This window comes from Pistacia vera, unplaced genomic scaffold (genome assembly GCF_008641045.1).
Source record: "Pistacia vera cultivar Batoury unplaced genomic scaffold, PisVer_v2 Contig43, whole genome shotgun sequence".
Classification (NCBI taxonomy): Eukaryota; Viridiplantae; Streptophyta; class Magnoliopsida; order Sapindales; family Anacardiaceae; genus Pistacia; species Pistacia vera.
The window spans coordinates 828,742-967,557 of NW_022196257.1; the positions used below are offsets into that span (position 1 = coordinate 828,742).

The 138,816-nt window shown below is 34.2% G+C and overlaps 11 protein-coding genes, 1 long non-coding RNA gene, 1 other non-coding gene and 2 pseudogenes across 20 annotated transcripts; 10 read left to right on the forward strand and 5 right to left on the reverse strand.

Annotated features, from left to right (window-relative positions):
• Positions 1 to 11,768: 11,768 nt before the first annotated feature.
• Positions 11,769 to 12,372, forward strand: LOC116143346 (15.7 kDa heat shock protein, peroxisomal-like; the record flags this gene model as incomplete). Its single annotated transcript, XM_031428797.1, has 2 exons — positions 11,769 to 11,847; positions 11,951 to 12,372. Coding segments are annotated over 2 exons (366 nt in total), but the record flags the coding sequence as incomplete, so codon positions are not given.
• Positions 12,373 to 18,479: 6,107 nt separating this feature from the next.
• Positions 18,480 to 19,094, forward strand: LOC116143347 (nucleophosmin-like). The gene is made up of 2 exons (XM_031428798.1): positions 18,480 to 18,570; positions 18,784 to 19,094. The coding sequence occupies exons 1-2, from the start codon at positions 18,480 to 18,482 to the stop codon at positions 19,092 to 19,094; spliced, it is 402 nt and encodes a 133-aa protein (XP_031284658.1).
• A 5,690-nt stretch (positions 19,095 to 24,784) lies between these two features.
• On the reverse strand, positions 24,785 to 26,145 carry LOC116143348 (extensin-like). The gene is made up of 3 exons (XM_031428799.1): positions 26,136 to 26,145; positions 25,232 to 25,331; positions 24,785 to 25,139 (listed from the first exon to the last, which is right to left on the reverse strand). The coding sequence occupies exons 1-3, from the start codon at positions 26,143 to 26,145 to the stop codon at positions 24,827 to 24,829; spliced, it is 423 nt and encodes a 140-aa protein (XP_031284659.1). The 3' UTR covers positions 24,785 to 24,826.
• Positions 26,146 to 31,040: 4,895 nt separating this feature from the next.
• LOC116143378 lies at positions 31,041 to 31,950 on the reverse strand. Its single transcript, XR_004130120.1, has 3 exons — positions 31,902 to 31,950; positions 31,729 to 31,818; positions 31,041 to 31,151 (listed from the first exon to the last, which is right to left on the reverse strand). It is a non-coding gene; the product is annotated as an uncharacterized LOC116143378 (long non-coding RNA).
• Positions 31,951 to 35,344: 3,394 nt separating this feature from the next.
• LOC116143350 lies at positions 35,345 to 35,978 on the reverse strand (annotated as a pseudogene).
• Positions 35,979 to 39,496: 3,518 nt separating this feature from the next.
• Positions 39,497 to 40,415, reverse strand: LOC116143351 (RNA-binding protein 1-like). Its single transcript, XM_031428800.1, has 4 exons — positions 40,315 to 40,415; positions 40,141 to 40,197; positions 39,880 to 39,916; positions 39,497 to 39,604 (listed from the first exon to the last, which is right to left on the reverse strand). The coding sequence occupies exons 1-4, from the start codon at positions 40,413 to 40,415 to the stop codon at positions 39,497 to 39,499; spliced, it is 303 nt and encodes a 100-aa protein (XP_031284660.1).
• An 81-nt stretch (positions 40,416 to 40,496) lies between these two features.
• On the reverse strand, positions 40,497 to 53,448 carry LOC116143352 (annotated as a pseudogene).
• Positions 53,449 to 59,329: 5,881 nt separating this feature from the next.
• On the forward strand, positions 59,330 to 67,416 carry LOC116143370 (PH, RCC1 and FYVE domains-containing protein 1-like). The gene is made up of 9 exons (XM_031428814.1): positions 59,330 to 59,579; positions 60,955 to 61,041; positions 62,496 to 62,585; positions 62,712 to 62,798; positions 62,914 to 63,033; positions 63,309 to 65,420; positions 65,552 to 65,698; positions 66,091 to 66,599; positions 66,778 to 67,416. The coding sequence occupies exons 1-9, from the start codon at positions 59,532 to 59,534 to the stop codon at positions 66,932 to 66,934; spliced, it is 3,357 nt and encodes a 1,118-aa protein (XP_031284674.1). The 5' UTR covers positions 59,330 to 59,531; the 3' UTR covers positions 66,935 to 67,416.
• A 12,030-nt stretch (positions 67,417 to 79,446) lies between these two features.
• On the forward strand, positions 79,447 to 80,928 carry LOC116143374 (U-box domain-containing protein 29-like). Its single transcript, XM_031428824.1, has one exon. It carries the CDS (start codon positions 79,488 to 79,490, stop codon positions 80,685 to 80,687), a length of 1,200 nt encoding a protein of 399 aa, XP_031284684.1. The 5' UTR covers positions 79,447 to 79,487; the 3' UTR covers positions 80,688 to 80,928.
• Positions 80,929 to 82,683: 1,755 nt separating this feature from the next.
• Positions 82,684 to 84,281, forward strand: LOC116143373 (protein MITOFERRINLIKE 1, chloroplastic). Its single transcript, XM_031428823.1, has one exon. The coding sequence runs from the start codon at positions 82,720 to 82,722 to the stop codon at positions 83,923 to 83,925; it is 1,206 nt and encodes a 401-aa protein (XP_031284683.1). The 5' UTR covers positions 82,684 to 82,719; the 3' UTR covers positions 83,926 to 84,281.
• Positions 84,282 to 87,063: 2,782 nt separating this feature from the next.
• On the forward strand, positions 87,064 to 89,091 carry LOC116143353 (L-type lectin-domain containing receptor kinase S.6). Its single transcript, XM_031428801.1, has one exon. It carries the CDS (start codon positions 87,064 to 87,066, stop codon positions 89,089 to 89,091), a length of 2,028 nt encoding a protein of 675 aa, XP_031284661.1.
• Positions 89,092 to 90,469: 1,378 nt separating this feature from the next.
• LOC116143372 lies at positions 90,470 to 113,817 on the forward strand. Of its 8 annotated transcripts, none has more exons than XR_004130119.1 (8): positions 90,470 to 90,783; positions 91,302 to 91,390; positions 91,781 to 92,929; positions 93,025 to 93,258; positions 93,340 to 93,464; positions 93,618 to 93,880; positions 96,718 to 97,345; positions 97,435 to 97,629. XR_004130119.1 is itself a non-coding variant. In XM_031428817.1 (8 exons), exons 1-7 carry the CDS (start codon positions 90,781 to 90,783, stop codon positions 112,489 to 112,491), a joined length of 1,926 nt encoding a protein of 641 aa, XP_031284677.1. In that variant the 5' UTR covers positions 90,470 to 90,780; the 3' UTR covers positions 112,492 to 112,497; positions 113,646 to 113,817. The 8 variants fall into 8 exon arrangements, 7 of the variants coding, with proteins under 7 accessions (XP_031284677.1, XP_031284679.1, XP_031284675.1 ...); XM_031428817.1 differs by lacking the exons at positions 96,718 to 97,345; positions 97,435 to 97,629 and adding exons at positions 112,429 to 112,497; positions 113,646 to 113,817; XM_031428819.1 differs by having other exon boundaries at positions 95,899 to 97,629.
• On the forward strand, positions 101,572 to 101,678 carry LOC116143395. The gene has a single exon (XR_004130123.1). It is a non-coding gene; the product is annotated as a small nucleolar RNA R71 (small nucleolar RNA).
• A 12,213-nt stretch (positions 113,818 to 126,030) lies between the features above and the next one.
• On the forward strand, positions 126,031 to 128,876 carry LOC116143376. Its single transcript, XM_031428826.1, has 4 exons — positions 126,031 to 126,151; positions 126,303 to 126,567; positions 128,103 to 128,520; positions 128,610 to 128,876. The coding sequence occupies exons 2-4, from the start codon at positions 126,439 to 126,441 to the stop codon at positions 128,648 to 128,650; spliced, it is 588 nt and encodes a 195-aa protein (XP_031284686.1). The 5' UTR covers positions 126,031 to 126,151; positions 126,303 to 126,438; the 3' UTR covers positions 128,651 to 128,876.
• A 6,959-nt stretch (positions 128,877 to 135,835) lies between these two features.
• LOC116143354 lies at positions 135,836 to 137,725 on the forward strand. The gene is made up of 5 exons (XM_031428802.1): positions 135,836 to 135,841; positions 135,934 to 136,022; positions 136,457 to 136,604; positions 136,713 to 137,416; positions 137,512 to 137,725. The coding sequence occupies exons 1-5, from the start codon at positions 135,836 to 135,838 to the stop codon at positions 137,723 to 137,725; spliced, it is 1,161 nt and encodes a 386-aa protein (XP_031284662.1).
• The last annotated feature ends 1,091 nt before the right edge of the window (positions 137,726 to 138,816 follow it).

Consider the following 138,816-nt stretch of genomic DNA (forward strand, 5'->3'; position numbering starts at 1 on the left):
TATGTACATATAAATCATCAAATGATTGTCAAGTAATTAAACCCCATACTTATGCTTAATATATATAAACTTAGATTGATTAGTCAATTAAAATAGAACACATAATGGTAAGATAAATCACTCAAATTTTAATTTTTCTTAACAATTAATTAATATTGTAATTAAAGCAGACACTTTCAAACTCTAGATTCTAGAATAGGTTCGGTTCGTTAGTCTCTGCAATCTGCATGCACTATAGTCTTGATCCCATATAGAAAATTAGATAATGATCAAATTATAACAAGTTAAAGCCAGCCGCTATTTAATTAATTCATTTCCTTAAAATTAAGCAATAATTAATTTACAGGTAACGGAAGTCATCTCATCTCATGTACTGCCTGTATTGTTGAGCAAAACTATTTCAAGTAGGGTGATGCTATGGGTACTAACGGATGGATACTAATCTGTGTACTAATTAAAGCATAGTATATATACTATGCATATAGTACCCATATTATATTTTAATTAATACACAGATTAGTACCCATCTGTTAGTACCAAATGTATTATTCTTTCAACTAATAATTAATTATAAAGTAGTGTCATCTTAAGTACAAAAGAGTACGTGAAGACAAATTAAACCAGACGCAATCTCTGTCTCTTTTAACACAGACCGGTGAATTAAAACACGTACGTTTTGACTGCTACTCCAGGTTAACTAATAATTGAAAAAGAAACAGGTGGGTGAACATATAAGCTTCAAACAGGATTTTATAAGAATGTGTAAAGAAGGTCACTTGATTTGACGACTGAAGCACAGTTGCATGGGGTGTTCTTCAACGTGGCAGTTTCAGGCCCATTGCCATTCTCGATAATGACAACCTCTCTAAATTTTAATCTCTTCTTTTACCGGAAAAACTCGCAGATTAATCGAAAGAATATTGGAATATTGGAAGTCCGGTGATTGTTAGAGATCAATAATATTACCGACAACTTGATATTTTCTAGAAGATATATAAAAGTTGCGTAATTACATAATTATTAAGTGGATATATATAACATTAGAAACATTATTGTCAGGTGATAATGGTAGTTTAATAATAATACATTTTAGTACATTATTGTCAGGCTAGCTCTATCTTATCCGCAGAAAAAGACAATTGTGATTTTTAATTAAATTAGTCAAACTTGCATGTTATAGATATTTAATTAGAGTCAGTTATCACAATCTAATTTATATATTTAATTGTAAAAGAAAGCTAATTTGGTCATCGCGATTACCCAAAAAAAAAATATATATATCTTTTAATTAAAACAATAACAAGCGGTATGCATAATTAATCTCTTGTTGACCTCAAAGGTGGACCCTAATTAACAGATCTTAGCTTTAGTTTCGTATGGTTCTAGTCTAAAACTATAAACAAATACAAATATAATTAGTTAATTATATAAGAGATGGACGTATCTTTACTTCTTTTCACAGCCAAAATACCTTTCAAAATAGGATTATTGCACATTAAACCAAATTAAAGAATGCTTAGGTCGAAAAAGGTAGCTCTCAGAAGTATTGTTGTTATTTTAGTTTAAGTAATTAATAATTATGACAGATTAATTAATTACTAGCTAGACTAATGATAAACCTATAAAGTAACATGTCTAGAAACTACATAACATATAAAATATATAAACTATATATTAAAAATACATTGGTGGATCCGTAAAATAACAAAATAATTGAATATATACTATATAGTCCTATTACTCATTAGTCAACTACGTTACATTAAATATATTATCAACTAATCACCGACGCAAAAGGATAAAAGAGCCTTGAGACTTTTAGTTTCTTCTCCTCTTTGTTTGTATACTGTTGGAATGCTCTGAGTGAAGAGATAATTTAAAAAAAAAAAAAAAATCTTACGTATTGAAGATGATAGATGTTTATGATTGGGTGGCAGGGCATGTCGCCTGTCGGCTGTCGGTTCATATTTTCTACCATCTAAGATAAGGTTTGTTATTTAATTAATATTGTTTGTGTTTAACTAATCTAACATGAAATGAAGTGAAATGATTAATTCATCTTGTTAGGTATATGCTTTTGAAGATGCAAAAATTGAAAGTTTGATGTGATGATATAAACTTTCATTGTCAATCAAGTTATCAAATCTCGTTCCACCATTTGTTTCTGCCAAACATTTATCTAAGTAAACAGTTATTTACCATCTCTGAATCCCCCAAACTTTTCCTGTAAGGATTTGTGTTACACCATCCAATCACCAATTGGGTCACAGCTTTGTACCCCTTCAAGAAGCAGAAGATTTTACTGAAGTTTTACTCAAATTTTTAGGTGCAGAACAAAGAAAATGCAATTCCCCAGTCTCCATGCTGCTTCAAGTCTTGAAGGAAGTGTTGAGGACTGCCAATACAGTCTCAAGTCTTGAAACACTTAAGTGTTATAAATGTTGGAATCCTACACCGACTAGGCACGCTCAAGTCTACTAGTTTATAAGAGTCAGGATTATAAACCAATGAGCCCACCACAGTTTTATTATTACACAACTCAAACACTTTGATTCCCCAAATGCATTAGCTTCCCAATCCATGAAGGGGTCACAAGATTTCAAAAGTGAAATTAAATTCATGCCAGCCCCAGTTGCCATTAGCTACTCAGCCTATTAAATATGCTCTTAATCTTATTCACAGCAGCGTATTTTGTGGCGTATGCCACAAGAACATGTTATAAAATAGTATGACAGGAACAAAATGAAAATCATTCAACGATCCCAAACATGAGAATAAATATGCTATATTAATTGTCAATCTCAAAAGGTCAAAGTTTTTTCATCCAACATGTTGAATATATTGAGAGAAATCGAAGAAGAAGCCATTTCGGGAAAAAAAATATACTGTTCTATTATTGAATAATGCTTTTTACAAAACTTTTATACAATAACAGATGCGAACTAACCCAACTAACTGCAATCAGCTACCTACGGTTAACAATTAACACAGCTATACATCTTAACTAATCTTCACATTAACTATATACAACTAACTTACTGCTTAACACCCCTCCTCAAATTGGTAGGTGATAAAGGTCTAAAACCCCCAACTTGTGTAACAACTTGTAATGAAGGATGCTACCAAGTGCTTTAATCAGTAAATCTGCTGGCTATTCTTCAAAAAGGGATGTAGGCAATTGTGATGAGTCCAAGCTTGAGTTGATCTCCAACAAGTGCTTTAGTCAGTAAATCTACTGGCTGTTCTGCAAAAAGGGATGTAGGCAGTTGTGATGAGTCCAAGCTTGAGTTGATCTCTAAAAATATAGAAGTCGATATCAATATGTTTTGTCCTCTCATGAACAATGGGATTAGAGGCAATATGATTTGTAGCTTGGTTGTCACAATGGAGAGGAATAGACAGTAGTTTTGATCTTGAAAAACCAAGTTCTGTGAATAGTTGTATCAGCCAAAGAATTTCACATAGAGTTTAGGCCATTCCCCTATGCTTTGCCTCTGAAGATGATTTGGAAATGGTGGGTTGTCTCTTTGATTTCCAAGAAATTAAAGACTTTCCAAGGAAAATACAATAGCCAGTCACTGATTTTCTTGTCATAAGACAAGATGCCCAGTCAGAATCGCAAAAGGCTAAAAAGTTCATGGTGTTTTCTGCTGGAAAAAACAGTCCTAAACCTGGAGCTGACTTTATATATCGAACAACTTTGAGAGCTACATTCATGTGGGACTGTTTGGGCTTATGCATGAATTGACTTAGCAAATTGACAGAAAAACTTAAATCTAGCTGTGTCATACATAAGTATAGCAGTTTCCCTATTAATCTTTGATAGATACTTGGACCAGAAATCAATAGATCAGGTGTAGTAGGGAAGAGGTCATCATAAGCTGTAGATATCAATTTTAAGGTTGAATCCATTGGAATGGCAGATGGTTTAGAACTTGACAAACCAGATTCTGAAATTAACTCCAACGCATATTTTCGTTGGCACAAGCTAATCCCTTTAGAAGATCTTGCAACCTCAAACCCCAAAAAATACGTAAGCGACCCAAGTCCTTAAGCTTGAATTTAGAATGCAGAAGTTCCTTAGTTTGCTTAATCTTCTCATCATTGTTTCTTGTGATCAGAATATCGTCCACATACACTAGCAATATCACAATATCAGAATCAACCTTCTTAATGAACAAGGAATAATCTGATTGGGATTGGCAAAAGCCACTAGCAATCAAAGCTTGTGTAAGCTTGTAATTCCAAGCTCTAGAAACCTGTTTTAATCCATGCAGGGATTTGTGAAGCTTACACACTATATTCTGCCCCCCTGCTTAACAAAGCCATGTGGCAAAGTCATATAAATCTCTTCTTGTAAATCCCCTTGGAGAAAGCATTATCAACATCCAATTGATAAAGATTCCAACCATACATTGAAGCTAAAGATAAAATGGTCCTAACAATGACCATTTTTACAACAGGGGAAAAGGTTTCTGCATAATCCACTCCAACCTGTTGAGTATACCCTTAGCCACCAATAGAGCCTTGTACCTCTCTAGAGAACCATCTGTCCTATATTTCAACTTATAAACCCATTTACGACCAATGGGAGTCTTACTAGGGGGTAAAGGGACAAGGGACTAGGTCTGATTGTTTTGTAATGCCTCAATCTCTTTTTGCATGGCAACAACCCAGTTTGGATCTTGAGAAGCTAAAGAAAAGAAGCTAGGTTCTACTAAATTGAGTTGAGACAAATAGGCTTTGTAGGAAGGAGAAGTGTGATCATAGGTGATAGAATTAGAAATAAGATAAATAGTAGTATTGGTTGAGGAGGAAGATGAAAGGGATGGACATATAAAATTTTAAGTCCAAATGGGAAGTCGTTTAGGTCTACTAGACTGTCTTATAGGAGGTGCAATAGGCTAGTTAATAGGATGTGAGGTAGGCTGATTATCGAAAGGGGAAATAGGCTAATGTAGTAAGGGACATGCATGGTCAATAATCAACTGAGTAAAAATGGGAAAAGGAGAAGATTGTGTTGATTTCCTGGACTGGACAACAAGGAATTCATCATTTAAGGAAATGATGATCAAGAGGAAAAATGTGCTGTGAAGGTTTGGACCAGGTGAAGGGAAATATATTTTAATAGAAAATAACATCTCTGGAAACTGAAACTTTGTGAGAGGAAAGGTTATGCAACAAATAACCTTTTTTGTGTCAAAGAATAACCCCAAAAGAGACATGGTGTGGACTGAGGGGACAACTTATCTTGTGAAGGAAGAACAGTAGCATAAACCAAAGATCCAAACACCCTAAGATGATCTAAGGAAGGAGGTTTACCAAAAAAAATTCAAAAGGAGACAAACCTTTCAAAACAGAAGAAGGGAACCTATTAATCAAATAGACAGCAGCCTACACACAATAACCCCAAAGATGGTTGGGTATATTAGCCTGAAATTGCAGGGCCCTAGCCACTTCAAGTATGTGCCTATGTTTCCTCGCAACAATACCATTATGTTAAGGAATATAGGCACAAAAACTTTGATGCACAATACCTTTGCTAACAAAAAAGTTAACAGTTTTTATTAAAAAAATTCAAGCCCATTATCAGTTCTAATACATTTAGGGACGAAATGATATTGGGTTTGTACTATTTGAAGAAAATGTTTGATGGTGATAAAAGAATCAGACTTATATTGCATAAGAAAGATCCAAGTGACTCTAGAAAAGTTATCTAATATAGTGAGAAAGTATTTGGCATTACCATGGGTTGGTGTCCTATATGGACCCCACACATCCATGTGTAAAAGATCAAAAATGCAACTAGAGTGAGTACTACTATTGTGAGGAAAAAGGACTCTAGTTTACTTTGCTAAAGGGCAAACAGGGCAGTGTGGAGGTACATACATGTTTATTTTCAAGTTGTGATGCATAAGTTGCAGAGTTGAGTAAGGAATATTACCTAGCCTTCGATGCCATAATTCAACACTAGTAGGTGCAGCAGTAGAAAAAAATGAACCAGGTAAACCAACATTTTATTTAATTGCAAATCAAAAGGTACAACAATTTTTGTTTTTGAAGACAGAACATTTGAAAGCTTACTAACAACTTTATTCGATTACAATTTGCTTACATATGTAAAAATTGAATTAAAACCTGAAGAAATTTTGGAAGTTGGATCAAGAAGGTATAGACCTTGGTTATACTTACCAATCCCCTTCAACTTGCCACTGTAACAATCCTGAATCAGACAAAAATCAAGATAAAAAGTGATAGCACAATTATTTGAAGTAGTGAATTTTGAAATAGAAATAAATGGTGTTTAAATTCTGGAATGTGTAATACTTTGGAGAGATGAAACCCATTGTCCAAATCCACAGAGTCTACATGTTTAATGTGTGTTTTGGTGCCATTAGGTAATCTTACAAGGGTTTGTGACGAGGGCTCTAAAGGAATTGGTGATTGTAAACTAGAATAATTGCAAGTCATATGATTTGTGGCTCTTGTATCTATGATCCAGACATCATTATTCATGCAAGAGAAGTAAGCATTAATAGGGTCAGGAATTATACCTGCAAGATCAGCAGTTGGAGTAACATTCTGTTTCCCCAATAGTTGAAATATCTGATTATACTAGTTGGACGTCAACACAGGACCAACAGAGGCATTACAATTACCATTTCCAGCATCTGATGAGTCCAAAATTGGACTCTGCATAGTCACTTGATTCACAACAACTTTTGTTTTAGAATTTGTTCTACTCTTTATGAATTGGTAATCTACTGGATACCCATTCAACTTGTAGCAATTCTCCCGTTTGTGACCATGCAAGTATGAATATTCACATTCAATATAGGGCTTTTTACCCTTATACCTCTGACTTGAATTCTATCCTTTGTTATTATTCTAAGCATAGAGGGCAGTGGAGACTTCAGAATTAACATTCATACCAGTGAGAATTTTCTGACTTTCATCTTGATTCATAACTGAGTATGCTTGTTTAACACTTGGCAATGGATTCATAAGTAGAATTTGACTCCTCACTATAGAATATGAGTCATTTAAGCCCATTAAAAATTGTAATAATTTCTGCTAATTAATGTGCTCAAGAAATGCTTTTGCAGAAACACTGTCTGGTATAGGTAGGCTTACTAGTGAATCCAATTCATCCCAAAAAGACTTAAGTTTGTTGTAGTATATTGCCACAGTGTTTGTTCCTTGCGTGACATTGGCAATTTCTCAGTAAAGACCAAAGATTCGAGTTTCGTTAACCTTATGATATTGCTCTTTCAAGTCTTGCCAAACTTGAGTAGCATCGGTTGAGTAAACAATCCCATTGAAAATGTCCTTTGATACCAAGTTGAATATCTACGCAAGCACCAATGAATTACATCATTCCCATTGCAAAACTAATTGAAAGTGAATAGAGGTCCTTGTGCAGGTTCCATTGACAAAACCTAGCTTATTTTTCGCACACAAGAAGACAATCATTGCCCTACTCCATATCCCATAATTCTCAATCCCTTGTAGCTGCTCAGAGACTAAAACAGAACCAGTTGTATCTGAGGGGTGAACATAAAGGGGAGAATTGGAGTCAATCGAAGGAATTACAGATTCTTCAGTCGAAGATGCCATAATCAGATCAACAAGATTGAAGCTTCGGAGAGCCGAATTGAAACTGAAGAAGACAAACTGAATCAGATCAGCAAAATCAAAACTTCAAAGAGACAAACTGGAACAGAAGAAGACGAGCTGAAGCTGAAGAACGGTAAGAATTTCAAGCCCCTTTGAATTTAATCAAAGTGAAATTCGAGTTTGATTGACCCTAGTTTTGCGGAAAAAATTGTTGCTCTGATACCATGTTGAATATATTGAGAGAAATCGAGGAAGAAGCCATTTGGGGAAAAAAAAATATACTCTTTTGTTATTGAATAATGCTTTTTACAAAAAATTTATACAATAACTGATGCAAATTAACCCAACTAGCTGCACTCATCTAACTACAGTTAACAATTAACATAGCCATACATCTTAACTAATCTTCACATTAACTATATACAACTAACTTACTACTTAACACAACAACTAATTCACAACAATCATGTTCAGTTTCTGATCCATCCGAGGATTTTCGAAGCTTAAATAACATAATTAAACTGTAAATTCTTCTCAGCCTCATCTCTAAATATTTTTGTGCACCTCAAACAGGCCCAACTTAACCCCTAGGGCCCCCAAAAAATGGGTAAAAAAGGGGGCCTAAAATTATTTTTTAATATATTTATAATTTTTCAATTCTCATCAATCCCACCATGTACTTGCCTATGCCTATTTTTACCCAAAATTATTATTTTAAGAGTTTTTTAATATATTTGTAATTTCTCAATTCCCATCAATCCCACCATATGTCCAATCAGCCATGCCTATCGCTAAACTTAAAACATAATTAGCGGCTCATTTTTCCGTTGAAAATTGAAACACCTTCACGTAATTCTCCAACCCTCAAATGTCAAATCACATCTCCTCTCCCCCCCAAATGGGAATCACCTTCTCTTACATAAACCTCATTTCACTTAAAGTTTTCTCATCTTTTACTCTTATTATTCACAACTCAATTTACTCTCTTGTCTCTCCTTTCTCATCTTTATTACATAAATTTATCAAGTGAATGTGATTTACGTTATTATTTTTATGCAAGGTAATATTAAGAGCTTTAAATCATTTTACTCTTAGTATTCTCAACTGATTTTACTTTATATTTGATCAAGTGAATAAGTGATTTACATTATTATTTTTATACAGGGTAATAATATAAGATTTTTGAGTATCAGCACAGCAAAAAGCAAAATTAGGTGCTAAAGTTCCTTCTTAATTTTTATAATTTTTTTTTATTTTAACAAAATAATATTAAAAGCTCTAAATTATTTATTCTTTGAATATAGATGTCTACTAGGAAGTGTACATCTGGATTTGAAAAACATAAGGAAAAAAAAAAGAATAAAAGAACTAATTCAATCCCGAAAAGGTGCACTTGATAAATTTGTTATTAATACAAAACACCAAATGCTAAAAAAACCAAATGAAGATTTAAATGAAAAATCAATTGAGTTGATAAATATTCTAGCATTAGAAATAAGAAATACCATTATTAAAAAAAATCAAAGAATCAAAATATTTTTCAGTTATACTTGATTGTACCCCAGATACAAGTCATCAAGAACAAATGTCACTTATATTAAGATGTGTAGATATTTCAATAAGTCCAATAAAAATAAAATAGTACTTTATAGATTTTATAAAAGTGGATGATACTTCTGGTCAATTCCTTTTTAATGTTCTTACAAGTATATTAAAAAATCCTGAACTTGATGTAAATAATGTGAGAGGACAAATATATGATAATGGGTCTAATATGAAAGGTAAACATCAAGGTGTGCAAAAAAGATTATTAGGTATAAATTCTAGAGCATTTTATACACCATGTGGTTGTCACAGTCTTAATTTAGTTCTTTGTGATATGGCTAATTCATGTGCTAATGCTATTACATTTTTTTGGAGTGACACAATGTATATACTCATTATTTTCTTCTTCTACAAAACGATGAAAATTTTGCAAGATCATGTTTTTAATTTGGAAAAATTCTATCCTTACAAAGACCTATATAAAGAGGACTACAAAGTGACATGAGAGAGAAGAAAAAAAAACAACGGAAAAAGAGAGAGAGAGAGAGAGATAAATCATAAAAATCAAGGGTAGCAATTGTTTTTGTATGCCCCCTTTGTATTTGTCTTTGTAAGCCTAGCACTTCTCTTTTAATTTGACACTTAAGCCATTATCACAAACACGTTGGGAAAGTCGTGTTGAAAGTGTTAAAGCAATAAAATTTTAAGCTCCACAAATAAGAGATGCTTTATATCAATTAGCAGAAACTAGTGAAGATCCTAAAACAAAAAGTGAAGCTATTTCTTTAGTAAAATATGAGATTGAAAATTTTGAATTTCTATTAGGCATGAATATTTGGTATGAAATGTTATTTGCTATTAATGCGCTTAATAAATATTTATAATCTAAAAAAATGGACATTGTTGTTGCAACAGGTCAGTTGAAACGTTTTGTTTCGTTTTTTGTTTCATTTTTTGAAAAATATAGAGAAAATAGGTTTACATCTTCTATGATTTCTACTAAAGAAATTACAGAGCAAATGAATATATAACCAAAATTTCATAAAAAACGTATAATAAAGAGAAAAAAAAAACAATTTGATGAGAATGAAAACGAAGAGATAAAATTGTCTGCTGAAGAATCTTTTAGAATAAATTATTTCACATATTTAGTTGATCATGTCATTTCCTCACTTCAAAGTAGGTTTGAACAATTTGAAATATATAGTAATAACTTTGGTTTTATTTATAATATAGAAAAGTTAAAATTGCGTGATGATGATAGTTTGTAGAAACATTGTTTAAATCTTGAAAACTTTTTAAAACATGACATGCTCTCTGATATTGATGGTTTAGATTTATATTCAGAATTAAAAGTTTTAAAAGAAATTATAAACGTGGAAATTAAAACACCACTTGAGATACTAGATTTTATAAAAAAAAATGTGAATTCTTTTCCAAATGCATGGATAGCTTATAGAATACTGTTAACTATTCTTGTTACTGTAGCTTCAGCAGAAAGAAGTTTTTCAAAATTAAAGTTAATAAAATCTTATTTGTGTTCAACTATGTCACAAGAAAGATTAGGTAATTTAGCTATATTATCAATTGAAAAATATTTGGTTTCTAAATTTGAATATAAAAATTTAATTAGTGATTTTGCATCTCAAAATGCAAAAAAAATGAATTTGAAATATTTTTTTATTATATACTTATATTATTAGAAAGTCCTTAGAGTAACTCTTACTTAGGGTCATAAATGTTCTTAAGACGATCCGGCCTCAAATGCTCATAATTTGGGTGGGGCGGAAGGATTCAGCAATTTAAATTAAGTTCCAGAGAAGTTTAACCACAACGGGCATACTGCCACAAGACATCTAGATAGATAAATATATGTGTACCAAGGAATCTCCACCAAGGGAGTATTCACCTCCCGCCACGAGCTCCAGAACTAGACCTTGGGCCTGGGAACCGAGAAAATTGTAGTCGCAAGTATCTAGAATCAGAGTCGTCTTCGTCCATCTTATAACCTGCATAAATCCAACACTAAAGTCAGCAAACTCTAAAAATTTAAGATAACTCATGACGTGGGTACATATGTCAGACAATGAATATAATCCAGCAATTAGGGATATTACACCCTTTTAAGACTTATGATGCCTTGCAAAATAGTAAGTCATAACAGATATGCAAAGAAACGCAACAGATGGCATTTGATGCCCATTGAGTTATCTCCATTTCCAAATTTAAATGTCTGAATTTGAGTAGCACGGATAACTGTTAAGATTCATGAGAAGAATGAATAATCACCTTGCAAGGCACTCATAGCAGTGGCTACACAGGCTGGACTCATAGCAGATATGCTTATATGGTTATATGATTTTTTTTATTTTTTTTTGGTTTGGTACAGTTTTTAGGTTCGAATTTCGATTATATACATGAGAAAATCAAAAATATAAAATTCCATGTTATTTATAGGTCAAGTAATATCTTAATTCTGAAACATGTCTAACTAAGAAACCTAATTAATGTAGTACTGTTACAGTCGGTGTAATGTTGCTAAAATCTCAATATTGTAAGAGCAACATTTTCATATTTAAAATTGTAATATTCCATGTGTACAATGTTNTGAATGGTCAGGATCATCCGCCCTCCTGGATTGGCTTGAATCTCCAAATGCCCACATCTTCAAAATCAACGTCCCAGGTAATCTCTCCTATTTTCCATACGCATGATTTTATAAATGGGTTTTGTGTTGAATTTAGGTGGAATTTATTTGATTGAACATTTTTGTTTGATTGATCAATAGGATGGAGCAGAGAGAACATAAAGGTGCAAATAGAAGATGGGAACGTAATGCGGATAACAGGAGAGGGAAGTAAAGAGGAGCAAAATGGGAAAGACACGGTTTGGCATGTAGCTGAAAGAGGAACAGGAAAGGGAGAATTTTCTCGAGAAATTGAATTGCCGGAAAATGTGAAGTTGGATCAGATCAAGGCCCATGTGGAAAATGGTGTTCTCACTGTTGTCGTTCCAAAAGATGCAAGCCCAAAGCCCAATAAAGTTAGGAATATTAACATTACTAGCAAGCTCTAGGATTTAAGCTCTTGAAAATGGCCATGGGTTAAGAATAACAACAGTTCTTCGTGTGGTATGTGTTGTAATAAAAAATAAATCTCACTCAAACTAGTGCACGTATCTATCTGAGTATAATTATTAAATTTTAATATTATAAATATGTCGTGAATATGAGGTTTTGTAAAGCATTACGTATTCGAAGACTATAATTATTAAGTTGAATTTATTACTTGGAAAAAAGAGTTATGTTCACATTATTTAATCAACTTATGCTTTTATCATTTATCATCTCATTGAAAAACAATGTCAGTAAGAATTATTGGTAGAATAATCTATGTGATTAGGTTTTTATGTCTGGATATAAGTCGAAAACTCTGATATATATGAATAATTTATAACTGTTAGATGATGGAATTGTCATATATCTTTAAATCTTTTAAAGATCAAGTAAAATTAGAGTAATAGTAAAACCCAATCGGTTCAATCAAGACTTAGGGCCGTCATTGGGTTGGGTTATCAATTTCTCTATTCATTGAAAACCCTAAAAATTGGGATTATGATCAACGAACAATTGAAAGTTGAGATGTTGAGGGTTTGAAGAGGAAGGGTCTATGAGTACAATGGTGACAACAAAGGTGATTTCCAGTAAGTGAATTGATCGGAAATCGAAAAAAACCTGTGATGATAATAGTCGTTGCTGGTGATTGGTGAGGCGAACGAGGGTGGGGTGAGCTGGGTTTTGGTCAAGAGACTAAGGAGAGTATTTTTGTGGTGATGTGGAGGATTGTTGATACTGCCAGTGGTGAGATATGGCCTGAGTTGTTGACATTGACGATGGTGAGATCTGGCCAAAATCGAACTGATTTTGGTTAGATCTTAAGTACATTTTTTGGAGAATGGTTCAAATGATGATTGAGATTACATTTGGTGTGTCACCGCCGCGAATCAGTCGACCGTTGATTTGTATTTGGATGTGTTTGCTAAATTTCAAACTTGTAAGAACTTAACGAATTTTTAGAGGTGTATTTGCTAAATTTTAAATGTTTGGACACCCGGTTTGAGCCCCTGGGTTGGTTATTAAAACATTGGGTAATGAGAATTTAGGGCTCCGTTTGGTTCACAATTTTGTGTTTTTGAGAAAAGTTTTTTGAAAAAAGTTAAAAAAAAGTTGAATTGGGCGGGTATTACTATGTAGGATTTACAAATTATAAAATACCCCCTATGTTTGTTTTTTTACAAAATACCCCATATAATAAAACATTAAAAGTTAATAAAAACACCTCCAATCCACCCTCAAATACGAACAGCTAGCCACCACCGCCGGAGGGTGGTCGGAGTCGCCATATCGGCGCATGACCGACTGGATTTTGCCGGTTGTGCGCCGATATGGTCTTTTTCGGTCAGATCTACGGTTAGATCTGGCCTTTGCCGGCCAGATCCGGCCGTATTTGCTATTCAACGACGGCCAACAAACGGTCGTCGTTGATGGTCAACGACGACTGTTTGTTGGCCGTTGTTATCGACTGTTACGACCAAAGATCTGGTCGTCAACGGCCAGATCTTTGGCCTTAGATCTGGCCGGAAAAGGTTAGATCGGCACACTACCGGCCAGATTCAGCTGGTAGTGCGCCATCCTACCAGATTCCGGCCATTTTCCGGCAGTGGTGGCCGGAATCTAGTAAATGTGGATTGTTGAGGTGTTTTTGTAATTTTTAAAAAAATATTTAGGGGTATTTAATTAAATTAACAAATTTAAGAGGTTTAAAAAAAATTNTCCCAATCCATGAAGGGGTCACAAGATTTCAAAAGTGAAATTAAATTCATGCCAGCCCCAGTTGCCATTAGCTACTCAGCCTATTAAATATGCTCTTAATCTTATTCACAGCAGCGTATTTTGTCGCGTATGCCACAAGAACATGTTATAAAATAGTATGACAGGAACAAAATGAAAATCATTCAACGATCCCAAACATGAGAATAAATATGCTATATTAATTGTCAATCTCAAAAGGTCAAAGTTTTTTCATCCAACATGTTGAATATATTGAGAGCAATCGAAGAAGAAGCCATTTCGGGAAAAAAAATTTACTGTTCTATTATTGAATAATGCTTTTTACAAAACTTTTATACAATAACAGATGCGAACTAACCCAACTAACTGCACTCAGCTAACTACGGTTAACAATTAACACAACTATACATCTTAACTAATCTTCACATTAACTATATACAACTAACTTAGTGCTTAACACCCCTCCTCAAATTGGTAGGTGATAAAGGTCTAAAACCCCCAACTTGTGTAACAACTTGTAATGAAGGATGCTACCAAGTGCTTTAGTCAGTAAATATGCTGGCTATTCTTCAAAAAGGGATGTAGGCAATTGTGATGAGTCCAAGCTTGAGTTGATCTCCAACAAGTGCTTTAGTCAGTAAATCTATTGGCTGTTCTGCAAAAAGGGATGTAGGCAGTTGTGATGAGTCCAAGCTTGAGTTGATCTCTAAAAATATAGCAGTCGATATCAATATGTTTTGTCCTCTCATGAACAATGGGATTAGAGGCAATATGATTTGTAGCTTGGTTGTCACAATGGAGAGGAATAGATAGTAGTTTTGATCTTGAAAAACCAAGTTCTGTGAATAGTTGTATCAGCCAAAGAATTTCACATATAGTTTAGGCCATTCCCCTATGCTCTGCCTCTGAAGATGATTTGGAAATGGTGGGTTGCCTCTTAGATTTCCAAGAAATTAAAGACTTTCCAAGGAAAATACAATAGCCAGACACTGATTTTCTTGTCATAAGACAAGATGCCCAGTCAGAATCACAAAAAGCTAACAAATTCATGGTGTTTTATACTAGGAAAAACAGTCCTAAACCTGGGGCTGACTTTATATATCGAACAACTTTGAGAGCTACATTCATGTGGGACTGTTTGGGCTTATGCATGAATTGACTTAGCAAATTGACAGAAAAACTTAAATCTAGCCGTGTCATACATAAGTATAGCAGTTTCCCTATTAATCTTTGATAGATACTTGGACCAGAAATCAATGGATCAGGTGCAGTAAGGAAGAGGTCATCATAAGCTGCAGATATCAATTTTAAGGTTGAATCCATTGGAATGGCAGATGGTTTAGAACTTGACAAACCAGATTCTAAAATTAACTCCAACGCATATTTTCGTTGGCACAAGCTAATCTCTTTAGAAGATCTTGCAACCTCAAACCCCAAAAAATACCTAAGCGACCCAAGTCCTTCAGCTTGAATTTAGAATGCAGAAGTTCCTTAGTTTGCTGAATCTTCTCATCATTGTTTCTTGTGATCAGAATATCGTCCACATACACTAGCAATATCACAATATCAGAATCAACCTTCTTAATGAACAAGGAATAATCTGATTTGGATTGGCAAAAACCACTAGCAATCAAAGCTTGTGTAAGCTTGTAATTCCAAGCTCTAGAAACCTGTTTTAATCCATACAGGGATTTGTGAAGCTCTATATTCTGCCCCCCTGTTTAGCAAAGCCCTGTGCCAAAGTCATATAAATCTCTTCTTGTAAATCCCCTTGGAGAAAAGCATTATCAACATCCAATTGATAAAGATTCCAACCATACATTGAAGCTAAAGATAAAATGGTCCTAACAAAGACCATTTTTACAACAGGGGAAAAGGTTTATGCATAATCCACCCCAACCTATTGAGTATACCCCTTAGCCACCAATTGAGCCTTGTACCTCTCTAGAGAACCATCTGTCCTATATTTCAACTTATAAACCCATTTACGACCAATGGGAGTCTTACTAGGGGGTAAAGGGACAAGGGACTAGGTCTGATTATTTTGTAATGCCTCAATCTCTTTTTGCATGGCAGCAACCCAGTTTGGACCTTGAGAAGCTAAAGAAAAGAAGCTAGGTTCTACTAAATTGAGTTGAGACAAATAGACTTTGTAGGAAGGAGAAATGTGATCATAAGTGATAGAATTAGAAATAAGATAAATAGTAGTATTGGTTGACGAGGAAGATGAAAGGGATGGACAAATAAAATCTAAAGTCCAAATGGGAAGTCGTTTAGGTCTACTGGACTGTCTTATAGGAGGTGCAACAGGCTAGTTAATAGGATGTGAGGTAGGCTGATTATCGAAAGGGGAAATAGGCTAATGTAGTAAGGGACATGCATGGTCAATAATAAACTGAGTAAAAATGGGAGAAGGAGAAGATTGTATTGATTTAGTGGACTGGACAACAAGGAATTCATCATTTAAGGAAATGCTGATCAAGAGGAAAAATATGTTGTGAAGGTTTGGACCAGGTGAAGGGAAATATATTTTCATAGAAAATAACATCTCTGGAAACTGAAACTTTGTGAGAGGAAAGGTTATGCAACAAATAACCTTTTTTGTGTCAAAGAATAACCCAAAAAGACACATGGTGTGGACCAAGGGGACAACTTATCTTGTGAAGGAAGAACAGTAGCATAAACCAAAGATCCAAACACCCTAAGATGATCTAAGGAAGGAGGTTTACCAAAAAAAATTCAAAAGGAGACAAACCTTTCAAAATAGAAGAAGGGAACCTATTAATCAAATAGACAGCAGCCTGCACACAATAACCCCAAAGATGGCTGGGTAGATTAGCCTGAAATTGCAGGCCCTAGCCACTTCAAGTATATGCTTATGTTTCCTCGCAACAATACCATTTTGTTGAGGAATATAGGCACAAAAACTTTGATGCACAATACCTTTGCTAACAAAAAAGTTAACAGTTTTTATTAAAAAAATTCAAGCCCATTATCGGTTCTAATACATTTAGGGACAAAATGATATTGGGTTTGTACTATTTGAAGAAAATGTTTGATGGTGATAAAAGAATCAGACTTATATTGCACAAGAAAGATCCAAGTGACTCTAGAAAAGTCATCTACTATAGTGAGAAAGTATTTGGCATTACCATGGGTTGGTGTCCCCATACATCCATGTGTAAAAGATCAAAAATGCAACTAGAGTGAGTACTAGGAAAAAGGACTCTAGTTTGCTTTGCTAAAGGGCAAACAGGGCAGTGTGGAGGTACATACATGTTTATTTTCAGGTTGTGATGCATAAGTTGCAGAGTTGAGTAAGGAATATGACCTAGCCTTCAATGCCATAATTCAACACTAATAGGTGCAGCAGTAGAAAAAAATGAACCAGGTAAACCAACATTTTATTTAATTGCAAATCAAAAGGTACAACAATTTTTGTTTTTGAAGACAGAACATTTGAAAGCTTACTAACAACTTTATTCGATTGCAATTTGCTTACATATGTAAAAACTGAATTAAAACCTAAAGAAATTTTGGAAGTTGGATCAAGAAGGTATAGACCTTGGTTATGCTTACCAATCCCCCTCAACTTGCCACTGTAACGATCCTGAATGAGACAAAAATCAAGATAAAAAGTGATAGCACAATTATTTGAAGTAGTGAATTTTGAAACAGAAATAAATTGTGTTTAAATTCTGGAATGTGTAATACTTTGGAGAGATGAAACCCATTGTCCAAATCCACAGAGTCTATATGTTTAATGTGTGTTTTGGTGCCATTAGGTAATCCTACAAGGGTTTGTGAAAAGGGCTCTAAAGGAATTGGTGATTGTAAACTAGAATAATTGCAAGTCATATGATCTGTGGCTCTTGTATCTATGATCCAAACATCATTATTCATGCAAGAGAAGTAAGCATTAATAGGGTCAAGAATTATACCTGCAAGATTAGCAGTTGGAGTAACATTCTGTTTCCCCAATAGTTGAAGGATCTGATTATACTAGTCAGACATCAACACAGGACCAACAGGGGCATTACAATTACCATTTCCAGCATCTGATGAGTCCGAAATTGGACTTTGCATAGTCACTTGATTCACAACAACTTTTGTTTTAGAATTTGTTCTGCTCTTTGTGAATTGGTAATCTACCAGATACCTATTCAACTTGTAGCAATTCTCCCGTTTGTGACCATGCAAGTGGGAATATTCGCATTCAATATAGGGTTTTTTACCCTTATACCTCTGACTTGAATTCTGTCCTTTGTTATTATTCTGAGCATAGAGGGCAGTGGAGACTTCAGAATTAACATTCATACCAGTGAGAATTTTCTGACTTTCGTCTTGATTCACAACTGAGAATGCTTGTTTAACACTTGGCAATGGATTCATAAGTAGAATTTGACTCCTCACCATAGAATATGAGTCATTTAAGCCCATTAAAAATTGTAATAACTTCTGCTGATTAATGTGCTCAAGAAATGCTTTTGCAGAAACACTATTTGGTATAGGTAGACCTGGCAAAACGGGTTCAGACCTGCAGGTCGGTTCGTACCTGGGTAAAAAATATAGGGTATGGGTCCAATATATTGAACCCGTTTTTTTTGGACCCGTACCCGGGGTTCACCCGTTTTTGCAAATCCCTAACCCCCTACCCTAACTCAGCAACTCAACTCTATCCTGCCTCTCATCTCTCTTGCCTCTCAATCTTCAACATAACATTCTCTCCCACCTCTCAATCTCTTATCGATCAACTGGATGTGCGTCGAAAGAGAGTTTCGGTGGTTTTGTGGAAAATGAGGAAGAGGAAGAGGAAGTCGAAGAAGAAAAGGAGGTGAGGAAGGTTATTGGATCGAAAGCGGGAAAGAGTAATTTAGGAAATGGGGCTAAAACATCACAAAAGAGGAAAAGGGTTTTGTATGGAGATGAAGAAGATGAGGATTATGAAGGAGAGGAGGAGGAAGAGGAGGAAGAGGAGTTTACCCTTGATGAAGATGATTGTTTGGATGATGAAGAGGAATTGGTGGTCACAAAGAAGAAAAACAACAGTAGGAAGAATAAGAAGTTGGGTAGAAAAGTCTGAGAAAAAAGGGTTCTGTATTAGGAAATTAATTTTCTAAAGATGGGTACAAGTCAACACATGGGTTTAAGTTTCAATGTGTTAATTATGTTCAGTCACATAGTACAACTCCATCACTGCCTGTAGATGCAATTCTTCCATTATTCTAAATTGATTTTCAGGTTGTCATTGTAAATGGCAATTAAGTTGGCTTCTGTTAGAGGTCGAAAAAATAGAAAGCGTACAGACTCAGCAAAGTCATTAGGAAAGAAAGGAAGAAGAACTCGTGGGTTGAGGAGGAAAGAAATATGTGATGATGATGAAGATGAAGATTGTGATTTTCTTGATGATACTCTAGTTGTGAGAGAAAAGAGCAAGACAAAATCAAGTCGGCAAAGGCGAAAGTATGTTGTACCTTCAGATTCAGATTTTGTGTCTTCTGAGTCATCTGATTTTGATTATACAATCTCAGAGGAAGAGAGAGAATAAGTGAGAGAAGCCAATGAATTGTGTGGGTATCTGAAAACTAGTTCAAGGAGTTCAGTTTCCTCAAAAAGGTGAAACTGCAGAAACTAAACCTGGAGAGAGGAAAAACGGGTCCACCCGTACCCTTATAGGGTAGGGTACGGGTCTAATATTTTGGACCCATATATTTCGACCCGTATTAGACCCGTACCCGTTTGATCCGTACCCATAAAGACTCGACCCGTACCCAGCCCACCCACCCATTTTGCCAGGTCTAGGTATAGGTAGGCTTACTAGTGAATCCAATTCATCCCAAAAAGACTTAAGTTTGTTGTAGTATATTGCCACCGTGTTTGTTCCTTGAGTGACATTGGCAATTTCTCGGTGAAGACCAAAGATTCGAGTTTCGTTAACCTTATGATATTGCTCTTTCAAGTCTTGTCAAACTTGAGAAGCATCGGTTGAGTAAACAATCCTATTGAAAATGTCCTTTGATACCAAGTTGAATATCTACGCAAGCACCAATGAATTACATCGTTCCCATTGCAAAACTAATTGAAAGTGAATAGAGGTCCTTGTGCAGGTTCCATTGACAAAACCTAGCTTATTTTTCGCACACAAGAAGACAATCATTGCCCTATTCCATATCCCATAATTCTCAATCCCTTGTAGCTGCTCAGAGACTAAAACAGAACCAGTTGTATCTGAGGGGTGAACATAAAGGGGAGAATTGGAGTCAATCGAAGGAATTACAGATTCTTCAGTCGAAGATGCCATAATCAGATCAATAAGATTGAAGCTTCGGAGAGCCGAACTGAAACTGAAGAAGACAAACTTCATCAGATCAGCAAAATCAAAACTTCAAAGAGACAAACTGGAACAGAAGAAGACGAGCTGAAGCTGAAGAACGGTAAGAATTTCAAGCTCCTTTGAACTTAATCAAAGTGAAATTTGAGTTTGATTGACCCTAGTTTTGCGGAAAAAATTGTTGCTCTGATACCATGTTGAATATATTGAGAGAAATCGAGGAAGAAGCCATTTGGCGAAAAAAAATATATTGTTTTGTTATTGAATAATGCTTTTTACAAAAAATTTATACAATAACTGATGCAAATTAACCCAACTAACTGCACTCAGCTAACTACGGTTAATAATTAACACAACCATACATCTTAACTAATCTTCACATTAACTATATACAACTAACTTACTGCTTAACACAACAACTAATTCACAACAATCATGTTCAGTTTCTGCAATCCATCTGAGGATTTCCGAAGCTTAAATAACATAATTAAACTGTAAATTCTTCTCAACCTCATCTCTAAATATTTTGTGGACCTCAAACAGGCCTAGCTTAACCCTGAGGGCCCCCAAAAAATGGGTAAAAAAAGGGGCCTAAAATTATTTTTTTAACATATTTATAATTTTTCAATTCTCATCAATCCCACCATGTACTCGACTATGCCTATTTCTACCCAAAATTATTTTTTTTAAGAGTTTTTTTTATATATTTGTAATTTCTCAATTCCCATCAATCCCACCATATGTGCCATCAGCCATGCCTATTGCTAAACTTAAAACATAATTAGCGGCTCATTTTTCCGTTGAAAATTGAAACACCTTCACGCAACTCTCCAACTCTCAAATGTCAAATCACATCTCCTCTACCCCCCAAATCAGAATCACCTTCTCTTATATAAACCTCATTTCACTTAAAGTTTTCTCATCTTTTACTCTTATTATTCTCAACTCAATTTACTCTCTTGTCTCTCCTTTCTCATCTTTATTACATAAATTTATCAAGTGAATGTGATTTACGTTATTATTTTTATGCAAGGTAATATTAAGAGCTTTAAATCATTTTACTCTTAACATTCTCAACTGATTTTACTTTATATTTGATCAAGTGAATAAGTGATTTACATTATTATTTTTATTTAGGGTAATAATATAAGATTTTTGAGTGTCAGCACAGCAAAAAGCAAAATCAGGTGCTAAAGTTCCTTCTTAATTTTTATACTTTTTTTTATTTTAACAAAATAATATTAAGAGCTCTAAATTATTTATTCTTTGAATATGGATGTCTACTAGGAAGTGTGAATCTGGATTTGAAAAACATAAGAAAAAAAAAAAGAATAAAAGAACTAATTCAATCCCAAAAAGGTGCACTTGATAAATTTGTTATTAATACAAAACACCAAATGCTAGAAAAACCAAATGAAGATTTAAATGAAAAATCAATTGAGTTGATAAATATTTTAGCATTAGAAATAAGAAATACCATTATTAAAAAAAATCAAAGAATCAAAATATTTTTCAGTTATACTTGATTGTACCCCAGATACAAGTCATCAAGAACAAATGTCACTTATATTAAGATGTGTAGATATTTCAATAAGTCCAATAAAAATAAAAGAGTACTTTATAGATTTTATAAAAGTGGATGATACTTCTGGTCAAGGCCTTTTTAATGTTCTTACAAGTATATTAAAAAATCCTGAACTTGATGTAAATAATGTGAGAGGACAAGGATATGATAATGGGTCTAATATGAAAGGTAAACATCAAGGTGTGCAAAAAAGATTATTAGATATAAATTCTAGAGCATTTTATACACCATGTGGTTGTCACAGTCTTAATTTAGTTCTTTGTGATATGGCTAATTCATGTGCTAATGCTATTACATTTTTTGGAGTGACACAACGTATATACTCATTATTTTCTTCTTCTACAAAACGATGGAAAATTTTGCAAGATCATGTTTCTAATTTGACACTTAAGCCATTATCACAAACACGTTGGGAAAGTCGTGTTGAAAGTGTTAAAGCAATAAAATTTCAAGCTCCACAAATAAGAGATGCTTTATATCAATTAGCAGAAACTAGTGAAGATCCTAAAACAAAAAGTGAAGCTATTTCTTTAGTAACATATGAGATTGAAAATTTTGAATTTCTATTAGGCATGAATATTTGGTATGAAATGTTATTTGCTGTTAATACGGTTAGTAAATATTTACAATCTAAAAATATGGACATTGTTGTTGCAACAGATCAGTTGAAAGGTCTTGTTTCATTTTTTAAAAAATATAGAGAAAATGGGTTTACATCTTCTATGATTTCTACTAAAGAGATTGCAGAGCAAATGAATATAGAACCAAAATTTCATGAAAAGCGTATAATAAAGAGAAAAAAACAATTTGATGAGGATGAAAACGAAGAGAAGAAATTGTCTACTGAAGAATCTTTTAGAATAAATTATTTCACATATTTAGTTGATCATGCCATTTCCTCACTTCAAAGTAGGTTTGAACAATTTGAAATATATAGTAATAATTTTGGTTTCATTTATAATATAGAAAAGTTAAAATTGCTTGATGATGATAGTTTGCAGAAACATTGTTTAAATCTTGAAAACTTTTTAAAACATGACATACTCTCTGATATTGATGGTTTAGATTTATATTCAAAAATAAAAGTTTTAAAAGAAATTATAAACGTGGAAATTAAAACACCACTTGAGATACTAGATTTTATAAAAAAAGGTGAATTCTTTTCCAAATGCATAGATAGCTTATAGAATACTGTTAACTATTTATGTTACTGTAGCTTAAAGAAGTTTTTCAAAATTAAAGTTAATAAAATCTTATTTGTGTTCAACTATGTCACAAGAAAGATTAGGTAATTTGGCTATATTATCAATTGAAAAATATTTAGTTTTTAAACTTGAATATAAAAATTTAATTAGTGATTTTGAATCTCAAAATGCAAAAAAAAATAAATTTAAAATATTTTTTTAATATATGCTTATATTATTAGAAGATTCCTAGAGTAACTCTTATCTAGAATCACATATGTTCTTATCTAGAATCACATATGTTTTTATGACGGCCCTGGCCTCAAATGCTCATAATTTAGGTGGGGCGGAAGGATTCAGCTATTTAAATTAAGTTTCAGAGAAGTTTAACCACAACGGGCATAGTGCCACAAGACATCTAGATAGATAAATATATGTGTACCCCTAATGTTTAACCAAGGAATCTCCACCAAGGGACTATTCACCTCCTGCCACCAGTTCCAGAACTAGACCTTGGGCCTGGAAACCGAGAAAATTGTAGTCGCAAGTATCTAGAATCAGAGTCGTCTTCGTCCATCTTATAACCTGCATAAATCCAACACTAAAGTCAGCAAACTCTAAAAATTTAAGATAACTCATGACGTGGGTACATATGTGAGACAATGAATATAGTCCAGCAATTAGAGACATTACACCCTTTTAAGGCTTATGATGCCTTGCAAAATAGTAAGTCATAACAGATATGCAAAGAAAGGCAACAGATGGCATTTGATGCCCATTGAGTTATCTCCATTTCCAAATTTAAATGTCTGAATTTGAGTAGCACGGATAACTGTCAAGATTCATGAGAAGAATGAATAATCACCTTGCAAGGCACTCATAGCAGTGGCTACACAGGCTGGACTCATAGCAGATATGCTTATATGGTTATATGATTTTTTTTTATTTTTTTTTGGTTTGGTACAGTTTTTAGATTCGAATTTGGATTATATACATGAGAAAATCACATATATAAAATTCCATGTTATTTATAGGTCAAGTAATATCTTAATTCTGAAACATGTCTAACTAAGAAACCTAATTAATGTAGTACTGTTACAGTCGGTGTAATGTTGCTAAAATCTCAATATTGTAAGAGCAACATTTTCATATTTAAAATTGTAATATTCCATGTGTACAATGTTACGTCCCGTAAAAACATTAAAGAAAATCAACGTTGTGGAGCACGAATTCAATGAGAAATGTATTTATTTTACCATATTCATATATCCTCAACCTGTGAAATACATAGACGTAAAATTCATCTGCAGGCCAACAAGGCAGACAAGCAGACACAAATCAAAACTATGAATCCATGAATGATAAGCCGTTTTTCTTTTCTTTTCTACATATCCATTATTATATTATTGTATATTCTTCTAACAACGTAATTATAATAGATAACCAACGGAACCCGCTCTCTCTTTCACTCTGTAGAGCTCTTCAAGAGACAACACTTCAACTGCATGATATGGATACTGTTCTCCGCTGCCTCCTGCAAAACGTCATATTTAAATTACATTAATAAACAAACGCTTCAACATTTAATATTACCCAATGTGATGGAATGCATTCAGCTTCCAGGTAGCAGAAGGGTTTTTATGTGAAATTAATTTCAAACATTTATTAACATTTGACGATACTTTACCTGTAAAGCATGCTATCAAAGCTACTATCTAGTGTGGTGAGGAGGAGGGAGATGAATAGACGTAATGGGGAGGCGGTGGGGATTGTAAACTGTGGCGGCGGAGACTTGTAGCTGGTGTAGGAGGTGGAGGAGACTTGTATTTATAGGGCTTTTCGGTTGGTGGTGGTGGAGACTTGTGGACTGGTGGAGGAGGTGGTGGGGACTTGTACTTGTAGGGCTTTTGGGTGTTGGTGGTGGTGGGGACTTGTGCACCGGCGGGAGGAGACTTGTAAACTGGTGGTGGTGGGGGAGACTTGTGAACTGGTGGTGGAGACTTGTACTCAGGTGGTGGTGGGGAAGACTTGTGCACCGGGGCGGTGGTGACTTGTAAACCGGTGGTGGTGATTTTGGAACGGTGGTGGAGACTTGTACTCAGTGTGGTGGTGGGGAAGACTTGTGCACCGGGGGCGGTGGTGACTTGTAAACCGGTGGTGGTGATTTGTGAACTGGTGCGGGAGATTTAATTGGATGAGGAGGAGGAGGAGGTGAAGATTCTTGGGTGGTGGAGGAGAAGAGTAAACGTAGTCAGCGGAGGTTCAAAAGGTAAAGTAAGAGAGATTGTTAAAACTAAAAGAGTGGCCAAAAGGGAGGCCATTGAACTCCCCTTTTCACTACCAAATATTAAATGGTTTGTTGCTTTTGCTTGTGCTCTCAAACGAAGCCTCTCCCCCTCTTTTATATAGAATTTTTTTTTACCTTTTTCCTCATAACTTATAATGGTAAAATTTGACTTTAATTACAACAAATTTACCCCTAAATCATTGAAGATCATGTATGAACTTGACTTTTATTTGAAGAGGTATTTGGATTTATGTCGGCTAAGTAATTTCATAATTTCAAGGAGAAATGGAAAGTCTTGTAAAAGGATTTGTTCTATAACTATTAATGAGATCACTTTGAAACATGAATTTAATTGCCTAACTTTCTAGGAATTTTGGCCTTAATTGGGAAAATTATGGGACCAATCGCCAAACTTTCTTCTTTTTTGTCCCATCTCTCTTCACACTGACCATAATTAATTTCTCTCACTTTTAATGCTGCAAGTAAATTTCCTTCAAAAAAAGTAATAGATTTATCCATAATTTTATTGCAAACACATGATATATATTAATGATCTTATGATTATGTACATATAAATCATCAAATGATTGTCAGTATTAAACCCCATACTTATGCTTAATGTATATAAACTCGATTGATTAGTCAATTAAAATAGAGGCCGAACGACTAACGCATACCCAAGGTTTATCGAAACGCCAAGTTGGTACCCAAAAGGTTTTGAAACGACAAACAGGTACCTTCCGTCATGTTCTATTAGCGATTTCTGTTTTTTCATAGTAAAAGACTAAATGCCCTAAAGTTTGATATTTTAGTTTTTTATAAATTTGAAATTTCTAAAAAAACCCCTAGGTTTGCTAATTTAACTAAACACCCCCATATATAAAAGTTTGTTAAATGACAAAAACACCCCGACCACTGCAGTGCCAGATTCCAGCCACCACCATCGGAATCTGGCCGAAATTGCGTTACGACACAGACCCTGTCGGATCTATGTCGTAACGTGTCGATCTGGCCTTTTTTCGGCCAGATTCGTGGCTGATCTGGCCGGAAAAGGCCAATATACGGCTAATCTGGCCGTCGTGGCCGAAAACTCCATCTGCGTGTCGACGGCCAGATCTGGCCTTTCTTCCCGATCAGCCACGGATTTGGCCGGAAAAGGCCAGATCGACGCGTTACGACACAGATCCGACGGGGTCTGTGTCGTAACGCAATTTCTGGCCAGATTCCGCTGCAGTGGTGGGAATGTTTTTGTCATTTAACAAACTTTTATATATGGGGGGGTGTTTAGTTAAATAAGCAAACCTAGGGGGGTTTTCTAGAAATTTATAAAAAACTAAATTCAAACTTTAAGGGCATTTTAGTCTTTTCATTGTTAACAACACAAAATCACTAACACACATGACGGAAGGTACATGTTTGTCGTTTCAAAACCTTTTGGATACCAACTTGTCGTTTCGTTAAACCTTGGGTGTACGCAAGTCGTTTGGCCTTAAATAGACCACATATGGCATGATAAATCACTCTAATTTTAATTTTCTCTTAACATTATTAATATTGTAATTGAAGCAGGCACTTTCAAACTCTAGATTCTAGAATAGGTTCGGTTCATTAGCTCTGCAATCTGCATGCACTATAGTCTTGATCCCATATAGAAAATTAGATAATGATCAAATTATAACAAGTTAAAGTCGGCCGCTATGTAATTAATTCATTTCCTTAAAATTAAGCAATAATTAATTTACAGGTAACAGAAGTCATCTCGTCTCATGCACTGCCGGTAGTGTTGAGCAAAACTATTTCCACTAATAATTGATTATAAAATTATCATTTTAAGTACAAAAGTAGTGAAGACTGAAGACTAATTAAACCAAACTCAATCTCTGTCTCTTTTAACACAGACCGGTGAATTAAACACGTACGTTTTGACTGCTTCCCAGGTTAATTAATCATAAATTTAATTAAAAAATAACCAATGTACTTTCTGCGTTTTCCTTTTACAAAGAAGAAGAGAAATTAACTTTCCTCTAGAATGCTGAAAGATGTTTTATGATAAAAGATTATATCAAAAGCAAATGATTTCAATGCTGGTTGGTTGGTTTGGTATATGAACCAAATTTCAATGCATGGGAAAATACGTGAGAGTTTAAGTGGTGCCAAATCGCGATTTCTTTTTTTATTTGCTTGACAATTGCGATTTTTAATTAAATTAGTCAACTTGCATGTTATACATATTTTAAAGCAATGTCCTGATGATGATATAGCTTTGGGATTTTACGGATTAATTTCAATTAATTTATTTAATCTCCTTTTTCACTGAAAATTAATGGTCACTAACATTAGATTAGAGAAATAAACGAAAATTTAGATTTTATACTTTCAAACACATACTCATTAACATATATTTTGGAAGAAATAAAAATAGAATTTTCAGATGCCGCAAACTGGTCTAGCCAACTCAGTTACCCAATTATATATAACAATAACAGCAATCTGTATAATTAATCTCTTATTAACCTCAAAGGTAGACCCTATTAACAGATCTTAGCTTTAGTTTGGTGTTGTCGTAGTCTAAAACTATAAACAAATACAAATATAATTAGTAATTATATAGAAATGGACGTATCTTTACTTCTTTTCACAGCCAATACCTTTCAAATAGGATTATTGCACATTAAACCAAATTAAAGAATGCTTGGTCGAAAAGGTTGCTTTCACCATATTGTTGTTATTTTAGTTTAGTAATTAATATTATGACGATTAATTAATTACAGCTAGACTAATGATAAACCTATAAAGTAACACGTCTAGAAACTACATAACATATAAATATATAACTATATTAAAAATACATTGTGGATCCGTAAAATAACATAATTTTGAATAATACTATATGTCCTAAACTCATTAGTCAACAACGTTACATTAAATATATTTTCAACTAATCACCGACGCAAATGGATAAAGAGCCTTGAACCAGTCATCATCTTTGAAATTAATTAACTAAACACGATGACTAGTTCATGGCTGCGATTTAATTAACTAGTTATGCATGCATGTAATATACAAAGTCTCCAAAATGCACCCATCATTCATTAATTGTAAAGACTTATATATTAAATTTTTGGTAAAGCTCAAGAAATACGTAGCCTTTTAGTCTTTTCTTCTCCTCTTTGTTTGTATACTGTTGAAATGTTCTGAGTGAAGAGATAATTAAAAAAAAAAAAAAAAAAAAGAGAGAGAGAAAATTCTTACGTATTGAAGATGATGGATGTTGATGATGGGTGGTAGGGCATGTCGGTTCATATTTTCTACCATATAATAGAGAATTAGGGACAAATTAGGAACTGGGATCTTGAAATTTAGTAGATCTGACTAATTCAACAATTAATTAATTATATAGATAAGGTTTGTTATTTAATTATATTGTTTTGTTTAATTCTAGAACTAATCTAACATGAAATGAAATGATTATTCATCTTTTTAGGTATATGCTTTTGAAGATGCCATGCAAAAATTGATAGTTTGATGTGATGATATAAACTTTTCATTGCCATCAAGTTATCAAATCTCGTTCCACAATTTGTTTTCTGCCAAATATTTATCTAAGTAAACAGTTATTTACCATCTCTGAATCCCCCAAACTTTTCTCTAAGGATTTGTGTTACACCATCCAATCACCAATTGGGCCACAGCTTTGTACCCCTTCAAGAAGCAGAAGATTTTACTGAAGTTTTACTCAAATTTTTAGGTGCAGAACAAAAAAATGCAATTCCCCAGTCTCCATGCTGCTCCCAAGTCTTGAACCAACTGTTGAGGACCGCCAAAGAGTCTAAGTCTTGAAACACTGTAGTGTTATAACACTTCTAGAAACCAATGAGCCCACCACAGTTTTATTAATACACAACTCATACACTTTGATTCCCCAAATGCATTAGCTTCCCAATCCATGAAGGGCTCACAAAATTTTAAATTCCGCCAGCCCCAGTTGCCATTCGCTACTCAGCCTTTTAAGTATGCTCTAATCTTATTCACAGCAGCGTATTTTGTGACGAATGCCACAAGAACATGTTATAAAATATTGACGGGAACAAATGGAAATCATTCAATGATCCCAAACATGAGAATAAATATGCTATAATAATTGTCAATCTCCAAAGGTCAAAGTTTTTTTTTCATCCAGCACTTAATTTACACAATCATGTTCGTTTTCTGCAATCCATCTGAGGATTTCCAATGCTTAAATACATACTAAACTGAAATTCTGCTCAGCCTCATCTCTAAATATTTTATGCACCTCAAATGCTCATAATTTGGTAGGGCGGAAGGATTCAGCTATTTAAATTTTCAGCAAAGTTTAACCAACACGGGCATACTGCCACAAGACTCTAGATAGATAAATATGTGTACCCTAATGTTTAACCGGAGGACAATTCACCTCCTGCCACGAGTTCCAGAACTAGACCTTGGGCCTGGGAACCGAGAGACTGTGTTCCAATTATCTAGAACCAGAGTCATCTTTGTCCATCTTATAACCGGTACGCATAAATCCAACTGTAAATTCAGAAACTCTAAAATTTGAGATAACTCATGACGTGGGTATATATGCCAGACAATGATATAGTCCAAACAATTGAGATTTACACCCCCTTTTAAGACTTATGATCTCTTGCAAACTTAAGTCATAACGATATGCAAGAAAGGCAGCAGATGACATTTGATGCCCACTTAATTATCTCCATTTCCAAATTTAAATGTCGAATTTGGAGCCCGGATAACTGTCACAGATTCTGAGAAGAATGAATAATCATCTTGCAAGGCACTCATAGCAGTGGCTGCACAGGCTGGACTTGCAAAATCGACAAACAAGATAAGAGGGTCTCCCCACGCTGCATTGTTAATGAACCATGGCTTTAGTATGGAAAAAGCATCAGACTTCCAACAACTTATTTGCAAAACATGATAAGAAACCAAGTTGAACAAATGATTAATAGGTAGGAACATAAACTGAACATTCTGGAGCTACAAAGATCGTTATTGATAGAATTCGCAATAGGATACTGTCCACTTACCTGTTTGGATTTTGCTCACAAGTCTCACTCTTTATATCCCACAAGTCGAAAAATATCTAAACAGTGAGGTAAAGGAATAAACAACTAATCGTGAGCAATATTAGTAGATAGCATGAAATAAGAAAACAAGATCACTGTCATTTCTAAGTGCTAATGTATCAAAAAGGATACGAGCTACTTCTCTCCTTGTGTGTCTGGAGGAAGTCCCTCAACATACAGAGTGTTGGAAGCATCAGAGGCAGGTAATGTTTCACGTTCTGGCCTAGCCATGGTCTCCACTGGGAGACGATCATCTAAATCCCTACTGGGACCGTTTGACACCATATCTCACCAATGATTCCAGAACGACAGCTCACACCATCAGCAATTGGAATACCAGCCATTCCCACAACACCCATTCCTGACCTAGCTCCTGCTAATGCACTGGCTTCTCCAGAAGGAAAAGAAAGATATTGCTTCAAAATCAATTACATTGATCATTTTAGCAAACAAAAACATGTATATCCAAGGCAGTGAAACACATGCAATTTCAAGGTTGAAGAAGATACTGCACTCTGGAGATATCGATCATATGCTGATCCAATAATTCTTGTATCCTTTACAGACCGATTCTCACCACGATCATCATCTCGTGATAAATAACCATGCCTCTCATGACGTGAAGACTCCCAGACTGGGGAAGATCTGCAATGTTGTTAAGAATCAAAGACATTAGTGAACTATTAGCAATGGGCACAACTATCACACATTCATACTCCAAACATCACATAATAAAGAGTTCCCATTTCGCCACCTACATAACTCACTTTCATTTCAATAGAGTTTGAGCTGAAAAGGAAAAAGTTCCCCAGGATGGAGGATATTTAAATATTGACTATAAAAAGAATTAATAAATCGCAACATCTCTAACTGCCTAGCAATTTATGTAAAGAAAATTCTGATTGATGATAAAAAAAGGAAAATACTATTAATAATATCATTAACCTCCTCTGTACTTTGATTACCATCATTTACACAACAATGCAGGGTACAAAACTCTAAAGTAGAGCAAAATTTAAAAATAAAATCTTGAGAAATTTTATCGACTGCCTGAGAAAAGTTAATTTTTATTATTTGTCCCCAATCACTTTCATTTTTTTCAAAATTAAATAAATAAAAACGTAGTCTCCCATAGCAACAATTAGAGAATCATCGCACTGCCACAAAAATAAACTAAGGAATTGAATTTTTTTCTGAAAAGTGAAAAGAAATACGAAGTTACCGTAATCAGAACGGGGTCGTTTAAGCATGGGACCAGAAGGGAGTAGAGACGCCTGCTGCCGATTCCAGTATCCCTCCACCATAATTTTCTCTATATGTTAAAAAACTATTAAAACAATTTCAGAAAAAAAAATTAAAATCAAACCATAATTTAAAATCTGTAATTGAAGAGACCTAGGCGAGGATAATTGGAAATTGATAAAACCCTAGGGCTCGGACTCTCCTCTTGCTGTGGCTCTGCTCACTACTTGTCGTCTAGTTGTCTACTTCCACTGCGCAGCGTTTTTCCTTTTTTTTTTTTTTTTTTTCAACTATTTTCGCAAAACAGTAACTGCGTTTGGTTTATTATTCTTATTGTCAAAATATTTATTTGTTTAATTATTTAGGAAATATTATTATATTTTTTAATTACTTTTTATCCCCTTAAGTTTATTAATTTTATTAAATACCTCAAAAAATAAGTTTAAAAATTAACAAAAACACCATCATCCACCCATATTTGTCAGATTCTGGCAATCACCATCAGTGGTATCTAAAATCTGTCACAACGGCCTACAAACGACTCAAACTGGCCGATAATTCACCGATCTGATCGAAATAGACCAAATCGATGCACGTCCGACCAGATCCGACCAGATTCCGGTGGTGGTGGCCAGAATTTGGCACTGTAGGTGGGTGGGGGTGTTTTCGTCATTTTATAAAAATTTTATATATTGGGGTGTTTAGTTAAATTAGCAAACCTAAGGGGTTTTTTTGTTAAATTTTAAATTTTACCTGTTGATAATCACCCTATTCAACTATCCAATATTATTTCCAAAATAACAAACCAAACGCACCCGTAGAGATATTTACGACCCCAAGAGATTTACCATAATACCGTCCTTTCTTTTTTAAGCACATAAATTATCAAAATGTTAAATGTGACTTGATTAAATTTCACAAGTTTCTTAGTTTTCATTCTCTCTGTGTGTTTTTTTGCTCAATTAAGTATTATCACTATTAAGCGGAGTTATGTATCCACATTCTCTTTTTCCTGAACGAATTTTATCCCTAATATACGAACTTAAAAGACTTTTGATTCAATATCATGATGAATAAATATCTCATTTAAAAAACTTAGGTAAACGGTAAAGACTCAAACTTATTGTTCTTAACCAATAATTAAAAAAATAATAATAATTTGTATAATCAAAAGTGATAAGAATTTGCCATTTTAAGAAAACTAAGAGGTTTGATTTGAAGTGAAGTCATCCTTTTTCAGCAACTAGACTGGATGTCAATTTATAAGTATTGTGACGGAGATTGGAGAGCAGCATTTCATGTTTCTCTTACTCTTAAAAGTGCATCTAAATCATTCTCTATTCCAATTATTGAACTCAAAAGATTTCTGTGTCAGGAATGATTTCGACATGACAAATTTCTGGCCCGATCTGCTATATCACTTGGATAACAACCCTTTTTTCCATTCCCACTTGCTAAAATTCCTTTTTATCTTCTAATTAACATTAATACCAAGATGGTTAAGGTTATAGCCATTGCACTAGATACCTATATAGTCATAGTGGCCAACCCATAATGCCTCTACTTTGTTCTCAAGGATTGTGGTTCGTTTTGCTATTTGTTTTCATATAAAATTGTATGTTATACAAAAAACTGTTTAATAAAGAATAAAATTGTAAATGATAATAAAATTATAAAAGTTTTATTAAGAACTGAAATATGAATCTTATTAAAAATATAACGTCTCGTATACTATGTATAAATATAGAGGTGAAAACCAATTCATATGAGAATATAAAATATTTGATGTAAGAGTTATTAAACACAATTGATAGAATATCTTAGAAACTAAGATTATTTATGTTATGTTGATTATGTACCGGATTGTTTCCGCTCTATTAATTATGTATCCAGTTTACGATGTTATATATTTTTGTATATCATATTTATGAAATTATAGTAGATTTCTCTCACTTGTGATGTAGACAAGTTATGCTAAAATTAAGTAAATATTGTATCTCTTTGTGTGGTATGATTTTATTTCTATGTTATTAATTTCGAATGTATGTTTTTCATTGCACGATCTCCTAACACTATGAGCTCTCTCTTCTATGATTAAGATCCTTCCGTACAAAAGAATGGATCGATCCTCTCATTTTCCTTTTAATTTGTGAAATTATATCTATTTCTTTCTTAAGAAATTGTGGTCGACCTTGACTGAATAAGAGTTGGGTTATTTTAACTAAATATATGTGTTTTACATTATTCTTATGTTTCTTTTAACGAAGTAAACAGATTCTAGATGAAAGAAACTCAAAAATTCAAGTGGGGGGTCAAAACAAAGTATATCTACTTGGGTACGGCTGCTATATTAGAAGCCTTGTTTGAGGATGATTCCCAGACAGGTTCAAGAAAACACTCGTAGCTATTTTTAGGTATGTTTATTGGTTGGTCTATGATGCTTTATTCGATGAATAATAATGAAGGGAGTATGCATGTGACTTGGCTTTCTTTCATTCAACATAAAAGAGAAGTTGAAAGGAAAAGCAAAAAAAAAAAAAAAGGTAAAGTGAATAAAACGAGGAAGTGTTTGTGGGTGCTTGAGTTTTTGTCTGGGGCTTTGAACGAAAATGCCCCCACGTTTGAGCTTGCCTTTCCCTTATCTACAGTGTGTTCTTTTGTCCCCTACTGATGATATGAGTTAAGTGGTAAAACATAGCATATTTTATAATTATTATAATATTGACCTGCTTATATGGATAAACAATAGGCATCCTTCTTTCATGTAATGTTTTCTTTTTTTATTCTTAGGTCGGAATTTTATGTCCACACATGGAATTTTTTTTTTTTTTTTTTCTTGGTACAGTTTTTAGGTTCGAATTTGGATTATATACATGAGAAAATCACATATAAAATTCCATGTTATTTATAGGTCAAGTAATATCTGAAATACATGTCTAACTAAGAAACCTAATTAAGTAGTACTGTACTGTCGGTGTAATGCTGCTAAAATCTCAATATTGTAAGAGCAACATTTTCATATTTAAAATTGTAATATTCCACGTGTACAATGTTACGTCCCTTAAAAACATAATAAAATCAACGTTGTGGAGCACGAATTCAATGAGAAATGTATTTATTTTATCATTATTCATAATATATCATCAACCTTGTGAAATACATAGACGTAAAATTCGATCGCAGGCCAAAACAAGGCAGACACGCAGAGCAGCAAATACAAAATATGAATCCATGAAAATGATAAGCCTGTTTTCTTTCTTCTACATATCCATTATTATTATTATTGTATATTCTCTAACCACGTAATTATAATAAGATAAACCAAACGCGGAACCCCGCTCTTCTTTCACTCTGTAGAGCTCTTCAAGAGGAAACACTTCAACGCATGGATGTGGATTACTGTTATCCGCTGCTTCTGCAAAACGTCATATTTAAATTACATTAGTAAAACAAACGCTTCAACATATTAATATTACCCAATGGGATGGAATGCATGCAGCTTCAGGTAGCAGAAGCGTTTTTATGTGAAATTAATTTCAAACATTTATTAACGTTTGACGATACTTTACCTGAAAAGCAGTGTTTAAAGCTACTATCTATAGGTTGTGAGAAGGAGGGGGACATGAATAGACGTTAATGGGAGGCGGGGTGGGGACTTGTAAACTGGTGCGGTGGAGACTGTATTTATAGGGCTTTTTGGTGGTGGTGGTGGGAGACTGTGGATCTGGGGAGGAGGTGGTGGGGACTTGTACTTGTGGGCTTCTTGGGTGTTGGTGGTCGTGGGGACTTGTTCCACGGTGGAGGAGGGACCTTGTAAAAGGGTGGTGGGAAATTGTAACTCCGGTGGTGGGGAGAGGAGAATTGAAACTGGGGTGGGTGGGGGGAGAAGCGTAAACTGGTGGTGGTGGGGGAGACTTGGTAAACTGGGGTGGTGGGGGAGAAGCGGTAAAACTGGTGGTGTGGGGGGAAGCGTAAATGGCGCGTGGTGGGGGAGACTTGGAAATGGTGGGTGGTGGGGGAGAAGCGTAAACTGGCGGTGGTGGAGGGAGAAGCGTAAACTGGCCGGTGGTGGGCGGAGAAGCGTAAACTGGCGGCGGTGGGGAGACTTGTAAAATGGTGGTGGTGGAGGAGAAGAGTAAAAACTCGGCAGCATCGAGGAGTCAAAAGGTAGAGTAAGAGAGATTGTAAAACTAAAAGAGTGGCCAAAAGAGAGGCCATTGAACTCCCCATTTTCACTACACAAATATTAAAATGGGTTGTTGCTTTTGCTTGTGCTCTCAAACCGAAGCCTCTCCCCTCTTATATAGAATTTTTTTTTACCATTTTCCCCATAACTATTAATGGTAAATTTGACTTAATTACAACAAATTTAACCCTAAATCATTGAAGATCATGTCTGAATGACTTTAATTTGAAGAGGTATTTGGTTTATTTGGGCTAAGTAATGTTCATAATTTCAAAGAGAAATGGAAAGTCTTTGTAAAATGATATGTTCTATTAATATTAATGAGGATCAGCTTTGAAACATGAATTTAATTGCCTAAACTTTCTAGGAATTTTTTGCTTAATTGGGAAAATTATGGGACCAAGCGGCCACAAACTTTCTTCTCTAACATTTTCTGCTGAAGTAAATTCCTTCAAAAAAGTAATGATTTTCCATAATTTTATGCAAACACATGATATATATTTAAGATCTTACGAATTATGACATATAAATCATCAAATGATTGTCAAGTAATTAAACCCCATACTTATGTTATAATATAAACTTAGATTGATTATCAATTAAAACTAGAACACATTGGTAAGATAAATCACTCAAATTTTAATTTTTCTTAACAATTAATTAATATTGTAATAAAGCAGACACTTTCAAACTCTAGATTCTAGAATAGGTTCGGTTCGTTAGTCTCTGCAATCTGCATGCCTATAGTCTTGATCCCATATAGAAAATAGATAATGATCAAATTATAACAAAGTTAAAGCCAGCCGCTATTTAATTAATTCATTCCTAAAATTAAGCAATAATTAATTTACAGGTAACGGAAGTCATTCTCATCTCATGTACGGCCTGATTGTTGAGCAAAATATTTCAAGTAGGGTGATGCTATGGGTAATAACGGATGGATACTAATGTGTACTAATTAAAGCATAGTATATACTATGCTATAGTACCAGATTCTATTTTAATTAATACACAGCATTAGTACCCATCTGTTAGTACAAATGTATTATTCTTCAACTAATAATTAATTATAAAGTAGTGTCATTATTAAGTCAAAGAGTACGTGAAGACAAAAATAAACAGACGCAATCTCGGTCTCTTTTAACACAGGACCGGTGAATTAAAACACGTACGTTTGACTGCTACTCCAGGTTAATAATAATTGAAAAAGAAAACAGGTGGGTGAACATATAAGCTTCAAACAGGATTTATAAGAATGTGTAAAGAAGGTCACTGATTTGACGGACTGAAGCACAGTTGCCATGGGGTGTTCTTCAAGTGGCAGTTCAGGCCCATTGCCATTCTCGATAATGACAACCTCTCTAAATTTAATCTGCTTCTTTTACCGGAAAAACTCGCGATTAATCGAAAGAATATTGGAATATTGGAAGTCCGTGATTGTTAGAGATCAATAATATGTACCGACAAACTTGTATTCTAGAAGATAATATAAAGTTGCTAATTAAATATTATAAGTGGATTATAATAAACATTAGAAACATTATTGTCAGGGATAATGGTAGTTTAATAATATACATTTAGTACATTATTGTCAGGTTAGCTCTATCTTATCCGCAGAAAAAGACAATTGTGATTTTTAATAAATAGTCAAACTTGCATGTGATAGATATTAATTAGAGTCAGTTACACAATCTCAATTTAGATAGTTAATTGTAAAAGAAAGCTAATTGGTCATCGCGATAACCCAAAAAAAAAAATATAATATCTTTTAATTAAAACAATAACAAGCGGTATGCATAATTAATCTCTTGTTGACCTCAAAGGTGGACCCTAATTAACAGATCTTAGCTTTAGTGTCGTATGGTTCTAGTCTTAAAACTATAAACAAATTACAAATATAATTAGTAATTATATAAGAGAGGACGTATCTTTACTTCTTTCACAGCCAAAATACTTTCAAAAATAGGATTATGCACATTAAACAAATTAAAGAATGCTTAGGTCGAAAAAAGGTTAGCTCTCAGAAGTATTGTTGTATTTTAGTTTAAGTAATTAATAATTATGGACAGATTAATTAATTATAGCTAGACTAATGATAAACATATAAAGTAACATGTCTAAAACTACATAACATATAAAATATATAAACTATATATAAAAATACATTGGTGGATCCGTTAAATAACAAAATAATTGAATATATACAATCTAGTCTATTACTCATTAGTCAACTACGTTTAAAGTAAAGTATATTATCAAACTAATCCCGACGTCAAAAAGGTAAATAAAGAGCCTTGAGACTTTTAGATGTTTCTACTCTTGGTTTGTTCTACTGTTGGAGCGTCTGATTGTGAAGAGATAATTTTAAAAAAAAAAAAAAAAAAAAAAAAAAAAAATCTTACGTATTGAAGATGATAGATGTGATGATTGGGTGGTAGGGCATGTCGGCTGTCGGTTCATATTTCACCATCTAAGATAAGGCAGATCTAAGACTAATTCAAATTATTTAATTATATAATATAAGGTTTGATTTAATTAATATTGTTTGTGTTTAAGTCTAGAACTAATCTAACATGAAATGAAATGATTAATTCATCTTGTTAGGTAATGCTTTGAAGATTGCCATGCAAAAATGATAGTTTGATGTGATGATATAAACTTTCATTGTCAATCAAGTTATCAAATCTCGTTCCCCATTTGTTCTGCCAATATTTATCTAAGTAAACAGTTATTTACATCTTGAATCCCCCAAATTTTCCTGTAAGGATTTGGTTACACCATCCAATCACCAATGGGCCACAGCTTTGTACCCTTCAAGAAAGCAGAGCTTTACTGAAGTTTACTCAAAATTTTAGGTACAGAACAAAGAAAAATGCAATTCCCAGTCTCCATGTGCTCCAAGTCTTGAACCAACTGTTGAGGACCGCCACAGAGTCTAAAGTCTTGAAACACTGTAGTGTTATAAACATTCTAGAAACAATGAGCCACCACAGTGTTATTAATACACAACTCATACATTTGATTCCCCAAATGGATTAGCTTCCTCCATGAAGGGGTCAAAAAATTTCAAAAGTGAAATTAAATTCATGCCAGCCCAGTTGCCATTAGCTACTCAGCCTGTTAAATGTGCTCTTAATCTATTCACAGCAGCGTATTTTGTGGCGTATGCCACAAGAAACATGTTATAAAAATAGTATGACGCGGACAAAAATGAAAATCATTCAACGATCCCAAAACATGAGAATAAATATGCTATATAATTGTCAATCTCAATGGTCAAAGTTTTTACCCAACAACTAATTTAACAACAACATGGTCAGTTTCTGCAATCCATCTGAGGATTCAGATGCTTAAATAACATGTTAAAACTGTAAATTCTTCAGCCTCATCTCTAAATATTTTGGCACTCAAATGCTCATAATTTGGGTGGGGCGGAAGGATTCAGCTATTAAATTAAGTTTCAGAGAAGTTTAACCACAAACGGGGCATACTACCACAAGGCAATGGATAGATAATTCTATGTGTACCCCTAATGTTTACCAAGGCAATCTCCACCAAGGGACTATTCACCTCCGCCACGAGTTCCAGAACTAGACCTTGGGCCTGGGAACCGAGAAAACTGTAGTCGCAAGTATCTAGAATCAGAATCATCTTCGTCCATCTTTATAACCTGCATAAATCCACAGTAAAGTCAGCAAACTATAAAATGTAAGACTCTGATGTGGGTATATATGTCAGACAATGAATATAGTCCAGCAATTAGAGATTATTACACCCTTTTAGATTATGATGGCCTGCAAAATAGTAAGTCCATAAAGATATGGAAAGAAAGGCAGGCAGATGGCATTTGATGCACATTAATTATCTCCATTTCCAAATTTAAATATCTGGATTTGAGTAGCACAGATAACTGTCAAGATTCATGGAGAGGAATGGAATAATCACCTGCAAGGCACTCATAGCAGTGGCTGCACAGGCTGGACTGCAAAATCAACAAACAAAGAATAAGAGGGTCTCCAACCACGCTGCATTGTTACATGAACCATGGCTTTAGTATGAAGAAAAAGCATCAGACTTCAACAACTATTTGCAAAACATGAAAGGAAACCAAGTTGAGCAAATGATAATAGGTGGAACATAAACTGAAACATTCTGGAGCTACAAGATCGTTATGATAGGACTCGCAATGGGATACTGTCCACTTACCTGTTTGGATTCTTTGCTCCAAGTCTCACTCTTATATCCACAAAAGGTCGAAAATATCTGAACAGTGAGGTTAAAGAATAAAAACATAATCATGAGCAATATAGTAGAATAGCATGGAAATAAGAAAAAAACAAGATCACTGTCATTTATCAGTGCGATATTTCAAAAAGGTACGAGCTACTTCTCCTTTGTGGTGTTGGAGGAAGTACCTCAACATACAGAGTGTTGGAAGCATCAGGAGGTAGAGGTAACGTTTCACGGCTGGCTCTAGCCATGGTCTCCACTGGGAGACGTCATCTAAATCCCACGGGACCGTTTGCACCAGTATATCTCTGACCATGATTCCAGGACGACGCTCACACATCAGCAAATGGAATACCAGCCATTCCCCCACTAACACCCTTACCTGACCTAGCTCCTCCTAATGCATGGCTTCTCCAGAAGGAAAAAGAAGGATATTGCTTCAAAATCAATTACATGATCATTTTTGCAAACAAAAAACATGTTATGCCAAGGCAGTGAAAAAATGCAATTCAAGGTTGAAGAAGATACCGCACTCTGGAGATATCGATCTATGCTGATCCAATAGTTCTTGTATCCTTTACAGAACGTGCTCACCACGATCATCATCTCGTGATAAATACCATGCCTCTCATGACGTGAAGACATCCCAGACTGGGGAAGATCTGCAATGTTGTTAAGAATCAAAAGACATTAGTGAACTATCAGCATAGGCAACAACTATCACCACATCATACTCCAAACATCACATAATAAGAGTTCCCATTTCGCCACCTACATAACTCACTTTCATTTCAATGGAGTTTGAGCTGAAAAATGGAAAAAGTTCCCCAGGTGGAGGATGATATTTAAATATTGACTATAAAAAGAAGTTACTAATCGCAAACATCTCTAATGCCTAGCAATTTATGTAAAGAACAATTCTGATTGATGACTAAAAAGGAAAATACGAATAATATCATCATTAACCTACTCTGTAACTTTGATTACATCATTTACACAACAATGCAGTGGTACAAAACTTAAAGTAGAAGCAAAATTAAAAAATAAAATAAAATAAAATCTTGAGACATATTTACGACTGCCTGAGAAAAGTTAATTTTATTATTGTCCCCAATCACTTTCATTATTTTCAAAATAAAATAAAAAACGTTAGTCTCCATAGGAATCAAACAAATTAAAGAATCATCGCACTTCCACAAAAATAAAACTAAAGAATTGATTTTTTTCTGAAAATAATACGAAGTTACCGTAATCAGAAACGGGGCGTTTTAGCATGGGACAGAAGGGAGTAGAGGACCCTGCTGCCGATTCCAGTATCCTCCGCCATGATTTTCTTGTATGTAAAAAACTATTAAAAACATTCAAGAAAAAAAAAAAATTATAATCAAACCCTAATTTAAAATCTGTAATTGAAGGACCTGGCGAGGATAATTGGAAATTGCTAAAACCTAGGGCTCGGGACGCTCCTCTTGCTATGGTTCTGTCACTACTTCCACTGCGCAGCGTTTTTCCTTTTTTTTTTTTTTTTTTTTTTTTTAAACTTTTTTACTTTCGACTTAACAGAATTTTTAGTTTCAGAAACCGTATTTTTGCTAGATTCGGTGCGGTAGGCTGCATGTTGCTTCGTCATTAGGCTATGTTTATGCCATGTCATTAGAGTGTTAACCCCTGATCGCGTGTGGTAGCTGTTGGTTCTTATCAAAGAATTTTGTTAGAAATAAATAAAAAGGCAATTTTTTTTCCTCTGCTTTGATATTTAATGTAATTAGAAATCGTCTAAAAACTTAAATTTTAAATTTTAAAACCAGTTGCATCTAAAGCTAAATAATAAATACATGTCATATTATTTATTTTAACTCTTGTAAGTTTGTTGAATAATAAATATCTCATTAATATGGAATAATTAGCCATCAACCTTATTTTATAATTTTTTTATTTAAATTTGCTAATAGAAAGGAATAGTTGATATCTTCGTTTGTTTATCAACTTTTTCAATTTTTATGAACATTACTAATTAAACTTTTTTCCTTCTTTCTTTCTCCATCATTTTATAGAATTGACTTTCCGTTGTTTAAAACAAGTGTTGCGAGACCATTTTCTCGTTCTCTTTCGCACCTCATCTATAAAATTGGCTTTCTGTTACTAACATAGGTGTCACAAGGCCACTTTCAACCTGCATCAATAGTCACAAAGCCGAATGTTAGGGTATTAACATTTAGGGTTATTATGCTTTTTGAAATTGTTGGGTCGTAACAAATTTTGATAAGGTTTTGGGTGAGAAAGAAAATATAAAAAGTATGAAATAATATTGAAGTTGTTGAATTTATGAGGAATTTGAAAACCATTTCCAAATCTAACGAATTTTTTAAAAAAGAAATTAACGAATCGATAAATAATAAATAAATCAGGGCTTAACCCTTACACTTATCCAAACGGGTACCGGGTCAGGGCCCACCCAATGCTTTGAGCTTGGCCCAACTTTCCCTTCCGGATTTTTCAGGTAAGCATACCATTTTTCTTTCTTTCTTTTAAAAACTCTCAGCCCATGACCCACCAACACAAATTGATAAAAATAAGTTTTCATGCTGACAAAACCAAAACAAAAAATAAAAAAAAATCGCAAACATAAAAGAGATTATTTACACCCCCATACTCTTAAAAGTGCATCTAAATCATTCTCTATTCCAATTATTGAACTCAAAAGATTTCTGTGTCAGGAATGATTTCGACATGACAAATTTTTGGCCCAATCTGCTATATCACTCTGATAACAACCCTTTTTTCCATTCCCACTTGCTAAAATTCCTTTTTATCTTCTAATTAACATTAACACCAAGATGTTTGAGAAACCTTTGATCATCCAAGCCATTGCCTATGTAGTCATAGTAGCCAACCCATAATGTGTCTACTTTATTCCCAAGGCATACGTGTTGGGATATTATGGTTCGCTTTTCTATTTGCTTTCATATAAAATTGTATGTTATACAAAAAACTGTTTAATAAAGAATAAAATTGTAAATAGTAATAGAATTATAAAAGTTCTATTAAGAAGTGAAATATGAATTTTATTAAAAATATAATGTCTCATATATTACTTATAAATATAGAGGTGAAAACCAATTCATATGAGATAATATGAGAACATAAAGTATTTGATGTAAGAGTTATTAAACACAATTGGTAGAATATCTTAGAAACTAAGATTATTTATGTTATGTTGGTTATGTACCGGATTGTTTCCGCTCTATTAATTATGTATCGGATTTACAATATTGTATACTTTTGTATATCATATTTATGAAATTATAGTAGATTTTTCTCACCTGTGGATGCAAGTAAGTTATGTCAAAATAAGTAAATATCGTGTCTCTTTGTGTGGTATGATTTTATTACTATGTTATTAATTTCGAATGTATATTTTTCATTAGAAAAAGTTCCCCAGGATGGAGGATAATATTTAAATATTGACTATAAAAAGAAGTTAATAAATCGCAACATCTCTAACTGCCTAACAATTTATGTAAAGAAACAATTATGATTGATGATAAAATACTATTAATAATATCATTAACCTCCTCGGTAACTTTGATTACCATCATTTACACAACAATGCAGAGGTACAAAACTCTAAAGTAGAAGCAAAATAATTTTTGATCTGTGCCAATTTCTAAAATCATAGGGACGTCCACGTAATTATCCCGATTAGTTTATATATTAAATTTTTGTTCTTATAGTTTAGAGCTGACGGATGTTGAACAATGGGTGGTAGGGCATGTCGGTTAATATTTTTTCTATAGTAGACAAAATAATTAAACTGGAAGTGGGATTCCTGAAATTTAGGTAGATGTCAAATAATTTTTATGTTAAAAAATTAAGCACATCGTCCGTTTATTTTACAATTATTTTAAGTCTAAATCTCACCTAATTGAACATGGGGCATGCATCTTCGATCTTAGACATATTCTTTTGAAGATGCCATGCGATGTGACGATTAGAAGCTTGATGTGATACCACACTACGACACACAGAATTTTCATTTTCCATCAATTCAATCCCAGTATTAGTTTTGTCAAATGTTCATAATTAAACAATGATAATACAGTTATCTAATACTACTATTCTCAAGTTTAATTTTTCTTCAATTAAAATTTTAAAAAATAAGGATATTAAAAAAGAAGGGCGCGGGGGAGGGAGAGGAGGCGTCATTGCATATATACACTGGTTTGTTATTCCTGGTTAAAGGAATTTGTGTAATTAATACAATCCAATCAATTGGGTATCAGCTTTAATTTTAAACCCCTAAAAGAAGCAGCCACACTAAACGAGTCAATATATTTGTCTCAAATTGTTAGGTACATGACAAAATTTAAGGAAAACAAATTTTCCAACTCATACTCCAAGGCCCAAGCACTATCATCCTCTCTTATCTTTTGAAAGACTTTTAAGAAATGAGAAGCCACCAACACAACACATCATTACATCTTATAATTAGTTCGAAAATATTGTGTAAAAAATATGCATTGATGTCAGCACTACTAATTAGAGCTTAACAAACACTCAAAGACAAAGTGCTATTAGCTATCAAAACCCAAACCGTCTCAAAGAGATATTTTATATCAATATCATCTCATTTTAAGATAATGATTAATGAGTGATCTCTACGTATCAAGACAACTTGCAAAAACACTCATTATACATAAAAGATATAAATGAGCACCTATCTTCACAAAAGAATGGGAGGAATATATGAGAGCTCAACACAAACGAGAGTTTCAACCATTATTTTTTCTCTGTAAATAAAATATTTTTCTATTTTTGTACGCCTTACAGGCAATATCAGAAAAATAGTCAGAGAATATTAAAATAACAGTAGATGTAGGATTCGCTTTAAGTATTTGAACCACTATAAATTAACATGAAAATTTCTTCATTTAATTTACAATTATGCATACCCTGTCAACATGTTGATACTTTCATCATGTAATATCAGAATAATATAATTAGAATAATGTTATGCTTACAACTGAGTCATACAACTAAACATACAATCGGACAAAAAAATAGGATAGAATAGTCATTTTACATTAATTGTATAAAAAAATTTGTCTGATTATATGATTAAGTGGTAAACATAGCATTATTTTTATAATTATTATAATTATTGACCTTGCTTATATGGATAAACAATAGGCCTCCTTTCTTTCATGTAATGTTTTCTTTTTTTATTCTTAGGTCGGAATTTTATGTTCCACACATGAATTTTTTTTTTTTTTTTTTTCTTGGTACAGTTTTTAGGTTCGAATTTGGATTATATACATGAGAAAATCACATATAAAATTCCATGTTATTATAGGTCAAGATATCTGAAACATGTCTAACTAAGAAACCTAATTAATGTAGTACTGTACTGTCGGTGTAATGTGCTGAAAATCTCAATATTGTAAGAGCAACATTTTCATATTTAAAATTGTAATATTCCACGTGTACAATGTTACGTCCCTTAAAAACATAATAAATCAACGTTGTGGAGCACGAATTCAATGAGAATGTATTTATTTTATCATATTCATATATATCATCAACCTGTGAAATACATAGACGTAAAATTCGATCGCAGGCCAAACAAGGCAGACAGCAGAGCAGCAAATACAAAACTATGAATCCATGAAAAGATAAGCCTGTTTTCTTTCTTTCATCATATCCATTATTATATTATTGTATATTCTCTAACCACGTAATTATAATAAGATAAACCAAACGCGGAACCCGCTCTTCTTTCACTCTGTAGAGCTCTTCAAGAGAAACACTTCAACTGCATGGATTGGATACTGTTTCCGTGCTTCCTGCAAAACGTCATATTTAAATTACATTAGTAAAACAAACGCTTCAACATATTAATATTACCCAATGTGGATGGAATGCATGCAGCTTCCAGGTAGCAGAAGCGTTTTTTGTGAAATTAATTTCAAACATTTATTAACGTTTGACGATACTTTACCTGAAAAGCATGCTTTAAAGCTACTATCTAGTAGTTGTGAGAAGGAGGGGGACATGAATAGACGTAATGGGAGGCGGTGGGGACTTGTAAACTGGTGGCGGTGGAGACTGTATTTATAGGGCTTTTGGTTGGTGGTGGTGGAGACTTGTGGACTCGGGGAGGAGGTGGTGGGGACTTGTACTTGTAGGGCTTCTTGGGTGTTGGTGGTCGTGGGGACTTGTTCACGGTGGAGGAGGAGACTTGTAAAGGTGGTGGGGAAGGATGTAATCCGGTGGTGGGGGAGAATTGTAAACTGGGGGGGTGGGGGAGAAGCGTAAACGTGGTGGTGGGGGAGACTTGTAAACTGGGTGGTGGGGGAGAAGCGTAAACTGGTGGTGTGGGGGAGAAGCGTAAAATGGCGTGGTGGGGGAGACTTAAACTGGTGGTGGTGGGGGAGAAGCGTAAACTGGCGGTGGTGGGGGAGAAGCGTAAACTGGCGGTGGTGGGGGAGAAGCGTAAACTGGCGGCGGTGGGGAGACTTGTAAAATGGTGGTGGTGGAGGAGAAGAGTAAACGTCGGCAGCTGAGGATCAAAAGGTAGAGTAAGAGAGATTGTAAAACTAAAAGAGTGGCCAAAAGAGAGGCCATTGAACTCCCCATTTTCACTACCAAATATTAAATGGGTTGTTGCTTTTGCTTGTGCTCTCAACGAAGCCTCTCCCCTCTTATATAGAATTTTTTTTTTACCTTTTCCCCATAACTATAATGGTAAAATTTGACTTAATTACAACAAATTTAACCCTAAATCATTGAAGATCATGTCTGAACTTGACTTTATTTGAAGAGGTATTTGGATTTATTTGGGCTAAGTAATTTCATAATTTCAAAGAGAAATGGAAAGTCTTTGTAAAATGATATGTTCATAAATATTAATGAGGATCAGCTTTGAAACATGAATTTAATTGCCTAACTTTTAGGAATTTTTGCCTTAATTGGGAAAATTATGGGACCAAGCGGCCAAACTTTCTTCTCTACATTTTACTGCTGCAAGTAAATTCCTTCAAAAAAGTAATAGATTTTTCCATAATTTTATTGCAAACACATGATATATATTTAAGATCTTACGATTATGTACATATAAATCATCAAATGATTGTCAAGTAATTAAACCCCATACTTATGCTTAATAATATAAAATTAGATTGATTAGTCAATTAAATAGAACACATATGGTAAGATAAATCACTCAAATTTTAATTTTCTTAACAATTAATTAATATTGTAATAAAGCAGACACTTTCAAACTCTAGATTCTAGAATAGGTTCGGTTCGTTAGTCTCTGCAATCTGCATGCACTATAGTGCTTGATCCCATATAGAAAATTAGATAATGATCAAATTATAAAAAGTTAAAGCCAGCCGCTATTAATTAATTCATTCCTTAAAATTAAGCAATAATTAATTTACAGGTAACGGAAGTCATCTCATCTCATGTACGCCTGTATTGTTGAGCAAAACTATTTCAAGTAGGGTGATGCTATGGGTAATAACGATGGATACTAATGTGTACTAATTAAGCATAGTATATATCTATGCTATAGTACCATATTTATTAATTATACACGATTAGTACCCATCTGTTAGTACCAAATGTATTATTCTTCAACTAATAATTAATTATAAAGTAGTGTCATTTAAGTACAAAAGAGTACGTGAAGACAAAATAAACAGACGCAATCTCGTCTCTTTTAACACAGACCGGTGAATTAAAACACGTACGTTTTGACTGCTACTCCAGGTTAACTAATAATTGAAAAGAAAACAGGTGGGTGAACATATAAGCTTCAAAGGATTATAAGAATGTGTAAAGAAGGTCATGATTGACGGACTGAGCACAGTTGCATGGGGTGTTCTTCAACGTGGCAGTTTCAGGCCCATTGCCATTCTCGATAATGACAACTCTCTAAATTTAATCTTCTTTTACCGGAAAAACTCGCAGATTAATCGAAAGAATATTGGAATATTGGAAGTCCGGTGATTGTTAGAGATCAATAATATTACCGACAACTTGATATTTTCTAGAAGATATAAAAGTTGCGTAATACATAATTATTAAGTGGATTATATAAACATTAGAAACATTATTGTCAGGTGATAATGGTAGTTTAATAATAATACATTTAGTACATATTGTCAGGTAGCTCTATCTTATCCGCAGAAAAAGACAATTGTGATTTTTAATAAATTAGTCAAACTTGCATGTATATATTTAATTAGAGTCAGTTACACAATTAATTTAATAGTTAATTGTAAAAGAAAGCTAATTGGTCATCCGATACCAAAAAAAAAATATATATATCTTTTAATTAAAACAATAACAAGCGATGCATAATTAATCTCTTGTTGACTCAAAGGTGGACCTAATTAACAGATCTTAGCTTTAGTTCGTATGGTTCTAGTCTAAAACTATAAACAAATACAAATATAATTAGTTAATTATATAAGAGAGGACGTATCTTTACTTCTTTCACAGCCAAAATACCTTTCAAAATGGATTATGCACATTAAACCAAATTAAAGAATGCTTAGGTCGAAAAAGGTAGCTCTCAGAAGTATTGTTGTATTTTAGTTTAAGTAATTAATAATTATGACAGATTAATTAATTACTAGCTAGACTAATGATAAACTATAAAGTAACATGTCTAGAAACTACAAACATAAAAATATATAAACTATATATAAAAATACATTGGTGGATCCGTTAAATAACAAAATAATTGAATATATACTATATAGTCTATTACTCATTAGTCAACTACGTTAATAAATATATTATCAACTAATCACCGACGCAAAAGGTAAAAGAGCCTTGAGACTTTTATTTTCTCTCTTGTTTGTTACTGTTGGAATGCTCTGAGTGAAGAGATAATTTAAAAAAAAAAAAAAAAAAAAAAAATCTTACGTATTGAAGATGATAGATGTTGATGATTGGGTGGTAGGGCATGTCGGCTGTCGGTTCATATTTCTACCATTAGATAAGGCAGATCTAAGACTAATTCAATATTTAATTATATAATATAAGGTTTGGATTTAATTAATATTGTTTGTGTTTAAGTCTAGAACTAATCTAACATGAAATGAAATGATTAATTCATCTTGTTAGGTATATGCTTTTGAAGATGCCATGCAAAAATTGATAGTTTGATGTGATGATATAAACTTTCATTGTCAATCAAGTTATCAAATCTCGTTCCCCATTTGTTCTGCCAAAATTTATCTAAGTAAACAGTTATTTACCATCTCTGAATCCCCAAATTTTCCTGTAAGGATTTGTGTTACACCATCCAATCACCAATTGGGCCACAGCTTTGTACCCCTTCAAGAAGCAGAAGCTTTACTGAAGTTTACTCAAAATTTTAGGTACAGAAAAAAGAAAATGCAATTCCCCAGTCTCCATGCTGCTCCAAGTCTTGAACCAACTGTTGAGGACCGCCAACAGAGTCTCAAGTCTTGAAACACTGTAGTGTTATAAACATTCTAGAAACCAATGAGCCCACCACAGTGTTATTAATAAACAAAATCATACATTTTGATTCCCCAAATGATTAGCTTCCCATCCATGAAGGGGTCAAAAATTTCAAAAGTGAAATAAATTCATGCCAGCCCCAGTTGCCATTAGCTACTCAGCCTGTAAATTGCTCTTAATCTTATTCACAGCAGCGTATTTTGTGGCGTATGCCACAAGAAAAGTTATAAAATAGTATGACGGGAAACAAATGAAAATCATTCAACGATCCCAAACATGAGAATAAATATGCTATATTAATTGTCAATCTCAAATGGTCAAAGTTTTTTTACCAACAACTAATTTACAACAATCATGGTCAGTTTCTGCAATCCATCTGAGGATTCAGATGCTTAAATAACATGTTAAACTGTAAATTCTCTCAGCCTCATCTCTAAATATTTGTGCACTCAATGCTCATAATTTGGGTGGGGCGGAAGGATTCAGCTATTTAAATTAAGTTTCAGAGAAGTTTAACCACAACGGGCATACTACCACAAGGCAACTGATAGATAAATTATATGTGTACCCCTAATGTTTAACCAAGGAATCTCCACCAAGGGACTATTCACCTCCGCCACGAGTTCCAGAACTAGACCTTGGGCCTGGGAACCGAGAAACTGTAGTCGCAAGTATCTAGAATCAGAATCATCTTCGTCCATCTTATAACTGCATAAATCCAACAGTAAAGTCAGCAAACTCTAAAAATTAAGACTCATGATGTGGGTATATATGTCAGACAATGAATATAGTCCAGCAATTAGAGATATTACACCCTTTTAAGACTTATGATGCCTTGCAAAATAGTAAGTCATAACAGATATGGAAAGAAAGGCAGCAGATGGCATTTGATGCCCACTTAATTATCTCCATTTCCAAATTTAAATATCAGATTTGAGTAGCACAGATAACTGTCAAGATTCATGAGAGAATGAATAATCACCTTGCAAGGCACTCATAGCAGTGGCTGCACAGGCTGGACTTGCAAAATCAACAAACAAAGAATAAGAGGGTCTCCACCACGCTGCATTGTTATGAACCATGGCTTTAGTATGGAAAAAGCATCAGACTTCCAACAACTTATTTGCAAAACATGATAAGGAAACCAAATGAGCAAATGATTAATAGGTGGAACATAAACTGAAACATTCTGGAGCTACAAAGATCGTTATTGATAGGACTCGCAATAGGATACTGTCCACTTACCTGTTTGGATTCTTTGCTCACAAGTCTCACTTCTTTATATCCCACAAAAGGTCGAAAAATATCTGAACAGTGAGGTAAAGGAATAAAAACAACTAATCATAGCAATATTAGTAGAATAGCATGAAATAGAAAAAACAAGATCACTGTCATTCTCAGTGCGAATGTTCAAAAAGGATACGAGCTACTTCTCTCTTGTGGTGTGGAGGAAGTCCCTCAACATACAGAGTGTTGGAAGCATCAGGAGGTAGAGGTAAGTTTCACGGCTGGCCTAGCCATGGTCTCCTGGGAGACGATCATCTAAATCCCACGGACCGTTTGACACCATATCTCGACCAATGATTCCAGGACGACGCTCACACCACAGCAACTGGAATACCAGCCATTCCCCCACTAACACCCCTTCCTGACCTAGCTCTCCTAATGCACTGGCTTCTCCAGAAGGAAAAGAAGGATATTGCTTCAAAATCAATTACATTGATCATTTTGCAAACAAAAAACATGTTATGCCAAGGCAGTGAAAACAATGCAATTTCAAGGTTGAAGAAGATACCGCACTTGGAGATATCGATCATATGCTGATCCAATAGTTCTTGTATCCTTTACAGACGTGCTCACACGATCATCATCTCGTGATAAATAACCATGCCTCTCATGACGTGAAGACATCCCAGACTGGGGAAGATCTGCACATGTTGTTAAGAATCAAAGACATTAGTGAACTACAGCAATAGGCACAACTATCACACATTCATACTCCAAACATCACATAATAAAGAGTTCCCATTTCGCCACCTACATAACTCACTTTCATTTCAATGGAGTTTGAGCTGAAAATGGAAAAAGTTCCCCAGGATGGGGAGATATTTAAATATTGACTATAAAAAGAAGTTACTAAATCGCAACATCTCTAACTGCCTAGCAATTTATGTAAAGAAACAATTCTGATTGATGATAAAAAAGGAAAATACTAATAATATATCATTAACCTCTCTGTAACTTTGATTACCATCATTACACAAAATGCAGTGTACAAAACTCTAAAGTAGAAGCAAAATTTAAAATAAAATAAATAAAATCTTGAGACATATTTCGACTGCCTGAGAAAAGTTAATTTTTATTATTGTCCCCAATCACTTTCTTATTTTCAAAATAAAATAAAAAAGTAGTCTCCATAGAATCAAACAAATTAAGAATCATCGCACTTCCACAAAAATAAACTAAAGAATTGAATTTTTTTCTGAAAAAAATACGAAGTTACCGTAATCAGAACGGGGTCGTTTTTAGCATGGGACCAGAAGGGAGTAGAGACGCCTGCTGCCGATTCCAGTATCCTCCGCCATGATTTTCTCTGTATGTTAAAAAACTATTAAAAACATTCAAGAAAAAAAAAAAATTAAATCAAACCCTAATTTAAAATCTGTAATTGAAGAGACCTTGGCGAGGATAATTGGAAATTGCTAAAACCCTAGGGCTCGGACGCTCCTCTTGCTATGGCTCTGCTCACTACTTCCACTGCGCAGCGTTTTCCTTTTTTTTTTTTTTTTTTTTTTAAACTTTTTTACTTTCGCTTAACAGAATTTTTTAGTTTTCAGAAACGTATTTTTGCTAGATTCGGTGCGGTAGGCTGCACTGTTGCTTCGTCATTAGGCTATTGTTTTATGCCATGTCATTAGAGTGTAACCCCTGATCGCGTGTGGTAGCCTGGTTGGTTCTTATCAAGAATTTGTTAGAAATAAGATAATAAAAGGCATTTTTTTTCCTCTGCTTTTGATTTAATGTAATTAGAAATCGTCTAAAAACTTATAATTTTAAATTTTAAACCAGTTGCATCTAAACTAAATAATAAATACATGTCATATTATTTTATTTAACTCTTGTAAGTTTGTTGAATAATAAATATCTCATTAATAGAATAATTAGCCATCAACCTTATTTATTAAATTTTTTTTATTTAAATTTGCTAATAGAAAGGAATGTTGATATCTTCGTTTGTTTATCAACTTTTTCAATTTTTATGAACATACTAATTAAACTTTTTTTCTTTCTTTCTTTCTCCATCATTTTATAGAATTGACTTTCCGTTGTTAAAACAAGATGTTACGAGACCATTTTCTCGTTCTTCTTTCCGCCTCATCTATAAAAATTGGCTCTCTGTTATTAACATAGGATGTCACAATGCCACTTTCAACCTGCATCAATAGTCACAAGGCCGAATTTAGGGTATTAACATTTTAGGGTGTTATTATTGCTTTTTGAAATTTGTTTAGGTGGTGACATATTTTGATAATGTTTTGGGTGAGAAATGAAAATCTAAAAAGTATGAAATAATATTGAAGTTGTTGAATTTATGATGAAATTTGAAAACCTCATTTCCAAATCTAACGAATTTTTTAAAAAGAAATTAACGAATCGATAAATAATAAATAAATTCAGGGCTTAACCCTTACACTTATCCAAATGGTACCGGGTCAGGGCCCAATTTGCTTTTGAGCTTGGCCCAACTTTCCCTTCCGGATTTTTCAGGTAAAGCATACCCATTCTTTTCTTTCTTTCTCTTTTAAAATCTAAGCCCACTGCCCACCAACACAAATTGATAAAAATAAGTTTTCATGCTGACCAAAAACAAAACAAAACAAAAAAAAAACTCGCAAAACAGTAAAAGAGATATTTACAACCCCAAGAGATTTACCATAATACCTTCCTTTCTTTTTTAAGCACATAAATTATCAAAATTTTAAATTTGACAAGTTTCTTAGTTTTCATTGTATGTGTGTGTTTTTTTAGTTCAATTAAGTATTATCACTATTAAGCAGGGCTATGTATCGACATTCTCTTTTTCCTAAACGAATTTTATCCCTATTATACAATCTATCTTCAAACTTAAAAGACTTTTGATTCAATATCATGATGAATAAATATCTCATTGAAAAAACTTAGTTAAACAGTAAAGACTCAAACTTATCGTTCTTAACCAATAATTAAAAAGAAAAATTAATAATTTGTATAATCAAAAGTGATAAGAATTTGCCATTTTAAGAAAACTAAGAGGTTCGATTTGAAGTGAAGTAATCCTTTTTCAGCAACTGGACTGGATGTCAATTTATAAGCATTGTGATGGAGATTGGAGAGCAGCAAGGCAACATTAATGGATGATGACAAGTGAAGAACCCTCATTTCATGTTTCCCTTACTCTTAAAAGTGCATCTAAATCATTCTCTATTCCAATTATTGAACTCAAAAGATTTCTGTGTCAGGAATGATTTCGACATGACAAATTTCTGGCCCGATCTGCTATATCACTTGGATAACAACCCTTTTTTCCATTCCCACTTGCTAAAATTCCTTTTATCTTCTAATTAACATTAATGCCAAGATGGTTAAGGTTATAGCCCCTGAATATGTTTGAGAAGCCATTGCACTAGATACCTATATAGTCATAGTTGCCAACCCATAATGCCTCTATTTTATTCTCAAGGCCTACACGATGGGATATTGTGGTTCACTTTGCTATTTGTTTTCATATAAAAATGTATGTTATACAAAAAACAGTTTAATAAAGAATAAAATTGTAAATAGTAATAGAATTATAAAAGTTTTATTAAAAACTGAAATATGAATCTTATTAAAAATATAATGTCTCATATACTATCTATAAATATAAATGTGAAAACCAATTCATATGAGATAATATGAGAACATAAAATATTTGATGTAAGAGTTATTAAACACAATTGGTAGAATATCTTATAAACTAAGATTATTTATGTTATGTTGATTATGTACCGGATTGTTTCCGCTCTATTAATTATGTATCCAGTTTACGATGTTATATATTTTTGTATATCATATCTATGAAATTATAGTAGATTTCTCTCACTTGTGGATGTAAGCAAGTTATACCAAAATAAGTAAATATCGTATCTCTTTGTGTGGTATGATTTTATTTCTATGTTATTAATTTTGAATGTATGTTTTTTATTGCACGATCTCCTAACATTATGAGCTCTCTCTTCTATGATTAAGATCCTTCCGTACAAAAGAATGGATAGATCCTCTCATTTTCCTTTTAATTAGTGAAATTATATCTATTTCTTTCTTAAGAAATTGTGGTCGACCTTGACTGAATAAGAGTTGGGTTATTTTAAGTAAATATATGTGTTTTACATAATTCTTATGTTTCTTTTAACGAAGTAAACAGATTCTAGATGAAAGAAACTCAAAAATTCAAGTGGGGGGTCAAAACAAAATATATCTACTTGGGTACGGCTGCTATATTAGCAGCCTTGTTTGAGGATGATTCCCAGACAGGTTCAAGAAAACACTCGTAGCTATTTTTAGGTATGTTTATTGGTTGGTCTATGATGCTTTATTTGATGAATAATAATGAAGGGAGTATGCATGTGACTCGGCTTTCTTTCATTCAACATAAAAGAGAAGTTGAAAGGAAAAGCAAAAAAAAAAAAAAAGGTAAAGTGAATAAAACGAGGAAGTGTTTGTGGGTGCTTGAGTTTTTGTCTGGGGCTTTGAACAAAAATGCCCCCACGTTTGAGCTTGCCTTTCCCTTATCTACAGTGTGTTCTTTTGTCCCCTAACATTAAAATTGATTTCTTTTTTCTATTTATTTCAATGTAGACAAAAGAATAAATTGTTCTTTTGGTTCCCTGCCCCCACTTCCATTATTTCATTTGTGACGGCCTTTGATTTCCATTTCATGACAAAAATTAAAGGCAAACTTGTTTTGTTAACGATATTAATTATCTTTGGATAATCGAATGATTTGATATGAACTCTTAGATGTATTATTCAAAAGATTTTAAGTTCGAATATCTTTTTGGATGCTAATTGGGATAGTTACTAGAGTTTTTATCCGATCGGTAGTTCTAAGGTTCTGAGAGATTAGTTGAGGTGTGCGTAAGTTAACCCAGATACCTCCGGTCATAAAAAATAAAAATAATAATGGCATGGTATATATTTAATATAATAATGTTGTATTAAGAAAGATGAAGGTGTTGCATACTGAATGGAAGTTTTGAGTTTTGTTGTGTTAATTAATACTTTCCTCAAGATGTTTAAGCAATTAATCACAAAATTTAGGACTCCATTCGTGAGCAAAGAGTTACAATTAAATAAATGAGTTGGAACAACTTTTTTTAATATTAAAGACACTATTTTCTTTATACAATGGAAGTCAGGAAGTGTGCCCTTTGCAACATGAAAAGTCGTTTTAGTTGTGTTATATTAAACACCCATTTTCGTTTTTATAAAAATGTGTTATATTTTATTTTATGAGTTTGACATTTTATATTTAAAAAGAAAAAAAAACGGATCTTAATATGAAAACAATATACAACTATTAAATACAATATAAAATTTCAGTTATTTCTAAATATTTTAATATTCAAACATGCATTTCATATAATATTTGAGCATTGAATTGCTAAAATATGGCACTCTGTGAGAAGGTTTGATTTTTCTATGTGACTTACTGACTTTATTATATTTATTTATTTAATTTTCCAAAATAGATCATCCAGGATACATGTAAATCAATAATATTATTGATTCGGTCTTATAATTCTCCCATTTACAAAATTAAAAATCACGAAAAAAAACATAAAGAAAATAATTTCTTTTTCATGTTTTAGCTTCCAATCATACTTTAAATCTAAAATTGATTGGTAAAAACAGTTAATCAAATATTAGTAGCAAAGAGTTTTAATAAAACTTTAAATCAAACATTCTACTAAATTCCCATAAAACATTTTATTCTATTTTACGAAAGAAATAAAAGTACATTTTTAGATATTAGTTTAACGTTAAAAGGGAAAAATTTCAATATGTGATAATTAGATGCTTACCATCAGGTAAAAAGCTATAGCTAGGGGTGGACGGGTCCAAGTACTTGCCCAAATCCCATAGAATCAGAATTGAAATTGGAATTGGAACCGGTTCCTAAAAGCCTAGAATCGAAACCTAAAACACAGGTTTCGGTATAGATTCCAGTTCCAAGTACTAAGGAAAATTACATTACCCCCTACTAATGACAAATACACTCCAAAAATTATAATATACTGATTTCGAGTAGGAATCGAAACTTGAATCTTGGATACTCACCGATTTTGATTCTACCTTATTTTTTTGCCCACCTCTAGCTATAGTTGTGAGCAGAGATGTAACCTTACTTTCTTAAATGATCACTTTTATGTTCATAATTGGAGGTGACTCGACCCTCAAACCTTCTTTATCGACAAGATGTTGGCATGAATAAGTAAATAAAAAAAAAAAGCAAACATGAGAATTATAGAATAATATTGAAATGGAGATTGGAGAATTGGGGTTTGGGCCCATATGGGAAGCAAGGGGCCGACCAGGCTAAGTAGGTGGTGTAATTGTGTCAAATCAAGGGGGCCCTCACCTTCCAAGTTTGGCTTCTTGTCCGCAAAGTTAGCCTTTGGAACCACCCTTCTTCTGGTTCATTTTTCGTCATCATTTTAAGCTTATTTTGTTTCATCATTTCATTCCTGTGTTTCACTCTTCTGTACTTCTTTCATTCTTACTCCCCTTTACCTTGTCACAATTATATCACTAACCAGCAATGGCGGCTTTCATGAATCATTACTCAATTCTCATAATTCCATCATCACTCCCAATTATCACTAATCCAGGAGATAATTACATTTACATCTACTTCTATGTTGATTAATTATTTAAATATATAAATATTGGAATGTGGGGTTTCAGTGAGCAGATCATGAATCATGGTTTTGGTGGCCACCACAACTCACAAACCACCTGATCCCTCATTTATAATTCGTTCTCATAATCTTTAATTAATCAAAAAATAAAAAAGAAATAAATACAGGATTAATTATGTTGCTGGATAATAATATAAATTTTCTATATTATTATAGTATGTATAGAACAAAAATGTTTTCAAATACTATAATCAACCCTTTGTTTTTTTAAGAATATATGAAGTTAAACCTTGGGAACTTTTTTTTTTTTTCCCTCGTATTATAAAATCATTACGTATAAAAGTCAAAGTCAAAAGTATTTATATGAGAAGTATAACGAATGGGCGGCTGATATACTCTTGCCAATGAATAATGAACAGATATAATCAAATTCGTCGAAAATTTCCACGTATTAGAAAAGTGGGTCCTACAAGGTCTACTGTCAAGATGATCATCAACCGGAGATGGTCGTTCACCTACCGAATCAACAAAAAAGAAGGGGCCCGGAGGGAGAGGCCCGCTCTTCGATAAAAATTCTCCAGATTTTAAGGGGTTCTTTGGTCATTTCAACGTGGGTTCTCATTTCGCAAAAGCAAAGAAAGATCACAGATTCACTGTGTAGTAATTAATTAATTAATGACTCCTTAATAAATAATAATAGTAATGCACACAAAACGTCACCGTCTCTCAATTTCTGAAAAGCGTATGACATGATATGACCCGGAATCAGATCACGGATCCACGGGTTTTGTCACTTTTTGTTATCTTTTTTATCCTTGCTCGTTTTCGCTTGCCTTGAGCTTGACTATCAAGTTTTAATTATTACTCACTAATCAAGTGCTAAAATTTTCAATTAACTTTTCGGTCAAAGGCTAGGCCACGACCTCATCATACCAACAGTAAATTTAACTTTTAATTAATTAAATTAAATCAACATTGTTAATGTTAATACGGGAATTAATTAAAATTTGAGAACATCCCTAGATTTTATCCGACGAAAAGATAATATCTTTATGAGATTCATAAATGACCCTTGTTTCACCGAACTACTACATTCTCCTCGGTTGACTCCCAAAAAAATCTTGACCCGAGTCACCCAACCTCCGCTCCAATCGCCACCAAATATTCGGACCCCGAGTGGCTCAACCAAATCTAGTAAACCCGAGCCCAACTCCAACTCCCCCCCGCCCGCTCATCTAACCGCCACATCATCACATTCCAAGGTCCTTTTAGTCAATTCGATTATTTTAGTTGATTAAATTTACCAAAAGAACCCTTCAACGTGCAGCCCTGCCTCAAAGGACAACATTACGTTCAGACCAAAAACCAAGTACCAAAGTTACGTAATCACACATATTTTTCCCGAGTGTAGAGGGTCCGTTTGGTTCGCATTTTAATTGTTACAGCAGAAAAAATGTGGCTGAACGTCCACTTCCAAACAGAGTCTTAAGAGTTAAAAGAAACAGTAGTGAAGAAAGAAAAATAGTAATTAAAGAAAAAAAGAAAATGTAAAAAAAATGACTGCTTTGGAAATGTCTATTCATAATTGTTTTCAAACTCAGGCGATTTCATGATACTTTTCGTTTATTTTGTTTTCTCATCTTTGACTCCCTCTGTACTTTTGATTTTTTAATTTTTACAAAGACCGAAGACTCGGCGTCCGGTTTTCTTTCTCTCTCTCTCTCTCTCTCTCTCTCTCCGAGTCTCTCCGGTGGTCCATTGCCGGAGCGGAAGCGATCAGGTAGATCTGGTGGTGGAGGTGGAGAGTTGATGGTGGAATGGTTGGGAGAACAAAGTAGAAGAGAGGGTGAGTACTGTATAGGATGAACGGAGGATTGGCGAGGGATCGAAGAGGGAGGTGGTGCTTTGGTGAATCTCTCACATGGAATGGCAGATCTTGTTAGCTACGGGAATGCCCACCGTGATATTGAGCAGGTCTTCTTCTTCTTCTTCTTCTACTACGACTTCTTTTGTTTTTGTTTTTGTTTTCACTCTGCTTTTTTGCTCTCTATTTGTAACAAAATTTCCGCCTTTATTTTTATTTTAGATATTTTGTTGTTGAAAATAATGGGGATTTTCTCCGTTAAATTTGGGTTTGGTTTCGTTTATTTGAAAATTAAAAAGTTCGAAAATGGACCCTATTTCTCTCTTTCTTTATCCTTTTTTTTTTTTTTTTTAAGTTTAATTTTTGGGTAATTAGTTATTTACCTTTTAATGCGGGTTGAATTCTGTTATGTGTTGTGTGATTTATACAAGAGACAGAACCAAGCCCGTTTTGGCTACTCTTGGAACGGAATAAAACCTGAAAATGTTATTATTTTGTGAAATGAGCTGATACTTGGCTAGGCATGCATTTGAAAACTAGGTGTTTTTATGGGTAGTCTTTGGCTAGTAACTTTGATATTTTTACTCGGTTATTTGATCTATTAAATGATGGACTGTTGTACCAAGATGAAGAAAGGGGAATATTGGGTTGCAAATGTCTGTTTTTTGTTAACAAACTAAGTTCTTGACTCTATGACTGTCAACTAAGGTTACATTTAGTATGATGAGAGTACCAATGATAGGACTCGTGATAGACTGATAGTGTATGATGAATATGAATGATGTTTTGAAAGGCATTATGTGTTTTTTCAGTTTTCGGTTTGAATTTAGATCCTTTATTGGGGGAGTAGCAAACATAATCTTCATTTTGAATAGCACCATTTCCCGTTTACATGATTTTCTGGAGCAACTCTTACATTTTCCAAGATGTTTTGTGCCCTCAGTGGGGTAGTGTCTAGCGCGGCATCGTGTTGTTGCATATCAGAGAAGCTCTAAAATTCTTTGATTTGCTGCACAGAGTGGAGCTTAAACCAGTGATAGTTCTAAAGAGGTTTTGTGGAAATTTCACTATGTGTTGTGACAGTCGTAGAGTGACATTCCACTACAAATGTCTTTTGTCAGATTCTGTTCACAAACCTATAAAATACCAAGCATGGAAGCATGCACTTCTTCCAATAAGTTTGAATTAGAAGCTGATTATCCTGTCAGAGCCAGCCAGTAAAAAATGTAATCTGTGAATAGGGTTCCATAATTTATTTGCCGTAAATCATGCATTCATGTGGTTCATGGGGAAATTGAAGCATGCTTGTCAGATTTTTGTGTTATAAAATTTTGAAAACTGATGCAATCAATCTGCTTTTTTTTTTTTAATTCTAGTGTCTGTAGTTCTATCATGTTTATATATACTTTCTGTAGTTCCATGAAATAGTTTATGTTGCTGTGGTTTTGTTCTGAGGTTTGTTAATTATATTTCTGCCTTTTGCAGGCTTTAATTGCTTTGAAGAAGGGTGCTCAGCTTCTGAAGTATGGTCGTAAGGGCAAGCCTAAGTTTTATCCATTTAGACTTTCTAATGTAAGTTTTATATAAAAACCTTTAAGTTGGTTGCTTTGAGACTTTCATGCCTATTTTTATTTAAATGAACAGAAAAGTGTGATAGATATATTATGCCAAAATGTGCTCAATTATAAATGATTTTAGTGAAAATATGCTGTAATGCAACTGCCGGTGAAAGTGTGATGTAGAAAATGCCCGCTATCTGATATGATGTTAGAGAGCAAAAATAAACTGTTTAATAAGACCAAAATGTCTAAGGCAAATCAGAATTTGATTTATTGAGTACCTTTTATAGATGATACAACTTTCAAGAAAGCAAAATTTAGAGTAGACAAAGAGCAGCGGATGTGACAGGGTTGCATTAACTAAAAAATATCTTTAATTGGACAAAGATTTTAACATATTAGAGTTGGGCATGGTACTGTAAGTGTGCGATATCCCTGGTTTTATTGTGGTTTGCATGGATTGGAAGGTTGATTGTGGTTTGCATGGATTGGAAGGTTGATTGTGGTATTTCTCCATTCCTCCTTTGACATATTGCCCAAATTTTTAAGATATTTAGTATTTGTTCTTGCTTGATTATTTTTTGTGACATATTGCTGTAATGCTTTAGTCCTTGATCCTAACAATTTTTACTTAGATTTAAGTGACTTTTGTCCAACTTTAGAGTGTTCTTCACTGTCAACTATGAAGTTTCGTACTTGCTGTTTGCTGTCTTAACTGCCTGTGGTTGGTTACAGAAGTTATCTCATCTTGTTGGTCGCTTCATGGATGTTGTGTAAGACTTATCTATTAGGTTCCTTCGTCATGTGGGAAATTGAGTTCAAGGGGGGGAGGGATTAGTTTATTACTTAAGCTACTTGCTAGTTGTCTGGCTCTTGTTCATGTTTAAGATCTTTGTGCATCATGGCTACTGCAGCTTAACGTNGACTTTTGTCCAACTTTAGAGTGTTCTTCACTGTCAACTATGAAGTTTCGTACTTGCTGTTTGCTGTCTTAGCTGCCTGTGGTTGGTTACAGAAGTTATCTCATCTTGTTGGTCGCTTCATGGATGTTGTGTAAGACTTATCTATTAGGTTCCTTAGTAATGTGGGAAATTGAGTTCAAGGGGGGGGTGGGGTGGGGAAAGGGATTAGTTTATTAGTTAAGCTACTTGCTAGTTGTCTGGCTCTTGTTCATGTTTAAGATCTTTGTGCATCATGGCTACTGCAGCTTAACGTTAGTGAGAACAAAATATTGCCTTCTTTGAGGAAATAACTTGAATTTTGTCAAATACAATATGGCCTTAATTCAGAAATCCATGGTTTTAAGTCAAATAAGTATCCCAAGCTGTTCAGCTTAAAGTATTGCTGTATGTTTTACTTATGCTTATTCAGTTTATTGCTTTTTGTAGTATTGTTACTATACAAGCTTATCTTCTTTCATGTGTTCGTTTCTTTTATGATCTACTTAACTTATGTGCACAATCACAGGACGAATCATCTTTGATCTGGATATCAAGTAGTGGAGAAAGAAGTTTGAAGTTAGCTTCTGTATCTAAAATTATTCCTGGACAAAGAACTGTGAGATTTCCTTGTTTTATTATTCTGTACTACTATTATTCTTTTTATGTTATTTTTAGCATGTGTGAATCTTTTAACTTAATGATTTAAGCTTCTGTCTCTAAAGTTTTCTTAATATCCTTTCAGGCTGTTTTCCAGCGGTACCTTCGTCCGGAAAAGGACTATTTATCTTTTTCTCTTATATACAATAACGGAAAGCGGTCACTTGATCTGGTTGGTGATGAAACTTTGTCCATAAATACATGGTCTTTTTTTCTTTGTGTTTTTCTTGGGTCTTATTCGTGCATTACCTGGTTTAATTGTAAGCTTCATATTCTTTTCTTTTTAGATTTGCAAAGACAAAGTTGAGGCAGAGGTGTGGATTGCTGGCTTAAAAGCATTAATACCCTCTGGACAAGGTGGTCGCTCCAAAATTGATGGATGGAATGATGGAGGCCTCTACCTTGAGGTAGTTTTACCTGCCTTGATACATCTATTGGTTGATATTTGTGTTGTGCTTTATTTCTTGTTTCACTCAGTGATGCTGTACCATTAAAAGCCTAAGTCTGGTTTTCATTCTTCCAAATTTGTTAATGTGTTATTTGAAAATGCATACCTTAAGTTTTCTGATATATAAACTATATTAGAATGGTGCATTATGTGATGAATTGATTGTTGTTTTCATTTTATAAGTTCAGCTGCATATTATGTCTGACATGTAAATTTGCCATCAATTAAATTCAGGATAGCAGAGACTTGACTTCAAATAGTGCAAGTGATAGTTCTGTGAGTGTTACACGAGATATTAGCTCACCAGAAGTTTCTGTCAGTTTGAGCAACCCAATTACTTCTCCAAAGAGCTTTCAACCTGAGAATTCCATTTCTTCAAATTCTGAAAGATCACATGTAGCATCAGACAACACAAATATGCAAGTAAAAGGATCCGGTTCAGATGTCTTTAGAGTTAGTGTTTCTAGTGCTCCCAGTACTTCTAGCCATGGTTCTGCACCGGATGATTGTGATGCTTTAGGTGATGTATACATATGGGGTGAAGTCATATGTGATAATGTTGTCAAGCTTGGGGCTGATAAAAGCACTAGTTACTTGAGCTCAAGAACAGATGTGCTTCTTCCCAGGCCATTGGAATCCAATGTGGTTTTAGATGTTCATCATATAGCCTGTGGTGTCAGGCATGCAGCCTTGGTCACGAGACAGGGTGAAGTTTTTACTTGGGGTGAGGAATCTGGAGGGCGACTTGGCCATGGTGTTGGGAAAGATATTATTCAACCTCGTCTTCTTGAATCTTTGACAGTTACAACTGTTGATTTTGTTGCTTGTGGGGAATTCCATACTTGTGCTGTTACAATGGCCGGGGAACTTTATACTTGGGGAGATGGCACACATAATGCTGGGCTTCTTGGACATGGTACTGATGTCAGTCACTGGATACCAAAGAGAATATCAGGGCCTCTTGAGGGACTTCAAGTTGCTTCAGTAACTTGTGGTCCATGGCATACAGCCTTAATAACGTCGATGGGGCAGCTCTTTACATTTGGTGATGGTACATTTGGTGTGTTGGGCCATGGTGACAGGGCAAGCATTTCATTTCCTAGAGAAGTAGAATCTCTCTCAGGGTTGAGAACAATTGCTGTTGCTTGTGGAGTGTGGCATACTGCTGCTGTTGTGGAGGTTATTGTAACACAGTCTAGTGCAAGCGTTTCATCAGGGAAATTGTTTACTTGGGGTGATGGAGACAAGAATCGTCTTGGACATGGAGATAAGGAAGCTCGACTTAAACCCACATGTGTGCCTGCATTAATTGATTACAATTTTCACAAAATTGCTTGTGGGCACAGTTTAACTGTTGGCTTGACCACATCTGGACATGTGTTTACAATGGGGAGTACTGTATATGGTCAACTGGGGAATCCCAATGCTGATGGAAAGATACCATGCCTGGTTGAAGATAAACTTGCTGGGGAGTGTGTTGAAGAAATTGCTTGTGGTGCTTATCATGTAGCAGTCTTAACATCCAGGAATGAAGTGTATACATGGGGAAAGGGTGCTAATGGAAGATTGGGCCATGGAGATGTTGAAGATCGGAAAACACCAACTTTGGTTGAAGCTCTGAAGGATAGACATGTAAAATATATTGCTTGTGGCTCAAATTATTCTGCAGCTATATGTCTTCATAAATGGGTATCTAGTGCTGAGCAGTCTCAGTGCTCAGCATGTAGACAGGCTTTTGGTTTCACTCGGAAGAGACATAACTGCTATAACTGTGGACTTGTTCACTGCCATTCATGCAGTTCAAGAAAAGCAATAAGAGCAGCATTGGCACCTAATCCAGGCAAACCATATCGTGTTTGTGATTCCTGTTATGCAAAACTAAACAAGGTGTTAGAATCTGGTAGCAATAACAGGAGGAATGCTATGCCTCGCCTTTCAGGTGAAAACAAGGACAGATTGGACAAGGCTGATATTAAATTGTCCAAGTCAACAATGCCTTCCAATATGGATTTGATTAAGCAGTTAGACAGCAAAGCAGCCAAACAGAGCAAGAAAGCTGATACTTTTTCCCTTGTACGCTCCTCCCAAGCACCTTCTTTTTTACAGCTGAAAGATGTTGTTCTCTCTACTGCTGTTGATATGCCACGAACGACTCCTAAACCAATTCTCACACCATCTGGAGTAAGTTCCAGGTCTGTGTCACCTTTCTCAAGGAGACCCAGTCCCCCTCGATCTGCCACACCCGTTCCTACAACTTCAGGACTTTCTTTCTCTAAAAGTATTACTGATAGTTTGAAGAAGACTAATGAACTTTTGAATCAAGAAGTGCTTAAGCTGCGAGCACAGGTATTCTCAAGTTCCTTACTTTTTTATATATTCTTAGGGGCCAAATGCAGGGCGGGTGGTGGGGGGCATTTATGTAGGCCCTCATGTTCAAATGTACTATCTTAATCTTGATGATTATGATTATGATGTAGGTTGAGAGCCTAAGACAAAGATGTGAGCTCCAAGAACTAGAGCTTCAGAAATCAACAAAGAAAGCTCAAGAAGCTACGGCAGTTGCTGCAGAGGAATCTGCAAAAGCTAAAGCTGCAAAAGAAGTTATCAAGTCACTAACAGCTCAGGTTATTACTTTTATATGTTCCTTTGTTTAAGGTTGTTCTTGATCCAAACTCATGCTTTCCATATGGTATAAGTTATTCAGTATCTTATCTGCCATTATATTGAATCTGGTGAAGTAGAATTCTCTTTAGAAAGAAGAAGCTGACTTGATTTCACTACAAGTTTAGGCTGCAAACCTGTCCTTAAAATTGACTATTTTAGCAGTGGAAAAAAAGTCGTAAATATTTGTTTGTTGGGGCATTGTTTGAAGCGCATTTTGGACTTTGGAAATTGAGTTTAAGCGTTCCTTCAAAACCTGCTTTTCTCATTTCACTATTTCTTGTTAAATTTTCTTTTATGTAATTAGTGCTTTTGATGATAGTAATCTTGATTTTATTCTTCTGGATTATCACAGCTAAAAGACATGGCTGAGAAGCTGCCACCTGGGGCTTACGACTCTGAGAGCATGAAGCCAGCTTACCTACCAAATGGCTTGGATTCAAATGGAGTTCATTATTCAGATGCAAATGAAGAGCGCCATTCAAGATCTGATTCAGTCAGCAGCTCTATCCTGGGTTTTCCCACAGGAATTGACGCGATCACTTATAATGGATCTGGAAACCTTGCACACTTACTCCGGGAACCTACTGGAGCCAATGGGAGGGATGACCATCAAGATACCAGACTGCCAAATGGTAGTGGCGGGGTTTATGCTAGTAGCAGTCGTATGTCAGAATCTGAGGATGGAAAAGATTCTGGTTCTTTCCAAGACGGTGAGAATGGTATGAATTCTAGAAATTCTGCAATGGCTGTCAACGGTAATCAAGTTGAGGCTGAGTGGATCGAACAGTATGAGCCTGGCGTGTATATAACTCTTGTAGCATTGCGAGATGGAACCAGAGATTTAAAACGAGTGCGCTTCAGGTACTTCTGTTATGCTTTTATCCAAATTCATGCAGGAGTGGCTTAACTCATATATATGGTGTTAATTTTATGTGTCATGGGCCTAGTCCAATTTAATGTGCTTTTGTTCTTGAGATATGATATTAGATGCTTTAATATAGTCATTTTACAACACCTGACACTGTTCACATTTCTGCAGCCGGAGAAGATTTGGTGAACATCAAGCTGAGACTTGGTGGTCAGAAAACCGTGAAAAGGTATACGAGAGATATAACGTTCGTGGACTGGACAAATCGACTTCTGGGCAGGCCGCCCGTAGATCAGAAGGAGCCGTCTCACCCACTTCCCAAATTTAGCAACAAGGCCAGAAATAGGGAGGTTCAGCATTAACACAAATTGTACCAATGACGAAGGATAATGTCCAAGCAGAGTTGAAGCGAAGCAAAAATCCTTCTTTTTCTTTTGCCCATTTTTTTTTTTTCCTTTTTTTTTTTGACGCCCACCTCTCCACTTCTTTTTTAATTAATTTTTCGTTTTTCCATTTAATTTATGGGTATCTATCTGCCCTTTACAGATCTCTTGTATTGTAGTGTATATAAAATCATCATCAATTGTGCGGTCACCCTAGCAAAAAAGTTTTTGTTCTTAGCTTTCTACATCCCCACAGTTGTTTTTGTTGCCCATATATTTAGCTTTATTTCATATTTATTTAGAATTAAGGAAGAATCCTCTTTTGATCTGAGGTTTTACCATAATTTTTAGGAGGAAAATCAGGAATGCATAACACTTGTAACACCTTTTATAATGAGATGAAACAAATGTATCATGTTTTTAGGAACTTGTATAATATATTATCAAATAAAAAGAAAAGAAAATTTAGTATGTCTCTGCCGGGAATTGCTGCAGTTTCTTGATTTGATTATAAAGGGAATGGTATTATAATATAATTGGATAAGATTATATGATGAAATGTGGCGTAGATTGAAGCTTTGAAATGGCATTAATGGTGATGCGCTTTCAATGTTGGGATTTGACTGTTTCTTCGGATTTGGAGATTAAGCGATCCCAAATTTAGGCCAACTTCAAAAGTAATAAATTTTTCTGTTGGTTGAAGTCCAAGTTACGAAAGTACACCATTTAATAATTCTTTTTCCTTGTTATTTCAAATATCATCATTCTCTGTTTGAATAGAGCAGAGGATGCACAAGCTGAAAACCAAATATTTATTAAATTAATTTTTCGATAGTTAAAAAGTGTTATATCCTTCAACTCCAAAATAATTGAAATGACAAACGGGCCCAAGATAATAAAAAAAAAAAAGAAAAAAATTGAAATGATGTTTGATAGACAGTATTAACAAAACCTTTTCTTTATTTCTTTTTTTAAAGAAAACAAATTGGTTATAGACTTTGGTTTATTTTTTTTAACCCTATAAAAAATAGTTAAATCTCAAGTACCATAATTATTTTCATAAAATATCAGAAACCTCCTTGAGTAGGAGGTTTTTTTTTTTTTTTTTTTTTTTTTTTTAGTTTGCGATACTTTTAGGGGACTTTTAATAATAAGGAGAATAATGATTTTAAAAAAAAATCCTTGAAGAGTTAGAGATTTAAGTGTTTCTCATGGCAAACAAAATTAACCCTTTAAACTTTTATAGGAAAAATGAAGTAATGAACTTTAAATAGTACTCTATTTTCAATTTTAGATATTATTTATGTTTTAAATAATTAAAAAAAAATTGCCTAGGCATTAGGCTTCTTAATGGCGCAACTGCACCCTGAAGAGTAGATAGAAATAGAATGTGAAATGTGAAGTGAAAACAAAAACAGGCAGAGTGGCTCAAATGTCATTTCTGTCCCATCCTTTTAGTTTTTCTCTATTACCAATTTGTCCTCTTTATTTTCTACAAACTTTTTATTAAAAAAAAAAAAATGCCAAAGTTGATGACTTACATCAGACTTAAAGTTACCGTAATTAACTTAATTACTTTCCAATTATAGCACATTTTACTCTTCTTAGAGAGAATTTTACGTACAATAGATAATGTTACTTTTGCAAATAAAAAAAACGAGTGTATAGTTATTGGTAATTAATACATATGTTATTATCACCCTTTTTAAAATATTTTAGAAAAAATTACATATCTCATATCAGTCAGTGATAAATTTTGTGTTCAATTTATAAGGTTCGGGTTCACCTAATTAATAGATACTTAAAGTGAAGGAGGCTTAATGCGTTAAAAGTAAACTTATACGAACATAGATTCGAAACATAAAATTTGTACTTAATTAGACTGAGATTCCACAGTCATTATAACCAAAGTTTAGTGATAGGGCTTTAATTGTCGTCATATTTAGGATGGGAGTTGTGACAAAATCTCCTGGCATACATTATAATAACTATCTAATCAGATTATCAACCATCAAATTCTCTCATCGATCTTTGCTAAGTTTATTTATGATGTTGTAGTTCTAGATTGTCAATTTATGACGTTACTCAACACATATTCCACACGCTTTGGTCAAAATTGACGGTGATCTTGGTGGATTAGGTCAAACCATTTTCATTTTCTTTAAAATAAAAAAAAACATAGAGAGATGAACTGGTTTTAGGTGAGAGCAAATTATGGTGATCTTTGCTTCATTTAACACTTCAATGCAAGATATAGAGGACAATAATTAGAATTCTAATTATAAACTACAAGAGTCAACCCAGAGAAATGAGCAAATTTTCAAAGGAAGTTCGAACATGTTAGAAACAAGGCATTTTTTTTCACTCTTTTGTCTCACCAAACCCGATTGAAATTCCCCTCCATTGAAATTTAAACTTCAATTTTAACGACATTTGAACTTAGTCGGTTGGCAGTTAGGTTTTTCTTTTTAGATATTAGAGAATATGAAACTGATGAAACCTTCTAACATTGACATATTCCTCCTCATTATATCATGCTTCGTTTAATTAAAACAACCACCACGTATTCCTTTCACAATCCATGTTCATATTGATAGAAGATTGAATCTAGTTTTGAATCACACCACAATTTCATCTAATTTATTTAATTAATTGCAATTTAAGGAGTCATTAATCCACCCAAAACACTTGTGTATAGATCTGTTTTTTTAGATTTTATGTCGTATAATGGATAATATTGACATAAATATACTGTAGAGTTTACAACAATAATCATTTCCTTCAACATCTTAAATCACAAGTAATTAACGCGAGATTTAATTAATTAAAAACTGCAAAAATTATATATAAAAGAAAAAAAAAAAGAGAAGTAATTGTGGGAAGAGATAGAGAAATGTAGATGAGTAGGTAGGGTCGTGCAAATGTAAGATGGATGTTATTGAATAATAATTATGAAATATTCAGATCGAATCAGAGAAGAAGATCACGTCACCCAGTCATAGTCATCTTTTCAATTGTGTATTGCCTTGCACGCTTTCGAATTCAAAGCTGTATATCACTGTGATCGACCACTTGAAAGAAGGAGTTTCTGATCGATCAACTCATCAAGAATTTTTTTTTTAATGTGTATGCATGATAGAACATTGTTAATATTGCATTTGGAGAGTTTTCTGAATGATTTATTAAGAACCCATTTGCAAGAGATCAAAATGATGAAGATTATAAGTAAGAATTTGATAATTTGCATGATTCATGCCTTTATATTATAATCTGGACATTATCAAATTGAGCCCAGAGCTTCTGTACAATGTGAAAACTCGCTAAACTTTAACACTTCTTGAAGAAAAAGGACAGGGATTTCACTAACATATAATATGATGATGATGATGAACAACTTCTAGAAAAATCAAAAAGCAAGTAAAAGAAAGAGTACCCACGTAGCGATAAATTAATTGATGATAATCCCATGTTCATCTTCTTGATTGTTTTATCATGAACATTCAGTTGAAGCTAGCTTCCAAAAACCCAAAAATACTTAATTGCTCTTCATGGCAATCTATCTGAACTCTCTAACCCTATGTCGTTGTGTTTCTTGGAGGGACCTGAAGGTGGAATTGGAACTCCTTTTGGAAAGAAACCAGAGATAGTACGTGGTGAATTGTGAGATTTTGTTGGGCTCACTTTGAAAACTTGAGAACTGTGTCTTGAACCCTGAGTGTTGCCAACCAACAAAAATACCAACCAAAACATGAGAATCAGATATCTTTTACCCATACCCATTTAAAAAGAGAAAGAAACCAAGAAACTCCAAAAAGAGAGAGAAAGAGAGAGATTGATTCTGAAGCTAGAACAGTTGAAAGCAGTAGTGGGCAAATTAAGTTAATATTATTAACAAAATGTGAATGTTGGTAGTAGTAGTAGTAGTAGTAGTAGTAGTGGTGAGTTGCGGTGGATTGTATAAGAAGGAAAGGTTGAAACATGTTGAAATAAATGCATGTTGGGTCATGTGGAGTTTTCTTTGTAAAAAAAAAAGATTAGCAAATGAGAGAGATGGGCAGGTTGAAGAAAGAGAAAGAGAGAAAGGGTTTGAACTTTGAACGGGTCTTAAGGATGAGTGTTTTGAGTAATAATGGAATGATGAAACACAAAAGGGGGCGAAAGGGGATTTGGGTTTAGCCAAGAAAAACGTACAAAATAGTTTGAAGAAAAAGAGGAAGGAAGAGTTTGAAATTGGTTAGGTGAGAATGTGGGGACATCGCTAATTAATTGGCCGACTATCAAAAAACTGAAAACTGTTTTGTTTTCGTCTTAAGTCCCACAATATGGAGCCTTGTTTTTCTTTGTCTTATAAGAGGAGTAAATTCATTTTATAGTTAGAATAAATTTTAACCCCCAATCTATGAGAGATGATACGTTACTACCCCCTTGGTTTCAGAAACACCCAAATTACCTCTATTTCTTTTGAATTCAGATGTTAAAACTTAATCATGAGAGGGTAATTTTGTTAATTAATCTTACATATATAACATTATGGAGATAAAAAACCTAATCTAACATTATGAATTGACACAATTACCTTTTAACAGTTGAGTTTTAACGCATGAATTTGAAAAATGGGGGTAACATTGGGTGTTCTTGAAACTAAAAGGGAGGAAATTGTGCTTTCATGATAGATTGGGTGTGAAAATGACGTTCAGGCTATTTTATATTTTTGTTTTCATTTTGTATTGCTGCAATTAAGAGGGAGCTGGTAATGGTAATGGTTAAGGTTTTAAAACCCGACCCAGGGGTGACCTGTTCAGGTAACCGGGTCATGGGTTAACCGATTAAACCAACGACTTAACCAATGATTTAACATGTTTAAAATCTAGCAAATACACCCTTAATAAATACCATTAGACCCTATAGGTTTGAAATCTAGCAAACACAACCTTTGGCCAAATGCAAATCGACGATCGATTGGGAGAGTGGTGGCGACACACCAGGGAGGGTAGATCGGGTGATGGGTAGGACGAATCGGCAGATAGCAAGTTGAGGATTTGCCGAAAAATGGCAGATCGGTGGTGGAAGTCAAAGGTCATGGTGGCTTTTTTTGGCGAGATGGCTGTGGTTCTTCGTGAACGACGGCAAGGGAGCTTAGGAGAAGGTAGATCGGTGACTGAGGAGACCTCTCGATGCTGGAGAAGGTCGATCGGCGTTAGAAAATGGAAGAAAAATTGATGGACAACGAAACATCGTGCCGCGGCGGGAGATGAAGCGTCATGACCTTGGAAAAAGTCAGAAGATGGTTTTTGACAGCAAGGGAAGGTGAAAGTCGCCGGAAAAGGGGAGGTCATCGTCGATTTGCATTTGGTCAGAGGGTATGTTTGTTGGATTTCAAACCTTTAGGGACTGATTGTATTAATCAGGGTGTGTTTGCAAGATTTCAAACTGGAAACAGTTGAAAGCGTAACCTGACCCAAAGGAGGCCCTAGGTCCCAGTTCAACCGGTTAAACCAGCCGGAGCGGTCTGAGTTTTAAAACCTTGGTAATGGTAATGGTATTTGAAGGTAACATTATTGAGGAAATTGATGATATATAGGTAAAGTTATGAAGTGATTGCTTGGTCAATATGAGAACAATGTTTAGCCAAAAAAGAATTCTGATAACGTTAGTTAACATTTAATGTTACTAATATTATGATATGCCATACCTAAATGTTGTTTCTATATAAGTGAAATATCCTTTCCAACATTATTATTAGAACTATATACAAGAGTATTACGTAATAGATATGCCATATCGTAATTTTTTGGTCTATGTTACTAAGGCTTATTATTTAAAATACTTTTTTTTTATATGATTATTTTAAATACTTAAACGTTGTAGAAATAATATAATAAAAAATGGTAAATTGACAATATAATATAAAGTCTCCGTGGGCTGAACGATTCCTAAATTAAAGGAAAGTATAGACAAAGACAATGAGATTATGTGCTTTTGTGTGGCACCCAAATTATGTTTTTAATGATGATAAGCTAATTATTTATTGTAATCTATCCACCATATGGTTGTGTACTTGTGTGACAGCCCCACAATTGAATTATGTTATTCATTTCATTAATTAAAGAGGTTTAGCCCTATGATTAGCGAGTAAAGTTGAAAAATAATTAGTTTAGAAAGAAATTACAACCAGTGTATTTTTTTAGATCATAGTTTTGTTCATTTTATTCAACCAAAAATTTTAAAGTGATCTTCCCTTTTTTTATGTCCTCTTTCTTTCAATTTCTTATCTTATCTTATCTTATCTCATCTCATCTCTTTACCCTAAACTAAACATGCATAAATTGCTTCAAATTAAACTATGGCCAAATACCATTTTAACCCCTGATTTATCATGAAAATCTAACTTCACTAAATATTTTTTCAATTCAGGTGTTAAAAAAAGAAATTTTGTCAATTCACCTCACATGTATAACATTATAGAGAAGAAAACTTAATCTAATGTTATGAATTAATAAAATTTCCTTATTGCAGTTAAGTTTTAGTGAATATGAAAAATGGAAGCAACATTGATTTTTTTTTTTTTTTTAAATCAAGGTGGGAAAATTGTCCCATAGATTGGGGTCAATGTCATTCAAATATATATATATAAAAAAAATTTTGTTAAGGTGGTCAAAATATTACACATTAATATTTTTGTTTATAATATTCTTGTTAGGCCATTGCATCCACCTCTCTCTCTCTCTCTCTCTCTATACATATATATAAGAAAAACCAGTTATGTATTGATGACGTTGGGAAATTTTTTAAGTAAAAGATATGATAAAAATAATTGTCTTTGGTTTCTTTTTCTAATCTTTCATATTTCAAAAAAAAAAAAAAAAACTATTGGAAACTGGAAAGCATGTCCCCGGTCGTCCTGGCCGTGGTCATATCTAATTTCACGAAAAAGAAAAAGGAGAGAGAAGGGACTAGGGAGGCTGGTAAGTTGGGCAAAAATGAGAAGGGTGGTTAAGTTTTGGTAACATTAATGGCTGATGGGAAAACTAGACAAGAATCAACGACCCACGTTGTTCTTTTGAGTTCGAATTGATGGATTGGATGGATCTAATTACTAAAACAAATTAATAGGTTTTTCTCAGTGTGATAATCTCACTTCACTTCAACAACTTTATTTCTTTCTTGGGTAAACGACATGTTCCCGCCAAGTTTGATGAAATCTCAAGTTAGAATACTAGTTTCATTTATTCCGTTCCACCTTTAAAGTGACGAAAAAACGTTTGATGTAACAGTAAAGGGGTAAATCGGTCATTTCACATGGACGGCACACGTTAGCCGACCACCGCCTAACACATCCTGACGCACGTTAGCAGCCGTGTTCCCGACGTTTTTCGCTCTTTTTCGGCGATTCTCCATCCAAAATCACCCTAGTTACCACCATTTGAACCCCATCCTCCCTCTACAAAACCATACCATTCACAACCCCCCATCACTCGCCGATCTACGGCCACGGCAACAAAAAACGGCCGAAACACGAACTCTCGGCCAGCGAATGACGACGAAACGGTTGCTGGGGACATAGGGGTTTTATAGATTTGGGGACGGTGGTTGCATTGGTGGTGTCCAATTGGATTTTCACCGCCGGAATCGACCGGAATCCGATGAAGAACACCGAAACCCTAAGCCTAACGGTGCGGCGATTGGAGGGGCAAATGAGCCGGGAACCAGAGGGGTTTTGGACGACGGACTACGGGGAAGGTGATGGAGGTGACCAGGGGGTTCGACGTCGTCGGAAACAGCCCAGATCGGGCTATTTCCGGTGAGGGTGTATAGTGACTGAGGGTGTATAGTGACTGAGGGTGTTTTTTATATAATTTGAAAATAAAATGGTAAGTTTTGTAATTCTACTATTTTAGGGGTTAAAAATAATTTTAATTAATTTAGGGTTAAGGGCATTATGGTAATTGTACCCTTTAAACCCTAAAAATTCATAATACTGTTACTTTAAGGTGGGAATCTGGAATAAATGAAACCAGTGGTACTAACTTAGGATTTCGTCAAACCTTGGGTGGGAATATGTGGTTTACTCTTCTTTCTTCTTCCTTTGAGTTGAAGTGAGGACAGGTTTCCTGTATTGAGGGATTATTTGATTTACTGTAAAGTAATTGGTGGACTTCTTAAGACTACATGTCTTCATTGGCCTCTTATTCATTCTTTTTCTCTTGTCTTTCCATCAAATATTTAATCAGGCTTATATTATAACGAGGGTGGGCTTAAGTCTTAACCGTGGCTTATACACACTTGTTAAATATAGTCAAAATAATACTTGATTAAACACAAATTTGTAATTTCAATTTTGTAAACCAATTTAGCAACTCTCAGTTTTTTGTTGATGAATTTTAAATTTTGGGAAATTTATCAGCAAAAAATTGGAAACTACCACCTAAGGGTTGTGAAAGAAAATTTATAAGATTGTATTGTAAGTATAATATTACCCCAATGCTATCCCGAGGGCATGCCTCTCAAATTTTTTTCATAACAAATGTTGAGAGGATTAGATTGTTGGGCTGGATAAGCTAACCCATTGAGCCACCGAGCAGTCCAATGTAATCACAAAGAAAACTATATAATAACAATAATAATAATAAGAACTTGAGAAGCAAATTAGAACTTTAAGAAAGTAAGTTGGGGTAATTGTATTGGCTATGTCATGTTCATGTACTACACTAACTAAGCTCCCAGATAAAATTAGATTAATCTGAAATTTAGGGTGAAATTCCAATGGATTGGCACTAATAAAATGCTGGTGGGGCAGTCCAACTGTTTAAATCAGCAAGAACATCCCTTAAATTTAGCTCCGCCTATCATCCTCAAAGGGATGGGCAAACGGAGGTTGTTAACCGGTGCTTAGAGGCCTACCTCCGCTGAATTTCCCTTATTGTTCATTGTATGGGTCAAAATTCGTATTGGACCTTACGAGGTCCAATCGCAACAATAATGAATGACGGCCCAAAGCCTTGGCCTAATCCCGATTGGGCCCACACTTAGAACACCTTGGGAACTGTCCGCTCTATGAGTTGGGTCATCCCCCGAGTTAAGTTGAACTGGATCCAACCCATTCGCCCGTAGCAGTCCATAACGAGGATTAGAATCCTAACCAAACTCCTCTACCGACAAAGCCTCGACAAATAGGCAAAGAATCCAATCTCTTCCCGAAAAGAGAGTTCCCTTACCAAATAGGACTCAGAGTCCTACTAGGATTCGGGCCCCCGCGGTTCACTATATAAGCTAAGGTCAGCCCATCGTAAAGGGGATCATCAGAAAACCATACCACTCACATCACCGAATCCATAACCTACTTCAATCTCTTGGCATTGCTTGGACTCCCTGAGAGATGCTAGGAGGCATCCCATAGGTCCACCAAGGTTGTCAGTGGCTCGCTTCACAAGATTCATTCTTCAACTCGATTGTAAATTTTAGCGTTTACACCCATTCTAACTGAATTTCCAAAGTTGCCCTCTCCCTTCTTCTTCTTCTTGTACAGCTTAGTTATAGGAGGCCTATCACCAACCCATTTTACATGTAAAGGGAATATGATTTTGTGTGTTTGAAATTTTCCTTTTAGACTCATTTAACATGAATCATTCACCTTTAATGAAAACAAAAATCTATCTGTTTTATAAATGTCCCAACAACGAAATGAATAAACCATAAATGATAAAAAAAAAAAAAAAAAGCTACAAGTGTAGAGTAGTTACCTACTTAACACAGACAAGATTTCTCAATTCTAATAATTTTTAAAGAAAAAAAAAACCCTCAATTCAACTAAGATTCATAGGAAATATTTATGATATTTGGTTTATTCAAGTAAATATCAGAAGGATAAAATAAAAGATTATGAGCTGAAAATGAACGTTTAAACTAATCTTTATCTTGCAACTCTTTGAAGCACATTCTAAATTCCCCCTTCTAAATTCAGGACATCAAAACAAGCATGGACCCGTTTTGAGAATTCTAAATTAATAAAAAAAAAAAAAAGTGAGACATTTGGGCCGCAACTGTCCAACTCCTGTGAATATATAAATAGGTTCAGAATTGGAGATGCCCANTGAACGTTTAAACTAATCTTTATCTTGCAACTCTTTGAAGCACATTCTAAATTCCTGCTTCTAAATTCAGGACATCAAAACAAGCATGGACCCGTTTTGAGAATTCTAAATTAATAAAAAAAAAAAGTGAGACATTTGGGCCGCAACTGTCCAACTCCTGTGAATATATAAATAGGTTCAGAATTGGAGATGCCCATAATTTATATGTCATTGTTGCTTTTTTGGCAATTGCATATTTGCATTGAGTTCAGTGAGAAAAACAAGGCAAAAAGAGAGCATTGAGGTCTTGATGTTTCAGGAAGGATAAAGTACCATTTATATAATGAATAACTCTAGTAGCTAATACCTTTGTGATGTGTTAAAGCAAAGCAACACGTCTTCTACTTGTCTCGCCCAAAACTTTTGTAGTGGACCTTCTTCTCAATGACTCATCTACACCACCACAAAAAAAAAATTGAATTTCATTATTATTCTGAAATTTTATATCATGTCCCAAGTCCCAACAACATTTTCCTGAAAAATGTCTCTTTTGGCTTAAAATAAGGAGATTTGTCAAATTTTTTAAGGAGAAATTGGGCTTCAAAAAGCAAGTCAATACCCAGTTTTTGTTCTTATAAAAGAAGAAAAAAATCTTATCTATTTAATACATATTTTGTGTATTGATTAATCTTAAACTAGTTTGAAAGATTCAAAATCAAGAAGAGGATGAAATTTAATACTAATGTGAAAGCGAAATGAACCCATTATCAATTTACTATCCATCACTCAAATCTCAATAAATGATACAAGTAAGAACGCTGAATGCAACAACAAAACAGTAACTGAATAAATAAATTAAGATGGGGTTAATTTCAAGTGGTGATTCTTGTTTTAATCGAAGTTTATATATATATATATATTCATTATTCAGGTAGAAAAAAAGGCAATATTCTAAGACTTTGACAAAATCAACTTGCCAGGCACAAATGAGTCATCACTCATCAGCGGCCGGCTCGTTGCAACAACTACTGACCATGTTCCGGGTCCAAGTCTAACTCTTTTGGCTTGGACTCGGACTCTAAATTATTTTTTACACATTTATGCAGTCTTCAATTTGAGTTGTAGTAGTTAAAACAATGGGCCCTCAAAATTTATGAAGTCAAAATACACAAAGGATTTTAAAACATGATAAAGACGTAATAGAGAAAATAAATCAATAACAACAGCCAGGCTGTAGCAGCTTTAGTCGGAGTTGGAGCAAGCTAAAGAACAGATTCAAATTATATTAAAAGAGTCAAGAAGGTCATACTGAAAATCATAACAAAGTGTAGAACGGTGTACTACTTGTAATTTGTATAGTGGGTTTGAATTTGATTAATGTTGGTTTATATTCAATGTTCAAAGTCTAAGCCCAGAGTATACGCTTGTTGTAGTTGTTTAATGTGTGTGGAGACTTTGGGTTTGGGTCCGTGACTGACTTGATTTCTAAGCAACTATAATGGGATTAGCTACTTGCATTTGCCGGCTCACATGTAACATATTTTTTTGGTTTCTGTACATTTACATTTGTTTCTGCAAATTTATTGGAACAAAGGTCGGGTTGGTTTTTGGTCACACGCTAAACCCTAACTCCATTAATTTATAGGAAATTATTTTGATATTTTAAAGAGGAATTTATAAGATGTGGATTGAACTTAATTTATATAAATTAAATACAATTTATAAAACCCTATCTCTTCATCTCCAATCTTATGATTACAAGTAATGATGTTGCACATTTTAAGCTGATTGCCAAGTCTTAAAACAAATGAAATTTGACGCTTTCAACTCAATAATGCTCATGAATTTAATAAAAAATTAAGAAAATCAAATCAACTATAGGAAAAAAAATGACCATTCAGTTCACCGACTTACAAGGCATTATCTCAATCTTGATTTAAGTCAAACCATGGGTCAAAGGGAGTGGTTTGATTATTCAAAACTTTAGGTTATACAAATCTAATATTAATTTTGACCAAAGTTTCTGATAAGAAAACGGTCAATTTTAAATAATATGTACACAAGAAAAATAAGGAAACTAACCTTCTAAGTTCTAATTAAGTCAAGTTGATCAGTTGAAGAAGCGGGACCCGCCTAAAAGACTAGAAATATAATACGTTCCATAAATTACGCGGCCAAAACTTCCCAACTTAGCCCTTTAAGGCCTCAACCTTCAATTCAACTGGTCTGGTCCCCCTCGTCCACGTCTGAAATTTTAAACCCATTTAATTAAAACTGACCCCACAGTCAATACGACGTCACCTTATTGCTTTGACAGTTTGACTCTTTCCTCTACAAAACCCCTCACAATCTCCGTCTTCTCTTCCCAGCTTCGGTTGCTATTTCTCTCTCAAGTCTGACACTTTGAGAATCCCTTTACTGTACAAAAATGGTAAGAAACGAACTGTTCGTAACGGTGCCGAGCTTGTTCCGTTGCCCAATTTCGTTGGACGTCATGAAGTCTCCCGTCAGCCTTTGCACCGGCGTCACGTACGACCGTTCCAGTATTCAGCACTGGCTTGAATCAGGACATGATACTTGTCCGGCCACGATGCAAATCCTGTCCACCAAAGACTTCACTCCCAATCTTACGCTCCACCGTCTGATCAACCTCTGGTCCCGTCAATTGACGGTGTCGGAGCAGGAGATTAAGGCTTTGGTTGAGAAGATTGGAAGCGAATGCGAGAAGGAGAAGAGTTGCGTGGATTGTTTGGTGAAGATTTCGGAGTTTGTTCGTGGTAGTGAGGAGAATCGGAGGTTTTTGAGTAGTTACGGTGGTTTCTTGGAAGCGATTATCAGTGTTTTGAATCGAACACGCGTGGAGATTGTCGTTCTGGAGTCGGTTGTTAAGGTTTTGAATTTGATTTTGAACGAAAAAGGAGTCAGAGAGAAATTAAATCGTTTGATTTTCCTAAGCAATAGTAATTGTTTAGCTTCGCTTCTTCGCGTTCTTGAAAAGGGAAGCTTAGATTCGAGAATAGAATCAATCAAAATCCTGGATGCAATTTTACTCGACAACGAATCAAAACGCAGAGTTTTAGAAACAGAGAGCATCTTCTCAGAACTATTCGATCAACTCAGAACGTCAAACAATGATAACTTAAACGACGCGGTATTGACAATCTTAATCGCGCTATCAGGAATTCGGTCAGTCAAAACTCAACTCGTCCGATTCGGACTCGTTCAAATCCTGTCGAAGATACTCTCCGATACGAGTTCACGGATTCCGACAATCGAAAAGGCGATAAAGTTGCTGTCAATAACCACCACGTGCAGCGAGGGACGGTTGGCGGTTAGCGAAGACTCGATATGCGCAGCGAGAATCGTGGAGAAAATAATGAAAGTGGGCAAAAGCGCGAGGGAGGATGCGGTTGTGGTTCTGTGGAGCATGTGTTTTATGTATAAAGACGGGAGAGTAACGGAGGCGGTGGTTAACAGTAACGGCGTGACGAAAGTGTTGTTGGTTATGCAGAGCGAAAACGAAGGGATTGTTAGAAAACTGTGCGGGGATTTGGTTAAAGTTTTGGGGAAGAAGAATTGTGGGTTGGGAAGTTATGATACAAAGACAACTCATATCATGCCTTACTGATTTTGAACAAATTGTACATGAAGATCATGAAAATGATTTTGATTTTGTAATATGCTTTTTGCATTGACAGATACACAAGATTAGAAAACAGGATAAATCAAAAATTCTTTTGTCAAGTTCTTTTGGTTCTTTTCATATGTGTGGTCAATTATCTCACCAGGACGAACCCAAAATTCATTTTAAAGTGAGAAACTGGTATCAGAAGAACACCAGAAAAAGAGCAAAGAAATTCTGAAATTTAATATGCCATTTAGTGAAGATTTTGAGTTTAATTTGTTACTTACATGTTCAAGGAAACATTCGAATTGGGTAGAGCTCATTCGATTGTATGCAGAGTTGCATGTCTTTTTTGATAGGGTGAAGTCTACTAAGTATAAGCATAGCCAAATCAGATTGATTGGCGTTTAAGGAAACTGGTTGATGGATCCATTAAACGTCGCCAACAACTTTGGACCTCACATCGCACCATTGCTCCAGTTGAGTAATCAGAACCTACATGATGGCTACACTTCTAAGTTATCAATAAAGCACCATCCTTGATTATTATTATTAGAGTTCAACGTTTTAAAAAATGATTATTGTCAATTCAATAATTAAATTATTAGGTAATGTTGACTTAGAATCATCTCTCACAACACTATTAGAAGCTCATCACCATAGCTTTTGTTTCAAAGTCATGGGTTAGGTTAAAAAATTAATCATTTTTTAGGGGTTCATTTGAAATTTTGTTCATCAATGGAGTAAATTAGAACTTTTTTTTTTTATTACCAACTTCAGATTCTTGGGTGCATTGAGTGATGTAGGGAAATGGCTTAATCACTGAACAATAATACGACCTTTAATTAAGTGTAGTAAAGTGGCTAAATATGAAAAAAGGAATGATATTTTTTCTCATTTGTCAATTTTTAACACCAATAATGTAGAAAATAGAAATTACTTCCATAAAAGGTTTGATATTTACCTCTTCGGGGGCGTTTGGATCATATAATTTTTTTTATCTTAGTAATAAGATTATCGGAAAGAAAGATTACATTGTAGATTACCGGGTTTAAATTATTATTGTACTTGGTTCAATTGAGATGTATTAATAATTAATGTATATGGTTGATAGTAATAACAGATGTCCTGAAATACCCTTTTACTAGAATGCCCTTTAAATGATTACTAGATATAAATAATTAAGGGCTTATTTGTTTTATTATTTCAAACCCTATTCTCTATCCTATTCCTAAAATACTTGTTTGTTTAATTATTTGGGAAATACTGTTTTAGTTATTTTTAGACCCCTTAAGTTTATTAACTTAATTAAACACCCCCAGAAAAAAAGTTTAAAAATTAACAAAAACAACCCCACCCACCCATAGTTGCCAGATTCTGGCAACTATCGTCATTGATGGTCGGAATGTGTCACAACTGCCCAAAAACGACCAGAAATGGCTGTTTATTCACCGATCTAGCCTTTTACGGTCGTCGACGGCCAGATCGACATACCGCCGGCCATATTCGACCAGTCTGAGTTGTAACGGTTGATTTCGACTAGATTCCGGCGGTGGTGGTCGGAATCTGGCACTGTGGTGGTGAGGGTGTTTTTATCATTTTACAAATTAGGTGTTTTATAATTATTAACAAAACCAAGGATATTTTTATCCACATTGTCCACTGTTTTGGGGCAAAATTGGACAAAAATTTTGATTACCGAAGTAATATTTTAATACCACCCTCTCCAGTAATATTATTCTCGGTGATTTATCCCCTTTTTGATACTATTTATTATCTTATTTTCAAATAATATTTTTATATAAAAATATCAAACACAATAATCTGTTTAATTAAACAAATATTACCCTAGTTAAAAAAAAACTTCGACCCGATTCAAACGGACCCTTCATAATAAGTAATAACCAAACGGTATCACGCAACATGAGCCACCCACATCATCTCCTAAAACGACATCGTTTACCCTCATTTATTATTTTAGCTAAACAGGTAAGATCCTCAGAGCCAGAGAGCAGAGTCAGCAACAACAACCGCCATGGAAACTAGACTCTCTACCTCTCTGGGGCTCCCGTCTCCCGACCCAAATCACTGTCTACTCAGCACCGATTTCAATTCCCTCTTCAATCACTTAACCTTCAACCTCATATCCACCCAACCCCACAAACGCAAACCCAAACTCATCAAAAACGACATCGTTAGATTTGCCTCAACTTCACTCTCCACCACCACCACCAACGATCCCCACCAATCCACAGCGTTTAAGCCGCAAAAATGGCTCAAACCCACTTCGAAGAACCCCCCCAAAGCCCAATCCTTTATCAAGAATCTCTCGGTTCTCGAGCGCGCCCTTATTGGCGCAGCTGGCGGCGGCATTGCCGGCGCATTCACTTACGTGTGTCTTCACCCACTCGATACAATCAAAACCAAGTTGCAAACAAAGGGTGCTTCACAGATTTACACGAGCACGTTTGATGCCATTGTTAAGACGTTTCAAACCAAGGGTGTTCTTGGGTTTTATAGTGGTGTTTCTGCTGTTATTGTGGGTTCTACGGCTTCTTCTGCTGTGTATTTTGGGACTTGTGAGTTCGGGAAATCGATTTTGTCTAAATCTGAGATGTTCCCTTCCGTGCTTGTTCCTCCCACGGCTGGTGCAATGGGGAATATTGTGTCATCGGCTATAATGGTGCCTAAAGAATTGATTACTCAGAGAATGCAGGCGGGTGCAAAGGGGCGATCTTGGGAGGTTTTGTTGAAAATTTTGGAGAAAGACGGGTTTTTGGGGCTTTATGCAGGGTATTCTGCTACATTGTTGAGGAATTTGCCTGCTGGTGTGCTGAGTTATTCGTCTTTTGAGTACTTAAAAGCTGCGGTTTTGAGTAAGACTAAGAAGGGTCATTTGGAGCCAATTCAGAGTGTGTGTTGTGGGGCATTGGCTGGAGCAATTTCTGCATCTTTAACGACCCCGCTTGATGTGGTGAAAACTAGGTTGATGACTCAGGTTCAAGGAGAGGCGGTTAACAAGGTGGCTGCAGTGATGTATAGTGGCGTTGCGGCGACTGTGAGGCAGATTTTGAAGGAGGAAGGATGGGTTGGATTGACTAGAGGAATGGCGCCTCGAGTTGTTCATAGTGCTTGCTTTTCGGCATTGGGGTATTTTGCGTTTGAGACTGCTAGGCTTATGGTTATGCAGCAGTATTTGAAGCGGAAGGAGTTAGCTGAAGTTAATGTTGCTCCTGCTTGATTTAGTGGCTGTTGACTCTCTGGTTAGATATCCTAAATTTCTAATTTGTTTGTATTTTTGTTTCTGCTTAAAGTAGACTAGTAGAGTTTTAATTGATTTTTGTTAATGCATTTGTATACGGTTGAGATTAGGCACTTTGATAATACTCATTATCTTGTTATTATTTGTATCTTTTGCAATTCTATTAATAACACTTTGAAAATTTTCGCCAGCTACAAACAATATTGTTTGTTTTTAAGTAATTCTGCTACTGCTGGCATTGAGTAATTTTGTTTACTAGTGTCAAATTTGCATTAGTTTGACTGTTTTGAATGCGCTTTTGAGAATTGGCACTTCAATTAAGCTATTAGTGGTTTTCTTTCTTTCTACTGTATCTCATCTACAAATTCCCGCCATTAAGTAAATTTTGTTCATCCTTTTGGCTGTTCTTAACCTTGTATCTCAAATGTGATTTTATCGGTGTAACGTTTTTATTGTGGAGGCATTGTTGAGAATGCAGTTCCTTCTTATTGGATTTTAGTAGTAGCTATAGACAAGTTGTTGCGCTCGTTATGTGGCATTTCCTTCCTCTTAATCCAGCTAACTTAAATACAAATAAACAGGTCAAGTGCATTGAGGGTACTCTCTTAACAGAACATTTAGTAGTAACTGTATATCCATTCCGTTCTTTTCTTGAAACATAATATTCTACTTGTGCTTTGCTGTTGAGAATTATGCAAAGATTCCTAGCTGTTGGAGTTTTAGGCAAAGGAAGAAGAATTATGGACTTGTTTATATCACTTAATATATTAGATTTTTGTGTGATTGATAGAATGAAAATGAATTAGTCTAAACATATTTATGGAAGCATGTAGTGGCAAACAAATTCTTTGTAGCTGGAGAAGAACGAGTTGCGGAATATCTATGCTTTCAGAACAACTGTAGCATTGAATAGCTTCTTCAGTCTTCCTGTACTTCAGAAGCATAAATGGGAGAAAGAAGATTTGGTGTTGGAAATTTCCAAAATTAAGCAATAATGTTAGGGTTCGGGTTTGTTAAGGGACAGAGAAATTAAACTAGCCTCTTTTCTATCATCAGGAAATTAGAGATGGATCAAAGCTAGAAGCTCTATCTATCAAATATTCTATTCTTAGTAAGAAGCTCTGTTTTGCTCAATCAAGAAGATATTATTTAAATATAATGCGTAATAATTTGTTGATTTGCTGCTTTCTTGTATGATTTTAGGTTCAAGCAGATGTTTAGACTGCTAGAATAAAGATAGATGTTTTATTAGCATTTGTAAATGTGTGTGCTGGCCAAAGGTTTTTCTATAGCAAGACACGGAGGTTATTTTCCCTTCGCTCTTTAAGCAATTCAATGAGAATGAATAGCTTTCGTGGCTTCTCATAGGCAATGAGCTACAAGATGGTTTACTGCTGGATGTGTATTCTACAATGGAAGATAAAGGAGCGTTATAGTAGTCAAACTCTGCTCTCATGATAGAATTGCATTGACGTTAAACTCTATGTAAGTTGATGCTGGTTTCAGATATGATCTTTTCAGTCATTTTTTCTGCATATTTACGATTGACCTTTCTGTGGATACTTTTCATGAGGTTCTGATTCCAATGAAATTTGGTCCTGGGCTTTCTAGTTTTTAGAATGTGTAAATTAGGCAAGTTTTGTTTAGATGGAGCTGTGTGTCCCGCAGTTATATGCTTAGATGTTGAAGGATTTGCAACTGAGTTAATGTGTTAAAGTCTATGACATTATGCGATACTTTTCTGGATCTGCTGCTTTGATGTAAAAAAATTAGAAATTGTCTTTAGCATTTGGCGTACAGAGCTTGCAGTTCAAGGTTATGGTCTATGATGTAAAGAAAAGAGAGGGAAGGATACTCAAGGAAGTTAACTATAGGTATATGTTTTAAGTGCTTGCTGACATCTGTGTTTCATGGTAAGCATTAACATTATCTGGCTATGAATTCTACAATCATTCTAGCAATAAAATCCTTTCAAAGTATCGCTTTGGGTTCTGGGGTCATCTCCAAAACTGCCGGTGATGGTTTTAGATTAGTTGTTGTTTATAAAATTTCCTTTAATGCGGACAGTCTTGATTGTTATCCTGCTTCGTCTATAACTCTGGTTTAGTATAATGTATGTCAATAGCCAGTTTTGATTGCCAGGAAAAGTCACCCTCTCTACCAACATCCTGTTGGCACCAGAAAGGCCAAAGTCTGAGCCATTCATCATGGGTTAAGTCAGAAAAAAGGAAGATATAAAAATTATTAAATCGGTAATGCCTAAGGAACCAAAAACAGGAGAAAAGGCTTTGAAAAGAAAGCATTGCAGCAACTTCAACCTGGCTGACTATACATAATGCATATAATATGACTGTGGGTTGTTGAGTTTATGGATGATGGTCTTAACTTGATTAAACGCTAAATTTAAGACTGAATTTACTTATAACTTTATAAGAATGACTTCTACTATCTTTATCAAAATTTAATGTAAAATTCCCATCTCAACTGACTGTCAAGCTAAGCCATACTAAAAGAATTAACAACAAATATAATTCTTTTGGTCACACATCCATTAATTCACCAGAATGGAGGAGAAACAAAATCTGGGTTGCTACAATTTTCTTTTCTTTAAGAAAAAAAGAAAATCATGTTCCTGAAATAAGACAAACAATTTTTAGGTTAAGAAGCTGGCCCTGCTTCATTATTAGTTCTCTTTTTTCATCCGATTTTCTCCTCCTGCCCAGACAAAATAAATAAAAAATAAAATGGTAAACTCATCAGATAATGACGTTGGCTAAACAGTTGGATTTGGGGTTTCCCGATTCTAATATTAATTAAATGATATAAGTATAACACGGGAACTGTTAAATTCTGAGCCAAAGGATTTTCACTCTCGAGGGTTTGGTTTAACTAACTGAGTTTCGTTCCCTCCAAAACCTCTCTTGCTCTCAGTTACACTCGCGCAAACATTAATACGGTCACGTTTCATTAACATGTTTCTAAAGCAAGACAGCCAATTCAAGATCAAACAAGCAAAACAGGCAAGTTTTCTTTCACTTTCTTTCCATACATTTCTCTAAAATCTCTGTTTATGTCTTCAAGCAATCAAGATCTTCCCATTTCTTGTGACACATCACAATGCACTCTCCTCTTTTGCTTCTCTTCTGGGTCACTTTCTTTATCAAGATCTTGACTTTCACTTCATTGCCCACCAACAATATCACTCTCTATGGTGATGCCTACTTTAGAGACAATGCCATTAGCCTCACTCAAGAACTCACTTGCTTCTTTTCATCTTCTTCCTCTTCTGGTATTGGAAGAGCTCTCTATCTATACCCAATTCGTTTTCTTGATCCCACAACTAACACCACAGCTTCTTTTTCTTGTAAATTCTCCTTTTCTATAATCCCCTCTCCATTGTGTCCCTTTGGAGATGGTTTCGCTTTCTTGGTCACCTCCACTGCTGATTCTTATACTCGTTCTAAGGGCTACATGGGCCTTCCTGGACCCCAAGATTCTTTCTTTGCTGTGGAATTTGATACAAGTTTTGACCCTTCACTTGGGGACATCAATGGTAACCATATTGGTATTGACGTTAAAACGGCTATATCTTTTGCTTCTGTTGATGCTTCTTCAGGAGGGATTGATCTTAAAAGTGGGAATCAGATTACAGTTTGGATTGAGTACAAAGATGCATTGAAATTAATCAGAGTGTGGGCTGGTTACTCTCAGATTAGGCCTCCAAGTCCACTTCTTGTTGTTCAAATGGACCTCTCCGAGCAATTCAAAGAGTATATGCACGTTGGTTTCTCTGCTGCAAATGGGCAAGGCTCAGCATTGCATATAATCGAGCGTTGGCGGTTCAAGACATTCGTTTCTTATGCTTCTGTGAATACTGTAGACATGGTTGAAGATGGGGAGTGTTTCATGTGCTATCCTGGGGATTCAAATTATGATAGCAGTAATGTTAATATTCACAAAAGTGAAACAAATGTAAGGGACATGGCATTTGAGTTTGGAGGATTAGCCGCGTTTGGCTTCTCCATAATTGCCATTGTTGGTGTGATTAGTTTCTTTTTGATAAGGAAGAAGAAGCATGATGGTAGAAGAAATAAAGAAACACAAGCATGTAATGCACAGCCAAATAAAGTGCCCAAACAATTGTCACTTGCTGAGATAAGATCAGCAACAATGGGGTTTCATCAAGACAGAATCGTTGGCGAAGGAGCATCAGCGACTGTCTATAAAGGGTCTCTCAGCTCCGGTGGAGCAGTGGCAGTAAAGAGGTTTGAAAGGGCTAATTTGATCGACTGTACGCGCAATCCTTTCACCACTGAATTCGCAACAATGGTGGGTTGCTTGAGGCATAAAAACCTGGTTCAGCTTCAAGGATGGTGCTGTGAAGGAGCTGAATTAGTCCTGGTTTATGAATACTTGCCCAATGGAAGCCTCGACGGAATCCTGCACACTAATTCCCCTTCTGCAACTTTGCTTCCATGGGAGAAAAGGCTAAATATTATTCTTGGGGTTGCTTCTGCTCTTTCTTATCTTCATGAAGAGTGTGAAAGACAGATAATTCATAGAGATGTAAAGTCCTGCAACATAATGCTAGATGCAGAGTTCAACGCCAAGCTTGGCGATTTCGGATTAGCAGAAGTTTATGAACACAGTTGCATCACAAGAGAAGCTACAATCCCAGCTGGAACAATGGGATATCTCGCCCCCGAATATGTTTATTCCGGTGTTCCATCAGAAAAAACCGATGTTTACAGCTACGGAGTAGTGGTTTTAGAGGTTGCCACAGGGAGAAGGCCTGTAGATAATGAAGGATCTCTGCTTGTTGATTGGGTGTGGCAACAGTGGGAAAAAGGGAAGTTGCTTGAGGCTGCTGATTTGAGATTGAGAGGGAAGTTTAACAGGTCAGAAATGCAAGGAATGCTCATGGTGGGACTGGCTTGTGTGCATCCAAACCATGAGAAGAGGCCTAGTGTGAAGGAAGCTGCAAGGATTCTCAGAGGGGAAGCTCCATTTCCTCTTTTGCCGGCGAAGAAACCGGCAGTGAACATTGGTTCTGTTTTACCTGAGACTTTAATGGATTTTGGTGGAGATCAGAGTCCTAGTATGGATGATTCACTCTGGTTGACCCCCAGGAGCCGTTTCAACTGACTGCAAATGTTATATTGTATGATACTTATTGAAGTTTATATTAGAGATTTTCTGTGAAAGTTTTGATTAGATACTATGGTATGAGTTTGGTTTAGATGTTGAACTAGTATGAATGATTGTATTACATTTGAAACATTATCAGAAAGTCCATCGTACTTGTATTACATTTGAAACATTATCAGAAAGTCCATCGTGCTTTACATGAAATGATTCCAATCAAAGAAATGTTAGCCTCATCCGATGAAAATTGAAATCTTATAATAGAAAAAAATTTGGTGCATTATGATGAAAACTATAAAGATGTGTATTAACTCATAAAAATAATGAAAATTTTGGAAATCATATTGTTAAACCCTAAATGAATCAATTCATTGATTCATATTTATCTCTTCCTTATTTGTCTCATAGCCCTGGGTTTCCTATTTAAAGGTGTTGTGTTTCTACATGCAACAAGTAGATAGACACTTTTGAGAAGCTTTGAAATTTCAATGAAAAGTTATCTCTTAAACATCAATCTAGTCCTTGTATTCTATAATCTTTCACTCTCACCCTTTAACATTTTTTTCATCATATACCTGTTAATAAATATAGAGTTAATAATACTAATCCATATGATATAATAACAAAAATTTCTTTTGAGGTTTTTGAAATAATACGTCTCCTTCTTGTCATTAATAACCATTAGTTGGTTGTTAAAATTTACATTCTCATAAGTTATTAAGGAGGTGTTTGTCTAAGTTTATACGCTCTAAAATTAAACTAACATGTTTGTTTATAATTTTTTTAAGCTTATAAGCACTCTGCTTATAAATTAGTTTGACCAAGTATATTACCATATTATCCTTGTTTAATTTTAAAATTTTATAGTATACCCTTGTTTAATATAGTACCTTTTTTAGTCATTTTATAATAAAATGTACTTATAAGCCACATTTTACCAAACACGTCAACTACTTATTAGTCATTTATAAGTACTTTAACTAAACACGTAATTGCTTAAAATTTCAAATGCTTATAAGTACTTATTACTTATAAGCTAATTTTTATAAGTTCAGATAAACATCCCCTAAATACTACCAAATTACCTTTCTATATTTTATTTTAACTCTTAAAACTTAATAGCAAAAAGAATTTTTGTTATTTTAAAAAATTAATTTTTTTGTTACTATACTTAACTCATAAATATATATCATATTCTAATTTTTACACAATTCATATAATAATAATATAGTATTATATTCATAAAATTTGTAATGGCAAATATTTATCTTCTCTTAATCAGTTAATTAACCCACTAATAAAACCCACGCGCCTCACCGCCGTTATTCCTCGCTTTAGCCGTTCAAATCTTAATTTTCTCTAAAGTCCAAAGCCCATCAAATCATTTTATTGTTCTTCCAGATTTCTTCCACAAGCGAAACTCCTCTCCTTTTGCGATACGGATTCCACCAAATCTGTAAAAGCCTACGTTTTATTTGAAAATTTTTGCAGACCTCTGCTTTTGCGCTTCGGATCACACCAACACTATAAAAGTCTATGCTTTATTTGAAAATTTTTGGTGCAGATTTAGTGTGAATTGAAACTGAGATTTTGATCTTGGCTGGGTTCTGAACTGTCGGTTTTGGCTTTATTTTCTCGGCAAGTTCTCTTCTTTTCTATGGTGAGCGATAGTGTTAATTCATTTCCACCATGGTAAGTTTTTGTTTTTCGAAAAGTTGTATTTTTTGTTTATTTAATTGTGTTTTAGATGTGGGTTGCTTACTTGCTTTTGATGAATGGGTCGTTTTTTATGTTTGAATTTAGTAATGTTGATGGGTTAGATTTGGGGGAGCATTGGTGTAGTCTTAAGTACTGAGAGGAATTGAGGATCGTTTTAAGGTTAATAATAAGTATTTGCGTGGCGAGATAAGTTATTTGATTCAGGCATTGCAGACGGTTTTGATTTTCTAAAACTTTGGACCTGGAGTTCAAAGTGTAAGTGTTTTTTTCTATTGTGGGGTTCCTATGGTGCCTTTGTGAGTGGTTTTGTTAAGCACTCAAGAGAATTGTTTGTAGAGATTTCTAAGTTTTTCTAGTTGCCTATCCTTTTCATGAAGGAGCAAAATTGGGGTCAATGAGTTGTGCTTGGTGAATTGAAATAGTTCTGCTGAGTAATATCAAATGCATATAGGACAAAAAAGGCTTTTTGATTCTGATTTTTTATTTTTTAGGTTAAGACTATTTGTGAGCAGTGCGGAGATCGAGGCTTCTCTGTGGCTTTAATTTACTGTGACGAGTGTCAGATTGCTGCTGTGCATCGGTAAGTTGCAATGTTGGTAATTTATGTATCTTTATTCTCCATATGGTCACTAGAACTTCCGATGGTGGTGCTAGGATGCTACATGGATGTTTATTAGGCATTTTATACTTTTAGCATAAAGAGATGAAATTTATTTTTTTGTAGTGGAGTTGTTACATGAGTGGACTTAACTGAGAAGATTGTAGTTTCATCGTTGCTTGAATCAATATATTTAACCGTATGCATGGATCATATGTACTTTTAACGTCCTAGATGCAATTTCTTTAGGTCTTAAGTTTTAAAGAAAATGTTCTGTGTTTTGTCATGTTGGCTGAAGATTCCTTCATTTGATCAACCTTTGATGCTTTTCTTTTTGTTTTGTAATATTTATTTTGTTTCCTCATTTTCCAGCTATTGCTTAGCTGTAATGCCAGAAGATTTTGAGGAGGAAAGGATTTGGTATTGTGTGGATTGTGAAAAAAAGGTTGCAAAACTGTCTTCTCAAGACAACCTTAACTCTCTTCTGGCCAGGAACTGTGATTCCAGAAATTTAGAAATTGTCCAAGAAACCCAATCTAAGAAGAATGACATTAATAGATTGAAGAAGAAGAAGCAGCTGAAGAGAAGAGACGGTATTGACTCATTGGCTAAAGCAGAGGTTTGTCAAGGAGAAATAAGTCCCTGCAGTCATCTTGAGCTGCATTGCAATGAGAATCATGAAAAAAATAAAGATCAGAAGTTTAGAAGACAAAGAGAACTGGGTGGGAGCAGCTCTAGTGAAGAGGCTGAATCAGTGAAAACAAAACACTCTGTAGCAGCTATTGGTGACTCTAAAAATAACCTAGAGCACAGTTCTGAGTTGCATTGCAGTGAAGGTGATGAGAACAATGAAAAACTTGAAAGACAAATTGAATTGGATGGGAGCAGCTCTAGTGAAGAGGCTGAACCAGTGAAAACAAAACCCTCGGTAACAGCTATTGGTGACTCTAAAAATAACCTAGAGCACAGTTCTGAGTTGCATTGCAGTGAAGGTGACAAGAACAATGAAAAACTTGAAAGACAAATTGAATTGGATGGGAGTAGCTCTGATAAAGAGATTGTAATAGTCAAAGATAAAACCTCTCCAGTGGTAACCAATGACCCTACAGATATCCTACAACACCGTTGTTATGACCATAAACGACCAATTATCAAGGTTCATTATAGTGAGAATGATAAAGGGGATAATAATTTTAAAAGACAGAAGGTGCTAGTTAGGGATGGCACTGATGAAGAAATGGAGTCTGTTGAACTTAAAAGCTCTCTAGTAGCTACTAGTATCTCATTAAATATCCCAACACAGAGTTCTAATGCCCGTGCTGATTCGACCACTAAAGTGTATTGCAATCAGAATGATGAAAATGCTCAGAGTGGAAGACAAAATGGAATAGAGCAGGGCAGCCCTAATGAAGAGGCTGAATCTGCTAAGCATGAAACCTCTCTAGTAGTTACTAGTGTTTTTTCAAATATCAATTACAGTATTTATGTCCCTGCACAGCCAATATTCCAACCAATCTGGAAGTAAGGCTTATATTTATTTGTTTAATTTCTGGCTTCATTATGTTTTCATATCTGATGCAGATAGTAACATGTAAACTGGTTTCTGTCATTGACAGTGTCATTGACAGTGGAAGTTTGTACCTCAGCAATGAGAAATATGGTACTGTTGGAGGACTTGCGGCTCATTTGTCTACCATGGCATCTTCTAGGGTGTTTGAGGAGGCAAAAAGGTTTCCAGAGTTGCTGTGCCTGGAATTACTTCCAAGGTCTGCTGTGTGGCCAAATAATTTTATCAAACGAGGGCCAAGTGATGACAATATTGCTCTTTATTTGTTTCCAAACAATGACTGGTGAGGATTTGACAATGCTACATTAGCTTTGGGTTTGGTTTTCCATATCAGATGTCATTTTAATGTATTTTTATGTTGCAGGGATGGAAAAGTTTATAATAGCTTAGTGGATGACATGGTCAGCCATAACCTTGCCATGAGATCTGTTCTTGAAAATGCAGAACTCCTAGTTTTCACTTCTAATGTTCTGCCGTTCCAGTTTTGGAGTGAGTAGAATATCCTTATTCATTGAAAATACCAGTTTGCTCCATTTTATTCATCTTAATTAAAAAAAAGGAAAAGAAAGAAAGAAAAATATACTATTAATCATCCTTTTTGCACAATCTATATTTATTTGTATTGTTCATTAACTTTTGTAGGGTTTGAGTTGAAGTTTTATTTGTGGGGAGTGTTTAGGGGAAAGCAAGCGTCACGTGTACATGCAACAAAATTCCCGCATGCAATAACATGGTATACACAAAGCCCTGTTAGTCCTTTGAGCCATAGTGAGAAGAATGGCATCAATAGAGTGGAGAAGCTGCAGAGCATAGATGGTATTGGCTCATTGGCTAAAGCAGAGGTTTATCAAGGTGAAATTAGTTCCTTCGGTCAAGTTGAGCCGTTGTTTTCAAATTCCTTGCAGGTGAGATAGTAATTTTTTGTTATTTCTCTTTTTTAATTGATTAAAATTTTAAGAAAATAAAAATTACAATTTTCTCAAAATTAAAATTTTGGAAAGGTTTGAAAATTAAAGAGTTTCGATTAAATTAAGATTCCTAAGAGTTTAAGAGTTTTTTAAATTTTAGATTTTGTGAAAATCTAGAATTTGAGATAAACTTGAGGAATAAGAATCCAATTAAAATTGAACTTTTGGAATTTAATCCAAAGTTAGAGTTCTGATAAGATTATGACTCTTGGAGAATTGGAATTCCAAGACTTTTGGAATCCTAATTCAAATCGGAGATTCTTAGAAAATCTTAGTCGAAAGTGGCATACAAATTCTTAATTTTTAGAAAGTTTAAATTTATGAATTTTTGGATTTTGAGAAAATCCTAGGTAAAATTCATGAATTTGAATTTTCAATTTGAATTAAGGAGAAAATCCTTAATTGTTTAATAAGAAGATTATTGAACGAGATTCATAAACAAGAAGCAATGAAGTTGGAGCTATCAGTTATAGGATAGGCCATAGTGATAGTTATACTGTATGATCTATTTATAGTAATATTCTATATAAGAATAATTTTCATGTAGCTATAAAAAATTTTGGTCCCAATTTAGATTAGTTATAAATAAGAATAATCTCCCCATTGTAGTAAGTTATAATTTTTTTAGGTCCCGTCTTAAGGAACTTATCTCCACATAGTAATAATTATCTGTATATTTCAAAAAATATATGTTATGTTACATTAAAGGTTTAAGATGAATTTAAATATTTATTTAAAGTTGTTTGAGATAATGATTTATGTTTTAGAGTTGTTACTACATCTTTGAACTTGTTGGAGGAAAAAGGAAAGATTTCACTTGAATTGGTTGAACATTGCATGTGTTGTATCATAGTATAATGCATTTATAGAATTTACATTGAGAGAAAAATATTAAAGAGAATATAAAATTTTATATTTTTAAGATGACTTTGCATATTCCCAACACTACATAGATACATGTAATAGTTTTTTTGAAATTGTCTCTCTCTTTTATCAATATTTATACCTTGGATTTGACATGCTCTATTAATTAATTATTAATGTAGTAAAAACTTTACCTTTATATCACTTGCATTAAGGATAACCAGATTAAAACAATAATTTTTGTAGTATTTAAATTAGTTGGGTCTTACCATTATGACTATAGATAAGTTTTACTGTATTAATAATTTAAGAGTTTAAGCATAATTTCCTGCTTGAGGTATTATCAAATAAATTTTTTCCTTCAAGTGTCCAAAGTAACAATTTACTCATTAGTTTGTTAGGGTTTTGTGTTTAATTTAATAGATCAAGTGTAAATAAGGTAATCAATGATGAAAACCCTAATAGAACATTGACAACATAAGATAAATTGTAATTTCAGATGCCTAAGAGGGGTGTGTTTTTTTAGTAATACTCAGAGAGTAAATACATTCAACTTTTAATGTAAATGTTTAAATTACAATATTGTGTTGAATGATTATAACATGCCATATAGAATAAGGAGAGCAAATATGCATATATGTACATGCACACATGCATTATGATTTTAGTTTTATTCTAAAGAATTTAGATAAAACATAGTAAAATCACATTATAATTAAAAATCCTAAAATTTTAAACAATTAAGCAAGAGAAGGTTTTTATGAAAGACCAGATCACCATTGTTGGTCCATTTAGATAGGTTGTTTTATTCAAATTGAATTTTGAATGTATGCTATGTCTTGATGAGTGACTATGTATGATGCCCGGTACATGAGTTTTAGACTTATGGTTGTTTTAATTAATTTGGAAATGCATGTTTGTAATTTTAATTTAAATAGGGCATACGTATTTTACCTTCCCCTCAAATTCTCAATGCACATGCTCTTCTTATCTTAATCCCCTCGAATGTAACTTAAAGTTTTTGAATTTATTGATGTAAATTAATATAGGTTTTATTTTATGTAAATTCAATTTTTGTAATGTAATTGAAGATGGAGATGAGGAGTTGCAACCATGCTTGAAGACACAAACTATATTCTATAGGACACCTAAGTTGACCCATTGGTCCCTCTAAGCTCGAGGAGACCGATTTTAGCTAGGTCATGTAGTGGCACATTTATCTATGTTGTAGTAAGCATGCTAGGTGGAATATTATGTTTAATATGGCTATCAAATACAACAATGTATGGTGAGACCTAAATAAAAACCCTTCAAAATGATATTAAGTCAGACAAGTAACTCGACGCCTTCTATCACTATGGTGTTAATCAAACCACTGTTTGTTGTGACTTTGTTCGTCTCAGTGAAGGGTATACTTTAGCTAGTAGGAGGTTTAGTCTCATTAGAGTTTTTCCTTAATAGTGATGAGTTTGACTTAAATAGTGTATTTTGTTTGTTTGTTTTAGAGAAGGTTGAAAAATGTACTATAAGTGTAACAGAGAAATGCATTTGCTTAGTGCATGTGGGGCATGTAGTATTTACTCTACAAATTCGAGAATTACACTTAGAGGACAATGGTCGATACCATTGAATTATGTAATTGGTTTGTTGGCTTAACTTACATTTGAGGTCATTCGTTGATGCCATTGATAGGTGTAAATTGAGTTTGTTGACCTACCTAATCTATCCATTTTGACTTTTTCACCTTAGCAGAGGTAAAAAATGGAATTGATGGGATCAGTCCATTAGAAGACTAACGAGCCTTCTTGAGAGCTATTAACTTGAGTAAAATAGTGAGAGTATTTATTTAATTAAAGACCTTATTAAATAAATTTAACATGATAATTTCTATGTTTATTTTGCATTTGTAGATTCACAAAATGAGCAATAACAACTTGTCATTGCGATCTATAATTAAAAAAGAAAATAAGCTGGATGAAACAAATTTTACAGACTGATATCGAAATCTTTGAATTGTACTTAAGTTTGAAAAGAGATTATACACCATCGATCAACCTTACCCGGTTGTACCTAGTCTTGATGCCACTCAGGAACAAAAAGGTACTTACCAAAAGTACCTTAATGATGTTGACACTGTCCAATGTATTATCTTAGCATCGATGACACCTGAATTGCAAAAGCAACATGAGAACATGGATGCAGTTGCAATTATTTTACTTTTTAAAGAGCTTTTTCAAGATCGAGCTCAACATAAGATATATAAGGTGTCTAAACTGTTGTTTAGGAGTCGAATGGTTGAGGGAGCCCAAGTTGGCCCTCATGTACCTAAGATGATTGGAAAGAGGAAGGGAAATAGCAAGAGGAAGGCTAAAGCCAAACTCAAGCTTGGGCTCACACCTCAAGATTCTCTAAAGCGGATAGGTATTGTAAGTAAGGATGGGAAGGTGATTTGCTTCTATTGTGGCAAGTCTGGTCATTTTAAGAAACACTGTAAGACCTTCTTAGTAAACAAGAAGAAGTCTGACTCTTCTTTTAAAGGTATGTATATGATTGAGATTAACTTATCTCTTGTTACATCTTGAGTCGTTGACACTAGATGTGGTTTTCATATTTGCACTAATGTGCAGAGACTACGACATAGTAGATTGCTTGCCAGAAGAGATGTGGACTTACGAGTTGGAAATAGAGTGCGTGTTGTTGCATTAGTCATAGGAACTTATTATTTGTCTTTGCCTATGAGCTTGGTTTTGGAACTATTAAATTGTTATTATGTACCTTTGGTTTCAAAGAATATTATTTATGTGTCTGCTTTGGACGAACAAGGATACCGTTTTCTATTACTAATAGATTGTTGTCTTTTAGTTTAAATGATATTTTTTTATGGAATTTGCTTGTTTACATAATGACTTGTATGTTCTAGAACTAAATAATAAAGAAATTCTCAATCTAGAGATTAACAAAGCCAAACATGGCAATCTAAATTAAACATATTTGTGGCATTGTAGATTAAGTCATGTAAATCAAACTCGCATTGCAAAACTCCACAAAGATAGAGTTTTGAATCCATTTGACTTCCAGTCTTATAAGGTATGCAATTCACGTCTATTAGACAAAATGACAAAGTCGTCTTTCTCTGGACACAACGAAAGAGCCATAGAATTGTTAGACATCACCCATAATGATGTATATGGTCAATTAATAGTTCAAGCTAGAGGTGACTATTCTTACTTCATTACATTTACTGATGATTTTAGTAGACATGATTATGTCTATTTAATGAGACATAAATTTGAGTCATTTGACAAGTTCAAAGAATTCAGGAATGAAATACAAAATCAATCGAGCAAAAATAATAAGGTTCTCCAATCTTATCAAAGAGGAGAATACTTGAGCTTAAAGTTTGGTGAATGCTTGAAAAAATGTAGGATAATATCTTAACTCACACCTCCTTGTACACCTTAGCATGAGTAGAGGTGGAACAATTTGGTTAATCGAACTGAATAGTTCTATTTATAAACCAAACTGGTTTTTCAAATGGAATTGGTTAGGACTAAACCAATTTTGAATTGAACCTAATATTCGGTTCGGTTCGGTTCATTAGTTACCCGAATTTGAACCAGTTTTTTAAATCACGACAATTTAACAAAGTAGAACCTACAAAGCATAAATTTAATCAACAACAACTCAACCACCAAATTAATCCATCAATCCAACCTGTTATAATTCAAACAAAACCAAAAACGAAAATACGGAGAAAGTAGACGAATAATTCCCAAGTACTCTTTGGCATTCTGTCTTAATCAATAAATAATCCTCTCATTTCCTAGATAGAGTTGCATGCCCATATCTAACAGTCAGCTTCTCCATCTTCTCACTCTTCATCTCTTTACTAATTAAAGGAGCAAGAGGCACAAGATCATGGTGATGATGATGATGCCTCCCTTCTTTAGGTGCCATACCTATCACTTTAATGTCTTTGGCTGTAGCCCAAGACCTCAAATTCACCAAACCCTTGGCCTCACAAGCATATTATTTCTCAACACCTCAACATCTCAAGAACTTGAGATCGAACTCAGTCCTACTCAATCAAACAAAACCAAAAACAATCAAAACCCATTTCAAATACAAAAAAACAAAAAAAGGGAGAGACGTAAATTTCTCTGATAGGAGATTTAGGTTTATTATTAGCAAAATTCCAAACCCTAGTGGTAGAGGCAGAATCAAATTTAAGCGATTAAGACAATTCGTCACAAATTGGTAACTAATGGTCTAATGTCGTTCATTGTTCGTCGTTCGTGGTGGTTACTAACGTTGTGGTTATCATCGTTCGCCGATGAGAAGAAAGGTTAAGGGTTTGAGAGCATTAGATAAAAGTTGAGAAAGGTTGAGGGCGGTGGTGAGTTAGAAGTTAAGTTGAGAAAGGTTGAGGGTGGCAGTGGGTTAGAAGTTCGATAATCCTATTTTTCATAGTGATTTTGTATTGAATTTTAATAGGAGTTAAGATATTTCTCATACAATTTGGATCATCATTGCTAATTAATTTTATTAATTTTACTTTGCGGGCCTAAATGATGATTTTGAGCATAAATGAAGGTTTTGAGCATAAATTGCGTAACTTGAGCTTGACAACTAGGAATGACCCGAATTTAAAAGCTATGGAAAGCTAAGAAGTAGAGCTACAACTTTCATGTTTTGGGTTTTTCCTAATTCTGACTAGATGATTGTGAAAACTTGGCTTGAAGTTGTAAACGCTACATTGCGAACTGAAGATAACGTCTTTGGACGTGCTTCAGTTTTTTGGCCATAACTTGAGCTGTAGATCTTGGATTGTTCTAATTCTTGAACGAGTAGAAATATAATTGAAAGGGCTACAATTTTTATGTTTACCACTTTTCCAGATTTAGACATTATAGTGCTCAAATTTGGCCCAGAAGATCGTCGTCGCGGTTAAGAAAAAGTTTTGCCGCTTCGAAACTGCGTTAGATGCGAAAAAATAAAACGATACATTTTGGCTTGTTAGGGTTTCATCTTTAAGTGAGAGGGGTATAAATTGACAAGAAAATGAAGGGAAAAGGGTCTTGTTTTGTTATTTAGGAGGTAGCCTTTAGAAAGAGAAGATTATTGAAGATTTGAACTTCAAATTAGAGAAAATTTCTCTATCTTTTGCTTGTTTTTTAATGATGAATCTTGATTCAACTTGTTTTTGTTATTTTATTTTGTTTTTGAGTATGAACTGTTGTTTAGCTAGGGTTTGATGTAACCTTGATACAATGATTCAAATTTATATGAATTGATTTACTTTGAGTTTTAATTTCATGATTGTGTGTTTATCTCTTTGCTTAAGGACTTTTAGATGTTTGATCATTATTCAAATGTGTGTTGTTCACAATGAGACTGAGAAATGATTTGTGATATGTGCCTCTTGGGATAAATACTATAGATTGAGCGAAAATTAGAGATAGATAAACGTGATCTATGAAATCTAGATAGAATTTTACAAAGTTTAAGAGATCTTAAACTATTAAACTTTAATTTTTGGGCTCGAAAGGTTAATAGGAATAGGTGGGGTGACATAACCTGAGAAGGAATACCAAGCAACTTAGGGAATTTGATTTTCTATTAATGAATTAGAACTTGAATAATAGATTCTATGAATCGGGTTAGCGTATCTAGGTGAAATCAATACCTTAACATTTTTTTTTTAGCATTGTTTGATTCATTTGGATTTTGAATTTTGTCTTTAATTTCATTTTTGTCATTTATTAGTTGTTAATTTGTATTTAGTTATTAATATTCCATCAATCCAATTTATTGTTGCTTAAGTTAACACTTAAACTAGAGAAATCGGTACTTAGTAACACTATCCTCGTGGGAACAATACTTTTTTTTATCACTTTATTACTTTTTGACTAATGCACTTGTTAAATATGCATTTGAAATAACGCATCAAGTTTTTGGTTTGAGTCCAATGTTTGGAGTCTCTTCCAACACTAATTTTGACTTGTGCCCACTTACACGAAATTCTTTAAATTGTTCCTTGTGAGGCGAGTTGCTTGGTTGAAATTCCCCAAAGTATTTTGTACACCCTTTCGCTTTGAGATTTTTCGCTTCATGATCTTTCAACTCTTCTCTTTGCTGAGGTTTCTCCTAAACTACACCACTCCTCAATGTTATGAGATGAACCTGCTCTCTAGGATTAACTTCTATTTTGCTTGGCAAGGAACCTTGAGATCTCTTCGTCAATTGTTCTGCCAATTGCCCCACTTGAACCTCTAAAGTTCGAATGGACGCTCCTTGATTGCTTCAAGAGAAATTCGGATGGTTCCTCCATCCCGGATTGTATGTGTTGAAAAAGAGGTCATTCTGCGGCCTTTGTCAACTAGCCATGTAATTTACTTGCTCGGTTGTTGAGAAGATGAAAGGGTTTCCCAGTTGGCATTCCACACTCGCATGGTTTTTTGCACAAAATTCACAAGTTAGAAAAGGTAAGTGAAAAATATTTATATTCATACCTCCCAATTGTTTCTGAAGCGTTGAAATCTGAGCAGATAATGCGATGAAGGCGTCAACTTCATGTAGACCTATGCTCCTCTTAGGCATTACTCGCTCATTGGGTCTTTGGTAGTTGTTATTGGCTATCGCCTCAAGTAGTTCATAAGTATCTTCTAGAGTCTTGTGAATTAACGCTCCTCTTGCCACCACATCTACCATAGTTTGAATATTTTGTAGCATTGTAGAATGTTTGGACTTGTATCCAAACCGGTATACCATGATGTGGACATTTCCTTAACAATTCCATATACCTCTTCCAAGCTTCATATAGTGATTCATTGTTGTCTTGCACGAAAGAGGTAATGTCGTTTCTCATTTTTACTGCTTTCGTTGGTGGGAAGTATTTTGCAAGAAACTTCTGAGCTAATTCGTTTTATGTGGTGATTGTTCTAGTTGGGTGTGACATGAGCCAACCTTTTGCCTTATCTCTTAGTGAAAATTGGAACAATCTATGAAATTGAGAAGTAACTTCTGATATGTGCCTATAGGGATAAATACCATAGATTGAGCGAAAACTAGAGACAAATAAACGCAATCTAGATAGAATTCCACAAAGCTTGAAATCCTTTGAACTATTAATCTTCATTTTGTTGGGTGCGGAAGCTTAATAGGGATAAGTAGGGAAATGTAGCATGAGAATGTATGTTTTACAACTTAGGGAATTCGATTTTCAATCTGAAATCAAAACTCAAAGTAAATCAATTCATATAAATTTGAATTATTGTATTAAGGTTACATCAAACCCTAGCTAAACAACTCAATTCATACTAAAAAATAAAACAAAATAACAAAAACAATTTGAATCAAGTTTCATTATTGAAAAACAAGCAAAAGATGGAGAAAATTTCTCTAATTTGAAACTTAGATCTTTAATAATCTTCTTCTTCTAAGAGTTGCCTTTCAAATGACTAATCAAGACCATTTTCCATTCTTTTTTACGTGAATTTATACCATTCTCACTCAAGGATGAAACCCTAGCAAGTTAAAACGTGCCGTTTTTTTTTTTTTTTTTGGGGATCTGACGCAATTTCAAAGTGGCAAAACTCTTTTTTCGCCGCGGCGACGATCTTTCTGGCTAAATTTGAGTACTATAATGTTTGAATCTGGAAAAGTGGTAAACATGAAAATTGTAGCCCTTTCAGTTATCTTTTCACTCGTTCAAGAATCAGACCAATCTGAAGTCTACAGCTCAAGTTATGGCCAAAATACTGAAGCATGTCCAAAGATCTTTTTTTCAGTTCGCAACTTATTGTTTACAATTTCAAGCCAAGTTTTCACCCATTTCTAGTCAGAATTAGGAAAAATCTAAAATATGAAAGTTGTAGCTCTGCTTCTTAGCTTCCATATCTTTTAAATTAGGTCATTCCGAGTTTCCAAGCTCAAGTTACGTAATTTACACTCAAAATCATCGTTTAGGCCTGCAAAGTAAAATTAATAGATTTAGGTGGCAATTATGGGCCAAATTGTATGAAAAGTATTCTAAAATCTTATTGAAATTCAATACAAAATCATAATGAAAAATAGGATTATCAAAGTTTAATATACAACTAGGGGTTTTTAATTTGAAACTTTATAATCTGGTTTCGGTTAACCAGTTTGGGAAAACCCATAAACCAGAAATCAAACTGGATAACCAGTTTATGAAAATTTTCAAACCAAAACCAAACTAATTTTCAAAAAAATCGGATTTTAGATTCGGTTTCGGTTCGGTTTTCAAACTTTTTTTTCTACCCCTAAACATAATGGTGCACCTGCAATGAGAAATCGAACCTTGCTTGATATGGTTTGATCTCCGATGGGTTTTTCAGATTTACCCACATCATTTGGGGCTTGCCTTAGGGGCTGCAGCGCACACTGAACCATGTACTTTTGAAGTTTATAGATAAGACCCCATATGAATGATGTAATGGGCATAAACCCATATTGTCTTATTTAAGAATTTGAGATTGTGAAGCTTATTTCAAGAAATTGACTTCGAATAAGCTTGCCTCGTTTAAAAAATGTATCTTTGTGGGTATATTAAGGAAACTAAACGATACTACTTCTACTATCCAGATGAGCACAAAGTATATGTTGCTCGTACTGGAGTCTTCTTAGAGAAGGAATTCCTTCTAAGAGGAGATAATGGGAGGAAGATAAAACTCGATGAAGATTTGATTCCACAAGATACATTAGAAGAAGGACGAAACGATGGGCCATAAGAGATAGTTGAACATCATGTAGAGGTTATTCCACGATATTTAGATGAAAGTGAACCACCGCAAGTAGCATAAGAGTTGTGTAGATCTAAGAGAGTACATCATGAGCTTGAGAGGTATAGATTTCTTGTGACTCAACACGGTGATGTACTGGTCTATCAAGATGATAAACCCAAAATCTACGATGACGCTATATTGGATCCAAATTTCGCTAAATTTCTTGAAGCCATGAAATATGAGATGGACTCCATGTACCAGAACTAAGATGGACTATGGTGGATCCACCTTAAGGGGCAAAACCCATAGGGTGTAAATAAGTTTTTGAGAAGAAGACTGACATGGATAGTAACGTGCAAACCTATAAAGCACGGCTGGTTGCTAAAGGTTTTAAACAAAAACATAGCTAGACTATAATGAAACCTTTTTGCTAGCAGTGATGTTGAAGTCCATTCGGATTTTGCTTATGATTGCTGCATATATTGACTCAAGCAAGTAAGATATGTAAGTTGTAGAGGTTCATATAATGAAATTTGATAGATGGATGTCAAAACTGTATTCTTGAACATAAACCTTGTTGAGGATGTCTATATGACACAATTCAATGGTTTCGTTCTTGATGGACAAGCAAAAAAGATATGCAAATTATTGAGGTCCATATATGGACTTAAGCAAGTTTCAAGGAGCTGAAATATCCGTTTTGATGAAGCCTTCAAAGAATTTGAGTTTATAAAAAACGAAGATGAGCCTTGTGTATATAAAAAGATCAGTGAGAGTGCAATTGTATGATTGGTGTTGTATGTTGATGACATAATACTTATTAGGAATGATATATCGAACTTGCAGTCGGTAAAGACTTAGTTATCAAAGTGTTTCTCCATGAAGGACTTAAGAGAGGCAACCTACTTCTTCGGTGTTAAGATTTATTGCGATAGATTACATATGTTGTTTGGTCTAAGTCAAGTACATATATAGACAAAGTGCTGAAGAGATTTAGCATTGAAGAATCCAAGAAATGAGTTCTTTTGATGTCACATGGTGTATATTTCTCTAAAGATGTGTCTCAGAACATGAGATAGAGAGATAAGATGAGTAGGATACCATATGCATCTGCTATTGGATCTATCATGTATGGCATGTTATGTACCTAGATTGATGTCTTATGTGCTTTGAGCATTTGCATTTGTGGGGAAGATGTCACTGAAAATCTCGTAAACCTACGAACAGAGACACAAAAGAGTGAACACGAAGACCTAGAGGCATTGTTGTAGTGTTGGTCGTTGGCACTCCAACGCTTAAGTCAGCATGATTGTGAGGGAATTAAGTAAGGTTGAGAGCGAGAAGGGTTCACCATGAGTGTGAGGCCAGGGAACAACTTATCAACATAGAGTGGTGAGAACTTTGCTCTATGACGATTATCGACATAAAGTAGTCGAAACTTGACTTTACGGTAAAGAAATGCGGTGGTTCTTGAGTGAGCAAGAACTTAGTAAGCTAAAGAAAAGAGTTGTGATTGAATAAATTGTGAGAGGCTTGACCTATACTTTTATAGAGAGCTCAAGGGGTTTGAATCCTTATAGAATTAGGTGTTGTAGTTCATATGGAATTAGGAACACTCGGGGTGTTTGAGTTCATTCCAAGTTAGGATTCCTAGATATGTGAATTTGTGTTGGACTTGAAGTCCTTGAGGAATGAGGAGTCATCATGGGACTTGAACTCTTTAAGGAGCTAGACTCCTAATCAGATTTAGAGTCGTGATTGAGCCTTAGGCCTTGCTTTGTAGGCGGGCTTAGTAGATTGGAAGGCCCAAATAGTAGGTAACTCAATTTAGGGAAGGGGTTTGTTATGAGGCCAATCAGAGTTGGGCCACAGCATTGAGTCATAATCAGTTGCCCAATAAGAATAAAGTTTGTATGGGCAAAAAGTTATGAATTGGAACAAACATCTATCTTATATATCCCCATTTCCTTGGCAAGTGTAAGGTTGATAATCAACACTTCACACTCGGCTTTATTGTTGGTTGTCTTGAAGCCGCAACGAATGGGTTATTGGATAACGTCTCCTTTTGGTGAGGTTAGACTCATCCCAGTGTTGTTCACATTGCTTGATTCATTTACTGACAGATTTCGCTTCAAGGATGGGCAATTTGTGAGGTAGAACATCTTTTTTTCAGCTTGGACAAGTGTGTTAGGTGTGAAATCAGCTATAAAATCTGTCAATACTTGTGACTTTATTGCAGTTAGAGGTTGGTAGGTAAAGTCAAACTAGCTCAACTAAATTGCCCTTTGGGTGAGTTGATTGGACAACTCAGGCTTATGCAACACCTTTTTCAATAGGAATGTGGTGAGGATGGTGGCTGGATGATATTAGAAGTATGACCTTAATTTGCGTGCTATAGTGACTAAGGCTAGAGTGAGTTTTTCGAGCTGGTTGTAGCATGTCTCAATGTCGAGTAGCGATTTGCTAACGTAGTAGATGGGTATTTGTTTTCCATCTTCCTAACTGATCGATACTGCACTGACGACTATCTTGGAAACTGTTGATGGCTGTCTCAAAGATTGCCAGGTAAATGAAGATTCACTTTCCCTCCTTGGGCTTGGATAGTAAAGGAGGCGACATGAGGTACCTTTTGAGTTGCAAGAGTGCCTCTGCACAAGCAAGAGTCCAATCAAACTTCTTTGATTTGCGCAGAGTGGCGAAGAAGAGGTGGTGCTTGTCTATTGACTTAGAGATAAAGCGATTAAGTGTTGATGCTCTATCGGTGAGGCGTTGAACATCCTTGATGTATGTGGGTGAAGGGATATTTATTAATACGTGGATCTAATCAAGGTTGGCTTCAATATCCCGTTGGGTCACCATGTAGCCTAGGAACTTTCCTAAGGAGACTCCGAATGAAAACTTAGTCAGATTCAACTTCATGTTGTATTGTTTTAGCACCTCAAAGGCTTGGTGAAGATACTTTAGGTGTTGCTCGACGATGAGAGACTTGACTAGCATGTCATTGATGTATATTCCATTGTGTCCCCTAACATGTTAGCGAACATTTTGTTGATGAGCCGCTAATAGGTTACGTTGACCTTTTTAAGACCGAATAACATGACTTTGTAGTAGTAGATATCTCTCTCGGTGATAAAAGTTATATTCTCTTGGTCATTTGGATGCATTAGGATCTGGTTATAAACATGCCTTGTTGAAGTTAGTGAAGTCGATGCAGACTCACCACTTCCTATTCTTCTTTCGGACGCTAACGTCATTGGTGAGCCAGTTAGGGTAATGGATTCTCAGATGACCCAATGTCAATAAGCTTCTGCCCCTTTTCATTAATGACCCAATTGCATTCAAGGGCAGGCAGACTTTCGCCTCTTCCACTTTATTGTTGTGTAGTCTAGATCTACATGGAGGCGATGGACCATTTCTTTAGGGTTGATTCCTGTCATGTTGGCGTGTGACCAAGCGAAACAGTCGGAAGTTAATGAGCCTCTTGCTTATGTTTGGTCTCAAATGGGCCCTGATCTGAGTCATCGAGCTCTTCCATGGTTAGTTAGTCTGGATCATCTCAGCTTGTCGGCTCGATCTATAGTTGCTACAAGGTTGACGCATTTGCTTTCAAAGTGTTTTTTTAAGCAATCACAAGATGTTTGTTTCTTGTCTCTAATTTCTTTGACTCCCCATCTAGTGAGGAACCTTATGACTGGGTGGAATGTGAATGGGACGGCTCTCATGCTGTGAATCCATGGTCGAGAACTAGCGTTGTGTTGAGGTTGACTAAGGAGCTATCTAGAACCATGAACGTTGTGTTGAGGTTGGGTAGAGTGATCTCTTTAACTGTATGGGTTTGTTCGCCACTAAACCCAATGAGGATTTTTGACTGGCGATTGATGTTAGACTTATTAATCTCCATCTCTTTCGGCGTGTAGGAACATGATGTTGGCGAAAGAACTGTTGTCGATGAGAACTCTCTTGATTAGGTAATTGGCTATCAGGATCGAGACGACAAGGGCATCGTGGTTAGAGATGGGCGCGGGTCGGGTCGGGTCGGGTTGGGGCTAGGGGAACAAGTCCCCTGTGCCCGTACCCAACCCAACCTAACCCCTTAGGGAAGCACCTGTACCTAAGTTGGGGGTTGGGGAATCCCGACCCTCGCGTCACGGGGAATTTTTCCCTCGTGTACGTAGATTAATCCCCACATGGCATTTATTCAATATGCATGGTGATTTTAATAGACGTATTTGTAAACATGCAATCAAACACTTTAAATATTAAAAAAATGAGACTATTTGATTACATGCATCAAATTAATTAATACATATAGACTATAGTTTATTTACAAGAATATTTTAAGGATATAATTGAGTTTTCATTTACATATAAAGTTTATACTATAAACTGTAGACTCAACTTAAATAAAAGCTTATTATGGATGAAAAACATGTCAATTTGAGAGATTAATTGTGTAATTATAACAAACCATATATATTAGATTTTTTAATTGTTTTCTTTAACCTGGTTTTTTATTAACATTTTCTTTTAATCACTTTATAGGGTTATCAATTATATCATATTTTCAATTAATTATAAATGCGTTTAATATAAATCAATTTCTTCCAAAAAGCAAATAAGTAAATAATTTAATATATATATATATATATTAATTAGATTTTTTTAATTGTTTTCTTTAACTTGGTTTTTTATTAACATTTTCTTTTAATCACTTTATAGTGTTATCAATTATATAATATTTTCAATTAATTATAAATGCGTTTAATATTAATCAATCTCTCCCAAAAAGCAAATAAGTAAATAATTCAATAAATTTTAACATTGGACAATTTGGAGTTTTGGACTTATAATTTTGTACTTTAAAATCAATAGTTCCAATTTCTATGTAATAGCTAACTTGGTCTTATAATAGACTTGTTCATCTATTAGATTATGTTAACATGTTAAGAGTTTACATTTAATTTACAAATTATTAAATTAAAATGTATAGTCACATAATATATTTTATTTATGTTTGAGAATAAATTAATATGATTCATTATAGGCTATAATTCATTAATTCATTACATTGTTAACAATAAAAATAATAAAACTTCACATAATGGAAATATTATTCCGTTATTGAAGATTTCGGTGGTGTTTAGTTTTAAAAATTAATAATTTAAAGACTTCTTTTTTTAATTGCATGATTATGGTGATTATATTTGGCACTAAAACATAATTACTTAATTTTTAATTAGAGAGGGAGAGACTGAGAGAGGGATATATTACTGAGACCATTTTGAATTATTAATCTTTACTTAAAAGTATTAAATATTCTTATAAAACAATAAATTTTAGTCTTTAATCAAATATCAAAATATATTCATTTTATGCCTTACAATTACTTTTATTACATAAATTAAAATATTCAATAATAAATTTAAGATAACAATTACAAAATTTATTCTATCACATGATTCATAGGATGATCATTTTACATAAAATATATTATCTTATACAAAATCATATAAAATATATAATTAATTAATTATATATTTTTGGGGTGGGGCATGGCCCTACGTGGATACACCCATCCCTAAACTCGCCTCGCCCCCGCACTTGGGGAATACTTTTCTCCCCATACCCGACCTTATCCTCGAAGTTCTCGGGGAATCCTTGACCCATTTGGGGTGGGTAAAAAGGCCCATCTCTAATCGTGGTGAGGGTTGACAAGCTTTGTTGCTTCATTGTCCATGAAGCTTATAGTTGGTCAGCACATTTGAGGGTGGTTGTGGAGATCGAGTCTTTGGGTTCACTACAACTCTTGCATGTCACTTGGCGGTGGAGTAGATAATTTTGCTGACTTCTGACCCTTTGGATATGACATTGACAATTCTCTTTGGAATTGACTCGTCTGGTTGGGTGGTGGTTTGACCATCTCAGTTGGGCGAAGGTGCTTTTCCCTTTCTCAATTAGCAAGTCTTAGAGATGCACCCTCTTCAGCAACTCTATCACCTTGAGTCAAAGTGCAATATAATTAGTTGTGTTGTGTCTATGATCCCCATGAAATTCACACCACTTGGTGGTATCACATTTGTCGCTCGGGTTCTTGGGTTTGGTGAGCCAGCTTACTGTGTTTCCCATTGTTTTCATGATATCGATAACCTCAGTCGACTCGACAATGAGATTGTTGTTAGTGTATGCTCTAGAAACCATTTATGTTGTCGGTTTCAGAGCATTTTATCTTGTATCTATATATTATAAATAATAGAAGAAATAGTTCTTCAGTTCATATATATAAACTACTTTCTTTATTCTATCATGCATTTAAAATAAAGTATGTATATGAATTATCCAGATAATTCATTTAATCAGTAAATGGATTTATCAAGAGGTTCCTTGTGGAAGCAATATTATTTGGGCAACTATATTGCATAGTAGGTATACTAGAGGTTTCCGAAAGATACCATGAGTTGATATAAGTATGGATGATGATGATAGTTATGTCACTAGGACATTAGTATGGATTAGCGGTTGGTGAACTGTTTTTCGAACATGACCAAATAACGACAAACCACTTGGAAAAGCACATAGTCTATGATTTATCGTTTGGTTATCAGTGCGTGATGTAGTCCTTTGACCTGAGACATCGTGGTTGGATTTGATATAGATGCGTATGGTTTATATGGTGTATAAGTACGAGACTAGTCATGTTTCGTATGATAAAGCTTATTTGGTCATGTGTTGTTCATATGTAGAAACGAATAATTGTCAAGATGGGATCCATTGACTCGGAAATATAGGATCAAGAGTACCGCTAACTAGTGGTGTTCAAAAGAACCGTTGGGAACCGGAACCGTTGGGTACCCTAAGTTTGGTTCTGGTTCCGGTTTTTACCCAGAATCGATCGTCAACGGGTAGGTTCTAGTTCCAAAAATTTGAACCGACACTGTATGGTTTCGGTTCCTACAGTCAAGAATCGGAACCGGAACCGAGAACCGGGACTAAAATGAAATATTATTAAGGAGTGGGGGGGTTTGTAATTTACCTGCCACATATAAAAACTTCAGATTAGGGCAAAAAATTTCATTGTTTCTTTCTTCCCTTCCCAGTTCTCTTAGTCTGTGTTGCTCTTTCTCTTTATTCACTCGCATCTATGTCGCTCTTTCTCTTACTCAAACAACATTCACGCGCAAATAAAAGACTCCTCTCAAACTCAACTCCCAACTCAACTCACTTTCAAAAATTTTCCCTTTTAACTCAAAATGCTAACCCCTCACTTACCCACTTCCACACTATTCTCGAACTTCACTTCAATTCACTTTTCACCTCTTTTACTCACATACTCAGGTCAATTTTTTTTTTTTAATTCTTTTTCTAATTTGTTTTTGTATTTTCTTAGTGGGTTCTTGTTCTTTATGACTAATGAGTAGAAGGTTTCTTCCTTTGGAGATGTTGATGCTGAAATGGGAAGTGAGGGTTGTCAGTGTTTGAAGTTGAAGTTGGTTTGTTTTTTGAAACAAAAATATCTTGGAGTGTGGTTTTGTTGATTTTTTGTTCTTGAAATTGTAGGGAATTGTTTTGTCTGCCATTGTTGATCTTGCCGCTTGTGCTATTTCAATTTTGTAATTACAACTTTTTAATTTAATTTTGTGGCAACGAAGATTATGTTCAGGCATTGCATTGTTGGCACTTCTTAAATATATTTCAACTCTTAACACTGAATTTCTTCAGTTTCAGTAATATGCAGACGCAATGTGTTCGATATAATGCTCAACAGAAAGTTTTTATATAGATTTTCGGGGCGGCGGGGGGGGGTAATGAATTTTACAGGGTACCCAAAACTGGAACCAGAACCGGAACCGGAACCGTTGTTACAGGTTCTAGGTATCTAGGAACCGGAACCATCGGTTCTGATTCTGGTTCCAAAATTCAGGGAACCGTCAGTTCCGATTTTTTTTCCAAAAATGTAGGGTACCCGGAACCAAACACCCCTACCGCTAACTCCATTCGGATCCGGGTTCTTGGGCAAACTTCGATAAATGTCGGAAACCAAAACCTCTGGCTAGAGTATATCACTAGTCACACGAAAGTAATTTCATGATAACAAGTTCCGGACATATTGATCGACGATTCAGTAGAAAATCGAATTTAGAATTTTGATGTTCTATGAATCCGTGCTCGATCGTGTTATATCAATAGAGAGACTTTATCTGCATGACATATATAATCTGTAAAAGGGTTGATGAAGTCTTTCTTCATCGTAGTTTTGGGACCATGACACACTGCTAGATATTAACTATAGTCGTTGGGTCTCCGGACAAGTTTTCAGATTGATCTGGAACTGGCTCACGGCTAATCCACGGTGGACCTACATGATCACAACAATAGCCTTGTGAAGCTAGAAAATGATAAGAAAGAGAAATGATTATCCTAAGAGGGCTATCACCTTCCGAGAGTAATGACATAATTTCTATGGTAATTGTTACGTAAAAATTTATTCATGATATTTAAAAGGTTAAAATGGTCAAGTAATAATTAATTGTATTTAATTAAGATATCTTAAAGTATTAAGATAAATGATATGGAGTAGAAATAACCTGTTAAGAGTTAAAGGGTTAAAAGGTAAACTTACGGGTTGTTAATGTAAACTAGTGTAGTTTACATGGGCCCTTGAATAATATTGATTATTCAAAGGCCAAATTACTAAATTCTTGGGCTTATTTTAAAATAAGATTTTATTAGAGCATACAAGTAAAAAGAGGTAATTAAATATTGACCCATGTATATATAAATGCTAAAGTTGCCTTTTAGAAATTGTGAGTTCATTTTTCCACTTAAAGAAAAATCTCAAGCTCTCTCTCAAGTTTGGCCTCTCCCTTTTCTCTCAAGGTGGTGTTAAAGTGTGGAGAATTCATCCTTTTGAATCTTGGCTTCATCAAACCTAAGCACTAAGAGAAGGTACAATGTTTATTTATACTTTATTTGCGGTTTTTAAATCCTTTAATCTATAATTTTGCATGCATGCCTTGTTTACATGCTTGCCATCAATTTTTCCGCCACTTCTTCATGGTTCTTTCAGATGGTATTAGAGCTTCAAAGCTTCTTGCATCTCAGTTTTGAGCAAAAGTCATGTTATTCCATGTGTTCACATGTTCATTTTACATGGTTGTGTTTGCATGTTAATGTTTTGGTTCAAAAAAATGAGATTTTCATCCCAATTCTTCACATGCATGTCTCGACCAGAATTAGGTCAAAGGAAAAAGAGTTTTTCATCTTGCTCTAATATAATTAGATGAGTTAGAATGTGACGTTGTATCCATGGATGATGGTTGTTGCATGAGATGTGATGAGAACTACATGTATATGTTTGTATTGTTTTATTTTGTATATTTGTGAGCTAGGATGTCTTGTTATTTGATAATAAGCTTATTTATTTATGTTTATGACAATGGATGATTAAATCCTAACATGCATGTTTTGAACTTTGCATAAAAAATTGTTTTTGTTTTCTTCATTTTGTTTGTCATATTCGGCCATGACTAAATTTTTGCCATAAAATTTGTCATCTCATTCATGCTTTGATGAATAATGTTTTGGAAGTTATTCCATGATGTATGCTCACAAGATTTATTTAAGAAATAATCATGCATGTTCATATCCATGACTTTGATTAAATTATTTATGCTTTGACATGCTAAAAGTTTTATACTTTAATTTGATTAAAGTGTATTTTGTATGAAGTGTGTACAAATGTTGCAAGTGGTTAGTGGTGAAAAATAATGATGGCATAAAGTTATGGATTATTAATTCATGTGATGAATTATGGAGTTATATGCATGATATGTAATTTGATCAAATTATCATATAATGCATCATTGCATAACATAAATTATTATATTTTTGAAATGTAATAATTTGTTTTTGAATTGATTAAAACATTGATGACACAAGATGACATGAGTCTTTTTTTGAAAAGATAAACGTGTCATAAAAAATATTATTTTATTTAAAGTGACTTGTGTCATAGAATGATTACGCTAGAAGTAATAAAACTCATTTATCTATGCCATGCAGCAACAACATCTCATGTATTTATATCTTTGTAGGTACTTTAGAATAATTCTGAGGTGACAAAGGACGAGATCATTTTGAGAATGGCAAATGGGGCACGAGTTGTAGCCGAGGCCATGGGGACTTGCCTAATAAGACTACCTTCAGGACATGTTTTGAATTTGTATAAAGTGTTATCTTTTGATAAAGCTAGTAGGAACATCATTTTTGTATCTGTTATATGTAAATATGGTTATGTAATACAGTTCATCGGAAATGAATGTTCAATATATTTTGGAAATATATTAGTTGGAAAAGCTTTAAATACAAATAGTTTGTATGTCTTGGAACAAAATGATCATGCTTCAATCAATACCATTTCAAATAAAAAAAACTCGATCTGAATCAAGTCTTAAAATTCTATGGCATCATATATAGATTGGGTCATATAGGAGAGAAAATATTAGTACAACTTGGAGAAAGTGTGATCATAAACTCATTGGGTTCTGAACCCTATCTAATATGTGAATCATGTCTACAAGGTAAGATGACCAAGTTTCTCTTTAAGAATAAAGGAGAGCAAGCTAAAGAATTACAAGGACTCATACATACAGATGTATGTGGACCATTTAGTACATTAGCCAGTGGAGGATTTGAATACTTCGTTACCTTTACAGATGATATGTCACGATATGGGTATTTGTATTTAATGACATACAAATTTGAATCCTTTGAAAAATTCAGAGAATTCAAAAATGAAGTAAAAAATCAAACTGGAAAGAGTATTAAAATACTACAATCAAATCATGGAGGTGAATACTTGAGTACAGAGTTTCAAGAGTTCTTAAAAGAAAATGGGATCATCTCACAATTAACTCCTCCATATACACCCTAGTTTAATGAAGTGTCTGAAAGGAGAAATCATACCCTATTGGATATGGTGCGATCAATGGTAAGTTTTACAGACTTGCCAATGTCTTTGTGGGGATATGCTCTCCAGGCTACTATACACATCCTTAAGAGTGTCTCATCTACATCTGTCCAGAAAACTCCGTATGAGATATGGTATGGAAAACGTTCAAGTCTGAATTACATGAATATTTGGGGTTGTCCAACTTTTGTTAAATTAGTTCAATCTAATAAGTTGGATGTTAAATCCGAGAAAGGTTGGTTCATTGGATATCCTAAAGATAGTTTAGGATATTACTTTTACTTCCCATGTGATCAAAGAGTTTCGATCAGTGGAAATGCATGCTTCCTCGAGAGCGAGTTATTAGAGGAAGATGGTGTTGGAAGAAATATTGAACTTAATGAGAGTTTGAAGAGCTAAGAATCGAGACTACTGAAGATGGAACGTCCACTCAGCAAACCTCAGTATTAGATACTATGGTTCCAGCCATTTTCCTGAATCTCTATCCAGTATTACTTCTTCGTAGCTTCTAGGATCATCACCTTGATCATCTACTTCCACTAAGTAAGATTCAAAATCTTGATCATCAAGTATGGTTACTTGTGGATCCACCAAAGGGAATAATTCCTATAGGGCATAAATGGGTCTACAAGAGAAAAGTTGGCAAGGATGGGCAGGTAGAGACCTTCAAAGCTCAACTGGTAGTGAAAGGTTATACTCAAAAAGAAGGGTTAGATTATGAGGAAACCTTCTTTCTTGTAGCTATGATTAAATCCATCTGTATAATGCTAGCCATTGCAGCATACCATGACTATGAAATTTGGCAGATGGATGCCAAAACAAATTTCCTTAATGGGTTTATTGAGGAAAACATTTATATGGAATAACCAATAGGTTTTGTATCCTCTGTTGAAAAGTATAAGGTATGCAAGTTGCATTGATCAATTTATAAATTGAAGCAAGCTTCAAGAAGTTGGAATATTCTATCTGACGACACAATCAAATTGTTTGGTTTTGTTAAGAATTCGGATGAGCCCTGTGTATACAAATGGTTTAAAGATCATGCCATCACGTTTCTTATATTGTACGTAGATGACATATTTCTGATGGGAAATGACGTAGGCATGATGACAGAAGTTAAAGTCATGGTTGTCCAAAACCTTTTCAATGAAAGACTTAGAAGAAGTGACCTATATCCTTGGAATTCGTATTTATAGAGATATAACGAAAAGAATAATTGGATTATCTCAGAAATTGTACATAGAGAAAATGCTGAAAAGATTCAGCTTGGAGAACTCTAAGAGAGGTCTCTTGCTCTTCATTCATGGTCTTCATCTTTCCAACGACCGATGAAGAACGACAACGAATGCATAATGTGCCTTATACGTCCATCGTAGGCAACTTAATATACACAATGCTATGTACAAGACCTGATATAGCTTATGTTGTAAGTGTTACGAGCATATATCATTCAAATCCAGGGGAGAAACATTGGTCAGTTATAAAATCGATACTTAAGTACTTAAGAAGAACTAAAGATTTGGTTCTGAGTTATGGATGTTCAGAATTAAATATTCAAGGATACTCAGATTTTGATTTCCAGTCAGATATTGACGATAGAAAGTCTACATCAGGGTACCTTTTTATATGTAATGGAGCTGCTGTTAGTTGGAAAAGTTCCAAACAAACAACTATAGCAAACTCTGCTATAAAAGTTGTATACATTGCTGCTTTAAAAGTAGCAAAAAAGGTTGTTTGGATGCGCAAGTTTTTATTTGAACTAGGAGTGGTTCCGAACATGGCTTAGCCCATAAGCATGTCCTATGACAATACTAGAGCTATTGCATAAGCAAATGAGCCAAGGGCACACAAAAAATCCAAACATATTCAATGAAAGTATCACATTTTGAGTGAATTTGTTGAAGTTGAAGAGATTATAATTCTGAAGACACCTTCAGTAGAAAATGTAGCTGATCCACTGACTAAGGCGATGACACAGAAGCAATGGACTATCATCTTGAGAAGATGGGTATGAGATACAACATCAAATGGCCTTAGTGCGAGTGGGAGCTTGTTAGCGTATGCCCTAGAAATCATTCATGTTGTCGATTTTAGAACATTTTATCTTTGTATCAGTATATTATAAGTAATAGAAGAAAGAATTCTTCAATTCATATATATAAACTGCTTCCTTTATTCTATCATGCATTTAAAATAAAGTATGTATATGAATTGTTTCAATAATTCATTTAATCAGTAAATGGATTTATTAAAAGGTTCCCTATGGAAGCAATATTATTTGGGAAACTATATTGCATAATAGGCATACTAGATACTTCCGAAAGATACCGTAAGTTTATATAAGTATGGATGATGATGATAGTCATGTCGTTGGGGCATTAGTATGGATTAGCGGTTGTAAACTGTTTTTCGAATGTGACTGAATAACGACAAATCACTTGGAAAAGTATGTAATCAATGATTTATCATTTGGTTATATCAGTGCATGATGTAGTCCTTTGACTTGAGACATCGTGGTCGGATCCGATACAGATGCGTATGGTTCATATGGTGTATAAGTACGAGACTAGTCATGTTTCATATGATAAAGCCTATTTTGTCATGTATTATTCATATGCGGAAACGAACAATGGTCAAGACTGGATCCATTGACTTGGAAATATAGGATCAAGAGTACTGCTGACTCCATCCGGATATTGGTTCCTAGATGTTAATGTCGGAAACCAAAACCTCTAGCCAGAGTAAGCTAAAAGTAGTAGGAAAATAGTTGGGTACAAATATGTTAAAATTTCAGTATATGAAGACGACACTCCAAGCACGAGAATGATGATGAGTCATGATATGCATTGTCATGCAATAGTTCAGGGGAATATTGATATGTGTATTCATGCAAAACTGTGTTTTCTAGAATATGAAGAATATACTTTAGACATTCTAGTAGATACAAGTGCAACCAAATGTATTGCAAGGAAACAATGCTTTCCAGAGGAGCTGTGGAAACCATCCAACCGATCTTAAATACGGTTGTAGATAGAGGTCAAAGTATGATCATAGATGTGGTTGAAAACGTGGTTACACTGTTAAATGAGAAGAAGTTCACTCTAAGGGTGTGTTTGGTTGGGGGTTATATAAGATTACTGAGGTAATGTCATCTTGTATTACTTGATTATTACGTTTGGTTGTTAAGTAATATAAGGCTCCGGTAATCTTCTAATATCAATAGTAATTACTATTGGTAATATAGGAGGTAATTTGATTACCTCTATTTTCTTAGGTATTTTAAGATTATTTGGTTATCTTATTTTTGTTACAATTTTACCCTCTATTAATAAAATTTTAGGACAATAATCCCCTTGTTTTAAAAACAATTTACAAAAATACCAATTGAGTATTTTATCCTTATATACAAAGTTTTTAGGACATGAATACCCCTAAAATTATACAAAATTACCCAAGGATGGTAATTGGATTTGGCCACCACCGCCAGTCATTGAAAACCACTGCCGCCAGTGATGGAATGGTGCACGACCGGCCATATCTATCCAGTCATGCGCCAATAAAGCTGTTAATAGCCAAATTTGGCCTTTCATGGCCAGATATTTGGCTGTGAAATAACCATCGTTTCAAGGCTAAATATCTGGCCTTTCATAGCTAGATCTCCACTTTCGTCATCGGCGGCAGTGGTGGCAGGCCGCTCGCAGTAGCTTGGAGGTGGGTATGGGTGTTTTTGTTAAGTTTTAAACTTTTTTAGTTGTTGGAGTGTTTTAGCTAAATCTGAAACATAGGGAGTTAAAAAAATTATTCAAAAAATAATAATAATAATAATAATAATAATATATTAATATTTAAAAAGGAGGGTAATTTAGTAAATTATATAACATACCCACTAAATTATTCCTCCCAACCAAACATATTAATATAACATTCTCACTAATTTATTCCAATCAACCAAACACATTTCCCTAAATATTCCTAGTAATCTTCAAGGTAATCTATCTTTTCATTAATATAACATTCCCTGAACCAAACACACCTTAAGAGAAATCTTGATAGTGGATTAGACTTTATTTTCGAGAATAGTTTTTTTGCGAGGGCATGCAGAAGTTAGACCATTTACTCAAGATGATGACCGCATTATCCTTGGAGGACATAAAATCCCTATTCTTGCTAAGCTTGAAAATTTTAAAGTAAGAAACAGTTTTAAACCGGTGAAACTAAGGCAAAAAATAGACCACATTGTTTTTCAAATATTGGACAACGAAAGATGGTGGTTCAAAGCTTCTAAAACAGATGTAGAGGATAATATGGCTTGTAGTGTTTTCTTTCAAAGGCTATATCATAGCCTTCATAAAAACCGGATCACACGAGGTATATCATAAGAGGTTGATCCCTCTAGTGCATGCCTTGAGAACATGGATAAAATCATGCTTAAGGAAAAAACCTTAAAAGTGTAAAACAAGAGCCAACCACACTCTTTAAAGATTGGGGAAAAATTTTAATTTTTAAAGAGGAACTTTCTCCATACTTTGATGACCAGCCATTGAAGTTATGGGAAATGAACGGTATTTATGCTTCGCTCAAATTTAGGAAAGGGGATGATTATGTGGTAACACAATCCTATCCTTTAAACTTTTGATGCTGAGGAGGAATTTGGAAAGTAGATATCGGAGTTACCGAATAAGCAACTAATACTTGCGAGTGAAAGCCATCACTCATCGCTAGCGTTTATGGTCATGAATATAGTAGAACACGAATGAGGAACAACACGGCTGTTATCGATTATAGGTAGCTCAATACTAAAACTAGTGGGATGACTATAAGATATCGAACAAATTAGCTTTCTTGAATAAAACTAGATTTGGAAAAATCTTCTCAAAATTCGATCTAAAGTCAGGTTTCTAGAAGATCATAATAGAGGAGTCAAGCATTCCTTTGATGACATTCACTTGTCCGAAAGGATTGTTTGAATTGACGGTTTTGCCATTTGGGCTCAAACAAGCACCATCAATATTCTAGAGGAAAATTGATAATGTATTTTTTGACTTGTCCAACTTTTCTGCAATCTATATTGATGATATACTGGTTTTTAGTAAAACCAAGGAAGAAAATGTAAATCATGTTAGATAGGTAATCAAGAGGTTCCTTGAAAATGGAATGATTCTATCTGAACGAAAGATAGAATGGTTCAAGAATAAGGTGAAATTCTTAGGCGTTGAGAAGATGAAAGAGGTATCCAAACTCTAGGAGTATATCTCAAAGAAGTTGTTGGAATTTCCAGATATGCTAGAAGACAAGCACATGTTACAATAATTTCTTGGTTTAGCCAATTACATGCGAGAATATATTCCCAATCTTGTAAATGTAATTAATGGCTTGACGCTTAAAGTTAGTAACAAAGTGTTATGGGATTGGACACTTAAAGATACTAACTGTGTAAAGCGGACTAAAAACTTAGCAAAGTAATTAAAACCTTTAAAAATCCCAAAAGATGGAGACACTTTAATTATTGAAAGTGATGCACCTAATTTATATTGAGGAGGTGTATTGAAAGCTAAGGGAACTGATAATATCGAAAGGATTGTTCGATATGCATAAGGAAAATTCTTTTCTGTTGAAATAAATTATCTTGTCCATGAGAAAGAAGTTTTAGTAGCGAAAGAATGTACTCACCAATTTTGATTTTTTGTAATCAATCAGGAATTTACTTTGAGGATAGATTCTAAATATTAAAATCATTTATGAATTTGTCTTTAAAGGATGACAAACCTAGGTTAATCAAATGGCAAGTTTGGTTTGCAGAATATAGGATCAAATTTGAATACATATCTGGTAAATCTAATTTTGTTGCTGACTTTTGGTCCAAGCATTTTTCTGAGGATTCGCAGTCTAATGGAAGACAAGAAGGTAGCTGGAAACCACTTCTCATGCTCCAAGTGTAAACAATGAGAACATTTGAGAAGGAATTGCCCCTTGATGTATACTTCGGCTTCAAGGGATACTGCTAAAAAAGAGGGTATTGCGGTTAAGCAAGAAACAGCTACTCCTAGGTAGGAAACTACAAGTGAACAAGTTAAAAAAGGAAAGAGTCGGGAGTATGACTCTGATACTTCAAATAGAAGGAATCCATAAATTCCAGTGTTTGGATACTACCAAGAAGGAAGGTACATCTATGAAGGAAAATACTTTTGATAAGGAATCTACTCCTAAGAAGGCAATAACTTCTAACAAGGAGATTGTTCCTAAGAAGGAAAAAAAAAAGAATAAAACTACAAACCCTTTATGCTGACACTTCAAGCAAGTGGGACACGAAAGTCGCCATTCTCCCTAACTAAAGGTCGATTCCTTTGATGCTTCATCATCATGCACTACAAGCGTGGTTACTTCACAAACGCAATGGATTGACATGGATATTTGTGAGAGTTTTAGTCTTCTAGAAGGCTTAAGATTGACTTCAGCTAGTTAATCACTATAAGAACATTTGGAAGCTCAAAACATAATCATATTAGCGACAGGTCAAGGGTAAGTTGAGCTCCATAGTTATTTTGAAAAACTAGCAAGAAGATTAGCTTGGCTAGACGTTGATAAGTTGTTTTAAGAAGATGAAGAATTTAGAGGAACAACGTTAATTCGTGAAACGATGATTCATAAAATTGAGGTAATAAGTAAATGTCATTTGTTCGAAATGACTATTCTCAAACTCGATAATCTGAATAATCTAATTATAAAATTAGAAAAAATGACTTGACAGATTTGGTCCAAGGTTTAGCAGTTTATTCTAATAGAGATATGGAATTGTACGTTCTATGGAAACCTTTAGGAAAGGGTTTTGCAGCAACCTTTTATCTAGAGGATGGATTGATGCAATGGAAATTGACTTACAAGAACCAATAGTGGACTTATGCCAAATGCGGTCAAACAGACGCTCTGTGTTTTGGATTGGAGAATAAACACCTATACCAGTTCCTCATTGCAAGAGAGCTTTAATGTACAACCTGTACAGATATAAGAGTTTCTATTTGGTGAACCATGGTACAAGTTATGGTCGATAGCAAGGTACAAATGAGTTCTTATGCGCTAGAAAAACTCTACAATAAAGAAGAGGAGGATTGAACAGACTTGATACTGTGAAACTCTTACTAGTTAAGTCCAAACTGGACGAGCTTATTAAAGCGGATGCTACTATCCATATCCACAATGGAATAGTTGTTATGATACCAGACAAGTGTGCAAAAATCCAAGACACACTTTTCAAGCATAATAAGGCCCAATTGGAGAAACTATTGGAAATGTTCAATATAGCTCATTTATCTCAATAGACCTTAATGGAAGAATCAATCAATCTTCTAAAGCATGTCTTAACTCATGACCAAGAGGCCTAGTGATGGTACTTTTGCAGACTTTATTGATGTTATGGAGTTACCAAGACCCAAAACATCTTAAAACCCAAAAAGGATATAGATATGGTCAACCGTAAAAGACCATTACGTTAACACTAGCGTATATCAAACAGTGAAAATGTGACACATGGACGTTCAAGATATTGCGACACTCTTCAACGGATAAGATTTAAAGGAGGCATTGAATACCATGTCATCGTCACTTTATATTGTAATATAATAATTTTGTAAGGCACATGGGAGACATGTAGACCCCAATGTCATTTTCTTTCTTTTGTATGGTAAATTTTAATTGGACCGCATTTTCTTTATGTTTACTTTTACTTTTTCCTTTTTTGACTTTGTAACAACTCCCATTTAATTTGTTTTGAAATCCTAATCTAACTCTCTATATAAGAGAGGCTGATGGATATTATTATTCAGAAAATTTTTAACAATATTTTCAGTTCGAAAGTTGTCACTGAATCTTTCCTGTTTTACTCTTGAAACTTTTAACTAAAAACTCAAAGCAGGATCAAAGAAGAAATTATTCAAGAGATTGATACCCATGTATGAACTTATTTTTCTCACAGCAATAATGCTATGCTTACTCATGAGTTTACTAACCACTTTACTATCTTTGTTAAAATTAAATATGATACTCGTACTATACGTATGGTACCCGTACTATACTTTATATTTACAAATGATAGTAAGATGGTTAGTAATATCGTGAGTAAGCATAACATTACTCTTTTGACAGAAATATGTGTTTTCTCTTGAATTATAGTTATTAATTGTAGTAATAATTTTTAAATGAATATAATAATTAGTATGTGGGTGAAAATGACATGAGAGCTTTGAAGAACGGTAGTATAATAATTAATGGCGAGAGAATTTTCGTTATTTCAAAAAATTAATTTTTTTTTTGTTATTATACTATACCTAAGAGGATTAAAGTCATTAACTCATAAATATATATCATATTCTAATTTTTACATAATTTATATAATAATAATATAGTATTATATTCATAAAATTTGTAATGGCAAATATTTATCTTCTCTTAATCAGTTAATTAACCCACTAATAAAACCCACGCGCCTCACCGCCTTTATTCCTCGCTTCGCCGTTCAAATCTTAATTTTCTCTAAAGCCCAAAGCCCGTATAACCCTTTTCTTCTTCTAGATTTCTTCCACAAGCGAGACTCCTCTCCTTTTGCGTTTCGGATTCCACAAAATCAGTAAAAAGCCTACGTTTTATTTGAATTTTTTTGCAGACCTCTGCTTTTGCATTTCGGATTACACTAACACTATAAAAGTCTTATGTTTTACTTGAAAATTTTTGGTGCAGATTTAGTGTGAATTGAAACTGGGATTTTGATCTTGTCTGGGTTCTGAACTGTCGTTTTTGGTTTTAATTTCTCGTCAAGTTCTTTTCTTTTTATGGTGGGCGATAGTTTTACTTCATCTCCACCATGGTAAGTTTTTGTTTTTCGAAAAGTTGTATTTTTTTTTATTTAATTGTGTTTTAGATGTGGGTTGCTTACTTGCTTTTGATGAATGGGTCGTTTTTGATGTTTGGACTTAGTAATGTTGATGGGTTAGATTTGGGGGAACAGTGTGTAGTCTTAAGTACTAAGAGGAATTGAGGATCGTTTTAAGGTTAATAATAAGTATTTGCCTGGCGAGATAAGTTATTTTGATTCAGGCATTGCAGAAGGTTTTGATTTTCTGAAACTTTGGACCTGGAGTTCAAAGTGTAAGTGTTTTTTTCTATTGTGGGGTTGCTATTGGTGCCCTTGTGAGTGGTTTTGTAAAGCACTCAAGAGAATTATTTGTAGAAATTTCTAAGTTTTTCTAGTTGCCTATCCTTTTCGTGAAGGAGCAAAATTGGGGTCAATGAGTTGTGCTTGGTGGATTTGAAGTAGTTCTGCTGAGTAATATCGAATGCATATAGGAAAAAAAAAAAAAAAAAAAAAAAAGGTTTTTATTCTGTTTTTTATTTTAGGTTAGACGATTTGTGAGCAGTGCGGAGTCGAGGATCTCTGTGGCTTTAATTTACTGTGACGAGTGTCAGATTGCTGCTGTGCATCGGTAAGTTGCAATGTTTTTAATTTATGTATCTTTATTCTCATATGGTCACTAGAACTTCCATGATGGTGCTAGGATGCTGCATGGATGTTTATTAGGATTTTATACTTAGATAAAAAGATGAAATTTATTTTTTTGAAGTGGAGTTGTTACAGGAGTGGACTTAACGAGAAGATTGTTGTGCATCGTGGCTGAATCAGTATATTTAACCGTATGCATGGTCATATGTACTTTAATGTCCGATGCAATTTCTTTTGGTCGAAAGTTTTTAAAGAAAATGTTCTGTGTTTTGTTATGTTGGCTGAAGATTCCTTCATTTGCTCAACCTTTGATGCTTTTCTTTTGTTTTGTAATATTTGTTTCCTCATTTTCCAGCTATTGCTTAGCTGTAATGCCAGAGATTTTGAGGAGGAAGGATTTGGTATTGTGTGGATTGTGAAAAAAAGGTTGCAAAACTGTCTTCTAAGACAACCCTAACTCTCTTCTGGCTCGGAATTGTGATTCCAGAAATTTAGAAATTGTCAGGAACCCAATCTAAGAAGAATGACATTAATAGATTGAGAAGAAGAAGAAGAAGAAGCTGAAGAGAAGAGACTGCATTGACTCATTGGAAAAGCAGAGGTTTGTCAAGGAGAAATTAGTCCCTGCAGTCATCTTGAGCTGCATTGCAATGAGAATCATGAAAAAAATAAAGATGAGAGTTTAGAAGACAAAGGGAATTGGGTGGGAGCAACTCTAGTGAAGAGGCTGAGTCAGTGAAAACAAAACCTCTGTAACAGCTATTGGTGACTCTAAAAATAACCTAGAGCACTGTTCTGAGTTGCATTGCAGTGAAGGTGACAAGAACAATGAAAAACTTGAAAGACAAATTGATTGGATGGTAGCAGCTCTAGTGAAGATGTGAATCAGTAAAAACAAAACCCTCTGAACAGCTATTGGTGACTCTAAAATAACCTAGAGCACAGTTCTGAGTTGCATTGCAGTGAAGGTGACGAGAACAATGAAAAACTTGAAGACAAATTGAATTGGATGGGAGCAGCTCTAGTGAAGAGGCTGAATCAGTGAAAACAAAACCTCTGTAACAGCTATTGGGACTCTAAAAATAACCTAGAGCACAGTTCGAGTTGCATTGCAGTGAAGGTGACAAGAACAATGAAAACTTGAAGACGAATTGAATTGGATCGGAGTAGCTCTGATAAAGAGATTGTCATAGTCAAAGATAAACCTCTCCGCTGGTAACCAATGACCCTACAGATATCCTACAACACCGTTGTTATGACATAAATGGCCAATTATCAAGGTTCATTGTAGTGAGAATGATAAAGGGGATAATAATTTTAAAAGACAGAAGGTGCTAGTTAGGGATGGCACGATGAGAAGAAATGGAATCTGTCGAACCTAAAAGCTCTCTAGTAGCTGCTAATAACTCTTTAATATCCAAACAGAGTTTAATGCGCGTGCTGAGTCGACCACTAAAGTGCATGCAATCAGAATGATGAAATGCTCAGAGGAGGGAAGACAAAAGGAATAGAGCAGGAGCCCTAATGAGAGGGCTGAATCTGCTAAACATGAAACCTCTAGTAGTTACTAGTGTTCCTCAAATATCAACACAGTATTTATGTCCCTGCACAGCCAAATTCCAACCAATCTGGAAGTAAGGCTTATTTATTTGTTTATTTATGCTTCATTATGTTTTAAAATCGATGCAGATAGTAACATGTAAGCTGGTTTCTGTCATTGACAGTGGAAGTTTGTACCTCAGCAATGAGAAATATGGTACTGTTGGAGGACTTGCGGTCATTTGTCTACCATGGCATCTTCTAGGGTGTTTGAGGAGGCAAAAAGGTTTCAGAGTTGCTGTGCCTGGATAATCTTCCAAGGTCTGCTGGTGGCCAAATATTAACAAACGAGGGCCAAGTGATGACAATATTGCTCTTATTTGTTTCCAAACAAGACAGGTGAGGCTTTGACAATGCTACATTAGCTTTGGGTTTGGTTTTCCAATCAGATGTCATTATAATGTATTTTATGTTGCAGGGATGGAAAAGTTTATAATAGCTTAGTGGATGACATGGTCAGCCATAACCTTGCCATGAGATCCGTTCTTGAAAATGCAGAACTCCTAGTTTTCACTCTAATGTTCTGCCGTTCCAGTTTTGGAGTGAGTAGAAATATCCTTATTCATTGAAAATATCAGTTTGCTCCATTTTATTCAACTTAATTAAAAAAAGGAAAGGAAAGAAAGAAAATATACTATTAATCATCCTTTTTGCACAATCTTATTTATTTGTGTTGCTCATTAACTTTTGTAGGGTTTGAGTCGAGTAGTTTTATTGTGGGGAGTGTTTAGGGGAAAGCAAGCGTCACGTGTACAGGCAACAGAATTCGCGCATGCAATAACGTGGTACCCACAGAGCCCTGTTAGTCCTTTGAGCCACAGTGAGAAGAATGGCATCAATAGAGTGGAAAGAAGCTGCAGAGCATAGACTGTATTGGCTCTTGGCTAAAGCAGAGGTTCGTCAAGGTGAAATTAGTCCATGTGGTCAACTTGAGCTGTTGTTTTCGAATTCCCTGCAGGTGAGATAGTACTTTTGTTATTTCTCTTTTTTAATTTGATTAAAATTTTAAGAAATTAAAAATTACATTTTCTGAAAATTAATTTTGGAAAGGTTTCAGAGTTAAAGAGTTTTGATTAAATTAAGATTCCTAAGAGTTTCAGAGTTTTTTGACTTTTCAATTTGAATCAAGGAAAAATTGTTTTTTTTTTTTTTTTTAATTTTAATAAGAAGATTATTGAATGGGACTCGTAACAAGCACAAAAATGAAGTTGGAGCTACTAATTATAGGATAGGCCATAGTGATAGTTATATTAATAATGTAAGAGCTCAAGTATAATTTCCTCCTTGAGGTATCATTGAATAAAAATTTTATTCAGGTATCCGAAGTAACAATTTACTTTATTTTGTCATTATTTCGTTAGGGTTTTGTATTTAATTAAATAGATCAAGTGTAAATGAGTTAATCAATGAAAAAAAAACCCTAATGGAACATTGATAATATAAGGTAAATTGTAATTTCAGATACTCAAGAGGGGTAAGTGTCTTTTAGTGATACTCGGGAGTAATACATTCAATTTTTAATTTAAATGTTTAAATTACAGTATTGTCTTGAATGATTATAACATGCCATATAGAATAAGGAGTGCAAATATGCATTATAACATATACATGCAGACATACTTTATGATTTTAGTTTTATTCTAAAGAATTCAGATAAAACATGGTAAAATCACATTATAATTAAAAATCCCAAAATTTTAAACGAATGAGCGGGAGGTCTTTATGAAAGACCAGATCACCATTGGTGGTCCATTTAGATAGGTTATTGTATGTCTTGGCCAAGGTTATTGTATGTCTTGCCATGGCCGTTTGTGTTTTGCTTCCTACAAAGGGTTACAATAATTGTTCTCTAAAATATTCATCTTTTTGGATTGAGGTTCAAAGGTTGACTTTTAAGGGGTAATATATAAATAGAAAGATAATCGAAACACTCAACTGTAGTTTACAATTAATTTCTTCAAGAGTAGTTTTAATTTGAGAGAACCAAATACATAGATGATTATTATTGTGGAGTATGGAATAATTGGTCATAGTAATATTTAGAAGAGTTCTAGTCCAACTAGGTAAATGGTATGACCTCTCCAAGAAGTTTTATCCTTTATTGGTTAGGTTATCATTGAACGAAGTGTAGACTATTTTGGGTAATAATGTATGCATATTGCATACATGCATAATTTATTAACATTCTAAAGTTTTATAAGACATTGATATTTTGATTATTATACAAACTGACCTTTAATCATTTATCTTCCATTATTAACCAAAGCCAACTAAATGGAAAGAATTTGTATGGAGACGTAACTTAGAGATAGTGCTCCAATATGATAAATAAATTGGGTTTTAAATGTTGATCAACCTGTATGGGAGAATGCTAATGAATTGGCAAAGTGCTGCATCTTGGCTTTCATGAATGAAGTGTTGCATTAACAACATAGAAACATGGTGACTGCTGCCAATGTAATCCTTTGCTTACATGAGATGTTTTATGAGCAGGGTAGGCAAGCCAGGACAGAGGTCATTGAAGCTAAGATTGATCATCAAACCCAGATGGACATGATTATGAATGCATTACCTGATTCCTTTGCTCAATTCAAAATCAATTATGAATTGAATAAGAAGGAATATAACTCGACTGGGTTGATGAATGACCTCCAAGTAGCTAAGAAAATTCTTCTTAAGGAAAAGCATGATGAATCTAACATAGTTGAGGCTGCTTTTTTGGGTTATGCTCCCAAGTCCTTTAAGAAAGTCAAACGGAAAAGGCAGAAGGGTAAGAAGGAAAATCTTGCCCCTTGGAAGAAGAACACCAAGAAAGAAGCCAAACCGAAAGGTAAATGCTTTCATTGTGGAGTGTTGGGCCATTGGAAGAGGAATTGCCAAGTTTACCTAGCTCAAAAGAAGTCTGATAAAGGTAATGTAGTTTTCAAGGTGTGATGTTTTGTGAGAGATTCTTGGATTGTAGATTCTGATGTCAGTAATTTTGCTTGCAATTCTTTCTAGGGGTTCCAAGAGACCAGAAATTAGAACGAAGGGAAGCTTAACTTGCGATAGGGTACCAAGCCCATGGTGTCAACACATGCAGTGGGAGATGTGTATTTTTATTTTGAATGTTTTAGGGTTTTAGTTTGAAAGAGTGTTTTTTTTTTTTTTTTTTTTGTAGAAGAATTATTTTGTAGAATCTGTATCTATATGATTTTATGCAGGAATGGACCCATATAGTGTATCAACCCCACCCCACTAAAAAGTCTTTTATTAAATCAAACTAATTTCTTTTCATATTGGACCTCGATTTTGATCTTCCAAAATTATAATAAATCATCTGATTTGGTCTCACTAAGGTGTTCCTCATTATTCATAAAATTTTGTAATCACTTCACAATTGCAAAACATAAAACACCAAAATCTTTTCTTGATACACTGTTTGTTTTGTTCTTGCCTTAAATAATATTAAATAGCGTTTTACTTTTCTTAGACTATCTCTAAGACCCTAACTATAAATATTAAATTGGTGCACACAATTTTATTATTGTATTTCTAACCCATTGCACAAAAAAGAATCTGTTTTCTTCTTTTTATTAATTGTTAATAATTAATTTATTTCATTAAATAATTTTATATATGTTAATTAAATATTGAGAATAATATAAATTAACTATTAATAATAACTTAGAATATTATATTAATTTAATAAAATTAACCATTTATTAGATCAAGTAAACGTTGCATTTAATATAAAAAAAAATTAAATCCAATATAAAATGTCACAAAAAATATAAAAATAACAACACAAAAGTAAAATTTAATTTTCTAAATCAGTATATTCTTTTCACAAATGATTAGCTCAACAACCCATAGGGTGAAGAAAGCAAAATTAAAAAGGAAAGACGATGAAAAAGTTTCGACAATTATTGAAACTATTAAAGAAAAAAATCGACAGCTCGCATAAATTTTCAATCGGGGCAGCTCATATAAGGCACAAAATTACGAAATCCAAATGAAAAAAATTGGCATTGGCAGAATATCGGAAAGATAATAAAATTTTATTCAAAGATTTGAGTTTTTTTTCAAAATGAGCAATAAAAAATTATGCAAAAAAGAGTAACAACATAGTCAAGGATTTTAAAATACCTCTAATTCTTTAGGCCAATATTTTGATAATTTTAGAGATCTAGGACTAATTCTACCAGAATATTAAATTGTTATTCTAGTTTATGTTGTATTTTCTTTTAATTTTAGTGTTTTTAATTTAGTGTTAATTTATTTTGAGTTATTGAAGTTTAATATTTGTATTGTAATGAACTTTTGTTTTTAATTTTTCATTAATTTTTTAATTATCGAATTATTTTTAAAATTTATAATTATAAATATTAATAATTAATAATCAAATTAACATATATACAAATTAAAAAAAATCAAATAACAAAAAATAAGGATATAAATATGATAAAATTTAATGTAAGGACTAAAATGTAAGGTTTATTTTGAAAAAGAGAAGAAAAATGACTTTATTAAAGGTAATCAATGAAAGATTTGAGTAGAAACTTTTTGTTTAAAAGATCTTAACCTAATATATATATAACGTGTTTACGATAATTATTTTCTTGAATAAATACATTAATGTTATAATTTTATTGAATAAGCTTGCAGATAACTTTAATATATCCATTTAACCAGATCCACAAGCACAAAGCATTATATTCTACGGGCCCAAATCTAAGGCCCAAGCCCACATGAGCAATTGAAAAAAAAGCCTAAACACTGAATCTTAATTAAACCTTCGGCTTCTTCTTCTTCTACCTGAAAGGCTGAAAGCCGCTCAAGTTAACACTGCCAAATGCCAATCGTCACAGCATAATCTCAGCCGTCCGGCCACCGTGATCCGGTTGGCAGAAGAAACCATCATCTCCCGTAAAAATGGCGACTGTGATGCGACATCGAAGATGAGGCGAATCCTAAACCTTAACTTATTGCAAAACAGAGAAATTGGTTTAATTTTTTTTTTTTTTTTAATTGATGCTTTATTCCCTAAAAAATTGGTGAAATAATACGGGTTTGATTTATTATTTTGAGTAGTATTTTTAAAATATTATTAAATTAAGTTAGATTATTATTATAAGGTAGGATTTAAAAATTAATAAAAAAAACTCTTAAATTTGTTAATTTAGCTAAACACTCCTAATAATAAAAAGTTTATAAATTGATAAAAACACCCATATCTATCCACAGTTGCTAGATTCCTACCACCATCGTCGGAATCTGGTAGGAATCTACTGTCATTGCTCACGACTAGCCAGATCTGGCCGATCGTGTTCCGCTATGGCCTTTTCCAGCCAGATCCACCACGGATATAGTCGAAAAAGGCCAGATCGGCACACTATCGACAAGATCTAGTCAATAGTGCGTCATTACACCAGATTCTGGCCACCTTCCAACGGCAAGATGCAGATATGGGAGTGTTTAGTTAAATTTACAAATCTATGGGGGTTTAAATAATTTAATATTATAGGATATGATTTTGAGAATATTAAAATAGACACATTTTTTTTCAGGGTAGGGATAGAATATTTTCAAAATAGGGACACATTTTTTTTTTTAGGGTAGGGATAAAATATTTTCAAAATAGGGAAACAAACGCAGATGTAAGCGTTTGTTTTATTGTTTGAAATAGTAATTTTTGAAAAAGTTAAGTTGGGTTATTATTATGAGGATATGGTTTGAATTTGAAAATGTGTTTGATCAGATTATTTTTTAATCCATATATTTATTAATTTAGTTAAACACCTCCTATAATAAAAGTTTTAAAATTAATAAAAATATTCTCATCCACCCATTAAATGTCTGCGACTAGCTATTGATTATCAGGAATATGTGGATAGATGAGGGTGCTTTTATTGAAATATAAACTTTTTTTAGTTAAGGGTATTTAATTAAATTAATAAATTTAAGGAGTTTAAAAATAATTAAATAGAATAGAATTTTGATTTTTAAAATAGGAAACAACCAGGGATTTTAGATAGGAGAGAAATATTAAAACAAACGCACACTTTCGTACAAGAATACAAAAGAGTTTTTTGGGGGTTTGGGCTTTAGAGAAAGTCAAAGAGTCAAGAGTCTGAAGTCTGAACTTTGGAGGGCGAAAGTGAGGAAAATCGACGGTGCGGCGCGTGGCTTATTTTAAAATACTAAAACGATGTCCTAACGTTATTCCAACCTAACTTTAAAAGTCAGATAGGTGTGGATGAATAACAGTATTCATCTACGTCAAACTCGCGTGTATAATACCGTTACGGTAAAATTACAAGACCAGCACACCGGCACGGACATATTTTTAAATTTATACTTTTTCCAAAAAAATAAAAAAACGCTTTGGAATATTCTATTTTGTAGAATCTGTATCTATATGATTTTATGCAGGAATGGACCCATATAGTGTATCAACCCCACCCCACTAAAAAGTCTTTTATTAAATCAAACTAATTTCTTTTCATATTGGACCTCGATTTTGATCTTCCAAAATTATAATAAATCATCTGATTTGGTCTCACTAAGGTGTTCCTCATTATTCATAAAATTTTGTAATCACTTCACAATTGCAAAACATAAAACACCAAAATCTTTTCTTGATACACTGTTTGTTTTGTTCTTGCCTTAAATAATATTAAATAGCGTTTTACTTTTCTTAGACTATCTCTAAGACCCTAACTATAAATATTAAATTGGTGCACACAATTTTATTATTGCATTTCTAACCCATTGCACAAAAAAGAATCTGTTTTCTTCTTTTTATTAATTGTTAATAATTAATTTATTTCATTAAATAATTTTATATATGTTAATTAAATATTGGGAATAATATAAATTAACTATTAATAATAACTTAGAATATTATATTAATTTAATAAAATTGAGCATTTATTTTATTAGATCAAGTAAATGTTGCATTTAATATAAAAAAACATTAAATCCAATATAAAATGTCACAAAAATTATAAAAATAACAACACAAAATTAAAATTTAATATTGGTAGTAATTTAATTATCTAAATCAGTATATTCTTTCCACAAATGATTAGCTCAACAACCCAAGGGGTGAAGAAAGCAAAATTAAAAAGGAAAGACAATAAAAAAGTTTCGACAATTATTGAAACTATTAAAGAAAAAAATTGACAGCTCGCATAAATTTTCAATCGAGACAACTCATATAGGGCACAAAATTACGAAATCCAAATGAAAAAAATTGGCATTGGCAAAATATCGGAAAGATAACAAAATTTTATTCAAAGATTTGAGTTCTTTTTTTTTCAAAATGAGCAATAAAAAATTATGCAAAAAAGAGCCCAACAACATAGTCAAGGATCTTAAAATACCTCTAATTCTTTAGGCTAATATTTTGATAATTTTAGAGATCTATGACTAATTCTACTAGAATATTAAATTGTTATTCTAGTTTATGTTGTATTTTCTTTTAATTTTAGTGTTTTTAAATTAGTGTTAATTTATTTTGAGTTATTGAAGTTTAATATTTGCATTGTAATGAACTTTTGTTTTTAATTTTTCATTAATTTTTTAATTATATAATTATTTTTGAAATTTATAATTATAAATATTAATAATTAATAATCAAATTAACATATATACAAATTAAAAAAAAATCAAATAACAAAAAATAAGGATATAAATATGATAAAATTTAATGTAAGGACTAAAATGTGAGGTTTATTTTGAAAAAGAAAAGAAAAATGACTTTATTAAAATAATCAATGAAAGATTTGAGTAGAAACTTTTTGTTTAAAAGATCTTAACCTAATATATATATATAACGTGTTTACGATAATTATTTTCTTGAATAAATACATTAATGTTATAATTTTATTGAATAAGCTTACAGATAACTTTAATATATCCATTTAATCAGATCCACAAGCACAAAGCATTATATTCTACGGGCCCAAATCTAAGGCCCAAGCCCACATGAGCAATTGAAAAAAAAGCCTAAACACTGAATCTTAATTAAACCTTCGGCTTCTTCTTCTTCTACCTGAAAGGCTGAAAGTCGCTCAAGTTAACACTGCCAAATGCCAATCGTCACAGCATAATCTAAGCCGTCCGGCCACCGTGATCCGGTTGGCAGAAGTAACCGTCATCTCCCGCAAAAATGACGACTGTGATGCGACATCGAAGATGAGGCGAATCCTAAACCTTAACTTATTGCAAAACAGAGAAATTGGTTTAATTTTTTTTTTTTTTTTTATTGATGCTTTATTCCCTAAAATATTGGTGAAATAATACGGGTTTGTTTTATTATTTTGAATAGTATTTTTAAATTATTATTAAATTAAGTTGGATTATTATTACAAGATAGGATTTAAAAATTAACAAAAAAACTCTTAAATTTGTTAATTTAGCTAAACACTCCTAATAATAAAAAGTTTATAAATTGACAAAAACACATATATCTACCTACAGTTGCTAGATTTCGGTCACCATCGTCAGAATCTGATAGGAATCTAGTGTCATTGCGGACGACTAGCCAGATCTGGCCTATCGTGTTCCGCTATGGCCTTTTCCAGCCAGATCCACCATGGATATGGCCAGATCAGCGCACTACTGATAAGATTCAGTTAATAGTATGCCATTATGTCAGATTCTAGCCACCTTCCGACGGGGGTTTAAACTAATTTAATATTATAGGATATGATTTTGAGAATATTGAACTAGACACATTTTTTTTTTAAGGTAGGGATAGAATATTTTCAAAATAGGGAAACAAACGCAGATGTAAGCGTTTGTTTTATTGTTTTGAATAGTAATTTTTGAAAAAATTAAATTGGGTTATTATTACGAGGATATGGTTTGAATTTGAAAATGTGTTTGATCATATTATTTTTTAATCCATATATTTATTAATTTAGTTAAACACCTCATATAATAAAAGTTTTAAAATTAATAAAAACACTTTCATCCATACATGAAATGCCGGCGACTGGCTATTGACTATTAAGAATATGTGAGTAGATAGAGGTGCTTTTATTAAATTATAAACATTTTTTAATTAAGGGTATTTACTTAAATTAATAAATTTAAAGGGTTTAAAAATAATTAAATAGAATAGAATTTTGATTTTTAAAATAGGAAACAAATAAGGATTTTAGATAGGAGAGAAATATTAAAACAAGCGCACACTTTTGTACGAGAATACAAAAGAGTTTTTTGGGGGTTTGGGCTTTAGAGAAAGTCAAAGAGTCAAGAGTCTGAAGTCTGAACTTTGGAGGGCGAAAGTGAGGAATAACGACGGTGCGGCACGTGGCTTATTTTAAAATACTAAAACGATGTCCTAACGTTATTCCAACCTAACTTTAAAAGTCAGATAGGTGTGGATGAATAACACTATTCATCTACATCAAACTGACGTGTATAATACCGTTACGGTAACGTTACAAGACCAGCACACCGGCACCGACATATTTTTAAATTTATACTTTTTCCAAAAAATAAAAAAACGCTTTGGAAAAAAGTGAATTAACTAACTGAGACAAATGTGACTTTTTTTACTCCTCGAGAGTTTTTTGTCTTTACTCGATAACAAGAACACCAAAAAAAGAAAGAAAGCTGTTTTCTTTTTTGGAAATTTTTGGTGCAGATTTAATTGCATGAAATGAAGCGCTGTTTTTGATCTTGTCCGGCTCTTGAATTCTTGATGGTGGCTATATTTTCTGCAGCTTCTTTCACTTTGTCTCCACTATGGTAATTTGGTTTTCGAAAGTTGCGTGTGTATGTGTCTTTTTTTTTTGTTCATATAATAGTTTTTCCAATGTGGGTTGCTTTTAACAAATGGCTTGGTTTTGATGGTGAATTTAGTAATGTTTGATGGGTTAGATGTCGTGTAGTTTTAAGTACAAGAGGAATTAAGTATCTTTTTTTTAAGGTTCATATTAAGTATTTCTGTATCGAGATAAGTGTTTTTGGTTCAGGCATTGCAAAGGGTTTTGCTTTTTTAAAAGTTTGGACCCAAAGTTCTAAGTGTAAATGTTTTTTCTTTCTGGGCTTTAACCTTTTTCTATCATGTGTTTACTATTGGTGCCTTTGAGAGTGATTTTGTAGAAATTGCTTTTGAGTGTTTGTTTGAGTAAGAGCTACTTTTGTAAAGCACTCAAGAGAATTATCTGTCGAAATTTCTAAGTTTTTCTAGTTGCTTATCCTTCATGTAGGAGCAAAATTTGGGAACAATGAATGTTGGCTGGGTGGTCTTGAAATGGTTCTGCTTAGTATACATTAGTGCATGTAGTATAAAAAGGCATATAATTCTAATATCTTATTGTTTTAGGTGAAGACCATTTGTGAACAGTGCGGTGATAGAGGCGTCTCCGTTGCTTTGATTTATTGTGATAAGTGCCAGATTGCTGCTATGCATCGGTGAGTTGCATTGTCAGTCATCTATATATGTTTATACTTCATATGCTCAGTAAAAATTCCAGTTCTGGAACCTGATTGCTACATGGACATTTATTGAGCGTTCTATATATTTTAGCATCAAAGATGAAGTGTCCATTTTTAGAGCAGAATTATTGGAGAAGTGGACAAAATTAAAAGGAGTGAAGTTGCATCATTGTTTGAATCCCCTATATTTTTAGCTTTATGCATGGATGCATATGTTTTTGACATTCTACAAGCAATTTCCTTAGTTTGAAAATTTAAAAAAATGTCATATGTTTTGTCATGTTGATGAAGATTCTGCTCTTTGCAGTAGTACTATGCTGTTGGTCAATCTTTGAGACTTATTTTTTTTTTTTAATTTCGGTAATATTTATTGGTTTTTAAATCTGCTTTTTTTTTCCCCTTATTTTCAGCTATTGCATACCTCAATTACCGGTAACTTTTGAGGAGGATGTGATTTGGTATTGTGTGGATTGTGAACGAAAGGTTGGAAAACTGCCTTCTGTGGACAATCTTAACTCTGTTCTGCCCAAGAAATATGATTCCAGAAATTTAGAAATTGTACAAGCAACCGGTTTAACACTGAAGAAGAAGAATGACATAGATAAATTGAAGAAGAAGAAGAAGCTGAAGAGAAGAAACCTTATTGGCCAATTGGCTGAAGGACAGGTTCGTCGAGCTGAAATTAGTCCCTACCATCATCTTGAGGTGCATTGCAGTGAAAATCATGGAGAAGATACAGAGCAAAAGTTCAGAAGACAGAGAGAACTGGATCTTGGCAGTTCTGATGAAGAGTCTGAATCAGTGAAAACAAAAATCTCTGGAACAGCTACTGGTGACTGTCAAAATTGCCTAGTGCATGGTTGTGAGTTGCATTGTAGTGAAGGTGATAAGATTAATGATAAACTTGAAAGAGAAATTGGATTGGATGGAAGCAGCTCTGACGAAGAGATTGAATCATTCAAAGCTAAAACCTCTCCATTGGTAACCAATGACCCTACAAATATCCTACAATACCGTGGCGTTGAGAATGATAAAGGGGATAATAATATCAGGAGACAGAAGTTACTAGTTAGGGATGGTTTTGATGAAGAGATTGAATCTAAAAGCTCTCTAGTAGCTACTAGTAACTCTTTAAATATCCCAACACAGAGTTCTAAAGCCCGTGCTGAGTTGACCACTGAAGTGCATTGCAATCAGAATGATGAAAATACTCTGAAGACTGGGAGACAAAAGGGAAAAGAGCAGGGCAGTCCTGATGAAGAGGCAGAATCTGCTAAGCATGAAACCTCTCTAGCAGTTACTACTGTGCCTTCAAATATCAATCACAGTGTTTATGCCCCTGCACAGCCAATATCTGAACCAATCTGGAAGTAAGACTTATATTTATCTGTTTAATTTCTGGCTTCAATATGTTTTCAAATCTAATGCAGATAATAAAAAGTATATTGGTTTCTCTTATTGACAGAGGAAGTTTATGCCTCAGCAATGAGAAATATAGTATAGTGGCTCATCTGTCGGCCATGGCATCTTCTAGAGTGTTCGAGGAGGCAAAAAGGTTACCAGAGTTGCTCTGCTTGGAATTACTTCCAAGGTTTGATGTCTGGCCAAAACATTTTCATAAAAGTGGGCCAAGTGATGACAATATTGCTCTTTATTTGTTTCCAATGAGTGATCGGTGAGGGTTTGACAATGCTACATTAGCTTCTTTTTTGGTTTTCCATATCAAATGTCATTTTAATGCATTTTTACGTTGTTGTAGTGATGAAAAAGCTTATGAAAGCTTAGTGGATGACATGATCAGCCACAACCTTGCCATGAGAGCTGTTCTTGAAAATGCAGAACTCTTAGTTTTCACTTCTAATGTTCTGCCGTCCGTGTTCTGGAGTGAGTAGATATATCCCTTATTCATTGAAAATATCTTTTTGCTCCATTTTATTCAAAAAAATAAAAATAAAAATCTATTAATAGTCCTTTCCGCACAACCATAATTTACTTGTATGACTCGGTCATTTTTGTAGGGTTCCAGTCGAAGTTCTATTTGTGGGGAGTATTTAGGGGAAAGCAAGCATTAAGACAATTCGTGCACGCAATAACATGGTGTCCACAGATCCCTGTTAGCCTTTGAGCCACAGTGGTAGTTATGGTTCTGGTTCTGGTTCTGCACATTATCCGCATTCCAATCTGTGAAGTGACTTATTAACATGAATCTGTATAGTGGCCTTATTTTTTTGGTTTTTAAAAAATGTGTAGGCTGAGAATGTCCTTATGATTAGGTCAACTTAGTCAGAAGTTAGAAGTGATATTTTGATATTGATAATTCAAGAAGACCATGCTTGAAGCATAGCCATTTGATGGGATAAAAGGATGCATTTCTCTGGTTAGGTTCTTTTAGATACTGATCATTAGAAATAGAAGGTGATGAAGATCACTGTTAGAAGGTTATTGAAGGATTTGCATACACGTTCTTACGAGATTTGGAAGGCTGGAAAATGAAATATTTTGTTTCCTCTTCCTGTGGTAAATGATTTGATTTGCATAAAGATTGATTTTCGGAAATATTAAAAAACCTCCTATGTTTTGCTTTACATAAATATTTTTAATAATCTTATGGGTTTTAATATTATATGGGGTATAGGGGGTGTTTATTTGAGCTTATGAAAATTAGTTATAAGCGACAAGTGTTTATAAGTTAATTTAGCTATAAGCATTTAAAATTTTAAGTAATAAGTGTTGGTAAAGTACTTATAAGTGACTGATAAGTAATTAACGT

What these genes read in the sequence shown, in the direction of transcription:
- LOC116143347 (XM_031428798.1), top strand. Translation starts at nt 18,480, where the DNA reads ATGTGCTCAAGAAATGCTTTTGCAGAAACACTATTTGGTATAGGTAGA. An exon ending in GCAGGTCGGTTCGTACCTGG is followed by an intron (nt 18,571 to 18,783) that starts GTAAAAAATATA and finishes GTGCGTCGAAAG; the next exon opens with AGAGTTTCGGTGGTTTTGTG.
- LOC116143348 (XM_031428799.1), bottom strand. An exon ending in CCACCGCCCCCGGTGCACAA is followed by an intron (nt 25,140 to 25,231) that starts GTCTTCCCCACC and finishes CCCGGTGCACAA; the next exon opens with GTCTTCCCCACCACCACCTG.
- LOC116143351 (XM_031428800.1), bottom strand. Translation starts at nt 40,415, where the DNA reads ATGGCTAGAGCCAGCCGTGAAACGTTACCTCTACCTCCTGATGCTTCC. An exon ending in CCACAAAGGAGAAGTAGCTC is followed by an intron (nt 40,198 to 40,314) that starts GTACCTTTTTGA and finishes CTCACTGTTCAG; the next exon opens with ATATTTTCGACCTTTTGTGG. An exon ending in GGAGCAAAGAATCCAAACAG is followed by an intron (nt 39,917 to 40,140) that starts GTAAGTGGACAG and finishes TTGATTTTGCAG; the next exon opens with TCCAGCCTGTGCAGCCACTG.
- LOC116143370 (XM_031428814.1), top strand. Translation starts at nt 59,532, where the DNA reads ATGGCAGATCTTGTTAGCTACGGGAATGCCCACCGTGATATTGAGCAG. An exon ending in ATCCATTTAGACTTTCTAAT is followed by an intron (nt 61,042 to 62,495) that starts GTAAGTTTTATA and finishes GCACAATCACAG; the next exon opens with GACGAATCATCTTTGATCTG. An exon ending in TCAAGTCACTAACAGCTCAG is followed by an intron (nt 65,699 to 66,090) that starts GTTATTACTTTT and finishes GGATTATCACAG; the next exon opens with CTAAAAGACATGGCTGAGAA.
- LOC116143374 (XM_031428824.1), top strand. Translation starts at nt 79,488, where the DNA reads ATGGTAAGAAACGAACTGTTCGTAACGGTGCCGAGCTTGTTCCGTTGC.
- LOC116143373 (XM_031428823.1), top strand. Translation starts at nt 82,720, where the DNA reads ATGGAAACTAGACTCTCTACCTCTCTGGGGCTCCCGTCTCCCGACCCA.
- LOC116143353 (XM_031428801.1), top strand. Translation starts at nt 87,064, where the DNA reads ATGCACTCTCCTCTTTTGCTTCTCTTCTGGGTCACTTTCTTTATCAAG.
- LOC116143372 (XM_031428815.1), top strand. An exon ending in CAGATTGCTGCTGTGCATCG is followed by an intron (nt 91,391 to 91,780) that starts GTAAGTTGCAAT and finishes CTCATTTTCCAG; the next exon opens with CTATTGCTTAGCTGTAATGC. An exon ending in TTGTTTCCAAACAATGACTG is followed by an intron (nt 93,259 to 93,339) that starts GTGAGGATTTGA and finishes TTTATGTTGCAG; the next exon opens with GGATGGAAAAGTTTATAATA.
- LOC116143376 (XM_031428826.1), top strand. Translation starts at nt 126,439, where the DNA reads ATGGCATCAATAGAGTGGAAAGAAGCTGCAGAGCATAGACTGTATTGG. An exon ending in TGTTTTCGAATTCCCTGCAG is followed by an intron (nt 126,568 to 128,102) that starts GTGAGATAGTAC and finishes TTTTATGAGCAG; the next exon opens with GGTAGGCAAGCCAGGACAGA. An exon ending in TCAAAAGAAGTCTGATAAAG is followed by an intron (nt 128,521 to 128,609) that starts GTAATGTAGTTT and finishes AATTCTTTCTAG; the next exon opens with GGGTTCCAAGAGACCAGAAA.
- LOC116143354 (XM_031428802.1), top strand. An exon ending in ATTCCAGAAATTTAGAAATT is followed by an intron (nt 136,605 to 136,712) that starts GTACAAGCAACC and finishes GCTGAAGGACAG; the next exon opens with GTTCGTCGAGCTGAAATTAG. An exon ending in ATATCTGAACCAATCTGGAA is followed by an intron (nt 137,417 to 137,511) that starts GTAAGACTTATA and finishes TCTTATTGACAG; the next exon opens with AGGAAGTTTATGCCTCAGCA.